At 35.7% G+C, this 134569-nt stretch overlaps 1 protein-coding gene across 1 annotated transcript; it reads left to right on the top strand.

The window, feature by feature from the left end:
• The first annotated feature begins 14520 nt into the window (after positions 1 to 14520).
• On the top strand, positions 14521 to 78012 carry LOC140158212 (melatonin receptor type 1B-A-like). Its single transcript, XM_072181335.1, has 2 exons — positions 14521 to 15449; positions 76914 to 78012. Exons 1-2 carry the CDS (start codon positions 15151 to 15153, stop codon positions 77647 to 77649), a joined length of 1035 nt encoding a protein of 344 aa, XP_072037436.1. The 5' UTR covers positions 14521 to 15150; the 3' UTR covers positions 77650 to 78012.
• The last annotated feature ends 56557 nt before the right edge of the window (positions 78013 to 134569 follow it).

The raw sequence follows: 134569 nt of genomic DNA, 5'->3' as shown, positions 1-134569 counted from the left end.
CACACAATTTTTTCCGGATTTTTTTATTTCACATGATAAGTAGACATATTTTCTTACGTATAAGGTAATAATATATTTTTTCTGGAGGTAAAGCCCTTCAACACTTTGTTTAACCTTAACATCAAGCATGACCAGCAAGATGTGTTCAGTGGCGTGTCTACCGGGCGTGTCTAGGGATTGTGGCGCCCGGTACACATCTCAGCGACCCTGCTGACAGCCGACCGAGATATAGCTAATTAGACACGTGAATCTTTGTTTGATTGCTTCTTTATTTAATTAGTTTTCCTGATAGAAGAATAATGAAAATGCCAGACAAAATAAGACAAAAACAAGAAGAATGTCGAATGTCATGTACCCCTTGAAACCAACATTGGCATCATAACTACACACGCAATAACCTACTAAGGAGTAAAATAACACGCGCAATAAATCATTAATGAGTACTTAGTCAATCGTCATCAATTAACTACAATTTTATGACTCTTACAAAACGTAAGCTTACAATAGATTCATAGTATATACGTGCAATCCGTCAACAAAGAGTACTCGGCAAGCTTCATCAATTATTTCTTAAAAGGTCACGACTTTACGTGATTTTACAACCAAAATTACTTAGGAAATAATGGAGAATTGAGATCTGTAGAAAGACGAAATCTTTTGCATGTCCGAGTTCGGCATGTTTTATATTATGCCGACCGAGCTGTCTTCCTCGTGTTGGTTAATTTGTGTAAACATGTTTATGGCAAAGACAAATTCGTCGATTTTTAAATATAGTCTGCAACGTTATACCCTGGTCTTATTGCATGCATAATTTGTTAAATCAAAGCAAAACAAACAAACAAACAAACATACAAACATAATAAAAAGCAAAAAAAAGAGTGATGTAGTGAATGATAATATACGCTGGATACCACGGTCTGGATATGCCCTTTAACGAATCGTCTGAGATATTATTACGTAAGATCCATAAAAAACAACACTAATCTGAGATGTGTACATTAAAATTATTGTAATTGGTCATCCAGGTCTAGAAAAAAAATGTTCTGCAATGTTACATATTAAAATATTAATTGGTTAACCAGATCTATAAAGGTCTTTATAAGTCTTTCATTTTCAACGCGCCTTTCAGCGGCCCTGTTAACAGCCCTTATTGAAGTCTAGCTAAGACATATTTAAAGTGGGAGGGCCAGCCCCTGCCCCCCCACGAAAAGTGTAGTTGTGCTTAGTACTTAGTGCAAAGTGCATTGCATTGTCGTCATCAGAGTAAGCCATAAACCTACTAATTATACTTAAAGAAGTATAATTATCCTTGATAATATTAATTGTTATTGATTAACCAGCTCTAATAAAAGTAACTGAGCACATTGAAACGTTTAACACAGATGGACTTACCCGAAAACATGGTATCCCACAATACATTGCTCTAATCAAATAATATTTTTATTTCTCGATTTAGAGCTTCAACGAAATATAAATAGAATGGATATAGTCAGCAATAATTTTGGAATACAAATTGAAGCAATATGCGAACTAAAACAAAACTAAAAATTGAACCGTTAAAAATGTACAGGGAAAGAAGAATCACGCATTGCACACTAGCAAAATTAAACATGAAATGGAAACATAATATGGGATAGGCAGATATACCAGAGAAAAACTCTGGACATACCTGCCTATGGAACCCCAGGACCTCTCGCGTACGGGGCGAGCGCTCTAACCACTGAGCTACACATAATGTCCCGGATAAACAGGACTCAAGTCCGGTACTTACGGATATGAGCAGTCAGGGTAACCAGCACAAACAGCACACAACACACCACTGCACCTGATCAATTAATGATGCTTAATACCCGCTAGAAGGGAAGAGCCTTACGCATCATACACTGGGACGTAAAAACATTCAAACGTTACAAACTAGCGCACGAGATTAATGCTTAAACGTTATTCTCCATGTACAGGGGAAAGAAGAATCACGCATCGCACACTAGCCCAATTAACTATGAAATTAAAATGGACACATAACATGAATAGGCAGATAAACCAGAGAAAATTCCAGACATATACCTGCCTGTGCGGGGATTTGAACCCCAGACCTCTCGCTTACGGGGCAAGCGCTCTAACCACTGAGCTACACCGACTGTCTCTGATAAACAGGACTCAAATCCGGTAAGCCTACGTTAAAAATGGTTTTGTTATTTGAAAAAAAAAATTATTCATGTATGTCTATACAAAAGAAAAATACCACCCGATTAGTCATGGAGTCACCATGACCAATTTAGGGTTATAATGCCTAATTTTGTAGAGTTTTAAAGGCAGACGTTGCCTGATCAGGAAACATGTTGCATATTCAGGAAGTGTTGCCTTATGAATGGGCTCGGACTGTTAAGGTTATACGAGGTATTGTTGGTCGAAGCAGCAAAAAAAAAAATCGATTTTCATTATCTGAATCAATATATTATTGAAAAATAATACTTTGGTGTTTTGCAAAAGTACATTCTACAAATCATATACTTGCTTAATTTATTGTTGTTAATGAGTTATGTAGGGCCTACGTTTTACAAAAGTGTTGTTGTTTCAGCCCTCTTTACAACATAACTCAAGAACCACAGGACCTACAAAAGTATATCTGTGATATTTGAATTCTTCTACACGCTCGCTATGAATTGAGCAATGCAATTTTTTTTAAAGCTCACTACCATTCGCAAAATGCTGTGAACTACATTTTTGTTGCTGCTTCGACCAACAATAGTATACATCGTATACCCTTAAAGTGTTATCATTATGGAGGAATAATGTTTTTAAATTTGGAAATCAGCACTAGTTTGCAATGTTACACATTAAAATTTATTTGTATCGGTCACCCAGGTTTAGGAAAAACAACAGTGGTCTGTGATGTAACATATTAAAATTATGTTTATTGGTATAGGCCTATATTGGATTTTTATAGCCTGAGGTGTGATGTTACATTTTAAAATTATTTCTATTGGTCAACCGGTTCTAGGAAAAATAGCGCTAGTCTGCGATGATACATGTTTTAAATCTTTTTTATTGGTCAACCATCTAGGAAAAACAACACTAGTTTGTGGTGTTACATTTTTAAATAAGTTTTTATTGGTCACCCAGGTCTAGGAGAAACAAAACTAGTCTGTAGTGTTACATGTTTCAATTATTTTTATTGGTCAACCAGGATTAGGAAAAACAACACCAGTCTGTTATGTTACACATTAAGATATTTTTATTAGTCACCCAGTTCTAAGAAAAACAACACTAGTCTGCGATGTTACACATTTAAGTATTATTATTTGCCACCCATGTCTAGGTAAAACAACACTAGTCTGTAATGTTACACATTAAAAGTATTATTATTTGTCAACCAGATTTAGGAAAAACATTAACGCTAGTCTGTAATATTACACATTTTAAAAATATTTGTCAACCAGGTCTAGGAAAAACAACACTAGTCTGCATGCGATGTTGCACATTAAAGGCCCATTCAGTGATTTGCTTATCCGGACGATCGTAAAAATCATCAAAATTCAGATTTTGATCCCTTTGCCATTGTTATAAATATGCAAACATAGCCTGCTAGTGGTTTAGCCGAAAGCCGCGTATTTAAGACAAAAATAAGGAATTTACATGAATTTGTAATTTAGATACTGACAGTATCTAAATTAGCCTCATGTATCGAACGGGGCTTCAACTTCGTTATACTGCTGTTTTCTTCGTTTTTTGCCAAATTTTTCATTTCGAAAATACCAAATGACAATTTGAATGACTTATCCTTCACTTTTAAGCAATTTATAAACAATTTTAATTTTTTTACACTTTCGCTGGGATCACTGGGATCAGCACAAAATCGGTTGAAAGATCAATTTAAGACCGATATTTTAATTTAAAATTCAACATCATTATAACCAAACCGTGGACCAAAATGATTGCGTGATTGGCCCTATTTGTGCAATTTTTCGCACGCTACGCGCGCATTTATTTCAAATATTGAAGAGTAATAGAGGGGCGCGATTATGTATATATCCTTCCCGGGATATCCTTAGCCCTGGGCACCACAACCTCAAGCTACGCCACTGCAGTAGGATATCAAAAATGTTTTTTGATGTTATGAAAACGTTTTATGCCCTTTACTTTATATAACTCGACATTTAAACGTTTTCTGACAACCTTTTATAACCTTTTGCGAATGATGTCGAACGTTTTGTGTTTGCTGGTGTGTCTCTGATTGATGCTACATGTTTTATAAGGGTGTCTTGGGCCACAATGTTCAGCGAATTCCTATCAAGTGTGATTAGGTTTATACCTACGCATAGTCATGATATAGTGCAGTATAAATCACTGTGATATTTTGTTTTTGAAAAAAGAGACGTAGAAAGCCGTCAATTTGCATGACTGACTGGACTTCTGGTGTTGTACTACAAATTTAACACTGTTCGTTGCACCCTAATTTGGTGAACATCTTTGAATGGTGTCCAGGAAAAAGAGGAAAAGTAAATAGTAAATACCTCAAGGGAAATTAATTATATAGCAAGTACTGGTTTATTGTCATGTCCTCCAACTCATTTCGTATAATTACCACTTGGCTCATCTGCTTTAATTTGATAGATCCAGTTACGTTTGTTTATTCCAACTTGTTTCACCATGTTGAATAGTATAGAGAGAAAGAAGTATAGGGACTCAGGCTAATGAAAGTTACTGCAAATAGTTATTTCCAGCTACATCGTTTGGAGCCTGAATTTTTTTTATGAGCTCTGGGGAAGTAAAATTGGGGGGGCAGAATTTTGGGCAAGGGAGCAAGTGATTTTTGGCATACATTTACGGGAGACTTTCTATCTTTTAAATACCACGCTCTAAACATGCTAAAAGGGCTTAGGAAAAGGGTGACTAAAGAAGTTTTTGACAGGGCGAGAGGGGGAAAGCAAACAATTTTTGTGATAAAAGTGGTTTTCCAAGTAAAGTGTTTGGATGCGAGCTGTTAGACCAATAGGCCTATAAAATAAACGCCGTGTCAGACAAAAGTCTTTGAACATGGCAAAAGTTCGAAGTCAGCAAAAACATCTAAATCACCTTTTACCCAAATTCACAGGAATGCACAACACAAATACACTGTTTGATTAAGGGATGGGGGTATGAACGTTTGGACAGTATTTATTGTGGGACATTAGAGCACATAAGACATATCGAATTGCATTCTGAATACGAAGAATGTCCTTCTGATATCAAATAATTTTGATTTTGTGAAATTCGCAATGTAATACACATTTTATGGCAAATCATTAAAATTTGATATTTTTGAAATTTAACAGCAATTGACGTAAACTTTGTAAATCAGATGATTCCTACTTAAAGTGTATGTAGGTGGGATTAAAAGCCGACGATCAATTGAAAATTTTGACCTTTCGTATTGAAGATATGGATTTTTTCCTCACACAAAAATGGCGTTGCTTTCTCCAAACACTTATCTCCTTGTGCTGCTTTCTCCAAACGCTTATCCCCTTTCGCTGATTTCTCTAAACACTTATCTCCTTGCGCTGCTTTCTCCAAAATAGACGGGGGAATATACGGTTTGACCCCAAAAAAATTGCAACAAAAGGTTTTTTAACTGATTTTGGTGCTATGGGGCCTCAGGAATAACTCAAAAAAAGGTTATACAAAATCGGGCCACCGGAAAGTGGTTTTCCAAGATGGCGTTCAAAATGGCCGCCAAAAATTCTTAAAATTACTACAATTAATATATTTTTCATCACAGAGTTGCAATAATGGTGTCTAAACCCATGTTTTGGGGTCAAGGATTCTACTATGATCATAAAATATTGTAGAGTGATCAGATAACCTACAAATCCAAGATGGCGTCCAAAATGGCCGCTAAAATCATAAAATTACTATAATTAATTGATTTTTTACCACAGAGTTGCAATTTTGGTGTCTAAACCCATGTTTTGGGGGTCAAGCATTCTACTATGATCAACATAAATATTGCAGAGTGATCAGGTAACCTACGAATCCAAGATGGCATCCAAAATGGCCGCCAAAAACTCTTAATATACCTATAATTTACTTATTGTTCACCCATGAGTTACAATTTTGGTGTCTACACCAATGTGTTTTGGGTCAAGGATTCCACTTTGACTAACAAAAATATTTCAGATTAATCAGATAAGCTCCAAACCAAAAATAGCTGCATAAATCCTAGTATTCATAGTTTTAACTCAATAATGATCTATTGAAGGGTTGACATTTTAGTAGTATTTATGTTTGGGGTCCAAAAATACCCCTCCTTGTATTAGGAGCACTGAGACAAGTCTCGTAGTTAAGCTGAAATAGGTTATATCAGAAAAGTCAATATTGGCAAGACAAAATTGGCAAGACACAACACAGGTCAACTGTTGGCATAAATTGGCTAGTCAAAAAAAGGTAGAGGCGTAGTCCCATTGGCTTGTAAAGCGTCTAATTTGGAAGAGAGTTTATACAATATATGTAGACTCGGACATAATTGGAATAGAGAGTTCATACAACATTATGTAGACTGAGACATAATTGGCATAAAGAGTTCATGCAATATTTTGTAGACTCGGACATAATAGGCATAAAGGCTCAAATTTTGACACGTAACGCTCTCTCGAATTTTTACACGTAACGCGCCCCGTTACGCACCCTCTGCCCACGTTGTTGGTGTGTATTGTCTTTGATGGACGGACCTCCACCATACCCATCAAAGACCACAGTTGCCAATCCAAAATTGCGAACCTGAACTCCTTCTGTTATTAAGTCAAAATGTCTGCACTTTTAATCATCATCAGCCCATTTTTGGGACTTTTTATCCAAATTTACACATTATTGCAGGCGTTTTTTCACAAAGGTATTTTCCACCCAAGCCGGGTAAATGAATTTACAAGAATTAGGCAATAAATGGACAACATTGAATTATATTGGCCTATTTCCCAACTATAATTAAAATATTCATTTTGTCATTTCTTATAATTCTCATAACATAGGCCCCAATGTTGCACAAAATAATAAAGACCGATGTAGAATCACAGTCGAAAGGTGTAAAAAGTAATGATAATGTAAAATAACATGTACTCTTTCAACATTTAAAGTTTATATTGATTGCAGGAAATCATTTTCATAATACTATTACCGATTTGTGCACCATGCTCAAAGACTTGAAATGAGCAATGTATAAGTTTTAAAGATTTAGTTTCAAATAATGTTTCAAGTCTATTAAAAATATGCCTAATTCAAGAATATCTAAATTTATGGTGTCATAAGAATTCTTTCAGATTTTGTTTAGAAATTGCTCAAAATAATATTAATTTTTGGCTTCCTATACCATTTTGTACTGTGTGATAATTATTCCTACTCCGAAGTTAAAGTAAACATTGGCAAATGTTAAGAAAAGATACATCACTTTCATTATTCAACAACACTAGTCTTTCAAAATGCAAGTTGATTTCAAGAGATGTACGTTGTACTACTAGTTTTATGATAATTATGGTGCCCATTTTTTTGTGGGCAAAATAATTTACTGGGTGGGCACTTTTGGGCAATGGGCAAGTTGAATTTACTGGGTGGGCAAAATTGCCCACCCAGTTAACATGTTATTTACCTCCCTGGCGTCCACATGTTAAGCCTCCGGTATTCTTTGGTGATCTCATTAATGTCTGTTCGATTACTAAATCTGAACTGAGCCCTGCCCAACAGATTACTGCGGCGAATAACACGGAAAGCATTAAAGAATTTCTGGAACACGTCTGGCTGTTTGGTCTCAAGCTCACTCATCTCGGGAATGTAGAGATATGCCGATTTCAAGTAGTTGTAATGTCCAGCTGCAGCAAAAATTGGAAGGCAGTCAGCAACAGCCAAGATCCGGTGCGATCTGTCATGATCAGAGATCTGACCACCCTCAACACCTTCTGGTAATTAGGACACAGTTTACTGGTCTTTGACCTAGCTTGTAGTTCAGGCTTTCTTTTTTGTCAAGTTCCAGTTTGATCTAGCTTGTCCAATATGAATATATCAGATGTTTCAATGCTCTCCAATGTTGATTCACCTGCCATCAACGAAAAGTACACATCTTCACTCACTCTCACTCACTCGGTCGACTTCTGTCGGACTCCTACGATGGCTCTCCAGATGTGTCTGTCCTGAATGCAGCTCCGGATTTCGTTTGGTTCTTGTCCAGTGTCCTCAGACAGAAAATCTACATATGTCTTGCTCGGCCGCCCCACACTTCTTTTGCTGTGACTGGATTTCCACAACACTAGGTCTGACACCACCTGCCCTGTACTTCTTAAACAGTGACCAGCAAATTGTAGTCTTCTTTTCCTGATTTTATCAGTTACCTTTGGGAGTTCTTCATACAGTTCTTTGTTTGTGGTATGTGTCCTCCAGCTCACCTGGAAGCAGGATTGCGTAACTTGGTTGTCACTCTCCATGTTTCTGAACCATAGAGCAGGATGCATTCTACTGTTGCTTGGAATAGCTTGACTTTAATCTGCCTTGGAAGATGGGATTTCCAGACGTTAGTGAGCTTATTAAATGCCTTCCATGCCAGTGCTTTCCTTGTTTTGATATTCTGCTCTCTGCTTTTGATCCAAGCTCCAAGATATTAGAAGTCTTTTACAACTTCCAAACTGGTTCCATCTGCAGTTCTTACATCCACGTCAGTCTGTTGATTGAATACCATGCATTTAGTCTTTTTGGTATTCATGTGCAGACCTACCCGTAAAGCAGCTTGCTCTATCCTTTCCAGTAGCTCCTGAGCTTGACTGGCAGTGTCAGATATTAATGCTATATCGTCAGCAAAGTTCAAGTCAGTAACACACAGCGGTCCAACCCTTCTATACTGCGTCTGGGATTTGCTGTAAAGCCTAGATTCTCCTCCCTACCATCTATAGCAGATCCCACTGCTATAGTCTAACACAATTATAAACAGGGAGCAAGAGTGTCCCCTTAAAGAACTCCTGCAAGGATGTTGAATTCCTCTGTTTCTCCATCAGGAGTCATAACCTTTGCTCTTGTGTTCTGGTAGGTGTCTTCTATGGCTTTCACCATTTTCCCTCTATGTATTGTATCGAATGCTTTCTTAAAATCAATAAATGTCATTACGGCAGTGAGCTTTTTGTCCAGAATTCCCTTTATTATTATTCTAAGCGCAAGAATCTGGCATACAGTAGATCTGTTTTCTTTAAATCCGCATTGGTTTGGTCTGAGTTTGCTGTCTATATGTGGTCTTATCATTTCAAGCAGCATGCGACAGTAGGTTTTTTGCTACAATAGAGCTGAAGCTTATACCTCTGTAGTTTGCAGTGTTGCTGAGATCCCCACTTTTTGGTACAGAGATAAGGTTCATTATAGACCACTGATCAGGTTTTTCGTTGCTAACAAATGCTTTGTTGCAGGAGTCAAGGATAATTTCATCCAGGTTACATCTTTTTATGACTTCTGGAGGAATTCCATCTTCACCAAAACCATTCCCTGCCTTCGTGGCCTCATTTGCCTTTTGATATTCTTCTTTGTCAAAAGGATCAGTTCTGATTGATAGTGGGTATATCTTCATCTTCATCAGTCACAACTGGAGGATCTCCAAGAAGTTGCTGAAAGTGATTGAACCAGCTTTGGATCCTGTCTTCTTTAATATCCCCCTTTAACCTTCCATTTCTTGACTTTTCCTACCACTGATCTCATTTACCACACCAAGGTCCCACGCCATCCGGTGCTTATGACTGAGGTTGGCCTTGAGCTTCTTTTCTAGATAATCAGAATTTGCCTTTTGCATCTTCAGATTCATCCATCAATGTCTCAAATTGGGCAGGTTTTGCAATGCTTGGATTACTAGTAGCACCAGGGTCACCACAAGAAATGTTAACTTTAATTAAAAATTATGTCCCAATTGTGTACTACCTATATTCTAATGTTAATTATGAGGCTGAAATATATGTATCATATCAACTTTATGATATTCAAAATGGCTGTCTTAATGGAAATATATTGAATAATACATTTATTAATGAAATGAATGTTTCCATTTCATTTGTTTTGTATTATTTTTAATTGTTTTATAAAACATTAAAAAATAATGTATAGCAAAATATAATGTTAGGCAAAATATTTCAGAAATGGCAGCCATTTTGAAATTCAAGATGGATGCTTTCACTTGGTGAAAGTTTTAAAGATCTCATTGGATTATTTGACCCCACAAACATAGGGATATACACCAAAATTATAGCTCTATGATAAGAAATAAGTGATTTATAGCAATTTTAAGGGTATTAGCGGCCATTTTGGACGCCATCTTGAAAAAAAAAACTTTCCGGGAGCCCGATTTTTATAACTTTTTTCTGTTGTTCTAGAGGTCCAGTAGGACTAAAATCTGTTGGAAAACCTTTTGTTGCAATTTTTTGACGTAACCCCCCTTATTTTCATATATTCCCCCGTCTAAAAATGGTGCTTTTTCACCAATCACTCTTTCTCCAGGAAACAGACTTCCTTTGGCACTGCTCCACTGCATTTGACAGATGTGTTGTTTTATAAACCAGACTCCAGCAAGTCGACAGAAGAAATTTAATCCTTTGATGAGGTGAAGCACATTTGTGTACGCAAAAATCTCCTTCGTTGCTGTATTAAAAGTAGCACATTATTGGCTATGTATAGTTAAAATGTACCTCCTTTTGAAGCACAATGACGACCAACACATACATGCAGAGTTTACAATCTCTCATGTTATTCTGTAAAGTGCAAACTCAAGCTTCCAACTTTTGTACACCAGAAAACCCAAAATCTATTAATATACCATTATATTATATTACAACAATTCCTGTTGGTGATTCCCGAAGATGTCATTTCACAATCTATTATCAGGGTTTTCACTTGATGGTGCAATGCACTGAATATTATTGAGCAATATGGAAATCCCTGATGACATTAATAACTCTGATTGAATTTGTTTACTGTAACCAAGGGGTTTCCCCTAAAACATGTTGTAATACACAAACTCTTGGTTTTCCTCCTTTCTCTTATCTCTCATGAAATACTTTTAGCTTGCAAACAAAGTTGAATTAAATTAAATTACTCAGGGCACATCACAACATGCATTTACGATAATCGAGGACCAGCCTGCAATACACAGCTGCTACACACAATGCTCTAAATAATTATATACTCTAATAAATAACACTCTAAAGTTAATTACAATCCAACAGAAGCAATGAACAACATCATTAATCGGGGAATGGGTGTCCAGGATGATCAAGGCGAACACATGAGCAAGAGGGATAATTGACCGATTTCTTTTTGGGTGGGTGCGGCGTGCCGCACCCACCCTGTATTCTCTGACTATTGACCTACTTTTTCACATGCCGCAGTGTTGAGAAAATATTCGTGCCGTTTATATCCCAAACACCCACAGAGGTGATAGTTTACGGCGAGTTTTGTAATTATTACTTGATTTTGATATGTAAGTAATACGATAAAGTCTTCATAGGCAGTAATGTGTTTGAATTAAAAGAAATAACAAAAATAATTATTTAAGTAATAGAAATACTATTTGGAAATTGCAGCAAGATTTGCAGATGTTTTTATTTGAACAGTACCAGTTCACCAGTTTTGCTAGTTTTTCTAATCTTTGGGCTAAATTAATAGCATCGTGAAGATCATATATATCATTTTATACTGACAGCTTGTATGTGCATTGTGTTCAGTGTGTACATAGGCTATTTACTTTTCAAATCTTGTGACAAATAGTGCTTGGTGATGCTTGTTTAAGGTATTATAGACAAATTATTAGAATGCATGTGCACCAGTAGAAATGGCCCAGGATGAATAAAATAAATAAACATATGAATGAATATTTTATTCCCTGGATTATTTTTGTTGGGACAAAATAATGATATAGTTTGACGCTTTGAAATACAGTTATGTTAATCATAATATAAAAGTTACAAAGTTAAAAAATAATATCGAAATATTGTAAAATCAAACTTTTCCTCTCATAAGTTGTATCAAAACAACATATTGAGGAAATTGATATGACAGATTTTTAAACTTTGATATGGAAAGATACCCCAGCCCTGTTGTCTCACCAGAGAAGATGAGCAGAAGTCTTTCTATCTGATGATTAAAAAAAAATCTAGGTATGATTACGAAAATGTTTTAAATAACTATTATCTACAAAAGTTTTATAACCATGTTTTATATAAAATGTTAACATAAAACGTCTTGTGTTATGATGTGAAGGGTTAATATAAAAACAGGGAAAATCTGTTCCAACTGACCAACAGAGAACAAAGGATAAGCAATAGATCAGATCATGGAAGAAAGAGATGAGAAGGAACCACAACGACTTCGATCGGCCAAGTTTTAATCCGCTTATCTATTGACGCATGAAAAGAAAAGCTATCAATGGTACTTACTTTCATGTATGATCCATTTACCGCGATCGATGCTTGGCGAAATCATTACTGGAAAAAAACTATAACAAACCCATCCAAGAACAAACAAACGCTACCCAGAAGTAAGATTATGGAATTTCACTGATGCTCTGAACATGTATAGTAGCTTTGTTTTGGGATCTACAGTCAAACTGTTTTCTTGATCGTGTTGTGTAGAAAATGTCCTTTAACACATCGAAAAGGTCATCAAAATCGGCCGTTTTTGGCTGAGTTTCATCTTTAGCAAGTAAGGTAAGATTTTGGTGACTTTTTCGATGAAAAATAGATGCAAAATGTTCTTAAATAATGCACAATGTTCCGGTTGAGTCCGGTACATGAAACCTGTTTAATTTAATAGTTTATATGTGTATACTCGTAACTAGCTAACTCGTTTCAGTGCCAAAGACTGCCAACTCTGAGAAAAAAGTCATCAAAGTTCGGGAAAATTGGGCGAAATGGAAGAAAAGATGTAGGCCATCAATGACCGATGATCACGTCACCAGAGAAAATCCTATAGAGTGCTTGCACGGAAGGTCATTAGTTCAAATCATCCTTCAGACACGCTCCAGAAGACATGCAAATACATGGAGTACAATACCAATCACCTATTTAACGCGGGGTATTGATCAAAGTAAATCCTCATGAATAACAATGTCAATTAAATGTCGGTAAAGGAGTGGACAAAGTGAATGCGTTCGTTGTGGTTCCTTCTTATCTCTTTCTTCCATGATCAGATTAAAATCAGGGAAAATATGACACAACCTCCAATGGGGGAATAACAAACGTATAAACGTATAAAGTTAAAAACTCTTTTAACTTTGTTTATACGTTTTGTGTTATTCCCCTATTGGAAATCGATGTTGTGTCATATTTTCCCTGTTTTTAATTGTGAACTTGACTTACTCATTCTTTCATTTCTCTTGACAATTTTTCATTTGCCCACCCTATTCCTTTTAAAGGAATTTTTATTGTAAAACTGAATTATACGGAAGCATTGAAGTTGAAATAAACTGGGTCGGTTCAAGTCTACGATTTTGTTTTCATTTTGTGAGCTGTTTTAAAAATGGAAATCTTTTTGTAAATCCATTCGTTACGTTTTTGATTGCCATAGGGCCTACATACATGTTCCCCCAAAAGTGGGTCCTGGCGAATGTGTTATACCATCAAGATCCAAAGACCCGTTGTTTACATGTGATTACCACAGACCCCATATGATTACCCACGCTCCGCCACTGCAAGATCTCTTCACTTGGTTTGTAAATAACAATTTTATCCGTAATTATATTTGTTCTTAAACATGTTTTTTATCAAGTTATGATACAAAAGTGACATATCATTAATTTGTTTTAATACATTTCTTTCATTGTGTAACAAAAGTTACATCTTAAGATGGCAAACTTATTCAAACTTGGGCACCTTGGGAGAACAATGCTAGTGCATTGAAAGGTCAACCCATCAGGATAAATAAGAATGAAATAAATAAATAAATAAATAAATAAATTCATGTAATTAAAAACTCAAACAGAAGGATATTTTTTGCCAGATGAGCCATATTTTCATTCATAATACGTTTTATCTACAACGCTTTCATTCAACGAATCAATGACAGATGGCAGGTGAGCCATGCATTTTAAACAATTTCTCATACTCAGTTTTCCTTTTTACTTCATCGTTCTCTTCCATTATAAAGTTGAAAAATAGTTGAATTAAACCCATTTATTACTTTATCTGGTTCAATCAATTATTTTATTAAAATACGATTAATTCATAAACTGTAACTTTTGTTATTAGTCGAAGCCTGAAATGTTTCACAATGAAAAAATAGAATAATGTTTTTAAAAATGTTGCAGGTATACTACCTTTAAAAGCCAAAGTTGTTAAATTTCTTTCAGTCTTTCAATCAAAGTAAGGCCTTTGTATGATCAGGGCATGGAAATCACAATTCACAATTTCTTATTTCTCGATCTAGGAGCTAAGAGTATTGTAACTTGATTTATGGTGAGTGGCCTTTCATTTCCTTAGTTTTTTTTTTTTTCTTTCTTTCTTTTCTCCTCATACAGACCAGCATGCTTATGTAAGCTTTTCCGTCTGACTTAAACATTTTGCTTGATTCTGGTCAGATACAGGGTGACTGTGAACATAGAAGTATAACCTACGACACCTTACTCAGTTAAATAGTTGATGTGGTTGAGGAATAAATAATACAAGCTTCTGCATCACCGAATGGCAAATTACTCAATCTTTGTTTTTCATTGTAAAACGGCAAATCAAATTAAAATCCGCTGCTTATACGAGAACGATGACGCGATTTGGACATCGTTGGCGTGGGGAACTGTGGGATAGTTAGTAAATGGTATGAATGCGCGCTGTTTTCAATTATTACTTTACAGCGATACAATGCAATTTTAAGTCACGATCACATTAGTGTCTTCGTGCTTTTCGATCAATTGCTGCTGCTTTAATCTGTAGCTGACTGACTGATTTCATTTCAAATGCTAAGACGTTGGGTAAACACACTTTGGAGACTTGATATCTTTGTGGAATGGACGATTACGTACCCGTACCCAATAATGTTCATGTGTACACTGCTACAGTCGTATCCTTTACGGTACATATTTACACAGATGAGTTATTAACTTCACAGTGTTACTGATATACGTGCTAACGGTGCTACCCGTAAGCCACTTGTATCCACCGATATTACCAAATCATGGATTGGAACACTTCAACAGAAAATGCAGCAGATATAACAGTAGAATTCTCATACACAACTGCTCAATCTACTGATGAATTGCCGCTTACTTTTTATACTACAGAACAAAGTGACAAAAATGTTTCAAGTTTTATGTTAACATCATCTTCAGAGGTACCCATATCATCATCACCAGATGCAGACATCAAGCATGAATGGAGTACCTTAGACGATATTTATTTGGTGCTTACCAGTGCGATTCTTGTTGTTGGCAGTGTTGGTAATTTGATGGTCATTGGAGCTGTATTGTCTCACAAGTAAGTAATGATTATTATTTATTCTAATTGCATGCAAACAATTATCGCAGAATCAAAGTAAATAATGTTAATTGCGAAACAATAATGAGAGTGTTTTACCGGTTCAGAGAAAAATAAATAAATACCGTAACACTTTTGTTGTGTGGTCCTCTGACGATTTGTTTGCACTTAATTCTTCAGATCTCGGTTTGATGAAATGAAATGTGTTAATAATAATTTGGGTTTTTAGTTCCCCTCAATCTTTTTGTCTCATTTTAGTATACCATGCAATTAGTCTAGGAGCAAGGGGTTTGGTCGAGTTCAACACCCATGTCCACCAATGTTTGATACCATGAGGTGTTAGTACTGACTCTCTAGATCACTGCTTGGGGGTACGCTTTTCGCTAGAGGTCACAAAAGGTCACACAGGGGTAAAAAAACTGAAAATGCTTCGATCTTGTTGAAAGATATATCAAATTAAAATAATGTATAGTTTGTGCTATCTACAAACTATCGTTATTGGGTTATCATACAAAAACCTCATTTTTAGGCTAAATGACATGTTTTTGGATGTACATGGATCAAAATTTCAACTTACTCCGACTTTGGCAAAAATGGTAGCAAATCGTTCGTGTAGCTGAATAGAATCAGAAAAAGAACAGTTTTGCCTATCTACTGTGCTCACTTAATGAGGTAGATTGCAAACAAGGTCAAAGGCCATTAGGTGGCAATATGCCACTGTTGATCTCTGACTTCCATTGCACATAACAAATAAAGTAATAAACAGTTAAGGTAAGTTCTATACCGTTTCTTGATTTTTCTTGATGAGCAATTTGCCACCGTTTTTGCCCAAATCGAAGTAAGTTGAAATTTCGACTCCCGTACAACCAAAAACATGTCAGATAACTCAATAACTATAGGTCTTAGATATCACAAACTTACATGTTCTCAATCCTTGTCATCAGATGAGTAATTTGATATATCTTTCAACAAGATTGAAGCGTTTTCAATTTTTTTTACCCCCGTGTGACCTTTCCTGACCTCTAGCGAAAAACGTACCCTACAATTTGAGTCCACTACCCACTAGCAGTTATCTAGAGGGCTATAGCACCTTAGCATTAAACATTGGTAGACATGGGTGTTGAACTCAATTCTTAAGGCTCCTAGACTATACTAAACTAAACACACACACCCACAAAATAACCAGCAGAATTCTACGTACCGGGAAGGGGATAATGTTTGCAGCTTGTTACGGGTCACTATTAAAGGCACATTCAGTGACTTGCTCATCCGGACGATCGTAAAAATAAGGAATTTACATGAATCTGTATTTAGATACTGACAGTATCTAAATTAGCTACATGTATTTGAATGGGGCTTCAACTTCGTTAATACTGCTGTTTTCTTTGTGTTTTGCCAAATTTTTCATATCAAAATACCAAATGACAATTTGAATGACTTATCCTTAACTTTTAAGCAATTTATAAACAATTTTAATTTGTTTACACTTTCGCTGGGATCACTGAATGGGTCTTTAACAAGGGCAACTCTAAACAAGTATAACAATTTCATTAAAAGAATCTATTTGAATTGAATTTGTATGCGAAAGTTTAAGAATGTAAAAAACGTAAATGCCTAACTAATTTTGATTTTAGAATAATCTGAAAGTGAAACAAAAATGCATTTACAACGTGATAACAATACAATGAAGATAAAACTGACATTCCTGATTTGATAAGTTGCTCTCAATGTAAATAATATTCTGCTAGTGCAACATGCATACTGCATAGTAGATTATATGGCCCCGTATATGTGGCCACTCAACCATTGTAGAGTATTATGCTGTATTTTTGGGTTTCATCTTTTGTTTTTTAAAAATACGTTCTGCCATTTTAACCATTTAAAAATTTGTTCAATCAATCATGTGGCATTGCATATTAAATTCTTTACAAAGTTATTTAGTTAAACACAGTATTGAAATACACAAATTTGTTCAATACACTTCAGCCTTGTATTTACTGCATTTCAATCATTCATAATTATTTGTATGACCTACTATACCGCAGCAATTAAGCTAGTTGTTTTGACAAATTGAGTTAACATTGAATGTGTACGGTCTACATAACAATAACACCACAATTGTTGCTATATTTAAAACTCTAAAAACATGTAATGCAATTTACAACCGTGTGACATAATTATGGACAATTCCTGGAAAGAGTTCAAATGCCCTCTCCATACTCCCCTCTACAGTAGTTTACATCAATTCCCCTTGTGTAAACCTTTCTTTCCTTCAATCATCTCACCCGGTCATACATGACCCATCACATCGAAACACGGCAGTTGTCGGAAACCCACATTTAAAGATAATAAAGAAAATGTGCCCCGAAAAATAAAGGGAATAATAAGGAATTTGAATTCTATTTGTTCCATAAAATCACCATTCTACATGCGACATCAATGGATGAGGTGTCATTTTAAAGCTTAAAAGCAGTCCTTTAGTCTGGTAAAGAAACCTGTAAGTTAATTTTTGATGACAACTGCCGTGTTTCGATGTGATGGGTTATTTTCTCTCTACTTTCCTGTCCTTATACCTGGTCTTGCTTTCCAGGTTCCTTTTCACCTTCTTCCATTTTCTCTCATTCTTTCCCCTTTACATTATGAATTGATAATCGAAAAGCTCTACTTATTACATTAACTTATTAGTTCCTCCTATTGTTATATTCACTCGTCTCCAGTTTTTATCTCGAAAAGTATTCCTTTCCTTTTATAGTGGTCTTCCATTGCTTTTTGCTTTTTTCACATTCTCCCATTTCTTTCCTGCATTTATAAGAACAGATGTATTCGCCATGCATAACTCCTGCCCCTTCCATTGCTTTCGCTTGATTTGTGTCCCCATTATAATAAACACACCAAATTGGGTTTTTTTTTTGTTTTACTAAAGTTGTCTTTTCCCCCCATTTTCCCTTTTTCGTCCCACTTCTTCTATCACTCTTGGGCTTCCATTTTTATTCAGTTCTGTCTCCTTGTTTTTTTGGGTTTTTTTTCGTCCTCGTTTCCTTTATCCTCCATTTCCTCCCCTCTTTACACTTCCCCTTTCTCTCATTTCCTTCCCCGTCTTTCTTTCCCCCGTCTGCCATTTGTTCAAAATTAACACGCGAAATATACCCATGGATTGACGATTCTGTATGACACAATGGAAATATCGATTAATTCTGCTGGTGGCATTCGAAATAAAGTACTGAGTTTGACATTTTGGCAGTCGAAAGTAAAAAAAAACCCGGGTGAAATCAAAAACTATGATTATATATGTTTGATAGCATATAAACTATAGTCGTTCTTAAGAAAAGGTGAACAATGATGGCGCTATATCGTAAATCTTATTTGCATCTTTAGAAGGGATAGACACTTGTATAATGCCATTAAAAGATCAACAAAAAAAAGACTATTAAATGGCAAGGAAATTTTCAAAAAGCTATTTATCATTAAATGTAAGGAATAACTCATATCATTTGGCTAATTTAAATTAAAAATACATGTAAATAGCGCCCTCAATTTCCACACAAATTCAGTTAATAGAATAAAATTACCACATCAGAAAAAGATGAATAATTTGATAATTGATATAGAAACGAGAATCTATGTTAAAAATAGCTGTAAAATATATTAGTGGGATAACTGTTGGTATTTTCCAGGTCTAGAATTAAACGTTATATAATTTATTGTTATAAACATTAATAAATGGTCACATCAAACAACCCGTGTGATATGCCATGTTGTTAGTAGAATCATGGAAGCGTTCCAGAGCTATCAGCTACCACTTACCATCATTGATTCAAGAAGGCTTTCGATTCTATCAACAGGAATGTTGAGTTTGCAGCTTCAGCTCTACGTCACTATGGTGTTTCAGCAAGTTTAGTCAATGCTAGAGCTGTATTGTATAACCACTCGAAAAGCGCTGTGATGGTATTTCCTATCAACTGGGGCTTTGCAGGGAGATGGTTTAGCCCCGTTCTTATTCATTGTGTTCATAGACTATCTGATGATGAGTACTACTTCAGGGACTGACTCTGGTGTGGTAACACATCCTCGTAAATCTAAACGCCACCGTGCCGAGACTTTAACGACTTGGACTTCTCAGATCCATCCAGGGCATAGCTTACAAGACAGCTGCAGCTGCAGAAGGTCTACGCCATCAGTGTACATGACTATTTTTGGCAGGTAAAACCCACAGCTACCACTCCAAGCATACGAAGAGCCTATCAATTATGTCTCCAACTTCAAGTGCATAGGATCTATGATGGTATCTGGTAGCAGCGACCATTGCTACCTGACCAAACGAAAGGCACCTGCATGGTCAGCTTTTTTTTTTTTAAATGGAAAGCCTTTGGAAAAGCACATCATTATCCATCGAAACAATGGACTTAACAATTGTGTACGGTCACGACAACTACGATTGCATGAACACATTCTCAGGATGTCAGAGGAAGAACCCTGTAGAAGATACGTCCTGTATACACCACCACATGGGAAGTAGGGAACAGGCGATCAGGTCGACAGCGAACATCATACCTTCTATTCAGAAACTACTGGATGTAGATAACTTGTTTCAACCAGATGTCATATTATTAGCTTCCTTAGCTACAATTGTAGTACAACTACATAGAAAGACTTTGTGATCCCCTGCTCCGCAGCCTAACGATGATGGTGATGATGATGAAAAAAGGTATGCTGGAATTATGGTTTTATTCTGACTTTACTAAAAAATGAAAATTAATGTTTGTAACAGTGTACTTAAATAATTAAACAATTAGACTTCAAAATTCTGCAACGTATTCAAATTAATGTATCGATCGGCTCCACCGTGTACAATAACAATAGAGAGTGGTCAGTATCGTTATGAGAATAGAAACCGACTTCAACCGGACGGAACCACTCGGAACCGGCAGTTGACCGCCGATCGAGTTTTGATTTTATCCCTTAGAGATCGGCCTTACAAGCTATATGGATGGCTATGGGCGAAAGTGTCTCTAGTTTTAACATTTATGTCTCATTTTGCCTTTTCTTTTCCATTTTCCGGGCCATTTTCCTTATCTTATGTGATTTTCATCAAAATATCAAGTCACTTTACATAATAAAGTAAAATCAAATTAAAATAGTAACTTATTCAATTATACAATAAGCACTTTGTCAGTCAGTGGTTCAAGGTCAGCTGAGAAGAATGACAACAAATGTCCATTAAATAAATTTCACGCCTATGACACTATCAAATTATATTATATTTGTATTAAAAATCAAGTTTTTTTCTATAAATATTTCACTTAAGACCATCTCACTTATTTATAGTGGCAATTTCTATTTATTACATCATCAAATATCAAATCAACCGTTAGAAGCGGTTTTTTAAAAGTCAAGACCCGCTCCGGCCAGTCCCGTGGGAAAATAGCAAAGGATGGCATTTTCAAATCTTTACCCAGAAAACACAAAACGTTTTCGATATCATTCGCAAAAGGTTAGAACGTGTTATCAGAAAACATTTAAATGTCGGGTTATATAAAGGGTATAGGGTATAAAACGTGTTTATAACATTCAAAAACATTTGTTGAACCTACTGCAAATATTCTAACATAATGTTATTTAAGTGTTGTCAAAACATTTGGCAAAAAATGTTTGCAAAACATATTTTACAATAACATTTTGAAAACATTAAAAAAAATATTGTTTTAGTGCGTTTTTATACAAAACTTTGTTAATGTTGTCATCAACCTACAGAGTGTCCTAGAATGATTTATACCGAGAAAGATGGAATTATTTAGGTAGTAAGTAAGAAGTAAGTGCTGAACCTGCAAAAACAACAAGGATCAAACTGCACTAGAACAAGTGATAAAAATCACTGTGCATATAAACAGACACGCTAAACCAAACATCCAGAGTAGGCACAAAACAGGCAAAGTTCGATGGCCAAAAATGGCCAATTCCAGAGCCCACAAAAGTGTCAGGAAAACAGTACACTGGAAGTGATGAAAATCACTGTGTACATAGCATTCAAACACTAAACAGACAAAAAGGTTGTATTTCATCACTTGTTCTAGTGCAGTTTTGTATTACCATTGATTCTTGTTGTTTTTGCAGGTTCAGCACTTACTTCTGTGGGCCTTGGAACTGGTAATTTTTGGCTATCGAACTTTGCCTACTTCTTCTGCCTACATTTGTTGTTTTTGTCCCCCTGCATACTGTCTAGTCTGCATTTTACTTGTTTCCCCACATCAAGTTGGTGTACCTTGCTTTTTGTCTTTCCTGTTGTTCTTATTCAAGGTATCCTCTTGTATCATTTATTGATCCTTGATGTGTTTTGTGTCCTCGTCCGTTGGATTCACCATTACCCACTTCTTTTAATGTTATGCAGTATATTGTTGTGTCCTGTTTTTACTTCTACTAAATAGTCGATATCTATCGTTTATTTATGTTTGCAAAACATATTTTACAATAACATTTTGAAAACATTAAAAAAAATATTGTTTTAGTGCGTTTTTATACAAAACTTTGTTAATGTTGTCATCAACCTACAGAGTGTCCTAGAATGATTTATACCGAGAAAGATGGAATTATTTAGGTAGTAAGTAAGAGGTAAGTGCTGAACCTGCAAAAACAACAAGGATCAAACTGCACTAGAACAAGTGATAAAAATCACTGTGCATATAAACAGACACGCTAAACCAAACATCCAGAGTAGGCACAAAACAGGCAAAGTTCGATGGCCAAAAATGGCCAATTCCAGAGCCCACAAAAGTGTCAGGAAAACAGTACACTGGAAGTGATAAAAATCACTGTGTACATAGCATTCAAACACTAAACAGACAAAAAGGTTGTATTTCATCACTTGTTCTAGTGCAGTTTTGTATTACCATTGATTCTTGTTGTTTTTGCAGGTTCAGCACTTACTTCTGTGGGCCTTGGAACTGGTAATTTTTGGCTATCGAACTTTGCCTACTTCTTCTGCCTACATTTGTTGTTTTTGTCCCCCTGCATACTGTCTAGTCTGCATTTTACTTGTTTCCCCACATCAAGTTGGTGTACCTTGCTTTTTGTCTTTCCTGTTGTTCTTATTCAAGGTATCCTCTTGTATCATTTATTGATCCTTGATGTGTTTTGTGTCCTCGTCCGTTGGATTCACCATTACCCACTTCTTTTAATGTTATGCAGTATATTGTTGTGTCCTGTTTTTACTTCTACTAAATAGTCGATATCTATCGTTTATTTATGATGTTACGAAGCAATCATTGTATGAAATAAAGGATTTACTACGCTTGAGTGACCTTAAACTATTCTTTCTTTGGCGGCAGTTTTGAAGACAATTATTGAGGTGTGTGAGTTTCATCATTTGAAATGCCGACAGAGATGGATTTTTCATAAAAGTATAGAGAAGGTTCGTCCTTAGTGTCACCATGGTCACAGCATGCATTTATGTCCACAGTATATGGGCAAACCCACAGCTACGTAACGAAGAAAATTAAAATATACTGCGGCGGATCCTTCAATAATGACATTTTTGGGTTAAAAATTTGGTAAAAATCACATAAAAAGTATGTTTTTCAACCTAAATATCTGATGTCATATTGAAATGTTTCACTTAATCCCATATCAAGAATTATTTAGCATTGTAAGCTCTACATCTGTGCCAAATTTGATGCATTTCCTATCAAAGAATGTAGGATTTCTCCAATATATTGCACAGTGCGGCTGGCGATGGTGATAAAGGATCCATGTGTTATGATGCCTTTGCACTGATTACACACATGTAGTTTTCGTCCATTTTCAGTAATAGCAATGTCACGCCAAAACGAATCAAGCTATTTCCATGAAAGTCACAGAATAAGTAGGAGACAAATACATATAAATGCAAATGAGCAACGAAAAGAAAGGATACTCCCAATAAATTAAGTTAGTGTACAATTTTACTGTAGCCAATTCGTATTGATTACACCACAATAAACCAATTAAATTATACTGTAAATGAAATGCCCCTCACTTTACAGTAACCAAATAACCGTTGGTTTCTCAGTACAAAAGTATCTTTTTATAAATACCTTTATTTAAATAAGAGAGTTGACAATAATCTAGGGAATTTTATAGATTAGGTCGTTCCAGTAAAGTTAGCCTCATTGAATATGTCGTCTTGTTGGAACTCAAATCTACTCCACATTATTAATGTTAGTAATTATTATTATTAATAGTATTGTTATTATAAGTAGTAGTATTAATAGTAATAAGATTAAAATTTGTTCAGTAGTATTAGTTATCACCTTTTTTGTATTAATGGCGTAAGAATCCTTGACTGATACACGTAAGCAAAAAACATTTTGAAAAGAGAACCGCAGCTTTTTCAATAAAGAATATGTGGAAAACGGGTGTTTGTGGTAGAATTTATTAATACTTTATACGTTGACAGTTCTACATCTTGATAACCTTTCAAATTGGGTCATGATAAATCCCACTGTGCTCTATTCCACATATTCCACCAATATTTCATTAGATAACAGATTATTCAAGGTACGGTGTACGTTTTGTGATAGTCAGCCTCGGCCCTTGGTGAGTCTATTATTCTGCTTGACTCTCACTGAAGTTTGTATTGATTTTTGTGTCTGTATTTAGTTGCATCCCTAGCTCCGACCTATTTTCATCTGATAGAAAAAAGGAATAACCATGTCATATCCTCTACTTGGTGGGCGGGTTGGTGGGATTGGTGGTTTTTGTTCAACAAGCGAAGGCTCGCGGTACTTGCACTCCGCGAACCGTTCTTGGTGGCTGTTGGTGATTTTACCTCGTTTGTTTGTTTGACCAATCGGTCCAGGCGGAAACACGATATGGGTCCTGATGGGACCAGGCTGAAGCAAAACCAAACCAGCCTGAAATAAGCATGCATGCTTGCATGTAATAAATGTAAATGGGCAATGAAAAGAAAGGACACTCCCAATAAATCAAGTTAGTGTACAATTTTATTGTTAGCCCTTGGGCCGATTGTAAATGTAATTCGTATTGATTGTACCACAATAAACCAATTAAATTATACTGTAAATGAAATGCCCCTCACTTTACAGTAACCAAATAACCGTTGGTTTCTCAGTACAAACGTATCTTTGTATAAATACTTTTATTTACATAAGAGAGTTGACAATAATCTAGGGAATTTGATAGATAAGGTCGTTCCAGTAAAGTCAACCTCATGAAATATGTCATCTTGTTTGAACATCTCAAATCTACTCCATATTATTATTGTTATTATTAATAGTATTATTATTAGCAGTAGTATTAGTAGTAGTAAGATTAAAATTTGTTCAGTAGTAATAATTTGGAATTTTCATAACAAAACAATTTGTGACACTGACCTGGCAGTTTCGTATGTCTTGGGCGACATACTTCTTCAGAGTGATTGGTATCCCATCATCCTCAGTGCTGGTGGTAACACAGCTCCATCCCTTGGGGCGTGGTCTTGAGGGGAGGGTCATACATGTGACTTAAATGGTAGCCCCTCGTCTCTGTTCATGACGGCAGGACATCTCAATACGTATCCAGATGGATCCAATTGCAGAACAAAGTAAGTCAATTGCCATTCAACAGAACCATATTATCAACTGGGACAATACCAAAGTATTACAGAAGGAGCATGATGCGAGTACTCGCTTCATCAGAGAATGGACGTTGATGGGATAACAATCACTCTGAAGAAGTATGTCGCCCAAGACATACGAAACTGTCGAATCCAACGAGCCAAGTCCTTGTCAGGATTTGGTCGGCCATTATTGGGTCCCCGCAGCACGTAACTGGTGTTGTGACTGGCCAATTGAGTGCATTAAAGCCGCTTAAAAGTCGATATTAGATTCTTTTTAGTTGTAAACTGTCATCTTTCTAGCTCTTTCTTTTGTCTGACGTGTTACACAGGTGACATAATGCAGTTTAAAATACCCTCCATCATTTCACATTTTAGGTGAAATGGAGCCGGCGGGGACCCAGCTAATCATCTGGCATTGAGGTGTAGGAATGCGTGAAATTGGATTCGTCTATAGTGATAACATAATACATTTTACGTAAGAATCTTTGTTATAGGCTGTGTGTCCTGAACTCGCCATCCTTAGCGGGTTTCTAATTAGATTATCTCGACAATCATCAACCCTAAACTAGCAAAAGTATACATTTTTGGAAAGCTGAAGGCATAAGCAATTCAAATATATACATTTGAACTCATTATACAGGGTGACCTGCAAGTTATACAGGGTGAAATAAAAAAGATTTTGATAAAAAATGGATCACTCAATGCATTGCTTATTACCAACTTACAGTAATAAACTGGAAGTAAACAACATTCATTTGGTTAGAGGATATGGAGAGCCAACTGACTTTGGAAGAAACCAAATTCACAGCTGCTTGGTAATGTCCCAAAGTATGTTAGATTTTTTTACAATTCAACATATTTTGAACCTAAACATTTTCCCCTAACCCATACAGAAAAAATATGTCCATATTTAGATTCCCCGTCAAATTTCCCTTCAGAAAATCTATACTTTGACTATGATAGGATAAGTAATTAAAATTTTACAGTATCTTTTAGAATTTGAAGACATCAAGATGCCTCTATTCACAGGTTTTTAAATTTTTTAAATCAACCAAATGGATGTCAAGATATGCAAAGAAATGTTTTGTAACTCCTAAATTGATTTTACCATTTTTAAAACACCGGCTCAATAAAAGCTTCTAGAAAAACCCCGTACATGTCAATGAATCATTGTTTTAAACTGCAAGATGATTGTATGGGTAACTGGGTAATCGTATACATAAAAATTAAAGAAAAACAAAAGCACCATTAAATCAATCAAAACATTGATATCGAGAATGTCTTTGTACGTTAAATGTATAGGATGTGGAAAAGTACAACTTTTTCTGAAAGCATCATTTTTGGAAAATGTTATTATTTTTGGCCAAAACAAAATGATTTTTTAAATAACGAACTTTCGGAGGGTGGGAAAATGATTCCTTTATTCACATGTGTTTGAATTTTTCAAATCAACGAAATGTATGTCAAGTTATGCAAAGTCATGTTTTGTAATTTTAGGGAGGAGTTATTTTTTGTGAACCCTTTATATAACAGTCTTGCCTCTGCATCAATCATAACTGTAGATTTAATTGTTCGTATTTTTATGATCTTTATAATTATGTCCCCATGTTCCCCAAATTCTTATGATATGGTTGATTCCTGGCGTCATTATTTCGTCGAATAATTATAGTCATTCCTTTGAAGTTTTTTAATTTGTTCAATCAATGTATGTTATATTTAGAAGCAGTAGCTAGCACAATAAACATGTGTGAATTACAAAACTGGAAATTGATGGTAAAATATGGGTCAAAGTAACGTGTTACATTATTGTTGTATATATTGTATATTTATTAAAAATCACATAGCAGCCAACGGCTGAATTGCATGACATTTACATTAAAAATTGCAATACATATTAAGAAAATGAAAAAAATGTGAACACAATGAAGAATTGCACTTGACTGGAAACAATATGAATAATTAAAGTAGTTGGGCATTGATATTTGCACAGATTGCTGCAGACATTTATTGAATTACATGTACCTGATGAATAATAGAAAACTATATTGCTTTCCAAGTAAGTAATGGGTTTTGATGGATTGATTTTGTTCCACTGGATAACATGCACTTGACCTATATAAGGCATGTGTAAGAGTACACAGTCTCGTGTCTAAGCTTTGTAATCCTGTAATAGCCAAAAAGTTGGGTTTCATTGATAAATATTTTGCCAGGCCCAATGGTTATTTTGGATGGCCAAAAATGTACACATGATATAGTGTAATTTTGAAGTTTGGAATTAAATCAAAATACTGGACTTACTATTTTTAGCAAAGCTACGTTGCGTGTGATACCATCACACTTCATCAGGCAACTGACCCGCTGGACTGACAGACGGCTAGGGATCGGCTTGATGGCTCTGTCCCATGCGTGAGATAGGTTGTATCGTGGGCCTCCCCTTTTATTGAGTGATGGTGATTCTACTCTTTCCCAAATAGCCTCTTTGATGCCTCGGCGGTGCCACTGTTCCTCCCTGTCTAAAATGGTTGCATCCTCAATGTTTATGGAATGACCACTTTCTTAGACAGCGGAGTTTTGGGCTTCGTTGGTGCTCGGCCGCCTATGTTGGTTTACTCTGGATTTTAGGGCTTGTTTGGTTTCACCCACATAGGATTCAGTGCAGTCTTTACCAGCACACACAAGTCCATACACAAGATTAGAAGATTTCTCTTTGGGTTGTTTGTCCTTGACATAAACAAGTTTCCCACGGAGGGTATTTCCAGGTTTAAACGAGGCTGCAATCCCGTACGCTTTCAGGTGCTTCTTGACGCGTTCCGAGGTTCCCGAGATGAACGGTAGCGTAGCCCGCGCTTGAGTAGGTCTACCACCCCCGTTGGTTTGTTGGTTATTCTGGCTTTTCTTCTTGTTGGCTTTCAAGAATGCCCAGTTCGGGTAGCCACAATTTTTAAGTGACTTTTCAATGTGGTCTTTCTCCTCCGGGACTTGTTCAGTTTCACTTATGATAGTGTCCGCTCTATACTGGAGAGTTCGTATGACTCCTAGCTTGTGTACGAGAGGATGGTGAGACCCAAATTGTAGATAATGGTCTGTGTGTGTGGGTTTCCTATATACTTTGGATGATAGGGAGCCGTCACCTTTCACGGTGATTAAACAGTCAAGAAATGCAAGGGAGCTGTCTTTGCAAAGTTCTTGGGTGAACTTGATGTTCTCATCTATATCATTGATGTGTTGAAAGAAGTTTTCCAATTCACTACGCTCTATAACAACGAAGGTGTCGTCGACAAAACGAAGCCAGAGGCGTGGGGGTGTACCCGCGTACAAACGTAATGCATCTTGTTCGAAACTTTCCATGCACCAATTAACAACTATAGGTGAAACTGGCGAGCCTATAGCACACCCATGTTGTTGCTTGTAATATTTGCCTTGGTATGAAAAGTTCATTGTTTTCAAACAAATGTCTACAAGTTCCACAATTTGATCTACGCTAAGATCAGTACGTTCATGTAAAGTGGCATCATTTTTGAGGCACTCTTTCATTACTTTGATAGCAAAGTCTGGTGGGATACAGGTGAAGAGAGCACTTACATCATAAGAAGTTATGGTCTCACTTTCACGAAGCTTAATGTCTTTGATTTGATTGACAAAATCCTGCGTATTTTTTAACGTGGTGCGGTGACTTTCCGACTAAGGGACCGAGTATTTCCGCCGCGTACTTGGCAAGATTGTATTTTATGGACCCAATACTACTCTCGATTGGCCTGACAGGTATTGGTTCGGCTTTGTGAATCTTTGGGAGCCCATAAAAGGCAGGCACACTTGGCTCCGAGGGGGGATCTAGTTTCCTCTTTTGGATAACGTTCAAAGTACCCTCAGTGGTTAACTTAGTTGTAAAATCAGTCACTTTCTTTCTGTAGCCACTAGTGGGATTGTAGCCTACAGGTTTGTACGTTTCCTCGTCTTTGAGTAGGTCTTTACATTTGCTATCGTAATCAGGTTTGTTCAATACAACTACACATTTACCTTTTGTCAGCGGGAACCACTACAATATTATTATCCTTGGCTAACTCCGCTAAAGCTATCTCCGCTAGAGCCATCAAGCCGATCCCTAGCCGTCTGTCACAAGACCAGTCCAGCGTGTCAGTTGCCTGATGAAGTGTGATGGTATCACACGCAACGTAGCTTTGCTAAAAATAGTAAGTCCAGTATTTTGATTTAATTCCAAACTTCATATACTACAACTGGATGACTGAAAACATTCATCAAATAGTGTAATTTTGTTTTGATATCATGCCCTATCAGGACACGTAGTTTCAACCCATGGATGTGCCTGCAGAGTTTTAAACATGCAAAATTTTTAAGAATGCCATCGATATAACACACAGAATGATACAACATTTCATTTGCAGAAACTAATATTGCACTTTTAAAAATAATACATAATATAAAAAGGCAATATCAAAACGCAGACACTGTGAAAGAAACTAAATCAGGCAAATCAAATAATATGTACAAGGTAAAGCTTAAGCAATATCATTTAAAAATACAACAAAATTAAATTAAAGAAGCAATATCAAAACGCAGGGAGTCAAACTGCAGAAGCAAAGATAATTGATATTCGAAAAGCAACGCCAGTTCATAGAGTTAAGGGCTGGGGTATGAACGTTTGGACAGTATTTATTGTGGGACATTAGAGCACATCAGACATATCGAATTGCATCCTGAATACGAAGAATGGCCTTCTTATATCAAATAATTTTAATTTTTTGAAATTCGCAATTTAATACACATTTATGGCAAATCATTAAAAATTGATATTTTTGATATTTAACAGTACTTGAAGTAAACTTTATAAATCTGATGATTTATACTTAAAGTGTATGTTGGTGGGATGAAAAGCCGACGATCAATTGAAAATTTTGACCTTTCGTATTGAAGATATGGATTTTTTTCCCAAAACACAAAAAAAAAAAATTAGGTCTTTTGGGAAAAAAATCCATATCTTCAATATGAAAGGTCAAAATTTTCAATTGACCGTCGGCTTTTCCTCCTGCTACATACACTTTAAGAATATGTCATTAGATTTATATAATTTACTTCGAGGACTGTTATATATCAAAAATTTGAAAAATATCAAATTTTTATAATTTGTCATAAATTTTGTATTATATTGTGATTTTCAAAAAATGAAAATTATTTGATATCAGAAAGACATGCTTCGTATTCAGAATGCAATTCGATAGGTCTGAGGTGCTCTCATGTCTCACAAAAAATACTGTCGAAACGCAATAAAAGCTCATTTTAGATCCCTTAAATAAAGACTTCAAGGACCCTATGAATCAGTAAAAGCAATTTTGAACAAATGTGTTTTGAGCTGACTTTTGAAGTGTACAAGTGAGGTAAGGGGTGCAACATTACAGAAAGCCCGCTCGCCATAAAATTTAGTTGCTGGTTTTGACCTCCTCCAAAAGTTGCTAGTTGTTGGTTTTGTGACGCATAGCGGCCAGGATTGAATGTGATTAAAAGATCAGCAATATATACGACATGGAGCAAGACCATTAAAGGGTTTAAAAGTGATTAGCAATATCTTGAACTCAATACGGTACACAACTGCAGGTAGCCAGTGAAGATCGAGAAGGACTGGTCCTTTACGCCAATCTAGCCGCACAATTTTGTATATACGATTCAGCTGAGGAAGGCCAAATACACAGGCTATTACAGCAATCCAATTGCGACGACACAAAAGAATAAGCTAACCACTTTGTTGCGTTTTGGTCAAGATATTTGGGAATCATGCCAATTATAATAATGACATAGGAGGCAGCCTTAGTAACCTTTTTAAGGTGATCTTTCATATCAATGCCCCCATCAATGACTACACCAAGATCACCCGCTTCTTTTGATGTACTAATGGCCGATTCTCTAATGGCAAGAGGTGGCAAAGAAGATGCATTTCTAAAACGAGAACAAAAATGAATAACTTCCATCGTTTTAGATTCATTTAGCATTAATTTAACGCGTGCTTCAGTTTAAAAATCTCAGAAACTCAACCCTCTACCCGCCAACTCCGATGCCCACGGACTGCGACAAAAGTAACCATTATACACTTGCCAAATGTGCAGTGACTTTTTCTGTCTAAAATAGCCCCTGATTATTCCAGCTGGTAATATGCCAAATGTGGGATATACATTCGAAGCAGAATTTATTTTTGGGCATTATGACACCTCATTTCTTGCAATGGATCGAACTAATATTGATGTCTCAACGTTCATTTAAATGAAAGTGACCCAAGATTTAAAAGTTGCAGCAAAATCCTATTGCCTTGTATTCACAGTGTCCATGGAAGGAAATGTTTTCAGCTCTCATTGGATTAGTCTTCTTGTTTCGTGAATTTGGAGGAGGTCAAAACATGTGATAATCAATAAAAAAAATTCATTATTCACACCAGTGGTCATTGTATACTTAATTTCCATATTAATCTTTTGGTAACACCTCAGGAAACTTTGAATCTAACTTTACCACTGAAAAGGACAACTTGCAATTGCAGGTCATTTAGGACCTTATTCGTCAGAAAAATATTGAAATCTTCATGTTACAATTCAAAATTACGTGAATAATGATCACTGATGTGAATAATGACAATTGTTATTGATTACCGTATACGTTTTGATCCCCTCCAAAACATGCATGAAACAAAAAAGAATAATGCAATGAGAGCTGATAAGATTTCCTTCAATATATACTGAGTGCAAGGCAATAGGATTTTGCTGAAACTTTCAAATCTTGGGTTACGTTCATTAAAATGAATGTTGCGACATCAAATATATTGGTACCATATCAACAAATGAGGTCACAAAGGTGTCAGAATAGTAATAAAACAGCAATGCGCTTCAAATGCATATCCCAAATTTGGCATATGATTAACCGTTTTGGAATAATGTTCATTCACCAAGGGGGGAGGTAATTACTTTTTGGTAGATGTTTACTTCGGTACCTGTATTCAAGATCATTCCCTCAGATTGAATTAGACTTCTTTCAGCACCACAGTGTTTCACGCAAGGGATTAATAAACAAACAGCTGTATGTTTCTACTTGCACTGATAGTATTATCGAGTAACTGGAAAATAGATCTGTGGATATACTGATCATGTAATAAACGGTAAATACACCTGCACACCTATAAACACAAATAAAAGCCAGAATCCACACAAATTTGAATGGATTGAACGACCATTTAATACAAGAATGTTGCACGACCTTTTAATATAAACAAATAACAAGAATGGTGTCAGAATGCATCATTGTAGGGATAAAATCTTTTAAACGTACCTTTAAACAATAAAAGACACCTTGGTGAACCCAACATTACAAAATACACTCCTACAGCTTTTATTGTATGTATACGCGAATAACGTGGGAGAAAATTGGTAAAATGTATAAGATAATGCATGCTCTTATTTGTTATGTGGCTGAAAACGATCAATAACTACACTACACCAGGCACAAAAAGAAACTCGTCAGTTATATTCATCCTTGCTGTTCAATAACTTGATAATTTTGGATTATTCTGCAATATACAATTTGTTAATTGGACTTTGCTTTCTCATTTGACACCCAATTTGTGAAAAAAAGAACAAGAATTTACCAAGATATTCGCCTTCAAAGCCTCAAAGCCTCAAACTCCAAAATCAAAAGTTACATTTTCAACGATTTTCAATGGGAACGCATTGTTGTATTAATTGCACACAAGCACCTCTGGCCAATCAATAAAGCACACAGCTCAGGCACAATTGAATCGTTAAAATGGCAACTTTTCATTTTGGGGTTTGAGAGTTTGGAGGCGCATATCTTGGTCAATTCTTGCTCAATGTTCACGAACAGGGTGTCAAATGAGAACGAAAAGTCCAGTTAACAAAATTTATATTTCAGAATAATAAAAAATTATCAAGTTATTGAACAGCAAGGATGAATATAACTGACGAGTTTCTTTTTGTGCCTGGTGTAGATAGGAACGAGCGATTAAGATTTGCCCAATGACCTTGGGTGTGGGCCACTGTAAAAGCTTATCAAGTAGCAACTAAAGGGAAAGAATGTTTGTTTTAACTAGTCTGAAAAAAAGTGCTGTTCGTGCGGCGGGTCCCGAAGTACTTTAGGGATGAATCAATTTATATTAACACAAAAAAAACGTAGGCTGTCCGCCCTGAAACTGTTCCTCAACCAGACATATGAGGATTAACTTTGACTAAGATATTTAAGATGCATATAAAACTGCTGACATAGCGCATTCACATGTTGGTTTTTCCACAACCGGGGTTTTCTTGCGTGAGAATTGAGTGTATGTTATATTGTACTTTCATGTTCAATATGTCACATTTTGCCTTCATTCAATTGTTATCATGTTTTATATTTGCACGGTTGAAAAAGCACGTGCATTCATGCTTGTTGAATAAATGCTAAAATCTGGATTTTAAAGAATGCCAAAATCTGAATCTTAATAAATTTTATAAAATACATGCCTAAATCGTGTTTTAATGAATTTTATTTAATAAATGCCAAAATCTAGATTTCAATGAATTTGGGAAGCAAACTACTGATTAAAGGAGGATTTCGTGATCCTAGCATCCTCCTTTTATGAAATTTTTCAGTAGATATCCACGAAAATAGCTTATTCCCAAAATTTAAGTTGATTCCGATTCTCCGTATATGGGCACGATCAGAAAATAACACGTATTTCGCTGTTTTATGAATGCTTTGTAAGATTGTCAAGTTCATGAGCATGAGTAAGTTCGCATACTAAGAATGTATTTATTAATTCTATAACCAAGATATAATCCATTAAGGATACGATACATGATTTACCGACAAGTGACAATTGTCGTATCTACTTAGGATTTCTAAGTACCATTTCTATTCACTTCATTATCAAATATCAAATCAAACGTTAGAAGCGTTTTCAAGACCCGCTCTGGTCATCCCGTGGGAAAATAGCAAAGGATGACATTTTCAAAGTTTAATCGGATAAACAGGTGAATTGAAATAGCTTTTCAATTATCGATTCATTAGTGCAATCTCACATCTATTCAGTGGAAAAAACTACGTCCCAAAATGCCCAACGGTCATCACCTTTTTGATAGTCCTGACGTAACAATTCCTGGCTGATAAACGTAAGCAGAAAAGAGTTTTTCAATAAAAAATACGTGCTTTAAAAAATTTAAGGGCTGTTCACGGTAGAATCTATTAATCTTAAATATGACATGTCTACATATTGAGTCTACGTCTTGATAACATTTCCAATTTGTTCATAATAAATTCCATTGTGTTCCATTTCACTAATACTTTATACATTAGATAATGTATTATTCCATGTGTGTTTGTGACGTCGAAATTATTGTCATGCTTGACTCTTACTGCAGTTTGGTTTGATTATGTGCCTGAATTCAGTTGCTTCATAAGTCTTGAACTAATCGTGAATATGGAGGAGGTCAAAACATGTGATTATCAATAAAAGAAAATGTCATTATTCACACCAGTGATCATTGTTTACTTATATGACATATTCAATGTTTGTGGGGACCAAGAAGGTCACAAGAAGTGGACGACCAAAGGGTACATCTTTTGGTAACATCTCCCAATCAGGAAATTTTGAATCTAACTTTACCACTGAAAAGGACATTTAGGACCTTATTGGTCAGAAAAATTATTGAAATCTTCATGTTACAATTCGAAATTACGTAAAATAATGATCAATGATGTGAATAATGACAATTATTACTGATCATCTCATGTTTTGATCCCTTCCAAATGCACGAAACAAAAACGATTATCAATTGGGAGCTGAGCAGATTTTCTTCAATGGATACTGAATACAAGGCAATAGGATTTTACTGCAACGTTCAAATCATGAAATGAATGTTGCGACATCAATATTGGGACCATTGCAACAAATCTGTCACCAAGGTGTCATAATAAAACAGCTATGCGCTTCAAATGCATATCCATTTGGCATATCATGCCCGCATGTGATTCACCGTTTTGGAATCATTCATCAAGGGGGGGGGTAATTACTTTTTGGTAGATGTTTACTTGGGTACGTGTATTCAAGATAATTCCCTTAGATTAAATTAGACTAGATTCAGCTCCACAGTGTTTCTCGCAAGGGATGAATAAACAAACAGTTTTATGTTTCTCCTTGCGCTGAAAGTATTATCGAGTTACGGGAAAATAAATTTAGATCTGGGGATACTCATCATGTAATAAACGAAAATACACCTGCACACCTATATTAAAACACAAATATAAGCAAGAATCCATACATATTTTAATAGATTGAACGACCTTTTAATAACAAGAATTGTGTCCTACAGTTGTATGCATTTTAACAGAATGCATCACTGTAAGAATAAATTCTTTTAAACGTACCCTTAAACAATAAGACACATGTGAACCAAACATTACAAAATACATTTCTACAGCTTTTATCATAGTGACATCGTATGTATACGCGAATAACGTGGGGTTAAAATTGGTCAAATGTGCAATAGGATGCATGCTCGTATTTGTTATATATGTGGCTGAAACGATCAATACTACACCAGATAGAAACGAGAGATTAAGATTTGCCCAATGACCTTGGGTATTGGGTCACTGAAAAAGCTTATCAAGTAGCAACTAAAGTGAAAAAATGTTTGTTTTAACTAGTCTGAAAAAAAGTGCTGTTCGTGCGGCGGGTCCCGAAGTACTTTAGGGATGAATCAATTTATATTAACATGGCGTAGGCTATCCGCCCTGAAATTGTTCCCCAACCAGACAATGCATATGAGGATTAACTTTGACTAAGATATGTAAGATGCATATATAAAGCAGCTGACATAATAAATGCCATAGCGCATTCACATGTTGGTTTTCCACAACGGGATTTCCTTGCGTGAGTATATGTTGTACTTTCATGTTAAATGTCACATTTTTGTCTTCATTCAATTGTTATCATGTTTTATATTTGCACGGTTGAAAAAGCACGTGCATTCATGCTTGTTAAATAAATGCTAAAATCTGGATATTAAAGAATTTTGTCAAACAAATGCCAAAATCTGGATCTTAATGAATTTTATCAAATAAATGCCTAAATCGTGATTTAATGAATTTTGTTTAACAAATGCCAAAATCTAGATTTGAATTAATTTTGTGGTGTTCTGGGAAGCACATCACTGATTGAGCATTAAACAACAAATATAATTACAACTCCTTATATGGGCACGATCAGAAAATAACACGTATTTCGCTGTTTTATGAATGCTTTGTAAGATTGTCAAGTTCATGAGCATGAGTAAGTTCGCATACTAAGAATGTATTTATTAATTCTATAACCAAGATATAATCCATTAAGGATACGATACATGATTTACCGACAAGTGACAATTGTCGTGTCTACTTAGGATTTCTAAGTACCATTTCTATTCACTTCATTATCAAATATCATATCAAACGTTAGAAGCGTTTTCAAGACCCGCTCTGGTCATCCCGTGGGAAAATAGCAAAGGATGACATTTTCAAAGTTTAAATCCGCAATCGGATAAACAGGTGAATTGAAATAGCTTTTCAATTATCGATTCATTAGTGCAATCTCACATCTATTCAGTGGAAAAACTACGTCCCACAATGCCCAACGGTCATCACCTTTTTGATAGTCCTGACGTAACAATTCCTGGCTGATAAACGTAAGCAGAAAACAGTTTTTCAATAAAAATACGTGCTTTAAAAATTAAAGGGCTGTTCACGGTAGAATCTATTAATCTTAAATATGACATGTCTACATATTGAGTCTATGTCTTGATAACATTTCCAATTTGTTCATAATAAATTCCATGTTTTGATCCCTTCCAAATGCATGAAATAAAACGATTATCAATTGGGAGCTGAGCAGATTTTCTTCAATGGATACTGAATACAAGGCAATAGGATTTTACTGCAATGTTCAAATCTTGAAATGAATGTTGCGACATCAATATTGGGACCATTGCAACAAATCTAGGTCACCAAGGTGTCATAATAAAACAGCTATTTGACATATCATGCCCGCATGTGATTCACCGTTTTGGAATCATTCCTCAAGGTGGGGGGAGGTGGGGTAGATGTATACTTGGGTACGTGTATTCAACATGGACAAGACCGAGTTCATTGTATTTGGCTCACCACACAATATCAATCTCGTCTCCTCTTCACTTCATCTTATGGTTGGCGATACTGTTATTAAACCTGCCACTTCAGTTCGTAACCTTGGCGTTAAACTTGACTCACCTCTATCCATGTATCTGGACTCTGCCAAACTCTTAACTTCCAACTTCGCAATATTGCTCGAGTCAGGCGCTTCCTAGATACTGAGTCATGCCATCACATCATCCGTGCACTCATATTATCTCGCCTCCACTATGGCAATTCTCTTCTTGCTGGCACCACCAACATCAATTTATCCAAACTGCAGCGTATTCAAAATAGGGCGGTGCGTCTCATCTACGGCCTCAAACGTCGTGACCACATAAAAAAAACCCCATACATCAAGGACTTACATTGGTTGCCCATCAGGGAGCGTGTCAACTTCAAGATCCTCACCATCATATATCAATGTGTCAATGACATAGCTCCACTCTACCTTCAATCTGGAATTCATTCTTACACCACATCTCGTCATTTACGCTCTTCCATGGATACTACACGGCTCTCCATTCCTCCAACAATCATTAGCTGGTGATAACGCCTTCACTTCCTTTGGTCCTCGAATTTGGAACAACCTCCCATGCAACATCAGGGAGGTCCAAACACTGGCCAGCTTCAAAAAGCTTTTAAAAACCCATCTTTTTCCAATTTGATCCATATCTTGTCATTGCTATTTCTTTCTTTGTTTTCTCTTATTGTAATGCGCCTAGAGCTAAAATTGTATAGGCGCAATATAAATCGATGTATGTATGTATGTATGTATGTATTCAAGATAATTCCCTCAGATTAAATTACACTAGGTTCAACACCATAGTGTTTCACGCAAGGGATTAATAAACAAACAGCTGTATGTTTCTACTTGCACTGATAGTATCATCGAGTAACCGGAAAATAGATATGTGGATATATGGTCGAATCCAACCAAAAGTGTCCACGGGCCAAAAATAAAAGTCCGAAATAAAAATGTCTCCACAATTTTTTTCCTTTTGCCCATTGATTGATGACATATTGGCCTTATAGGAACCAAAAGTGCCATTACTAATCTTGAAAAATAAATCCAGGACGTGTGATAGTAAATGTGACATCAAAACCCAATGTTACCTACGAATACCACTAGGATGCTTTCACTATCGCAATACTAATCAACCTAAAACAAATGGAATATTCCCATTAACGCTTTTTTCGTGTAATGTAGACCACAGGGTGTTAGGAAAATGCTAGCTCAACCAGAAAATATTTGGTTTTATTTTTATAACGCGATCAATATGATCTTAGTCAATTTATGCTAGTTTATTTTTGAAAATGAAGTTTAGGTCAGTTTCTGTATTTTATTTATCAAATGAGTATGAATCAATTTACACATTGTATAAGAACGAGTAGGATATATGTTTTCAAGAATATTAGGAATTATACGCATACACCCAACGCTTTATACAATGAAAAGGTGAAGAAACCCGGGTATTCGTAGGTAACATGAGCGATTTAACAATATCTATATTGAGTTTAGAGGTTTAAATGTTGCTATTATGGTAATGAATTAATAAATCTCTTTCAGATGGTACGTCCAAATGAATAAATGCTATTACCTTAGATCAAAAATTTTTGATGCTTTTAGCAAGATTTTGACCACTTCATTTTGATATACAAGTAGTTAATCAGCAATTTTACATAATAAATAATTGTTGAATGAATCCGTATATGGGTAATAATAGTGTCCTGGGGTACCGCTTAAAGTTTTTGACAATTAATTTCCATTGGTAAGGACACTTCATTACAAATGTCATGTATTATGCTGTATTCGTAAGTAACATTTCAGTATTTGTAGGTAAGAATTAGACTTTTGGTGGATATCGCAATCAAAACTTCATTTTATAAAGCACTTTGAATGTATTATTTTCTTTATGTGCGTTTATTGATACTTTAGACCCTATCACGTATTAATAATGTCGGTTCACAGCGGTTGAAAGAGGATTGAAGTAAGAAACAAAGGCACTAAAGTGACTTTAATTTGCTTAATTGCACACAAATCGCTTAAAACCGTTATTGCAGACTTGTGAAGTTAATCTTGGAGTCAGTTACGTCTTGTGGCCTTTCGTTTGAGGGCAACTACAATTAGCTTTATACCAGGGTCCATCACTGTGTTGTCTAGATCATGAGACAATGAGAACAGTCGTTTTTTCCATGGTATTCGTAGGTAACCTTAGCGAAAACGTCAAAATTTACCTTCGAATAAATCAATTTGGACACAAATTACTCAGAAACCAGAAGGTCGGTAAACATTTAAAATGAAGCACACATGACAGTTGACAAATCCAAGTATTTATCCCCTTCTAATCTTCTTTGAATCTGATTTTTCTTTTAAATGAGCAGACCGTCGTCTATTTCAGTACATATTTTTCAACAATTAAGCCGTATTCACTTTTGCATGGTGGGCATGTATGTGAATTCGCAACTTTCATTGACATATGATTTGATAGCAAACATACAGGCCTTCGTTATGTACCAATATGGGCATTGGCATGAATGGCGGTGTTTCACAATACTGTCATGATGTCAAATTGTATTCGTAGGTAACATTCGGTTACCGAAATGTACCTACGAATACTTGCTTTTATTGTTGACATCTCAGAAATATTTAAACGCAGGCTATTGAAACTTGGTAGAAATAAAGAGTGTATTACCCTGCACCTATTGCTTAACTATTGTTTATTATATACCTCATATATAGATTCCTCTCATCTGATTGGTTAAAAGTGGAGTCATTAAAATAGCTGTGCCCCCTTTTTCTATCAAGATGACGTCATACAACAACTGTGCCCCGGGCACAGTTGATTCTATGCCCGGAAAATAATTGGATATTCGCAACCCCGAATACACAGATCGCTCGTATACATTGCGCACCCACTATACGGCCGGCGTTGATTACGAGTGTTGAGACTATCGCGGTCACAGTTCGCAATGAATTTGACCTCTACTCTTGCAGACGACGTTTTATCGCGTAGGGCAGTGATTTGTTTTGATTTTGATTTTGATTTTGTTTACATTCTGTTACATGTCACGTCAAACTTGTGATAATGGCTGAAAATTCAAGATTTCATATCGTTGATGATGAAGAACTGAAGGCGATCATGGAAGCCGCTGATAGTAAAAGCACTAAAAACCAAGTGAAATACGCGGTGAAAGTGTTCAGTGACTATCTTAAGCTTATCAACATGGATATGGCAATGGTGGCCGCCTTGCCAAATTCCGAGTTGGATGACATCATCGGCAAGTTTTATTGTGGCGCACGTAAACAGGATGGTGAATTGTACTGCAAGAAAACCATGCAGGCAATTCGTTTCGGCCTTCAACGCCATTTCATCAATGAAGGTAAATGTGACATCGTCATGAACGAGGATTTTGCTAGTTCATCAAGAGTCTTCAAAAGCTACTCAGCGACATTGAATCAGAAGGGAAAGGGGTTTGCAAAACACAAGATGGCAATTAGAGAGGAAGATATGAGTATCATTCAAGATTCTTTGGATGTAACTGATCCATTAGGCCTTCAGAACAAAGTATTCTTGGATTTCATGCTATACTTTTGTAACAGAGGACGGGAGAATCTTCGAGAAATGACGCGCGATAGTTTTGAGATGAAAGTTGAGTCAGGTACTGGAAAGCGATGCATAACTTTGAAAGATACACTCACAAAAAACAACCGTGAAGATGATCTTGAAAAGAGCCAAGGTGGTGTGATGATCGAAACAAATAATGCACGGTGTCCAGTGGCTTCTTTCTTGTCATATGTGGAAAAGCTAAACCCAGAGTGTGAATCATTCTGGCAGAAACCAAAGTCAAAAGTGCCAACGTCAGGTCCATGGTACTGCAACTCTCCACTCGGGAAAAATAAGGTGGGTGATAAGATGAAGGAGATTGCCCTGAAAGCTGGAACCCGCGTGTATACAAATCACTGTCTGCGTGCAACAAGCATCACATTCCTGAGAGATGCTGGTTTTAAAGACAGGGACATAATGTCAGTGTCTGGTCATCATTCAGAATCCAGTTTGAAGCACTACGCAAGAACCACTGATAAGAAAAAGGAAGAAATGGCCCAAGCCATAAGTTCAACAATCAACCCAAACCAACAAATCCAAATCGCGGGACCTCGCGCTGGACCGTCTGCTTCAGTTAGGCCAAACCAGCAAATCCAAATCGCACCTGGATCTGCTGGACCATCTGCTATAGTTGACCCAAACCAACAAATCCAAATCGCATCATCTGCCGGACCGTCAGCTGTAGACATCCCTTCAACTTCCTCGGTTGGTCAGGATCTTGATCTGGAGGCAATTTTGCGTGACATAGCTAATTCACCACGGGGCACAATGAACATCCCTGTCAATATTACCAACACCAGTAGCCAGGAGAATAAACCCACCAGTTTCAATTTTCACAACTGTGTGGTGCATTTTCATCAACAGTAATTTCAAAATATGAAATCAACCACCTGTAAATATGTTTAACTGTTTTTGACTGTTTTTAACTCTGATGGATTTCAACTGATTATCCGTGTTGGATTGATGAATTTTAACTGTTATCCGTGTTGAATTGATGGAACATAACTTTTATCCGTGTTGGATTGATGGACCATAACTTTTATCCATGTTGGAGTTTGGATTTTAAATGTTATCCGTGTTGCCTGTTGGATTTTAACTTTAAATGACTTTTTTGTGGTGAATCGACACTGAAGAACTACACAAATGTAGAAGAGGACATAATGTTGGTAAGTAAATACTTTGTTACAGTTCGAAATCAAGGCCTATTATATGTATGCAGTTAAAAGTTTGTAGGCCTTGTCAGTTCAGGAAATCTTTTAACCAATCAAATGAGAAGAATCTATATATTCGGTATATAAAACAAATATTGACTGCTTAATTCAGGGCACAGTTTAAAATTATAGGCCCTCGGTGATGTCAAAACCATGACTATGCCCTCAGCTTCGCTTCGGGCATAGTCATGGTTTTGACATCACCGAGGGCCTATAATTTTAACTGTGCCCCTCATAAGCAGTCAATATTTGTATACTATTCTCTCACTTTGTGGAAATGACACAGCTTTTAACATGTATTCGGAGGTAATGCATATTTTTTACCAAACCTACCTTTGTGCCATTTAGAATTTCTGGCAGCTAAACACAATAATAAAGATTTCCGAATGCAATGCATTTCAGTATTGGACATATCAATTTTTGTATCAATTGCGCATTTATTAGTGATTTCCATTTTTAAAGATATATCTAGTGCTATGAAAAATTGTATTCGTAGGTAATGTAAAAAATACCACTCAAAAATTATCACAAAAATTCATAATTATGCACAAATATGTGAAAAATTGAACAGGCAATCTTTGAATACACACCTTTCAGGAAATCAATTTAGATTCAATGCAATGACTGCTTTTCATAACTGATTTAGATGTTTTTAAAAATACTTTAAGAAATATTTCGAAAAATGGGTAAAAATAGCATGTTTTGGGGTCTCTGTGTCTAAGTTTTTCACAGAAGGGGTCTTATTATATATGGCGCGAAGCGTATGATCAAGGCGAATAAACACAATACAAAAACGAATGCCAATTGATTAATACTTTTAAGTTATGGCCCTGAACATGCCGTGTACACTTTTGGTTGGATTCGACCATATACTCATCATGTAATAAACGGTAAATACACCTGCACACCTATAAACACAAATATAAGCAAGAATCCACACATATTTGAATAGATTGAACGACCTTTTAATAACAAGAATTGTGTCCTACAGTTGTATGCATTTTAACAGAATGCAACACTGTACGAATGAAATCTTTTAACGCACCTTTAATAAGACACCTGTGAACCAAACATTACAAAATACATTCCTACAGCTTTTATCACAGTGACATCGTATGTATACGCGAATAACGTGGGGGGAATTGGTAAAATGGGCGATAGGATGCATTATTTGTGGCTGAAAACGATCAATAACTACACTAGATAGGAACGAGCAATTAAGATTTGCCCAATGGCCTTGGGTGACTTAAAAGTCACTGAAATAGCTTATCAAGTAGCAACTATTAAAGTGAAAGAATGTTTTAGCTAGTCTGAAAAAAAATGTGCTGTTCGTGCGACTGGTCCCAAAGTACTTTAGGGATGAATCAATGTATATAAACATACAAAAAAACGTAGGGATGAATCAATGTATATAAACATACAAAAAAAACGTAGGCTGTCTGCCCTGAAACTGTTCCTCAACCAGACATTCGGAGGATTAACTTTGACTATTATGTAAGATGCATATAAAACTGCTGACATAATAACTGCCATAGCGCATCCACAACCGGGATTTCCTTGCGTGAGAATTGAGTGTATGTTATATTGTACTTTCATGTTCAATATGTCACATTTTGCCTTCATTCAATTGTTATCATGTTTGCGACGGTTGAAAAAGCACGTGCATTCATGCTTGTTGAATAAATGCTCAAATCTGTATTTTAAAGAATGCCAAAATCTGAATCTTAATCAATTTTATTAAAAAATATGCCAAAATCGTGATTTAATGAATTTTGTTAAATACATGCCAATATCTAGATTTCAATGAATTTTGTGGTATTCTGGGAAGCAAACCACTGATTAAAGGAGGATATCGTGATCCTAGCATCCTCTTTTTAAGAAATTATTTCAGTAGATGTCCACGAAAAAAGCTTATGAGGCAATCCATGTCAACTCCAGGGATGTGCACCGCAGCAACTCTTCAGTTTTTTTCTTTTTCTGTGTGGTGCTATTATTGGTGAGAAAGTAAAATTTGAGCTTCATATTCCATTTCGTTTTCCCGTGGTAGCAAGTTGAAATTTAGGGGGGTCAGCGTAAAAAACGTGTCGCTGCGCGAAAGACGATGTTTGAGGGCCATAAATGTATAAAGGAAGCCATACAACTTTTAAAAATATGTATCCTGGGGTACTTCTTTGTGTAGAATTCAGAATTCCCATCAGAACTCCAAAAGTAAAAATAATTCTGCCGTCCATTTTTTGGTCAGTCAAAGCCCTTATCCCATATTGAGCCTATTAGAATACTATTAGCTGAGATATTACCCATGCAAAACCCCATTTGTACATTTTGACCCCCCTGAAAACCAATGTCAGACATTATTATTATTTTTTTACTTTTGGAGTTCTGACCCCCGAAGTTGGTCCTGTATAGATGAAGTTGCATTAATCGCTCTGTCCTATCTACTAGTGTAGTTATTGATCGTTTTCAGCCACATATCAAATAAGAGCATGCATCCTATTGCACATTTGACCAATTTTCCCCCACGTTATTCGCGTGTGCATACGATGTCACTATGATAAAAGCTGTAGGAATCTATTTTGTAATGTTTGGTTCACCAAGGTGTCTTATTGTTTAAAGGTAGGTTTTTTCCACTGAATAGATGTGAGATTGCACAAATCGATAATTGAAATGATTATTATTTTATTTACTTAAAAAGATATAGGGCCCTCAAAATGTATAATCCATATTTCGCTGTTTTATGAATGATTTGAAGATTATTAAGTTCATGAGCATGAATAAGTTCGTATCAGTCAATCAATCAATCAATCAGTCTTTATTTCATTCAAAATACAACAATACAATAACAGCAAAACAACACATTTGAATGAGGAGATGAACCAAGATCGAATCCATTAATCTTGCAATTGTGGTATCCACTTAGGATTTCTAAGTGCCATTTCTATTCACTTCATTATCAAATATCAAGTCAACCATTAGAAGCGTTTTTCTTTAACACTGTTTAAAGTCAAGAACCGCTCCGGCCATCCCGTGGGAAAATAGCAAAGGATGGCATTTTCAAAGTTTTTAATCTGCAATCGGATAAACAGGTGCATTGACTGAGCTTTTCAGTCATCACCTTTTTAATAGTCCTGACGTAACAATCCTTGGCTGATAAACGTAAGCAGAAAACAAGTTTTCAATAAAAAATACCGTACATGTTTTATAAAATGAAAGGGGTGTTCAGTGTTCACGGTAGAATCTATTAATCTTAAGGGTAGACTAGGTATTGTTGGTCGAAGCAGCCATCAAAATTGATTTTCATTATATAAATCAATATATTATTGAAAAATAACACTTTGGTGTTTTGTAAAAGTTCGTTCTAGAAATCATATACTTTGAAAACTGGCTTGATTTATTGTTGTTAATGAGTTATGTACGTTTTACAAAAGTGTTGTTGTTTCAGCCCTCTTTACAACATAACTCAAGAACCACAGGACTGACAAAAGTATATCTGTGATATTTGAATTCTTCTACACGGTTGCTATGAAATGACCTATGTAATTTTTGCCAAAGCTCACTACCATTTGCAAGATGCTGTGAACTACCAAATCGCAACAGTTTAAAATAGTTCCTAACCTTAAATAAGTCTTGTCTACATCTTGAGTCTACGTCTTAATAGCATTTCTATTTTGTTCATAATAAATCCCATTGTGCTCTATTTCACTAATACCTGATGATAATGGATTATTCAATGTGTGTTTGTGACGTTGAGACCGGGCGCTGAGATTATTATCATGTTTGGCTCTTACTGCAATTTGCATTGATTTATGTGTCTGTATTAAGTTGCTTCGTAAGTATTGAACTATACAGTCAGCTACCTGCACAACCGATTCTTTTGTTCTGCAAGGCTCACTCAGTCATTTAATGAGGCAATACAAACGATCGAAATTGGTGTTGAAATGAGCAACATATTGAGTTACACCTTTTCAGTGTAAAATTTTTTTCTCAGCCAAATGAAAAGCAATAATTTTAATTTTTTCAGTAAATGGCTGGAAAAACTATAATGCTTGATACTGATTTTTTTTTTAATCCTGGTGTTAAACTTCAGTCATTTAGTGTAAGATATTCGATAGGCTTCAGCTCGGCCCGCGAGCTTTTTCTTGGATCAACCTTTTAGCTTTTCAAAGTAATATAGTTCGCTAATGAAGGATTTTCCCAACTTTCTAAAGCACATCACCGTGAGCTATATATCATAGTTTTGTCAGAATTTCCGTTTTGATTTCACCATCTTTCACTGTCGGCTGAAAAATTTCTAAATCAACACGTGAAATCTAAAGGCTAGTACTAGCATTGTGGATCGATATCCCTGGGTTTAATAGGAATACCGGCATGGCTATAGTGTTGCCAGAACTTCAATATAGCAAAGAAATTCCCAGACCTATAGCGCTCCTACTGATCATGTTTAACCAGAACACCCAATTGGGGATTTAATCGCTGGTCGGGCAATTTGCTTTCAATGAAAAATTGACCTGGATAACAACAAAGGAAATATCGACTATTTCTGCTGGTTGCTCTCGAGATAAAAGTACTCACCATTGCCTACTTTTACTTAGTTTGACATTTTCGGATCATGAATGGAAAAAGGGTAAAACAAAAACGGAAATTCTGACAAAACTATAACATATAGACCCACACGATGTGCTTTACAGAGGTGGGAAATATCTTTCTTTAGCAAACTATGTTAGTTTGAGACGCTAAAACATGAATTCCGTAAAAAGCTCGCAGGCGAATTCAAGGCCTATAAAAATAAAAAATATCACACTAAAAGACACAATTTGATGCTTAATTTTAACACCAGGATTTTAAAAAAATGTATATCCAAGCACCAAGTTTTTAACTGACATTACTGAAGAAAAAAAAAAATATTGCTTTATATTTGACCGAGAAAATTAATTTCATAGCAAAAATGTGTATCTCTGAATTGTGCTGATTTTTACATGTATCGATCGACTAAGCATTTCTAAAGAATTGGTTGTCCAGGCGGCAGACTGTATATCAATCAAATGAATGAATCTGTGTTCCACTTACGAATACAGAAAGGTCTTTTTATCAACCTCATTGAAACGATTTCTCTTATCACTTGTCCTGCTCATCCGTGTGTCCTACTTGACTCCCATTGCACTCTGCGTTAACTCATGTTTATGTTTCGGTTGTGGGAGGTTAATGCTATCTTTGCGCCAACCTGTGAGCTTTACCTAAATATATGAGTGCTGTTGTATATACCATCATTAGCCTTGGCATAAAAACCGATTCAGTAAATAAAAGAATATAATTTTACCAACACTTTAACTATTATCAATTATTTATTTATTTGACTCTAATTTAACCTGGGGTATCTAATCAGTGCACTGGTATTGTCTCTCTCTTGGTTCCCAGGTTATCATTAATTAAAGCTTCAAACTTGTTAAACGTTCGTTCGTTCTGTTTCATTTAGCAATTGAAGAATCGAGTGTATATACTTGGGTACATGAATGACAGATAATTCCCTCAAATTAACCAGTAATTTCAACACCACATTGTTTGACGCAAGAGATCAATAAACAAGCAGTTTTATACATCTAGTAATGGACAAATAGCCATATGTATTCCACAAGTTAAGGCTACATGCTCTTTTTGGTTGAAATTTTTGGCGGGAAATAATCCCGCACAAATATTAAAGTTTCTTTTCCCACAACTAAATATCATAGTCAGGAAATTAATGATGCATCTGGTAGCTTAGATCATAATTTTCATATAATTTAGTTGCAATTATCCCAGAAAATTCTTGATTTGTTTTTACAGAGTCTTGAATTGACGAGGTTTATAATCAAAAACCGTCACTCGGTGTATTTTGACATTCGAGGCCGTAACTCTTCTCAAATTAGCCCCAAATCATAATTTATTATATACACGTGTAGCAAACACCAATGGGAATAATTGGACGTTGTTTGCGGAGCCTAAATTTTATTTTATTTTATTTCACAATATTTCTAGTGTGAGAATTTTGACCTGTCAATCCCTTTTCGGATTTCGCATCCGAATTCATTAAAATCCAATATTTTGGCTGAAAACAGCTCCTTCCTATCATTTTTGAACAAAATATGCCTCGAAATTACGTCCAAGACACGTATATCTTGGCACAGCGAGGATATGAAGAAAGCTATTTACGGTGGGGTAGGCTATTGGAAGCTATGGTACCAGGCATGTCAAGCAGATGCATACATAAGCGCGGTATATTCAAATGCTATTGTCTGGATCATTGAGTATCGATCGCGCAAGTAGGCTTATACACGTAGGGGTGTGTTGTCGCTCCCCTGGTTTTGACATAAATTACAAGGACGTCTTGCATGACCCAGCGTTTTTATTATATTTATTAGAAAATTAATCGTCGTTTATTACGAGTCCTAAGAGTCATACCAGTTCAATTCATTAAAATTAATTTGTATTAAATGAAAAACAAACAGACAAGTAGAGTCCAATGTCTTACTATGACTGTATTCCTACCAAATTCTGCTTTTCAATACACTAGAAACGTGTTGATATGTATATCTTTGAAAATCGTCAGACATTAACCACAGGTACCGCCGTGGCACAGTGGCATCGTTCACTGTTCAGCATCCATAATGTATCGGCAGTGGTTCGAACCCTGGTGTAAATTTTAGTATTTTTTATTCTTTTTACGAATACGCTGTGCCGTTTCTCAAACACGCCCCTGAATGAAATTCATGGGCAAGTACCCTTAATAAAGAATGCGGCTGGAAATTTGATGAATTATGGGTTTATTACTCAAAATCAAAATTGGAAATGAGAAACATGTAAAAATGACTTAGGCATTTAGCGTATATGTAAAAAGTAGTAAATACTCGTAAAGATGCACACCTAAACGCCAATCCAAGCAAGATTCCATACAATGTTAACTTTTAAATTGCATGTTTTTTAACAGGGTGCATCACCATGCGGATGGAATCTCTAGAGTACTAGCTTTTAACGTAACCCTTAAACAAAAAATGGCTTTGGTGAAAGGATTGTTAAGGAGAACGAAATACCAATCACTCACCACCATTTAAGTATATGATTTAGTGTGTCTATTGTCATTGTAAATTCGTATTGTGGTTTCTTAGTGGATTGCACAACATCCCAACAATCAAATTAACGAAATTTCCCCCACTTACAGAACAACAAGTCGCTCCAACAAAGAGCTTACCAACGACTGGCTGTGCAAGACAAACAACAGATTACTAAATTTAGTATTGCATGGAAGAAATGGTGTCAACCGGCCTACTAATCAGCAACATATCTGCATGATATCGAAACCATCAACTTGAAGACAACCGGGATGAATTTTTCCAATAATCAGCACAGGAAAATCCTTCGGCAGATACAGAATCTTCCTGATCGTACACCAAATAAAGTTGTCTACGACCTGCTTGGTCAAATCCCACTTGAGGCAATTCAGGACCAGCGCAGACTCTGCCTATTTGGCCCAATATGTAAAGGAGATGGAATTGGAAGAGAAATATTGTTGCAAATAAGGATATCAAATCACACAGCTGCTTCGCCAAGACCTCAAATAACATTTCTATCAAAATACAATCTTCCAGATGCTCACTTGGAGCAATACTGTCAGAGAAGCAATGAGAACTACTGGGGTACAAAACAATGTTACCTTATTTAGAAGCGATAGCTAGCACAATAAACACGTATGAGTTACTATACAAAACTTTAAATTGATGGTAAAATATGGGTCAAGTTAGCGTTTTATATATAAAGGGTTTGGCATTGACATTTGTGCAGATGTCGGATATTTATTCAATTACCAGGTTAATATTAGGACAAATTGAATTCTTTCCACAGAAAGAAAATAATGCTTAATGATAAATTGATTTTGTTCCGTGCACTGGATAACAAGTACGTGTCCTTTATAAAAGGACATATGAATATTCTGCACTTTAAAAGTACATAGTCTCGTGTTTTACGTTTAAATCCAGTTATAGCGAAAAGGTTTGGATACAACCAGGTATCATTGATGTATAGTTCTTTGCCAGGCCCAATGGTCATTTTTGGATTGCCAAGAATGTACGCATACTATAGTGTAATTTTGTTCTGATAACATGCCCAATCGGGACATGTAGTTTCAAACCATGGCTGTACCTGCCAGTGCAGAGCTTCAAGCGGGAGGTTAATGCTATCTTTGCGCCAAGCTATCAGCTTTACCTAAATAGATATTTGTTGTTGATACCAACATTAGCCTTGACATAAAAACCGATTTAGTCAATAACAGAAAATAATTTTACCGATCCTTAAAACCATTATCAATTATTTATTTATTATGTTCTTATCAAACCTGGGGTAACCAATCAATGCACTGGTACTGTTCTCCCTTGGTTCTCAGGTAAATTCAAGTTTGAAACTTGGGTTTCGTTTCATTTAGCAATTGAAGAATCGAGTGTATATACTTAGGTACATGTATGACAGATAATTCCCTCAAATTATCCAGTAGTTTAGACACCACAGACGTTTCTCGCAAGAGATCAAGAAACAAACAGTTTTATTCTTCTTCTTACGTTGACAGTACTATCCAGTAACGGGAAACAGCTCTGGGGAATGTAATATGTGGCAAGTACTCATAAAGATGCACACCTAAACACCAATCTAATTTGAATAGAACGAAGGATACTTTAATAACAAGAATGTTGACGTTTGAATCGCATGCATTTTAACAAGGTTCAATGCCGTATGGATGGAATCTCTAGAGTACTTGCGTTTAACGTAACCCTTAAACAATAAGACACTTTGGTGGAAGGATTTTTAAAATACAGCACTTATTACGGAGAAACATGGCGGCACTAATTCAGCGTGTCTGTAGTGGGAGCAAATGCACAGTAAATTGGCGTATAAATTCTATCCGGTCAGAAATTGTCCGAAAATGGCTCACTATAAACACCCAATAAAGGGTAGCCTATGTACCGTATATCAATATCCTTCTCAACCGAAGGATACTAGCGCGAGATACATGCACTAAACACAATTGTGTGCTGTAGCAGTGAGTCTTCATTGGATGCGCACAGGACATTCCGAACTCTTCTCAGCCCAAAGAGTTATCAAAACAGAAGCTTCATGTTCGCCGCTATGATCACACTATGGGCTGTTTATTATAGCTTTCACCACAATATTTACACGTAGTTTGCAATTGTAGGGGGTCATTGCAGTTGGTATTATGTGTGCGGTATAAACACATGATGCCTCAACTAGCCCTGTGCCTCAATTTAGCAAGAGTCTCTGTATACGTACAAGGACTATCAGCTACTATCGTAGACGATGTATCACCATTATGTCGATTATACAACAACAATAAATTGGTCACTTTACAAGTGGTCATCGCTAGTGATTTGATTATGACGGATTACAGTAAACCCTCTCCGAGATGGTGGAATCGGCGAATGACGTCATTGAACGTTTTGATCTTGTGCGAATACCGAATAACAAAGGATGGCATTTTGAAAGTTTTAAACCCGTAATAGGATAAACAGGTGAATTGAAATAGCTTTTCAATTATCGATTCATAAGTGCAATCTGGCATCAATCCAGTGAAAAAACTACGTCCCAACGGTTGTCACCTTTTTGATAGTCCTGATGGCTTATAAACGTGTAAGCAGAAAACAATTTGAAAAGAGAAGGGAAAGAGAATAACAGATTTTTCAATAAAAAGTACGTGCTTTATATAATAAAATGAGTGCTCACGGTATAATTTATTAATCCTTCTATGACATGTCTACATCTTGATACCATTTGTTCATAATAAATCACACTGTGCTCCATTCCACCAATACTCCATTAGATAATGGATTATATACTTTCATTCATTCATTCATTCATTCATTCATTCATTGTTTATTAAAGAGGAAGCCCCGCCAGAGCAGTTTTTCTGGGGTGAACCAAAACTGCCTGGTTATTAAATTAATCAGTGACAAGGTTATCTCTGAACTTGACACGTGGCAATTGATGTTTTAATATTATTGCATCAATTAGCAAATTCAGAAATAACCTTGTCACTGATTAATGTGATAATTTGATAACCAGGCAGTTTTGTTTCACCCCAGAAGAACTGCTCTGGCCGGGCTTCCTCTTTAAAAACACAGTCGCAACTACAAGATTGAAATTTACAATCAATAACACACAACAAAAATGTATGACATATAAAATATCAACAACAACAAAATACATAAAGCACACATATTCAACCCAAGGGCGAGACTCCTTCCTGCAACCACACCCAAGGTAAGAAAAGTGCTGAAAGTGCGGAAATCATGACCTGGGGAAAGTAGGTGGACAGGAGGTAGTCTCACCCCCAGGACAAAGTCATTCAAATAACCAATAACTATGATAAATAAATGAACAAAACAATCTGAAACATACAATCCGAAACATTCAATGTGTATTTTGTGGTAGTCAGCCTCGTTGAGAGTATTTTCATTACACGTTACTGTATTTGCATTGATTTATGTGTCTGTATTCAGTTGCTTCGAAAGTATTGAACTATTCAATCAAATGAACATGATGAATGAATTTGTGTTTCACTGACGAAAATGGAAAGGGTTTTTTAGTCAATCCCATTGAAACTATTTATTTCATTGCAGTCTGCATTCATTTCTGTATCTGTTTCGGTTGCATCACAAATTCACAACTAGCCAATCAAACCACAGAATATCTCTCCAAAATAGAACTTGCCGCTTGTTCACATCCGACGTGATCGGTTTTTGGTTTCCAGTTTTATTAAATCTATTGTCATTCGGTCGTTTTAAGTTGTGAGTTTCAGGATTAGTTTTGGTCACGTGGTTTCCTATTACCTTGCCTAAGCTCTTGACTCAGCTCTGCTCTTGACTGACGTCATTATCGATACCTTTATCTGTACCCTTTGTACTTAAAACTTGTAGAAAAGCAGTTTCGGTTTTCATTTCAGTTTGTTACATAATCGTGTGACCGAAAAATATCTTAGGTTGAATTTACCTTGATCAAAGTATACAAAAGAAGTTTGAAATTTCGCAGTTCAATATTCACGAGCATAGCAGAGAAGTCGAACAATTCAATGTACATTTAAAAGCAGGGTTTAGATGGCCAAATAATCTTAGGGTTATTTCCCTGTGAAAGAAATATAGACCATCGAAATATTTCCACAGATATTACAAAAGAATAGATACTCGAGTGATGAATACACATCTATTCATATGCATATCACATACAGTAGGATTGATTGAAGCTATATGACTTCCAATATAGGCTAGTTAACTTTTGTTAAAGTCATTTATTGCTCGAAAGAGAGGAGTGGGATAGAGAGAGTGTGTGTGGATGGTGGTGGGGGTTAGAGGGAGAGAGAAAGATAAAGAGAGGGGAGAGATTATTGGAAGAGGGAAGGGACGGAAGGGGGAAGGAGAGCTCGAGAGTGGAGTGGAATAGTGTATAGGGAAGAGGAGATATCGAGTGTAGGGAGACAGGCGAGGGGAGAGAATTAGGAGACAATGGGGGAGAAGAGGAGAGGGAATAGGGGGAGGAGGTAATATAGCTGAGGGGAGAGTGGAGCTCAGGTAAGATGTATGAGTTGTGCTTTCCGGGGACAATAAGCTATTAAATTCATAATCAAATCATCTTCATCGTCATGCATCGCTGATGTCTCATACAAACAAACTTGCGTCATCACTTCGCCAAATATAATCAGTTTTTCTTTTAAATCAGTGTTATATTTAGAACCCATAGCTAGCACCATAAACATGTATGAATTGCTATAAGAAACTTTACATTGGTGTTAAAATATGGGTCAAGTTACTGTTGTATACACGTAGTTCGACATTTATGCGGGTGTCAGGAATTTATTCAATTATCAGAGCAATAACAGAAAAATTGAATACTTACCCCAGAAAGTAAGTAATGCTCTTTGATGGATTTATTTTGATGGATTCCATTAGATAACGTGTCCTATATTGGGCATACGAATAATATGTACAATAAAAGTACATCGTCTCGCGTGTTACCTTTATAGTCTGTTATAGCAAAAACGTTCGGATTGCATGTATATATTTTAACAGTATGCATCAGAGTGAGTGAGGATGAAATCGTAAGAGGTCTAGCTTTTAACGTACCCCTTAAGCATAAGACACTTTGGTGAAAGGATTTAATGCAGTACTGTTAAAGGACAAGAAATTATCAATCACGCCCAACCATGTAAGTGTAAAATTTAGTGTCTTGGCGATAGAATAATCCTACATAACAGCTTTTATCACCTATGACGCGAATAGCGTGGGGTTAAAGTTGGTTAAATGTGTAGGAGGGTGCCTGGTCTTATTTGTTAGATGTGGCTGAAAATGATCGATATATTTACACCATAGAGATTTTTTTGTCTTGCCTGAAAAAAATGTACGTGCGACGGGTCCCGAAGTGCTTTTTTAATCAACATACAAACGAATGTTTAGTCACCCTAAAACAATTTATACTGTAAACATACAAACTAACGTTTAGCCACCCTAAAACTACCGTATTCCCCAACCGGACATCAGGGGATTGGCTTTGACTATAGTTTTCGGCAAGGTTCTTCGGCGGTCTGCCGATTTTGCGCTGTTTATAGCGTAAACACGGAAGTGGGGTTCTGATTGGCTAACGGGATCACGTCATCATCACATATCGGCACCTCATTCGCCGATCAATTTGCATAGATGACCTAGTTCTTTTTCAACGCGATAATCAGGAAGAGCAGTTGGACACCGCTGAAGGACTTTCCCGAATACTACAAGAAATGTAAGATGTAGGCCAACTGTTGCCTTTCCACAACCGGGGTTTCCTTGCGTGAGAATTGAGTGTATGTTAGTAACAATGTAAATTTACTTTGATGTTAAGTGTCACCTTTTACCTTCATTTAATTGCTGACACGTTTTCCATTTACACGGTTGATAAGCACATTCATGCTTGTTAAATCAATGTTAAAATCTGGATTTTAATGAATGTTTTGAAATAAATGCCAAAACTGGATTTTATTGACTTTAGTGGTGTTCTGCGAAGCAAATCACTGATGAACTCCCTGGTTACATTCATAAACGAACCAATAGTACGTTAATTTATTTTTTATTAGTTTCAGTAGCATGAATAGCCTAAGTTCGTTTACCGTTAAGAATTTAATATTATTAGTTCTATTATCAAGATCGAATCCATTGATAGTGTGCAATTATGGTACACTATTCAATATGAGTTATCATACGGATCTTGTGTGGCTCAAGTTAATAAGGGGGTTGAAAAGTGTTACGTTATCTCTTTTTTTTGAATGATGTTTTGTGCAACAGCGCAAACCAATGCAACAACATCTCCAATATTCCAAACGTTTTGAGCGTTGCAAAGGTCATTGCGTCACATACATGTACAATGAAATTTAAATAGTCTTCGAAACGTCATTGGTTTCTATCAACTAGTTTGAAGAGAATTTTTAATGCTAGAGTGAACAATATCCCATGAGGAGTGACACAAGTCAAGAACTTATATAGGCACCTAGGCCCTATAAAAAACAACCACATGGGCCAATCAGTGGTTCATAGCAGCTTAGGAATTACAAGAGTGAAGGGGTACTGTAACTTAAGCATCAGACGCCTGTAATTAGATGCTTATGCACTCTGTTCTTGAAGGATGGTGCGCCGTTGTCAGTTACGTCTCCGACTACTCCATCTGGTAGGCTATTCCAAACGTGAACTGCAGTGTGAATGAAGGGCCTGTCAGTAGATATGGTTCTAGAAACTGGTGCTCTGAGAGCATGGCAAGGCATGGACAAGCCGGAGCGGGTAGCTCTTCTGACTACAAATGGCGTTGGTAGCAGTACCTTCAGATCTGGTGGGCACAAGCTGGTGTGCATTTTGTAGAGGACTATTGCTGCAGCGACTTGACGTCTTTGATGGAGAGATGTGATGTTCAACTCTGTAATCACTTTCTCTTTGCTCACACCTATGATTCTGGATAGAGTCTAATAATCCTAGAGTGGTGATGCTGGCACTCATCCAAGACAGTGAGGCGTATTCCATCACACTGCGAACTTGGGCCTTGTAAACGGTTGATCTGCCTCCTCACATCAAAGCGCCCATCTTCTGTCCTGCTCTGGATGAGACATTGGAGATGTGTCAGATCAGCTTGCTGTCAACTGTGACTCCCAGGATCTCCAGCTCCAGAGCTAGCTTGGTTTAGTTCCTCTCTTGATGACTCGAAGGTCACATTCCATTTGTCTGCCCAGATCCTCATTTTCTCTAGGTCTCTGTTTAGGCCAGCAGTAACAGCTTCAGGGTTGTCTCTAGATGTAATCTCACAAAACAAGATGGAATCATCTGCGTAGAGGTAAAGCTAGTTTTCACACTCATCACCCAGGCCATAAATGAAGACAGAGAATAAAACTGGGCCCAATATTGACCCCTGGTGAACTGAGGCATTGATGGAGGAAGTACTTGATGACTGTCCAGATAGGACAACTCTGTCAGGTAGCTCCTAATCCAGGTGAGCAGCTTGCCGAGTACTCCTTTTGCCATGAGTTTCAAGCAAAGGTCATTATGCCAGAAGTTGTTAAATGCTCCTTTGATGTCCAGGGCAATCAGGCGCACTTCGTTGCCTCTGTATAAATGTATAGTATACAATGCATTTCACTTCAGTATGTAAGCAGATGTTTTATTTTTACAGTATAAGCACGACATACATTATACATTCTATAACAAGTACTCCATCTGCTCTTTAATGTTTACATAACAACGACTCGATCTTTACTAGATTATTTACATTCAGAAATTGAACTGAGGAGAATGTTAACTTCTGGGAGTACGTTCCGAGCATATCTTAGCTATCTAATTCGGACCTGCTGAATATAACAAAGGTGGATACCAAGCTTTATTGTAAGTCTATGACCTCCAAATCTCCCCTATAAATGACCCCCATATGGTTATACAGGGATTAAAAAAAACGTATCCTCCTGATCGTAAGAATCACAAAAATATGAACATTGTGCATGTACAACCTGTGGTTGCAGAGTTATGTGCCAAAACTTCGAATGTTGAAAGTCGAATGTCAATAATGCAAGTTGTACAGGGGTCCAAATTGCTATGATTTTCGTAAAACTTTGAATGAACCAAATTGTTTGTATAGCGTCAGAGAGTGCAAAAAAGAAAAGTTTTCCTATCCTGTGATGTATATTTACTAAAGTAAAACGGATAAATCGAGTTAACAGGACAGTTGCTATTACAGACTTGACATGAAGTATGGAATATTTCTTCATGAAGTGCCAAGACTAATCTGAAAGGAGTCTGCATAAACCGCACGGGCTAAATATTACTTGGGGTGTGTCAGGAGATGGTGTAAAATAATTACTTGATAGAAACTGTGCTTACCATGAGTTTTCATTATGGTGCTCAGAATGTAACGGATTAGCCTAACATGGCGGATTCAAGTAGACTGAATTTGAGTTTTGTGGGGGTAAAATGTTTGAATTTGACAACATTATTCTGATATTATCAAATGTAGTGAGTATACTAGGTTTGAGGTGATATTTACTGAGATTAAATACCAATTGGTGCTCGTCATGGAAATGCCTTTGTAAGTTTATATCATTTGACACCAGGGGGCTATATCAATTTGCAAGCACTCTTTGGCAAAGTCAAAATTCATTAATTTTACAACCGTATGACAAACAGGGAAAACCGTAACTTTTGCACAAGATTTGCAATTTAAAGAGAATTGGCCATTGCTCATTGAAATGAAGCTAGTATAAGTTTCATAGGTGTACTCTGTCATTTAATGACATAAAATTGGAAAAATATTGCAAGGAACACTTGAGGTTTTGACTTTTAAAACCTACACTTTGGTCAAAAAATTTGCTTGGATAGGTAGTTTTCAACAGATTTACCAAATTCGCCTTGCCATAACATTGAATTGCGTTATCTGTTGACCTAATGGGGAAACAAAGTTTTTAGGGGGAAGCGTCAGCTGTCGTTCGATATAAAAAAATTCTGATTGGATGAAGGGAACACTTGAGGTTTTGAGAAAAACCAATCACAGATGCCTATTTTCCACTAGATCTCACACAGCTCTTATGATGCTATGCACTCAACCGTGTAGTATAACACAGACTGCGTACTAGGCTAGACTCGCTGTGTTGGAAATATCTGTGTGCTCAGGTGTATTGAGGTGGAAACTGTGCGTAGATGCATTTATAAGAGAATCGTTTTTGTAGTCAAACCTTTTCATATCCATTCAAACTTCTTAAGTACGTACCACTTTTAAGAGCAATATTTATAAGCTTCTCCCATTATCAAAAAATTGGTACATTGCAAGTGCATTTCAGCTCTGACAAATGCCAATTGCTGACGAAGTTAAGGAAATATATAAATTTGATAATTTCAGAACAATCTTAAATAAAATTGCGCCCCCAGCTCAAATTCAACATCACTAAATCCTCCGTTTAGGGCAAATTCCCTACATTATGTGCACCATAATGTAAACTCATGGAAAGTACATTTTCTATTAAATGATTATTGTACACAATCTCCCGACACACATAAAATATTTAGCCAGTGTAGTTTATGCAGACCCCTTCAAGACTAGTCGAATTTTGCGAAAACATATTCCATACTAAATGTCATGTCTGTATCTAGATCCTACTCACCTTTGACCTCTTTGCCACGTACAATACAGACATTACAGGTAATGCATGTAATACTTTTTCTGGCTGCCTGAAGCTAGAATATATAATTTTTCCAAGAAAGCTTTCGAGCAAATTTGAATTTCGATCTATAATAATTGAGGTATGGTGAATGCGTTATACGAATCAGCAAATGACCTATTATTCATGACCTGACAATCTTCCACATACATAATAGTATGATCTCAAATTACCTTTTAGATATTCACTGATTCTAGTCACTTCTACTGGGATACATCATTCTATAAGGAAAAAGAATCAAAAAAGCTTTACTATTTTCTCTTAAACATGTAAAAATAAGTAACCGATAATGATGTCATTTGCTTGATTAAACCAGTTCCCCAACCATGCTAACTAATTTCTATTGCTCTTTTCTGTGTGCTATTTTGAGGAGCTAACTCAATTAAAAGGGCATATGCTCTAATACTAGTAATTGTTTAAGTATACTAGTAAAATATACCCTTACAGTCAAAACGCAGTACCTATTTCATTAATACTATCGGATATTTCGTATTATTTTAGGAGCAGTAAAATGTAAGAAGGCTGTACGTGCGACTGGTCCCGAAGTGTTATAAAGACACAAACGAACGTAAGTCATGTAAGTGATTCAACCTGAAACTATTCCTCAACCAGACACCAGAGGATTGACTTTGACTAAGACATAATTTAGACGCAATACTGGTGACACAATTACTGATTTGGGTTTCATTGCGTGAGAATTGAGTTTATGTTATTAAATGTCACATTTTACCTTCATGTAATTGCTGGCACGTTTGCCATTTGCATGGTTGATAAGCACATTCATGGTTGTTATATAAATACTAAAATCTAGATTTTAATGAATTTTGTTGGTGTTCGGGTGGAAGCTCTATAGTCCGACGGTTCTTTATTCCGACGGTTCTTTAGTCCGAAGGTTCTTTAATCCGACGGTTCTTTATTACGAAGGTTCTTTATTCCGATGGTTCTTTATTTCGAAGGTTCTATAGTCCGAATTTTGAAAACGGTTCTTTAGTCCGAATATGAAAATAGACTCTATAGTCCGAATTTAAAAAAGGGCTCTATAGTCCGAAATTGCAAAAGGGTTCTATAGTCCGAAACGGATACCGTGTTCTTTAGTCCGAATTGATAAACAGGTTCTATAGTCCGAATTTTATTTTCATCATTTGTTTCAGTGTCAAATCATCATTCATTTATTTATTCTTGAATTCGTTCGAGATTTTTTCATTAGCTCTTTCTTAAAATTCCTTTCTCATTTTTGTTTGTTCTATATTCAAATTTCTTTCGTTCTATCTTTATTATATTCTTTCTTTCTTCTCCTTGTTCTTTCTTAATGTTCATTATTTTGTTCATTATTTTTGTATTCATTGTTCTTCTTTTGGACTTCCTTTTAGTCTTTATTCAGTTGTTTCATTTGTTCTTTCATTTATTTTCTTTCACTTGTTCTTTCATTTATTTTCTTTCATTGTGTCTTTCCTTCTTTTGTTCTTTTTTTGTGTGTGTGTGTTTGTACTTCTTCAGGTTTAACACGGAAAAAGAGTGGCATGATCGACGGGAATTATATAAATAAACATTAATTTTCACCAGGTTCGCCGTCGCAAATAATAAAGGAGACAAGGAGAAAAAGTGATCCCGCCTGGGAATCGAACCCAGGACCTCAGGTTTACGAGACCTATGCCTTAGCCACGGGAGCTTCATGATTAGGCTGGTTGAAATTCGAACCCATAAGCGGTCACTTAAACTTATCTCCTCCCCGCAAATAGCCCATAGTATAGAGCCGTAAATGCGAGAAATAAATTGCCATCCTCCCTGTGAGGAAATATAACACGGAAAAACAGTGGCATGAACTTCAGGTTTCTTTATATTTTCGTTCCATTCATTATTTTTCTTTTCGTTTCTGATGGTGTAAAAATATGTCAACATTTTTGGAGCAAATATCGTATTTTTAGGATCTTTGTTTAAGTAAGTTGGGGATATCAGGCGCGAACGCAGGATTTGTTTTTGATGACGGGGGGGCAAAAGTAGCGTCATCCGTTTACCATAAACTCTGCTATTCTAGCTAGAGGGCGCAGTAAATATTAAAGTTATAAAACAATTCTCCGTTTCGGACTATAGAACCCTTTGCAATTTCGGATTATAGAACCCTTTTTTTAAATTCGGACTATAGAGCCTATTTTCATATTCGGACTAGAGAAGCGTTTTTAAAATACGGATGAAAGAACCTCTTTTAATATTCGGATTAGGGAACCTTTTTTAAAATTCGGACTATAGAACCTTGGAAATAAAAAACCGTCGGAATAAAGAACCTCTTTTAATTTTTTTTTCGTTCTAGAGAACCTCTTTTAAAATTCGGACTAGCGAATGCTATGAACACATGTTCGGACTAGCGAACCTTCGGACTAAAGAACCTTCGGATTATAGAAGCGTCGGATTATAGAGCAGTCCCCGTTCTGGGAACCAAATCACTGATTGAGGCTTAAGGTTACGGAGGGTGAAAATTCCACTCAACTTGTCTTTTGTTTTTTAATTTTTATTTATGAAGTATATGTATATATTAAACATCTCAGAGATGTAGATTGAAAAATTGTATCAACAAAGTATTTTTTAAATTATTTTTGTGTATCAATATTTGCTCTAGATATCCCACAGCACTAATTCTTTTTTAAAGACAGTTCTTGTTTTAAGGGGACACTACACTAAATCCTTCCGCATTTGGTGTAACTCATGGAAGAAAGAGAAGGTGTGAGGGCTATCATTTTCTTTGGAAGGGGAATCCCAAATATACATGGGGGGCCCGTGGGTTACATTTTAAAAGGTATGCCAACATTTCCTGTCATCCTCCCCTGGCCCTGCTCTCGGCCAGCCTAACTTTGCCAATGTGGAAACTTTAAATGGCCTAGATATTGTGATGCAGATTTGAATGTTTCTGTAGTGTTTCCTAAGCCTTATAAAGATGCACTGTAAATGTTTGCCAAAAACTGCTCCCCCCTCCCCCATTCTACCCTCCCCAGGACTCATAATTATTATGCACCTAGTTACTTTATTGTATTTTCACATGTATTTCAATGGGACATTTATTTAGTGATGTGCCCCTTATAGTGATTATTATTCCAGTGCATGAACTGGCAACCCTATCATTTTCATTTGATTGCTAAAATCACTGAAGCATATGCACAGTGGAGCATGAGTATTCAACCAGCACTATACTAGACAAAATCAATAAAATAAGTACTATCACCTTGGCCCTGGCAACACTAACTAGCATTGTAAACAAGTTAGCACATGGTTTGAACATGATAATAGATAGTGTGGAAGTTTTGGCAGAAATTTGTCAATTTCTGCAAGTTTTGTGAAAATCAATTGATACTTCCCATGCAGTAAGGATTATCAGTAGTAATACAGGAGCACTGCACCTGGAATATTATGGGATTGTGAATTGATACTGTGAAATAGCAGAAAATGTGAGTACTTGAAACTAAATGTGTGGATATCTCAGAACTCCATTTTGGACCATTTGGCCTGATATGCTGAGATGAAATAAATTATTTTTAATGTTTCCGTAGCTGATTCATAAAATTTTGATATGCATGTGTTAGCTGATACTTCAAAGAAATAATGTAGGGAATAATTGTGTCAATATATTGGCACACTAAATTAATATTGTTGTTGCAAAAACGACGACATTTACCCCATCATTTTCTTTGACATTCTGTGAACATGTAAGCTTACTGTTTTAAATCAGGAGGACCTATCGAAAGAATAAATAGGTACATTATTTCATTGGTTCGTTTGTAAAACATATGCGAAATCGCAATGAAATCGGACCCTCTCCCCATATTTTCCTGGCCTCTTTCCCAAAAAACCTCATGCTCATGAAATTGAACACAAATTGAAACACTTACAAAGTACATTTGTGTATGAGCTATGACGTTAAAAAGTATTACAATAATAATCATTAGAGTATCAACTTTAAGATGAAGTATGATTTTTAGGCCTGCCATGTTTATTTTTTGAAAAGCAAAATATTTTAGGTGGCTACGTGCAGCCAATTTGCCTACACAAGAGTTCAAAATCCTGTATAACCTTAAGCTAGCAATTACGAAGTATAATTACAACTTCTTATATGGGGACGTTTTTATACGGATATAAATTGCTGTGGCCCATGATTATTTTTGTACTTTTTTGGTAGATGATTTGTGCAACAATGCAAAACAGTGCAACAAAGTCACGAATGATGTTCCATAAAAATAAATAGTCTTTGAAACGTCATTGGTTTGTATCAAATAGTTTGAAGAGGATCGTATACACAATTTTTTACACATGAATTTTCCTTTGGTATGTAAGCAGAAGATTTATTTTTACAGTATAAGCAGGACATACATTATACATTCTATAACAAGTACTCCATCTGCTCTTTAATTTTTACCTAACAACGCCAGGATATTGTATTATTTACATTCAGAAATTGATTTTAGAAGAAAATTAACTTCTGTAAGTACGTTGTCGTCTATTCGTCTAAAGCAAGAAATTGTCGGTATAAAATGGTAGCCAAACAAGCTGTGTGATATTATGCACTCAAAGCGTAACATGGGGAGCGGAACATTTATATAGATATAGATGGGTTTTATATTTTCAGTATTAAAGCACATATCCTGATTAAAGTTAACCTCATTGAAGCTGTTGTCCTGTTTTACATCTCGATTGTACTACGTATTAATTTCCGGTTCTATATTCGGTTGCATCTATCTAAACAATCAACAACAAAAAATGCCTCCAACAAACGGATACGAATCAGACTATAATTGATGTGTTTCTCACCTCAACAAAACAGGGTTTTACATTTTGTATGAGAACTTTTACTTATAAGGGTTTTATACTTTCTGGGGCTGATCAAATGGGACTTGCAAACCAAAATTGGATACAATAAGAAATCAGACAATAGAAACTGAAAGTAGTGTGAAACTGTGTCTCTACCGTTGGAAATTCTTGTTTTGTTTAATTTGCAACAGTACGATTCTTTCAAAGATATCCTATACGAATAACTTGATTGAAGAGACAATCGAAGGTTGGAACAGAGAAAAAAAGTGAAATCATAAAAAAAATATTGGTTACAATATACAGGGTGTCTTTGAAACAACTTTACCGCTGGAAATTCTCGTTTTGTTTAATTTCCGACTGTATAATACAGTCAAAAACACCCTATACGAACAACTTGATTTAAGAGACTATTGATAAAGGTGATGCCACAAAGATCAGAGAAAATAACAGTGAAATCAATGTTAACTGCGTGATGCGTAACAATGGAAGGATTTGCCATGAGCTGGTATAAATACATAAATGAAAGATACAATTCAAACTCTCCTAATAAAGTAAATATTATATTAAATTTGACAGATTCAACAAATCAATTAATTTACCATCTTTATCCTTTTCTCGTTTAAATAAAAATGACAGCCTTGATTATATGTAATGTAATGTAAACCCACGTTTATTATACCCACGTCTATCTATGTCGAACTTCGCTATGTCAAAATAAGGTTCGCTATTATATCGAATATGCGATAAGGTTCGCTATGTCAAATATGAAATACGGTTAGCTAGGGTTATAGGGCTAGGTTTAATATTAGGGTTAGTACTGGGGTTACGGTAAAGGTTAAGACTAGGGTTAATATTAGGGTTAGGTTAGATTAAACATAACGAACCTTTTTTCATATGCGAACTTTATTTTTGACATAGCGAGCCTTCGACAAACATGACAAAGTGGCCTGTAATTAAACCCCTTTTCGCGGAAATCATTGAGCCCTGCTGATTATGCATCCTTTGTATATGTTGTATAATCTTTGTGTCAAACTTTGTTAATGCGTTTTCTTTGTTTTAATAGCAACTGTATCTTTATTTGTTTCTTAAAGGGAGATATATTACGAGGTTCCTCATTTGAATCACTTCACCTTCTCCACCAATACACTGTAGACATGATAGACAGTAAAATCTCAATTTTGTTTTGCATAATATGGTTGGGGTATACTTGAGTACAAGTTGTTATCTTAGCTATTTAACTTGGACCTGCTCATTGAATCCAACAATGGTGGATTCCAAGCTTTATTTTGAGTCTATGACCCCAAATTGGCCTAAAAATGACCCCCTATGGTTACACAGGGGTAAAAAATATCCACCTGGTTGTTAAAATCACAACAATATGAAGATTGTGCGTGTACAACATGTGGTTTCAGAGTCATGTGCCAAAATGTCGAAGGTTGAAAGTCGAAGGTCAATTTGTGTCAAGTTGTGGGGTCCAAATTGCTATGAATTTCCTAAAACTTGGACAGACCAAATTGTTTGTATAGCGTCAGAGAGTGCAAAAAAAACACAGTTTCTCATTTCAGTGATGTAGAACTGATAAATCTAGTTAACAGGACAAATATTATTACAGACGTGACATCAAGTATGGAATATTTGTTCACGAAATGCCAAGGAGTCTGAAAAAACCTCACGGACTAAATATTAATTGGAGCTTTTAATTGGGGTGTATTGGGAGAAACTGCTTTCCATGAGATTTCATTATGGTGCTCATAATGAAGTGAATTAGCCTAAAATGGCGGATTTAAGTAGACTAAATTTGAGTTTTGTGGGGGTGAAAGTTTTGAATTTGGCATCATTATTCTGATAATTCTGATATTATCAAATTTATTGAGGTTTGAGGTGATATTTACTGAGACTAAATACCATCAATAAGTGTTCGTCAGAATTGAAATTCCTTTGTTATATACCAGTTTTGAAAGTGGTAGAAGCTTTAAAAATATGGCTCTTAAAGGTGGTACGTACTCAAAAAAGTTTGAATGGCCTTCTAGTGCCAAATGTTATAAACTTACTGTACACAAAGAAGCACCCGGGAATCCGCGCAGTTGCTTTTGTCCCGTAAGTTTATAACATTTGACCCCAAATGGGCCATTCAAACTTTATGAGTACGTACCACTTTTAAGAGCCATATTTTTAAGCTTCTCCCATTATCAAAACAATTGGTACATTGCAAGTGCATTGCAAATCTGACAAATGACAATTGATGACGAAGTTAAGGAACTATATAAATTTGATAATAACAGAACAATGTTGCATAAAGTCCGAGATTGTGTCACCCCCAGCTCAAAATCAACCTCCCTAAATCCGTCATTTTTGGCAAATTCCCTAGTCCCTATATTATGAGCACCATAACAAACATTACACCATCTCCTAACACACCCAAATTAATATTTAGCCCGTGCGGTTTATGCAGACCAGTTTTTGAATTTTGTGAAAACATATTCCATACTTCATGTCAAGTGTGTATCTAGATCCTCTTGACCAATAACTTCTTTGTCACGTAAAATATAAACAAGACATTACAGGTAAATGCACGTGATACGTTTTCTGGTTGCCTGAAGCTAGAATATATATTTTTTCCAAGAAGGCTTTCGAGCAAATTTGAACTTCGATCTATAATAATTGAGGTATGGTGAATGCGTTATACGAATCAGCAGAATGACCTATTATTTATCGACTTGACAATCTTCCACACACATAATAGTATGATATCAAATTACTTTTTAAATATTCACTGATTCTAGTCACTTCTACTGAGATACATTTATATGGGAACAAAATCAAACAAGCTTTACCGTTTTCTCTTTAACATGTAAAAATAAGCAACCGATATGATGCAATTTGCTTGATTAAAACAGTTCCCCAACACTGCTAACTAATTTATATTGCTCCTTTCTGTGAGCTATTTTGTGAAGCTGTGCTGAGATAAGGAAGTAATTCAATTAAAAGGGAGGGTGTATGCTCTAATAGATGTTTAAGTATACCAGTAAATATACAGTTACAGGTAGAAATGAAGTGTCTGCTTCTTTGAATATTATCGGATATTTCGTTTTACTTCAGGAGCAGTAAAATGTAAGAAAGCCTTACATGTGACGGGTCCCGAAGTGCTTTAAACATATAAACGAATGTAATTGATTCACCCTGAAACTATTTCCCAACCAGAAATCAAAGGATTGACTTTGACTATTAAAGACATTTAACACTTAATACTGGTGACACAACAACTGACATTCAAGTGTTGCCTTTCCACAGCCGGGGTTTCAATGCATGAGAATTGAGTGTATGTTATAATGTACTTTCATGTTAAATGTCACATTTACCTTCATTTAATAGCCGGCACGTTTGCCATTTGCACGGTTGATAAGCACATTCACGGCGGTTATATAAATGCTAAAATCGGACTTGGGAAGCAAATCACTGATTGAGTAAGCTAGAAATTACGAAGTATATTACAACTCCTAGAAGATAAAAACAACCCCACCTTACGTTGTTTAAGTAATGCTTTTATACGGATATAAATTTGTGTACATTGTACCCCGTGGTTATTTTTTATATTTTTTAGGCAGATGATTTGTGCAACAATGCAAAATAGTGCAACAAAGTCACGGATGATATTCCACATGTTCCAACATTTATACAAACGTCATTGCGTCACATACAATAGAAACAAGACTATGTATTTTATAGGCTACAAACTTGAAAATTAAAAATAAATATTCTTCAATTTCTATCAAATAGTTTGAAGATATATACATGCATTTCACTTTAGTATGTAAGCAAAAAAAGTACTCAGTCTGCTCTTTAATTTTTACCTAATAACGCCAGGATATTGTATACATTCAGAAATTGAACCAAAACGAATTTTAACTTCTGGAAGTATGTTATAGTCTATTCGTATAAAGCAAAGAAAGCGTAACATGAGGAGTGGAACCTATAGATATAGATGGGTTTTATGTTTTCAGTATTAAAGCACAGATCCTGATTAAAGTCAACCTCATTTCAGCTGCTGTCCTGTTTTACATCTCCATTGTACTACGTATTAATTCCCGATTCTATATTCGGATGCATATATCTTAATAATAAACAACAAAAATTGCCTCCAACAAACGGATACGAATCAGACCATAATTGATGTGTTTCTCACCTCAACAAAACAGGGTTTTACATTTTGTATGAGAACTTTTACTAATAAGTGTTTTATACTTTCTGGAGCTAATCAAATGGGACTTGCAAACCAATATTGGTTACAATAAGAAATCAGATAATAGAAACTGAAAGAGTGTCTTTGAAACAACTCTACCGTTGGATATTCTCGTTTTGTTTAATTTCCGACGGTATAATTCATTCAAAGACACCATATACGAACGACTTGATTTAAGAGACTATGATAAAGGTGATGCCACAAAGATCAGAGAAAATATCAGTGAAATCAATGTTAACTGTGCGATGCGTAACAATGGGCTGGTATACAAAAAATATTGTAAGATATACAAACTCTCCTAATAAAATAAATATTATGTTAAATTGGAAATATTCAACAAATCAATGAATTTACCCTCATTTTCTCGTTTGGATAAAAATGACAGCCTTGATTATATGTAATGTAATGTAAACCCACTTCTATTATTGCTCTTAGCAATATATAATATACATTATATTCGCGCTTTAGTTGGTATATTTTTTTTCAGTATCCATCCGCTATGTCAAACTTCGCTATGTCAAAATAAGGGTTCGCTTTATGTCGAATATGCAATAAGATTCGCTATATCGAATATGAAACACGGTTAGCTAGGGTTATAGGGCTAGGTTTAATGTTAGGGTTAGTACTGGGGTTAAAGTAACGGTTTATGCTAGGGTTAATATTAGAGTTAGGTTGGATTAGACAAAACGAACCTTTTTTTCACATGCGAACTTTATTTTTGATATAGCGAACTTTCGACAAAGTGGCCTGTAACTGTAACCTTTTTTGCGGAAATTATGGGCCCCTGTTGATTATGCAAATCCTTTGTGTATGTTGTATAATATTTGTGTCAAACTTTGTATGTGCTTATTCTTTATTTTAATATTAATTGTATCTTTATTTGTCTTAAAGGGAGCTATATTACGAGACTCTTCATTTTAATCATTTCACTTTCTCAAATATGTTCTTGCATAATATAGTTGAGGCATTCTTGATTAAAAGTTGGTATCTTAGCTATTTAACTTGGACCTGCTGAATCCAACAATGGTGGATTCCAAGCTATATTTTGAGTCTATGACCCCAAATTGGCCTAAAAATGACCCCCTATGATTATACAGGGGTAAAAAAACTATCCACTTGGTCGTTAGAATCATAAAAATATGAAGATTGTGCGTGTACAACATGTGGTTGCAGATATGTGTGCCAAGACTTCGAATGTTGAAAGTCAATAATGCAAGTTGTACAGGGGTCCAATTTGCTATGATTTTCGTAAAACTGGGATGGGGTGGACCAAATTGTTTGTATAACGTCAGGGAGTGCAAACAAGGACAGTTTCTTCTACCTCTAATGTATAAGTAGAACTGATTAATTGATTTAACAGGACAATTACTGATTACTATTATCTAGATCGTACTGGCTTATACCTTCTCTCCACGTAAAATATAACTAGACATTAAGGGGTTACTACACCCATTGATTTTTTTTTTTTTTTGTGAAGAAATTACAAAAAAAAATTTGACATAGTGGGGTGCTAAATGAAGGGCAAATCTTCTCGTTTTATTGGTGGCATCGGTATCAATGTAGCTTACATGCTTTTGAAGATAGAAGCCAAAAGGAGGTACATCACTGATGATTTAAATTCACTTCATTTTGGAAAGCTTACTATCAACGGATTTCGTAAAAATTTTGGATATGTGTTGCTAACACATTAGGGAAATAATGTTGATATGTAAAATGTGAATAAGTGGTCCCTGATTTCTTTTATGACTTCATGAACTTGGTGCTCCACAACTATCAAAAAACGAACCGGTTAAAATGCTTCTATTTTCAATGCCGAGCTATATTTTGTATTTTGAACTTGCAACACTATGTCACTGAAACTTAATTAAGCCATAGGTAACAGGTTACCATAACCACACTACAGCAATGTTGAAAAAGATTGTATTTTTGTCACCTATACCACCATATTAGGTAGTTTTCCGTAAGCTTCATTTTTGTGATTTTGGTAACTATTTTATATTTATTTGCCCAATCCAACTCAACTAGGCAATCTTAATTGTACTCACCATTTACATCCCAAGGTATTTTAGTATATCCACCTCACACATTTCCATTATAAATCCAGTAACAGACAAAATATCAAAATTGATGCCTCATTATGACATGTATGATATCACAGACTATCACATGTATTCAGAATTGATGCCTGAATTTGACCTGAACCAATTGACCTATAACCTGACCTTTGATGACCTTATAGCCTTTTTTAATCTCTTTTCCTAACAACATATTATAAAAGATACATACATGGTGTAGTATTGAATTGTCTATGTGGAAGAGATTATTTATGCCTATTTAATTTATTCAGTGTTATAATCAGTGAGTATATTTCTATAGATAGTATAACAAAGGATTTAATGTATTCTAATCATGGATTCTACTTGGACATGTTCAATAGATTAAATTATGGTTGTTATGAAACACACATCTCAGTTACCAGGATACAGTAAACAAAAAAATATATAGGGCTAAAATGATTTTCTAAAATGGTTTAAAACTACTTTGTATGTAGAGATATTTTATAAGTTCAGGACATGAGATGATGAACATATTTATATACTTTATAAATTTGCAAAAAAAAAGAAGATGGGTCCTGATGAAAATAAGGGTATTAAATCGCCTTAAGTAATGCACATAATACTTTTCTGGCTACCTGAAGCTATAATATATTTATTCTTTTCAAGAAAGCTTTCAAGCAAATTTGAACTTCGATCTATAATAATTGAGGTATGGTGAATGCGTTATATCTCCAATTTTCCACACACATAGTATGATCTAAAATTACTTTTCAAATATTGACTGAATCTATCACTTCTACTGAGATACATCTAATCTAAGAAGCTTTAATGTTTTCTCTTAAACAAGTAAGAATAAGCAACCAATATGATGCAATTTGCTTGATTAAATCAGTTCCCCAACCACGCTAACTACTAAGTAATTTGTATTGCTCTTTTCTGTGAACTATTTTGAGTATATCACAACTCCGTATATGGCACGTTAACAACACTGTCTTATAAATGCTTTTACATGTATACGGATGTAAATCGGTGTACATTAATTGTACATCATGGTTATTTTGATATTTTTAGGCAGATGATTTGTGCAACAATGCAAAATAGTACAATAAAGTCACGGATGATATTCCACACGTTTTGAACATTTATATAAACGTCATTGCGTCACATTCAATAGAAACATGAATATGGATTTCATATATAGGCTACATGATACAAACTTGAATTAAAAAAATAAATAGTCTTCAAAACGTCATTGGTTTCTATCAAATAGTTTGAAGAGGATCGTATAATATACATGTATTTCACTTTGGTATGTAAGCAGAAGATTTATTTTTACAGTATAAGCAGGACATACATTATACATTCTATTACACAAGTACCCCATCTGTTCTCTAATTTTTACCTAACAACGCTAGGATATTGTATTATTTACATGCAGAAATTGATTTTAGAAGAATTTTAACTTCTGTAAGTACGTTATCGTCTATTCGTCTAAAGCAAAGAAATTGTCGGTAAATGCTAGCCAAACAAACTGTGTCATAATATGCACTCAAAGTGTAACACGAGGGGCGGAACCTATATATAGATATAGATGGGTTTTATGTTTTCAGTATTAAAGCACAGATCCTGATTAAAGTTAACCTCATTTCACCTGTTGTCCTGTTTTACATCTCCATTGTACTACGTATTAATTTCCGGTTCTATATTCGGTTACATATATCTAAAGCAATCAACAACAAAAATTGCCTCCAACAAACGGATACGAATCAGACTATAATTGATGTGTTTCTCACCTCCACAAAACATGGTTTTACATTTTGTATGAGATTTACTTTAACAAACCAATATTGGTTACAATAAGAAATCAGCAAATAGAAACTGAAAGTAGGCTACACATGGTGTCTTTAAAACAACTCTACCGTTGGAAATTCTTGTTTTGTTTAATTTCCAACAGTACGATTCTTTCAAAGACATCCTTTACGAATATCTTGATTAAAAGACAACCAAAGATTGGATCAGAGAAAAAAAGTGAAATCAATGTTAAATGCGTAATATTTCACAAAAATAACTCCCCCTAAAATTACAAATCATTTCTTTTGCATAACTTAACATACATTTCACTGATTTGAAAAATTTAAAAACCTGTGAATAAAGGAATTGTTTGTATATCCCCATTTTTTCCTTTAAAATTCTTTTTGTTTTGACCAAAAATAATAACATTTTCCAAAAATGATGCTGTCAGAAAAAGTTGCAATTTTCAACATCCTCATTTATGTCAAAGTGAGCTTCAACGAATCATTATTTTGCACCACATGATGGTTGCATGGGTGACTAAGAGATCAGAGACAAAAAGGTGAAGGAAAACAAAACAGTTAAATCAATCGTAACATTGATATCGCGAAAGTTTTTTACATTACATGTATGTGATGTTGAAAAGTGCAACATTATTTTAAAGCATCATTTTTCACAAATGTGATTATTTTTGACCAACACAACATGATTTTGAGAAGGGATAACTTTAGTAGGGTAGCAAAAAGATCCCTCTAATCACATGTTTTTAAATATTTCAAATCAACAAATTGAATGTCAACTCATGCAAAGAAATGTTTTGTAATTCCTAAATTGATTTTACCATTTTAGTAACACCGGCTCAATAAAACCTTCTAGAAATACCCCGTACATGTCAATTAATCATTGTTTTATACTGCAAGATGATTGCATGGGTGACTGGGTAATCGTAAACATAAAAATTAAAGAAACCAAAAACAGCATTCAATCAATTAAAACATTCATATTGTTTTCGTACATTAAATGTATTGGATGTGGAAAAGTGCAACTTTTTCTGAAAGCATCATTTTTGGAACATGTGATTATTTTTGGCCAAAACAAAAAGATTTTTTGAAGAAAGAACTTTGGGAGGGTCGGAAAATGATTCCTTTATTCACAGGTTTTTAAATTTTTCAAATCAACAAAATGTATGTGATGTTATGAAAAAGAAATGTTTTGTAATTTTAGGGGGGGGGGGCTATTTGTTGTGAACCCTTTATTTGCCATGAGCTGGTATAAATACATAAAAAATTGAAAGATACAATTCAATCTCTCCTAATAAAGTAAACATAATAAATTTGACAGATTCAACAAATCAATGGTTTTACCATCGTTATCAATTTCCATTCAAATAAAAATGACAGTCTAAACACATGTCTATAATTTGCTCTTAGTTTTAATGTAAACATTACAGTACAAGCTTACAGATCTCTTTTCGGGACGTTATCAAAAAGCTGCGCGATATATACATTTTAATTATCCCTGCTTAAGGGCTCTGGTATGAACGTTTCGACAGTATTTTTGTGAGACTTGAGAGCACATCAGACATATCGAATTGAATTCTGAATACGAGGAATCAAATAATTTTGATTTTTTGAATAATATAATACAAATTTATGACAAATAATAAAAAAATTTAATTTGTGATATTTAACAGTCCTCGAGGTAATAACTTTCTAAATATAGTGTTATGTACATATCCATAATCTTCATAATTATACGAAAGGTCGAAATTTTCAATTGATCGTCTGCTTTTCAACCCAGCTACCTTTTCATTCTGATTGGCATTTTGTCACATTAATGTGAACCAATTTGACAACATCAAAGACGAGAGGGCGCTAGACCACTAAAAACACCGGTGTTCCATAATCTTGTCTTATCCAGCATTTATATGACACAGGCATCCACCTCTATTGGAATAAGCTGATTGGTACTTCAAACGTTATAATGAGTTACAGATCAACTCACTTAATTCCTTACGTTTTCTTTTCTGAACAATAGACTTACGAAAACTGAAAAGATAAAAAGACCTAAAGTATGCAACCTTGTCAAATTGTTAAAATTGCTACAAATTGTGTGATTTAGATATCATAATGCTAAAAAAAACCATATAACCGCGCAAATCATTTGTCCCTGCATATGTCCTATTGCACAATTTTGTACTTTATAAGAAATACTATGGTTTAATGGGAGGCAGAAAATGGTAGGGCTATATTGCTATGTGAACTATGATAGTGCGAGGAAAACAAGCATTTGATTAATTTTTCCCAATTTTAAGCAATTAACTATGTGAAATGACAATGGTAAGTGCTCCTGAACTGTAGGCTTAAATGATATAATGTGGTTGTAGAATAAGTTCAATGACTTCAAGGCTATTTATGTTACCACACCAACTTTTTTCAGTCTCTCAGTAGCGTATAAGGTCGGGAGGTAAATGCAGTGGGAGAAGGGGAGGGAGCAGAGTTCCTTTCTTACCAGGTGTGTAAGATAGTTCTATCAAAATTGTCCGAATTCTTTTGAGCCGTTTAGCAACAAAATACACGTTGTGGGACAAAATTGCGTAAAGTGACCAATTAATGTGCGTGCTTCATATTATCACAATAAAATTCTTTCTGAAGAAGGCCAGCAAAAAGACAATTAGGCCCCGTATCCATAGGCTGTTCCCTTGTGTCGTGTGCCCTTGTTCCGTGTTCACTTGTTCCCATGTGACATGCCACAGAGACAACGAACCTTTGTTTTGCTACGACCACTAAGCAAAACAAAGGTTCGTTGTCTGTGTGGCATGTCACATGGGAACAAGTGAACACGGAACAAGGGCACACGCCACAAGGGGAACAGCCTATGGATATGGGGCCTTGGGCCTCGTATCCATAGGCTGTTCCCTATTGGTTCGTTTTTCTATTGGTTCGTTTACTGTCTGTACAAAACTAATTATTTACCTGGTGTGGACGCTGTAACTTCTTTCTCTCTCCTTCTCCTCACCCTCCTTCTCCCCTCTCGCCTCCCGTCTTTCCCTTCTCTCTCTTCTCACTCCCCTTTTCTGTTTCCATATCCTGTTTCTCCAAAGTGTTTCTTTGCCTTGATCTCACCTTCCTAGTCTCTAATCCTTGCTCTCATTAACTTTTTTTCTCGTCATTGTGTAAACAAGAATAAAGTGATTTTGTCGCTCCCTCTCTTCTTGCTTTAATCGACCTAGAAGGACAAAAGTAATAAAATCAAATTGATTAGCTCAAGCATGCCAATTCCATTACTACTGTGTGTAATATAAACACCATGTATTCATGAAGATGAAATTCTGCATTTATTGTTGCTGAAAAAGAAATCCATTTTCATCAATTTGATTCAACTACGCAAATAAGAGCATTTTTGTTAATATGAATAAGTAAAGTTGTACAAGCTGTATCAAAATGATTGGTACCCGTCAGTTTTCATTGATAATGGATGCGTCTGGCGCATCAAAATTCAACAACAGATCCAAATAATGTGTAGATTATTGTATAACAAGTCATAAACTATACATTCTCGACATATCAAGAGGATCCACTGTTGCATTTGGAAGAGGCAGGCCCCGGGGCAGGCTTTCAGTAAACATCAAAATTGTATGGGGTACCAATCATTTTGATACCTAGATATATGTACATGAGTTGAATGTTTGGTGCATTCCACGTGTTTTCTACAAACGAGTTACTAAATCCATATCTATTATATCAAAATCTAATATAAATGAGGTGGCTCATTGAGCAAACTCTTCAATAACATAATTATTTGAATGTCAATATCTTTGAATAATAACATGAAAATTAAATCGCATTTTCAATCAATCACATTTTCAATAAGGTTCTTCATTCATTCCGTAGAAATTGTGAAATATTTATTATAGTTGCACAGGAAACGTGTATGCTTAATTGCAGGCAATATGCATCTAATAATCGCTTTAAATATGTAAGTTGGACACTAAGCAAGAATTTGATTAAAACAAGTCTGTACATTTTCTTCCTAATAAAGACGGAAACTTATCTTTTTCAACAACTCAACAACACTAGCAGGTCTCAAATTAAATGAAGACACTGAAACGATGATGAAATATTATTGCTTAAGTCAGTAAATATCTGCATCGCAATGTTCTGTTTTGGTTTTCGGAATTTGAACTTAAAATTTATGAATTCGTGATTATCATACAAAACAAAAAATTATATTTCAACAATTATGGTTTCATTCTTTCTCTGGAGTTTTCTGTATGCCAGATGTATTTATGGCAAATAGTAAAACCAGCATTGGCTTTTAAAAGTGTGAGAGGTGCCATATTTACTGATTCAGGCGAAATTGATTTTTTCATTGTTTGTTTTTTGATCGATCACCAAAATTAATTTTTGTTATTGATTGAAATTGTGTCTGTCAATCATTACACTACAATTTTTACTCCGAGGACTCTTTGATTTCTTTAAATACTTATATAATAATAGAGTGAATACCCAGACCCTTTATAATTACATAGATATGATCCCGACACTTGTTTTGCATCAAATTTCCGCAAATGCTTTCTGAACGTTTTATACCCTTTATTTAGCCCAATGATTTGAACGTTACTGTCAAACGTTTTGTGCTTATTGGTCATGTATAGAATTTTCTCAAGCTCAAGAATATCATTGCGTATTCTCTACTGAATAATAAAGATGTTTTATATGGATGTTGTACTCTAGACGACAGAATAACCAGCATCTCATCTTCATTACCGTATATACGATACTTAGTATCGGGTAGCGTCCACGGTTGTTTCATTCATATAGAAATAATTATAGAGTCATTATTAACTAAATGTGAACAACGGTGGCGCTATATTTACAAGGGGTAGACACTTAGTACACATCGGAAAACGATTTACAGCAACTAGGAAATTGCCTGAAAACATGTTATTTTACAATGGAAGAAATAACTAAATCAACTTTCACACATATCTACAGTTAATAGAATAGAAAAGGAAACAATAGCTATAAAAGTATCTGTGTGTGTTAGTGTGAAAGCTGTTGGTACTGTTAAGGTCTAGAAATGAAAATTATATGATGCTTTGTTAGGATAAATGATATTTATTGAGAATCATATTTAACAATGTCCAATATCTATATCCATATGTCACTATTTTTAATATGCGACTTGTCATGCTTGTTGTGAAGTTGAGACTGACATGTCCCTTTTTTTACTATTTTACAGGAGACTTCGAGTGCTGGGCAATATCTTCATTGTAAACCTAGCCATTGCCGATTTTTGCGTCTCATCTTTCATCAACGCATTCACTATCGTTGCGCTCGTGACTAAAGGAAACTATTTCATCACCAGACTTGGTTTGTGTGAATTCATCGCTATCATTTGCGTAACAACGTGCGTTTGTTCCGTTTGGAGTATCGCCAGTATTAGTGTCAACCGCTATATTAAAATATGCCATCACTCTATATATCCATACGTTTACAATAAACGTACCGTCGGCTTTATCGTCGGAGGAGTGTGGTTTTGTTCTTTTCTGGTTGATCTCCCTAACATCATTGGTGGATGGGGATACCATGGATACGACGATAAGCTTATGATGTGTACCTACGACCATCGCCAAGCCGATTATGGTTCCACCATATTCTTCGTTGCCGTCGGTTACGGTATTCCGTGGGTGGCAACAGTTTACGCATACTTGCGAATATTTATTTTTGTGCGTCAAAAACGTAAAGCGTTAAATAAATCGCAACAATTGGTCACATTTGGAAAGAAAGAATCCAGTAATAGGCATAAACTTGGAATAAGCAATACGGACATAAGCTTATTGAGATCTACCTTCACCATTTTTGTCTTGTTTTTCGTCATGTGGTCGCCGTATACTCTAATCGTCTTGTGTGACCCGCCTCATGTGTGGCCAAGTGAAGTTTATGTCATTGCGGGCTTTTTTTGCCCATACGAATAGCTCTATAAACAGCATATTGTATGCGGTGACAAATAAAAACTTTCGCGAAGGTTACATGAGAATTTTAAAGTGCAATAGAAACAGCCAAATATTGCCAGAAACTTCTTTTTCGGCAAACCATCCTGGTGGAGGTGGACAAAAGGAAAACGAAGTCTCAAAAGCAAATTAAACGCACAATTAACTTTTTGTAGTAGTTTTTTTCATTATTTTGTTCTTGACCTGTTCTTATAACTTAAAAATTGCGCGCTATATATGGATTTTACAACAATAACGCATAGTTTTGTTAAGCTGTGTTTGGAAATCATTCAAGATAACATGTCTCAACAACGACATACGTAGTTGAGACTTACGGATGCACGCAGGATCGCTATTGGTGGGAAATATTTAGCTTTATTTTCACCATTTCTATATAGTTAAGTTACAAAGACAGATATAAAGCACGTTTTTATGAAAAGGTAATAATGCAAGAAATTCTATTGCAATAATAGAATTTTGGGAAAATAACACATATTTGAGAAAATCACAACAACGACACCCTGAAGTACCGTAACAAGCTAAGCTTACCTGAAACTGAATGCTCACCATGATTTTCACTACCTTGAAGAAACTGGTGGTACCACGCTTAGCTCAAGCCATGCGGTGGCTTATTTGAGAGTTTGAGTGCACCGGGCAACCAATTATCAGGCATACAGGTTTGTATGCCTCCTGGCATAGAATGCTTAGTAAGATGAGGGTTAAAAGTCTTGATAATTGACAAATAGAGATACAAGGACTCATACCATCGTCACAAGTTGACGATGTTGCACAAGAATATAACCATGATAACAGAGTCTATGAAATACTGTGATATGAAGTCATGATGATGCACATATGTTTCGTTATTATGTAGTTAGGATTTTTTTATCAAGATAACACTCACGGCACCTATATGGTTATAATCATACATATTCATTATGGATGCTGTGCAAATTTGGTAAAAATAGAAACGTCCATTTTAGATAAATTGGCCTTTTAACGACCAAACATGGGTGTTATAGCGCCCTCAATGGTCACACTCTTCATAAAACTACATGTTCCATAGAATAAGTTTCAGAAAACGGTCCTTAAAACCCGCACGTTTCTCTTTTGTCAAAATTGTACATAATAGTGTAAATTAAAAATGTGGAATGTATCGTCTGTGTTCTTCGAATATCATTTTTAAAATGTCCACAAGGCTAAGATGAGGCTCCCTGATTCATGAGGTATAATGTGTCAAAATTGAAGCTGATGTTTATTGTCCGAGTTGGGATGTTCCAGCAGTAATTGGTGGTATCTACGGAACTCAAGTCCATTCCCATGAAAAGTTTCACAAAAACAAATTGTTTTAAGTACTGTTTTACGATCTAAGTAATGTTACGAAGGGCCAAACACACCTTTTTCTCCACTCCAAACACACTATTAACATACTGTTATATAATTCAAAAAATAACTTCAAACTTTGTAGTTTTACACACAGCATTATTCTTGCATACAAATACCGCGGTAATCACTGCACTGTCAAAGTTATTCAAATGAGGAGCTTATAACAACAAGGTATGCTAATCTACTATAGTCTGTATGCTTTCCTCGAGTCAGTAATTTAAATATTGTTTTTATTGTATCTCTAAATGTTATGATGATAAACATAAAAGTATACATTTTCAGAATGCAAATGACACACGGAATCTAACTAGTATATTCCTGAGCAGTTTTTGAGAAAATCATAAAATTTGATTTTACTTTACTGCATCGAGGAAGGACTTTTTATAGCAGTCTTCTTGTATTCACATTTGCTCATTAAGTTCCAGAAGACTCTCTCAAGTAATGTGCCGTTGTAAATGTATGTCCACTGTAGACTAGCGGCAACGGGGACCAACCATTCAAAATGCAGTCACTTTTTCAAGAAACAGAACCTTAATTCAATCTGCTCAAATCAAATTTTGACAGAACTGTAGAACTATTTATTAATCATACTTCAGATGTCGAAGAAGACAAGGGTAAATGTGCTATGTTGACGTAATCCACGATCGACAGAACTGTAGAACTGTTTATTAATCAGACTTCAGATGTCGAAGAAGACATGGGTAAATGTGCTATTTTGACGTAATCCACGATAGACATAACTGTAGAACTGTTTATTAATCAGACTTCAGATGTCGAAGAAGACATGGGTAAATGTGCTATTTTGACGTAATCCACGATCGACAGACTGTAGAACTGTTTATTAATCAGACTTCAGATGTCGAAGACAAGGGTAAATGTGCTATTTTGACGTTATCCACGATCGACAGAACTGTAGAACTGTTTATTAATCAGACTTCAGATGTCGAAGAAGACAAGGGTAAATGTGCTATTTTGACGTAATCCACGATCGACAGAACTGTTTATTAATCAGACATCAGATGTCGAAGAAGACATGGGTAAATGTGCTATTTTGACGTAATCCACGATCGACAGAACTGTAGAACTGTTTATTAATCAGACTTCAGATGTCGAAGAAGACAAGGGTATATGTGCTATTTTGACGTAATCCACGATCTCCTTCGTCCGAATTAGTAGTATCTTCGCTATACGCTCCACAATCTGGTTTTCCAAATGCTCTTCTTTGAGAGCATTTTGCTATATAGCAGTTACCCAGCAAACACGAAAGCTTTTGTACAAAAGGTTAGAGAAGGTTGCCAGAAAATATTTTTATGTCGGGTTATATAAAGGGTATATAGAGGGTAAATGTTTTCATAACATTCAAAAACATTTATATATAGAGGGTAAACGTTTTCATAACATTCAAAAACATTTTTGAAAACTTACTGCAAATTATTCTTTTTTAATGTTGATGTTGAGAATGTAGAAATAACATAATGTTATTTAACATGTTTAAGTGTTGACAAAATATTTGTAAAAAATGTTTGCAAAAATATTTTAAAATTACTGACAACATTTTAAAAATGTGGTTATAGTGTGTTTTCATACAAAACATTTTACAAACGTGTTCAAGACCTTTATATAACCCGACATTTATTGTTATCAAAAGGTTTTTTACCAAAACCGAAACCCAAAATGTAACCCGTTTAAAACATTTTAAAATCGTTTTGTGTTTGCTGGGTATGCTGATGTCAGACGATTATACTTTCAGAGCCAACTTGAGCTTTTAACCCACTGAGAGTTAATGTGATTAATGACAGCGCCTTGCAAAAGCTCAAGTTGGAAGTAAAATGGTGCGTGTGACTGGTATTATTTCTTCGACTTTTATTCCCATCTGGGAATCCAAAAGTTGTGCCAGAAGAGAGCACTGTCCTATTCTGAGCCAAAAGTTGTTTGACTTTTCTATTAACTGCCCAATCAGATACCAGAATACCACAGCCTGTGAGGAAATATGGAATGTTGGCAGGGACTGCATGGAATTGCAAATTTCTGTTATTTGTAAACTGGTCTTCAACTAACATAAACACTTTTTATCACAGGCATAATGCTCCAAAATGATGAAAATAACTTCAGATTTTATAGATTTTTATAGGGAAGAGGAGATAATATGGAGTGGATATAAAGTAGCATAAAGACAAAGGGGTATTTTAGGTCTAGAGAGACCAAATTAATACTCAATATTACATTTCTCAACACACTCACACAGATGATGAAATGGAATTATACCCCATGATTTTCTAAAACAATTACATTTGTGTTTTCAATATAACATGTAATATGAGTAGTTTAATCTTGGAATTTAATAATTTCCCAATTTGTTTGCAATTTTGAAAAGAGAAAAGGAAAGAGTGTCCCTTAACAGAATCACACAGTCAAGTATGTCAACTATAGGTCAAAAGAGTTGTGCATAAAAGTTGTGTGTGTGTGACTTGAAAAGCTTCAGTTTATTCAAGTTCATCTGATTTCTGTCAAAATGAAAGTCAAATGCAAAGTCGAATGGTGTGACAACAGCGTCTGAGACGTACAACAAAACACATTTACTTAATTCAAAAAAATTAGTGCTGTATTTTTCTGGAATAGGGAGTAATTCAGTAACACCTGGGGATTTGCGTGGGTTCTTCCATTATGTAGTACATTGATTAATCTTGGGATTCCCCAGAGTGTTCCCCCAGAATGATGCCAAATCTCATAAAGAAATTTTCATGATTACATGAATTTTAATGAAAGAGAATCTCCCTACTTAAATGACAAATTTTCAATGCCAAATGTGTATATCAAATTAGTTTACTCAGGTGCACATTCTCCTACTGCAATTTTGTCATAACTTTTTCTTTATTTGGGCAATTCTGCAACGCGAAGTTTGCATATGCAAATTAGGGTCATTTGGAAAAGTTTTTCCGCGCCTTAATCTTTCACTTACCCAAAAGAGTTTCCATTATACTATTCACCTACCTAATTGGCTGATGCATTAAAAAGAATTCATGTGCAAACTTCGCGATGCGGAATGATGTTGATTGGAATTGCTCATTTACAAAACTAGTTTATAATTTTGTCAGTGTGTTCTTACTTCCATTCTACAATGCAAAAAGACATTAGCTATATTTTGAGTCTATGACCCCAAATTGGCCTAAAAATGACCCCCTATGATTATACAGGGGTAAAAAAACTATCCACTTGGTCGTTAAAATCATAAAAATATGAAGATTGTGCGTGTACAACCTGTGGTTATGTGCCAAGACTTCGAATGTTGAAAGTCGAAGGTCAATAATGCAAGTTGTACAGGGGTCCAATTTGCTATGATTTTCGTAAAACAGGGATGGGGTGGACCAAATTGTTTGTATAACGTCAGGGAGTGCAAACAAGGACAGTTTCTTCTACCTCTGATGTATAAGTAGAACTGATTAATTGATTTAACAGGACAATTACTGATTACTATTATCTAGATCGTACTGGCTTATACCTTCTCTCCACGTAAACTATAACTAGACATTAAGTAATGCACATAATACTTTTCTGGCTACCTGAAGCTATAATATATTTATTCTTTTCAAGAAAGCTTTCAAGCAAATTTGAACTTCGATCTATAATAATTGAGGTATGGTGAATGCGTTATATCTCCAATCTTCCACACACATAATATGATCTAAAATTACTTTTCAAATATTGACTGAATCTATCACTTCTACTGAGATACATCTAATCTAACAAGCGTTACAGTTTTCTCTTAAACAAGTAAAAATAAGCAACCAATATGATGCAATTTGCTTGATTAAATCAGTTCCCCAACCACGCTATCCTAATTTGTATTACTCTTTTCTGTGAGCTATTTTGAGTATATTACAATTCCTTATATGGGACGTTAAAAACAAACCCATACAACACTGTCTTATAAATGCTTTATACGGATATAAATCGGTGTACATTAATTGTACCTTATGGTTATTTTGGCAGATGATTTGTATAATAATACATAATAGTGCAACAAAGTCACGGATGATATAATTTCCACACGTTTTGAACATTTATACAAATGTCATTGCGTCACATTCAATAGAAACATGAATATGGATTTCATATAGGCTATATGATACAAACTTGAAATATTACAAATAAATAGTCTTCAAAACGTCATTGGTTTCTATCAAATAGTTCAAAGAGGATCGTATAATATACATGTATTTCACTTTGGTATGTAAGCAGAAGATTTATTTTTACAGTATAAGCAGGACATACATTATACATTCTATTATACAAGTACCCCATCTGTTCTTTAATTTTTACCTAACAACGCCAGGATATTGTATTATTTACATGCAGAAATTGATTTTAGAAGAATTTTAACTTCTGTAAGTACGTTATCGTCTATTCGTCTAAAGCAAAGAAATTGTCGGTAAATGCTAGCCAAACAAACTGTGTCATATTATGCACTCAAAGTGTAACACGAGGGGCGGAACCTATATGGTCGAATCCAACCAAAAGTGTCCACGGGCCAAAAATAAAAGTCCGAAATAAAAATGTCTCCACAATTTTTTCCTTTTGCCCATTGATTGATGACATATTGGCCTTATAGGAACCAAAAGTGCCATTACTAATCTTGAAAAATAAATCCAGGACGTGTGATAGTAAATGTGATATCAAAACCCAATGTTACCTATGTTTTTATTTTTATAACGCGATCAATATGATCTTAGTCAATTTATGCTAGTTAATTTTTGAAAATGAAGTTCAGGTCAGTTTCTGTATTTTATTTATCAAATGAGTATGAATCAATTTACACATTGTATAAGAACGAGTAGAATATATGTTTTCAAGAATATTAGGAATTATACGCATACACCTAACGCTTTATACAATGAAAAGGTGAAGAAACCCGGGTATTCGTAGGTAACATGAGCGATTTAACAATATCTATATTGAGTTTAGAGGTTTAAATTTTGCTATTATGGTAATGAATTAATAAAATGGTAGTTTTAGATCTCTTTCAGATGGTACGTCCAAATGAATAAATGCTATTACCTTAGATCCAAAAATTTTTATGCTTTTAGCAAGATTTTGACCACTTCATTTTGATATACAAGTAGTTAATCAGCAATTTTACATAATAAATAATTGTTGAATGAATCCGTATATGGGTAATAATAGTGTCCTGGGGTACCGCTTAAAGTTTTTGACAATTAATTTCCATTGGTAGAGACACTTCCTTACACATGTCATGTATTATGCTGTATTCGTAAGTTACATTTCAGTATTTGTAGGTAAGCATTAGACTTTTGGTGGATATCGCAATCAAAACTTCATTTTATAAAGCACTTTGAATGTATTTTTTTATGTGCGTTTATTGATACTTTAGACCCTATCATGTATTAATAATGTCGGTTCACAGCGGTTGAAAGAGGATTGAAGTAAGAAACAAAGGCACTAAAGTGACTTTAATTTGCTTAATTGCACACAAATCGCTTAAAACCGTTATTGCAGACTTGTGAAGTCCATCTTGGAGTCAGTTACGTCTTGTGGCCTTTCGTTTGAGGGCAACTACAATTAGCTTTATACCAGGGTCCATCAATGTGTTGTCTAGATCATGAGACAATGAGAACAGTCGTTTTTTCCATGGTATTCGTAGGTAACCTTAGCGAAAACGTCAAAAGTTACCTTCGAATAAATCAATTTGGACACAAATTACTCAGAAACCAGAAGGTCGGTAAACATTTAAAATGAAGCACACATGACAGTTGACAAATCCAAGTATTTATCCCCTTCTAATCTTCTTTGAATCTGATTTTTCTTTCAAATGAGCAGACCGTCGTCTATTTCAGTACATATTTTTCCCCGGGTATTTTTCACCAATTAAGCCGTATTCAGTTTTGCATGGTGGGCATGTATGTGAATTCGCAACTTTCATTGACATATGATTTGATAGCAAACATACAGGCCTTTGTTATGTACCAATATGGGCATTGGCATGAATGGCGGTGTTTCACAATACTGTCATGATGTCAAATTGTATTCGTAGGTAACATTCGGTTACCGAAATTTACCTACGAATACTTGCTTTTATTGTTGACATCTCAGAAATATTTAAACGCAGGCTATTGAAACTTGGTAGAAATAAAGAGTGTATTACCCTGCACCTATTGCTTAACTATTGTTTACTATTCTCTCACTTTGTGGAAATGGCACAGCTTTTAACACGTATTCGGAGGTAATGCATATTTTTTACCAAACCTACCTTTGTGCCATTTAGAATTTCTGGCAGCTAAACACAATAATAAAGATGTCCGAATGCAATACATTTCAGTATTGGACATATCAAAGCTTGTATCAATTGCGCATTTATTAGTGATTTCCATTTTTAAAGATATATCTAGTGCTATGAAAAATTGTATTCGTAGGTAATGTAAAAAATACCACTCAAAAAAATATCACATAAAATTCATAATTATGTACAAATATGTGAAAAATTTAACAGGCAATCTTTGAATACACACCTTTCAGGAAATCAATTTAGATTCAATCCAATGACTTTTTTTCATAACTGATTTATATGTTTTAAAAATACTGTAAGAAATATTTTGAAAAATGGGTAAAAAATAGCATGTTTTGGGGTCTCTGTGTCTAAGTTTTTCACAGAAGGGGGTCTTATTATATATGACGCGAAGCGTATGATCAAGGCGAATAAACACAATACAAAAACGAACGCAAATTGATTAATACTTTTAAGTTATGGCCCTGAACATGCCGTGTACACTTTTCGTTGGATTCGACCATATATAGATATAGATGGGTTTTATGTTTTCAGTATTAAAGCACAGATCCTGATTAAAGTTAACCTCATTGAAGCTGTTGTCCTGTTTTACATCTCCATTGTACTACGTATTAATTTCCGGTTCTATATTCGGTTGCACATATCTAAAGCAATCAACAACAAAAATTGCCTCCAACAAACGGATACGAATCAGACTATAATTGATGTGTTTCTCACCTCCACAAAACATGGTTTTACATTTTGTATGAGATTTACTTTAACAAACCAATATTGGTTACAATAAGAAATCAGCAAATAGAAACTGAAAGTAGGCTACACATGGTGTCTTTAAAACAACTCTACCGTTGGAAATTCTTGTTTTGTTTAATTTCCAACAGTACGATTCTTTCAAAGACATCCTTTACGAATATCTTGATTGAGAGACAACCAAAGATTGGATCAGAGAAAAAAAGTGAAATCAATGTTAAATGCGTAATATTTCACAAAAATTAACTCCCCCCTAAAATTACAAATCATTTCTTTTGCATAACTTAACATACATTTCACTGATTTGAAAAATTTAAAAACCTGTGAATAAAGGAATTGTTTGTATATCCCCCATTTTTTTTCCTTTAAAATTCTTTTTGTTTTGACCAAAAATAATAACATTTTCCAAAAATGATGCTGTCAGAAAAAGTTGCAATTTTCAACATCCTCATTTATGTCAAAGTGAACTTCAACGAATCATTATTTTGCACCACATGATGGTTGCATGGGTGACTAAGAGATCAGAGACAAAAAGGTGAAGGAAAACAAAACAGTTAAATCAATCGTAACATTGATATCGCGAAAGTTTTTTACATTACATGTATGGGATGTTGAAAAGTGCAACATTATTTTAAAGCATCATTTTTCACAAATGTGATTATTTTTGACCAACACAACATGATTTTGAGAAGGGATAACTTTAGTAGGGTAGCAAAGAGATCCCTCTAATCACATGTTTTTAAATATTTCAAATCAACAAATTGAATGTCAACTCATGCAAAGAAATGTTTTGTAATTCCTAAATTGATTTTACCATTTTAGAAACACCGGCTCAATAAAACCTTCTAGAAATACCCCGTACATGTCAATTAATCATTGTTTTATACTGCAAGATGATTGCATGGGTGACTGGGTAATCGTAAACATAAAAATTAAAGAAACCAAAAACAGCATTAAATCAATTAAAACATTCATATTGTTTTCGTACATTAAATGTATTGGATGTGGAAAAGTGCAACTTTTTCTGAAAGCATCATTTTTGGAACATGTGATTATTTTTGGCCAAAACAAAAAGATTTTTTGAAGAAAGAACTTTGGGAGGGTCGGAAAATTATTCCTTTATTCACAGGTTTTAAATTTTTCAAATCAACAAAATGTATGTGACGTTATGAAAAAGAAATGTTTTGTAATTTTAGGGGGGGGGGCTATTTGTTGTGAACCCTTTATTTGCCATAAGCTGGTATAAATACATAAAAAATTGAAAGATACAATTCAATCTCTCCTAATAAAGTAAACATAATAAATTTGACAGATTCAACAAATCAATGGTTTTACCATCGTTATCAATTTCCATTCAAATAAAAATGACAGTCTAAACACATGTCTATAATTTGCTCTTAGTTTTAATGTAAACATTACAGTACAAGCTTACAGATCTCTTTTTGGGGCGTTATTAAAAAGCTGCGCGATATATACATTTTAATTATCCCTGCTTAAGGGCTCTGGTATGAACGTTTCGACAGTATTTTTGTGAGACTTGAGAGCACATCAGACATATCGAATTGAATTCTGAATACGAAGAATGTCATTCTGATATCAAATAATTTTGATTTTTTTTGAATAATATAATACAAATTTATGACAAATAATAAAAAAATTTAATTTGTGATATTTAACAGTCCTCGAGGTAATAACTTTCTAAATATAGTGTTATGTACTCAAAGTGTATGTATATAGTTGGGATGAAAAGCCGACGATCATTTGACCTTTCCCCAAACACCAAAAAAAGGTCTTTTTGAGAAAAAAAAAATCCATAATCTTCATAATTATACGAAAGGTCGAAATTGTCAATTGATCGTCGGCTTTTCAACCCAGCTACCTTTTCATTCGGATTGGCATTTTGTCACATTAATGTGAACCAATTTGACAACATCAAAGACGAGAGGGCGCTAGACCACTAAAAACACCGGTGTTCCATAATCTTGTCTTATCCAGATATGACACAGGCATCCACCACTATTGGAATAAGCTGATTGATACTTCAAACTTTCCAATAAGTTACAGATCAACTCACTTAATTCCTTGCGTTTTCTTTTCTGAACAATAGACTTACGAAAACTGACAAGATAAAAAAGACCCAAAGTATGCAACCTTGTCAAATTGTTAAAAATTGCTACAAATTGTGTGATTTAGATATCATAATGCTAAAAAAATCCCATGCAACCGCGCAAATCATTTGTCCCTGCAGATGTCTTACTGCACAATTTTGTACTTTCCCAGCAAACACAAAAACGTTTTAAAAACGTTTTAAATAAGTTATATTTTGGCTTTTGGTTTAGGTAAAACGTTTTAATAACATTAAAATGTCGGGTTATATAAAGGTCATGATAACGTTTTAAAACGTTTTGTATAAAACACACTACAACAATATTTTTAAATGTTTTCAAAAATGTTATTGTAAACTATTTTTGCAAACATTTTGCCAAATATTGTGTCAATACTTAAATAACATTATGTTAAAATATTTGAACCCAGCAAACACAGAAATGTTTTTAAAATGTTTTTTTCAAAACCTTTTAATAACATTTAAATGTCGGGTTATATAAAGGTCATGAAAACGTTTTTAAAACGTTATTGAAAATATTTTGGGCAAACAAATATTTTTTCAACCCCAAAATAACATTCTGTTTAGAATGTTTTGTGTCAAGTTTTCAATAATGTTTTTGGAATGTTATTAAAACGTTTTATACCCTTTATATAACCCGACATTTAAAGGTTTTCCGTAAAACATTTTTGTTTGCTGAGCAGTAGATTATCAAAAAATGTTTTTTTTTTTATAAGGTTGTCAGAAAACGTTTTATACTCTTAATATACCCCTTATATAACCCGACATTTAAACGTTTTCTGACAACCTTTTATAACCTTTTGCGAATGATGTCGAAAACGTTTTGTGTTTGCTGGGTTATAAGAAGATCTGCTTTGTTATAAATTTAAGAATATTATGATATAATGAGAGGCAGAAGACAAAAATGGTAGGGCTATATTGTTTTGTGAACTATGATAGTGCGAGGAAGACAAGCATTTGATTAATTTTCCCCAATTTTAAGCAATTAATGACAATGGTGAAATGACAATGGTGAGTGCTTCTGAACTGTAGGCTTAAATGATATAATGTGGTTGTAGAATAAGTTCAATGACTTCAAGGCTATTTATGTTACCACACCAACTTTTTTCAGTCTCTCAGTAGCGTATAAGGTCGGGAGGTAAATGCAGTGGGAGAAGGCAGTGTGGAGCAGAGTCCCGTTCTTACCAGGTTTGTAAGAGAGTTCTATTAAGATTGCCCAAATTCTTTTGAACCGTTTAGCAACAAAATTCACGTTGTGGGGCAAAATTGCGTAAAGTGACCAAAATTTGCGTGCTTCAAATTATCACGATAAAATTCTTTATGAAGTAGGCCAGCAAGAAGACAACACTCCACACATATATTTTACCATCATGCATCCCAGGTCAAAAGGATGCACTCTGGGATTTTGTATCTTTGTCCCGGCCCCATCTCGACAAGCGACCCCTTACACAGCGTCATCATCCCGACATGATAGTAGGTCCACTAGCTCTTCAACAGCTACATTATAGCTAGGAATAAATACCAGAAATGATCTCAAGTGGCAGTCACTCAAATCATCTCCATGCAACTGGGGTTTTGGAATGTGCGTTGTCAGTGTCACTGAGTTTTCAATTCTATACAGACAGTGAGACACTACATACAAGCTTATTGTCCGACGTGTAATAATACTAGGATAAAGACAACTCATAGCTGAATTTATACTACATCGCTGAGCGATAGCGATTGGATTTTAGCCAATGAGATAGAACTCCGTGAAAATTGAGCTACCTTATTGGTCAAATACCAATCGCTTAGAGACGGATTATAAATTCACCTTATTTTGTAACTCAGCAGTCTGTACAAAACTAATTATTTACCTGGTGTGGACGCTGTGCCTTATACGCAACTTCTTTCTCTCTCTCCTTCTCCTCACCCTCCTTCTCCCCTCTCCATTATGTCTTTCCCTTCTCTCTCTTCTCACAACCCTTTTCTGTTTCCATATCCTGTCTCTCCAATGTGTTTCTTTGCCTTGATCTCACCTTCCTAGTCTCACTATGCTCTCATTTTCTCGCCATTGTGTAAACAAGAATAATATTGCTACCTCTCTTCTTGCTTTAATCGACCTAGAAGGACAAAAGTAATAAAATTGATGAGCTCAAGCATGCCAATTCCATTACTATTTTGTGTAATATAAATACAATGCATCTATGAAGATGAAAATCTCTGCATTTATTGTTGCTGAAAAAGAAATCCATTTTCATCAATTTGCTTCAACTACGCAAATAAGATCATGTTGTACAAGCTGTATCAAAATGATTGGTACCCATCAGTTTTCATTGATAATGGATGAGTCTGGCACATCAAAATTCAACAACAGATCCAAATAATGTGTAGATTAATTGTATAACAAGTCATAAACTATACATTCTGGACATTTCAAGACGATCCACTGTTGCATTTGGAAGAGGCAGGCTCCGCACAGTGACATCGCCCCGATATCTTCATAGTAGAAATCGCCATGGTAGGTTGAATCCACAGCCACCTATGACCATTTTATTCGGACCTTATGAGATGCATATTATTAGCGAAGTGACTTGACTAAGGCTACTGTATAGACGAGGTAATTGATTTCTCGCTCTGTGAGCAAGCTTGTATACGACATTGCGGTCAATGGTTATACTCTCTCCACTTGAGTGAGTGCCGCTATAGCCTGTAGCGCGCTGTAGTCCATATAGGACCAACGCAATATAAAATTGAGAGTTTTGGTCAAATTTTGACTTCAAAGCGCACGGCCAATTTTCAAAGCGCACGCTAACGACTATAATATCTGTTCAACACGTATTTTCAAGTGTATGAGACCACATCTGGTTTCTTGAGAAAAATTCATTTACGGGAGATATTCATCTTTTTGTAACCCAGTATCCGAAGATTTTCGTCTGATATCAAAATCGTGCATAGCAATTCACGTGTATGGATCCCGTGTATTCATTTTAATGTCTCTGCAGCACCAAATAATTATTAGCCAGGCGATGTCGGTGTGCTCCGGGTCAGGCTTTTCAGTGAACATCAAAATCGATGGGGTATATCATTTTGATACAGCATGTATGTACATTAGTTGAATGTTTGGTGCATTTCATGTGTTTTCTACAAACGAGTTACTAAATCTATATCTATTATATCAAAAAAAAAGTAATATAAATGAGATGGCTCGTATTTTCAATAAATCACATTTTCAATAAGGTTCTTCATTCATTCCGTATATTTATTTATTATAGTTGCATAGGAAATGTTTATGCTTAATGGCAATATGCATCTAATAATCGCTTTAAATAATGTAAGTTGGACACTAAGCAAGAATTTGATTAAAACAAGTCTGTACATTTTCTTCATAATAAAGACAGAAAACTTATCTTTTCAACAACTCAAAAACACTAGCAGGTCCCAAACAAATTAAATGAAGACACTGAAATAATGATGAACATGATGAAGGGCAGTAAATATCAGTAAGTAAGAGTCAGTAAATATCTGCGTCGCAATGTTTGGTTTTGGTTTTTGGAATTTACGACTTCGTGACATTATCATACGAAACAAAAAATGATATTTCAACATTATGGCTTCATTCTTTCTCTGAAGTGTTTTGAACATGTATGTGAGATGTATTTATGGTAAATAGTAAAACCAGCATTGTTTTTTAAAAGTGTGAGAGGTGCCATATTTACTGATTCAGGCGAAATTGATTTTTTTATCGTTTGTTTGTTGATCGATTACCAAAATTAATTTTTGTTATTGATTGAAATTGTGTCTGTCAATCATTACACTACAATATTTGCTCCAAGGACTCTTTGATTTCTTCACATACTTATATAATAATAGAGTGAATACCCAGACCCTTTATAATTACATAGATATGATCCCGACACTTGTTTTGCATCAAATTTCCGCAAATGCATTCTGAATGTTATTAAAACGTTTTATACCCTTTATGTAGCCCAATGATTTGAGCGTTACTGTCAAACGTTGTGCTTGTTGGTCATGCATAGGATTTTCTCAAGAATATCATTCTATAGTATTCTCTACTGAATTAAAAAGATTTTGTATATGGATGTTGTACTCTAGATGACAGAATAACCAGCATCTCATCTTTATTACCGTATACGATACTTAGTATCGGGTAGCGTCCACGGTTGTTTCATTCATATAGAAATATAGAGTCATTATTAACTAAATGTGAACACTGGTGGCGCTATATTTACAAGAGATAGACACGTGTACACATCGGAAAACGATTAAGGCCTTAATGTATGACTTCCTTCACATTTTAAATGTGTTCTTCTACACTTAAAATGTGAATTAATACTAGTAATAATTGTCGTGAAGGGTTTCTGTCCAGCTGAAACAACAAGGTAAAGTGAACGAAACTCTAATGCTTATTTTGGCCGTTTAACATGCAGTTCTATAGGAGGACATGAAGTCATAAGAATAACTAAATAAAATTTCAATAACATATAAATAGTGCCCCCAACTTTCACACATATTTACAGTCAATAGAATAGAAAAGGAAAATCATTTTTTAAATAGCTATAAAAGTATCTGTGTGTGTTAGTGCGAAAGCTGTTGATACTGTTCAGGTCTAGAAATGAAAATTATATTATGTTTTGGAAAAATAATTGAGAATCATATTTAACAAATTTCTATATCCATATGTGTGAACTGTCATGCTTGTTGTGAATTTGACACATTCTTTTTATTTTTTTTTACTGTTTTACAGGAGACTTCGAGTGCTGGGCAATATCTTCATTGTAAACCTAGCCATTGCCGATTTTTGTGTCTCATCTTTCATCAATGCATTCACTATCGTTGCGCTCGTGACTAAAGGAAACTATTTCATCACCAGACTTGGTTTGTGTGAATTCATCGCTATAATTTGCGTAACAACGTGCGTTTGTTCCGTTTGGAGTATCGCCAGTATTAGTGTCAACCGCTATATTAAAATATGCCATCACTCTATATATCCATACGTTTACAATAAACGTACCGTCGGCTTTATCGTCGGAGGAGTGTGGCTTTGTTCTTTTCTGGTTGATCTCCCTAACATCATCGGTGGATGGGGATACCACGGATACGACGATAAACTTATGATGTGTACCTACGACCATCGCCAAGCCGATTATGGTTCCACCATATTCTTCGTTGCCGTCGGTTACGGTATTCCGTGGGTGGCAACAGTTTACGCATACTTGCGAATATTTATTTTGTGCGTCAAAACGTAAAGCGTTAAATAAATCGCAACAATTGGTCACATTTGGAAAGAAAGAATCCAGTAATAGGCATAAACTTGGAATAAGCAATACGGACATAAGCTTATTGAGATCTACCTTCACCATTTTTGTCTTGTTTTTCGTCATGTGGTCGCCGTATACTCTAATCGTCTTGTGTGACCCGCCTCATGTGTGGCCAAGTGAAGTTTATGTCATTGCGGGCTTTTTTGCCCATACGAATAGCTCTATAAACAGCATATTGTATGCGGTGACAAATAAAAACTTTCGTGAAGGTTACATGAGAATTTTAAAATGCAATAGAAACAGCCAAATATTACCAGAAACTTCTTTTTCGGCAAACCATCCTGGTGGAGGTGGACAAAAGGAAAACGAAGTCTCAAAAGCAAATTAAACGCACAATTAACTTTTTGTAGTAATTTTTTTTCATTATTTTGTTCTTGACCTGTTCTTATAACTTAATAATTCATGAATTGCGCGCTATATATGGATATTACAACAATAACGCATAGTTTTGTTAAGCTGTGTTTGTAAATCATTCAAGATAACATGTCTCAACAACGACAAACGTAGTTCAGACTTTTAAGTCCTTAAAAGGATGCATGCAGGATCGCTATTGGTGGGAAATATTTGGCTTTACTTTCACCATTTCTATATACCGTAAAACCTCGTCTACAAGCATATGGAGTGATTTTGATGAAGGTTATATTAAAACGAACCAACAATAAATATACCAATGCAATATATTGGTCTTACAATAGTACTTGTTTGTATATGCTTATATAGGTACTTTGTTTGCTAAAATCCAATAATGTTCTAATTTTGTGGTTGAATGGCGCCTGGATTAATTTAGCTTTCATCTAAAGCACTCTATATGCTTGTAGACGAGGTTTTACGGTAGTTAAGTTACAAAGACAGATATAAAGCACGTTTTTATGAAAAGGTAATAATGCAAGAAATTCTACTGCAATAATAGAATTTTGGAAAAATAACACATATTTGAGAAAATCACAAAAATGACATCCTGAAGTACCGTAACAAGCTAAGCTTACCTGAAACTGAATGCTCACCATGATTTTCACTACCTTGAAGAAACTGGTACCACGCTTAGCTCAAGCCATGCGGTGGCTTATTTGAGAGTTTTAGTGCACCGGGCAACCAATTATCCGGCATACAGGCTTGTATGCCTCCTGGCATAGAATGCTTAGTAAGATGAGGATTAAAAGTGTTGATAATTGACAAATAGAGACGATGTTGCACAAGAATATAACCATGATAACAGAGTCTATGAAATACTGTGATATGAAGTCATGATGATGCACATATGTTTCGTTATTATGTAGTTAGGATTTTTTTATCAAGATAACACTCACGGCACCTATATGGTTATAATCGTACATATTCATTATGGATGCTGTGCAAATTTGGTAAAAATAGAAACGTCAATTTTTGACCTTTTAACGACCAAACATGGGTGTTATAGCGCCCTCAATGGTCACACTCTTCATAAAACTGCATGTTCCATATAATAAGTTTCAGAAAACGGTCCTTAAAAAACCGCACGTTTCTCTTTTTGTCAAAATTGTACATAATAGTGTAAATTAAAAATGTGGAATGTATCGTCTGTGTTCTTCGAATATCATTTTTAAAATGTCCACAAGGCTAAGAGGAGGCTCCCTGATTCAAATTTGAAGCTGATGTTTATTGTCCGAGTTGGGATGTTCCAGCAGTAATTCTCAAGTCCATTCCCATGAAAAGTTTCACAAAAACAAATTGTCTTAAGTACTGTTTTACGATCTAAGTAATGTTACGAAGGGCCAAACACACCTTTCCCCCACTCCAAACACACTATTAACATACTGTTATATAATTTAAAAAATAACTTGAAATTTTGTAGTTTTACACACAGCATTATTCTTGCATACACATACCGCGGTAATCACTGGCACTGTCAAAGTTATTCAAATGAGGAGCTTATAACAACAGGTGATGCTAATCTACTATAGTCTGTATGCTTTCCTCGAGTCAGTAATTTAAATATTGTTTTTATTGTATCTCTAAATGTTATACATTTTCAGAATGGAAATGACACACGGAATCTAACTAGTATATTCCTGAGCATTTTTTGAGAAAATCATAAAATTTAATTTTACTTTACTGCATCGAGGAAGGCATGTGGACTGTTTGAGGTTATTAATTATTTTAAACTGTTGTGATGTTGTACTTCACAGCATCTTACGAATGGTAGTGAGCTTTGGCAAAAACTGCATTGCTCAATTCATAGCGAGCGTGTAGAAGAATTAAAATATCACAGATATACTTTTATAGATGCTGCGGTTCTTGAGTTACGTTGTAAAGAGGACTGAAACAACAACACTTTTGTAAAACGTACATAACTAATTAACAACAATAAATTAAGCAAGTTTGCAAAGGATACGATTTGTAGAATGAACTTTTGCAAAACATCAAGGTGTTAATTTTCAATAATATATTGATCTAGATAATGAAAATCGATTTTTAGGTTGCTTCGACCAACAATACCTCGTCTACCCTTAAAGCAGTCTTCTTGTTACTCCCATTTGCTCATTAAGTTCCAGACGACTCTCTCAAGTAATGTGCCGTTGTAAATGTTATGTCCACTGTAGACTAACGGCAACGGGGACTGAATACGCCAAAATATTTTAAAATTACTGACAACATTTTAAAAATGTGGATATAGTGTGTTTTCATACAAAACATTTTAAAAACGTATTCATGACCTTTATATAACCCGAAATTTAATGTTATCAAAGGTTTTTACCAAAACCGAAACCCAAAATGTAACCCGTTTAAAACGTTTTAAAATCGTTTTGTGTTTGCTGGGTATTTCACTGAGACGGACAACAAAACATTTGCTATAAGACTAATCCAGAGTTCCTCTTTGTCTCTAGCACTCACAATGGAATTCAACATCTTTATGATTATCATGCTCTATTGCCAATTCTAGACAAATACAACACTTTAATTTTTTGGGATTAAAAATAATATCATGTTTTGCCAAATGAAACATAGCTGAATCTTAATCACTTAGTTAGTTCTAACTGGCAATAAGAGTCAAATTTATATACCGTAAAGGTTTGCCTTATGGCGCACATGGGCTCCTTTGCCTTAGAGTAAATTGAATGTACAAATAGAGAGCTCCTCCTCTGAAATTCCCAACAAGATTTACGGGTCCTTGCCCTTATTTGCTGATGAAATTTTACGGGGCGGGGGGGGGGGTGCCTAAAATTACAATTATGTCAAGGGAGCCCATAGCTCCATTAGACGAATCGTTACGGTAGTTTGCAATATGAGGGGAAATGGGCCAACAACGTGCAATTTTGCACGATTTCTTATTCAGTTAGTAAATTCGAAGACTTAGCACAAGTATTAGCATTAAAAATGTGTAGTATATGATATAATTTTGCTTATAATATTGTGGTTATAAAAGATAATAAAAGATGTGTTTTCCATAAATTAGAACGCAGAACTTGAAATCAATTTTTGTCTTTGTAGAAGTTTTTGAGTTTGGTTGTCACGGCATACGTAAAACGCCCTAAAAACGCACGTTTTGTCCGTTATTTCCACAAATTGACCAGATATTAAAATTGGACTTTTATTACCAGTTACAACTAACTAAAGGATCATGACAATGCTATGTTTCATTTGGGAAAAATGGATAATATTTTTTAAATTAAAAATTAGTGCTGTATTTTTCTGGAATAGGGAGTAATTCAGTGACACCTGGGGATTTGCGTGGGTTCTTCCATTATGCAGTACATTGAATATTCTGGGGATTCCCCCAGAGTGTTCCCCCAGAATGATGCCATAGTAAACAGGAGACTCCTAGAAATCTCATAAAGAATTTTTCTTGATTACATGAATTTCAATGAATGAGAATCTCCCTACTCACCCGAAATAGTTTTCAATGCCAAAATGTATATATCAAATTAGATTACTCAGGTGCACATTATCCTACTGGAATTTTGCCATATTTTTTGTCTTTAATTTACAGAACTAGTTATTAATTTTGTCAGTGTGTGCTTACTTCAATTCTTCAATGCAAAAATACATTAGCTAATGATACCCGAGTGTAAGTGAGTAAAGTGACCCACTTCTTTTCAAACATATTTGCATCCGTCATGTGGTCCACATTGTGTTCAAGAAACACAATTCAACACTAATTAGTATAATATAAATAACAACAATTATCGCTTATGACCTTGACCTTGGCATTTTCATCAATTGCAGACAAGGTAATGAATGCTGAAATTAACCAACAACAATTGCCAAAATATGAAAGCAATAATAAAAATAGCAGACAATGGACCTTGTTTTCCAATACCCCATCATTATACTCTTATACTTGATCGCTTTTCAGCAAAACCATTCGAACGCAAACTCAGTGTGCCAAAACAGGTTTGGTTTTGTAAACTATTATTGAAGACTGAATTAAAAAGACTAGTTTGCGTCTGACGTCCTGTCAACCAGACCAAAAATGCCGTACTGCGCAGATCAGCAACCAATCACACCGAGCCGTTGCCCTGACGTCAGACGCAAACTAGTATTTTTAATTCGGTCTTCAATAATAACACTGAGCAGGAGCAAAAGCGACCGATTTGAACATTTATCTTTAGAACACTACACTATTTTTCGTTCACCTGGAACGTTTTCACTAGCTCGACTAGCGTCTTCTGCAGATGGTAATGCTGTGATGATTTCTTGTCGACAAGATATCATCACAGTATCACCATCATTGCAAAATGTTTTGATTTTGTCGTTACTCATTGCATTTGTGTAATCTGGACCGATTATACTATATATTATTAACAGATCTATTTAGAATATTTAAAAGTGGTTTAAAATGTTTTGTGACTTTGTAAATGTAACGTTCCTGTTTCTAATGGACTTTTTCATTAAAATTTGCATAAACGTAATGTGATGAATACGCCCGTTTATTTAGGATACGTCCGGTGATTAGTTGTTTGGTTATCAAAAACTTCCTTCACCCAATGGAATTTGGGAAGCTGCACAGATAATTGGTGGATGTTACAATCTAAGTGCGGTAGCAACTTAGTAGATGCGATCTGATTGTGATGATTCACCATGGCAGCGAATTTAGAGCGCTTTGAATCCTCCAAGATCTGGAAAAAGGCGCTATATGAATCCGAAATTTATTTATTATTTATTTATTTATATGTTGAGTTTTTCTGGAATCATAATTTAACCCCTAGTATTTTGTTGAAAAATTCTATTCGCTTTCTCTTAGAAATGGCTTTTTGAGGTTCTTTAGAAAGATCACGTTTTATCATTTTAAATATATTAGGACCCGTTCAATATTTACGCCAAGGGAAGTGGGAGTTTTGACAAAAACATCTACTTAATAATTTAATTCCCCTGGTGTATGCTCAAACTTTCCGGACCCCAATTCTTTGCCCCTTTTTCTCTATTTGCAACTTGATATCCCCATGCTTCAAGTAAAAAATCAAGATTCCCCTCAAGACCCCCTGAATGCACGTACTCATCAAGGACATATTAACTGATGACAATTCGTGTGTCCCCGCGTGTGTCTAACTTTACTCACTTACACTACATGTGTGTTTAAAAACACACATAATGTAGTGTAAGTGAGTAAAGTGACCCAAATCTTTTCAAAAATATTTGCATACATCATGTGGCCCACATTGTGTTCAAGAATCAGAATTCATCACTAATTGGTACATATAAATAACAATAATTGAATATATGAATACAAAAGCCACCTAAGTCCATACTTTGGCCAAATTGAGTTAAGCATGGGAAATTGTTGCTATACATAGGCCTGTCATATGCATGAAAGAACAACTCAAATTCATTCTCTGTGTCTATTGGGCATGTGAAAAATAGCATGTATGAAAGAATCACCCAATTCCATGATTTGAGTCTTGTAACACATTGATTGAAATCCAGTATGTATAAAAGTCCACTTGTAACACATTCATTGCTAGAGAATGACTTTTGAACAAAAATGGGTTTAATAAAGGAAAGTGTGTGGTTTATATTACATGGCAGAATGCTTATCAACATTATACATACCTGTGTGCTTTATTTTGTATTATCTTACTAGTGGTAATCTCATTCTAACATTGTTGTCTTTGTATATGATTCAAAAAACCACCTAAGTCCAAAATTTAAAATGAACCCCACGAAGTCCCTGAAATGCTAATCGTCATACCTAATACAGGTTAATCCACTCATTTGCACGTAAAACTTACCATATTGACCAGGTAAATCTAACTGAAGGAATTAAAATGATACACGGGTTTTTCTCTCAAAATAACTTCGCATGGACTAAGGTGGCTTTTGTATTCATGTATTCAATTACTAGTATCGCTTATGACCTTGACATTTTCATCAATTAGTTGTTGTTATTTATATGTACCAATTAGGTACAAGGAAATGACAAAATATGAATGCAATAATTATAATATAAGATAATGGAACTTGTTCTCTTCAATATCCCATCATACACTTGAATTTATATTTGATTGTTTTGTCAGAAGAACGAATTAAACGCAATATCAATGTGCAGAAACGGTTTTGTTTTTGTGCTGCGCAGGCGCGCGATTGGCTTTCTGCAAAAGCGACCGATTTTAAATTTGACCTCGGATGACCTTTACAGTTTCATGCTCCCGAAGTGTCAGGGATCATTGTCCGCTAATTACTGCCTGGTGGGAGCAATCTTAGCAATTACGGACGCAGTAAATGAAAACAAATTTACTGCTGGTATCTTCCTGGATTTATCGAAAGCGTTCGATACAATTGATCACTCAATATTTCTTAGTAAACTATACCATTATGGCTTTAGAGGTGTATGTTATGACTGGTTCAAAGACTATCTGTGTAACAGAAAACAGTTTGTAACTTACAATGGTGTTTCATCTGAGAGCAAAAATATCACTTGTGGCGTGCTTCAGGGGTCAATATTGGGGCCACTGCTCTTTATTCTGTATGTTAATGATATCCATCTCCTTACAAATTCTCTCGATGTTATATCCTTTGCAGATGATACTAACTTGTTTTTCTCACACAGCCAACTTGAGGAGGTAGAAACAGTAATGAATAAAGAGCTTACTCATATAGACAGATGGTTTAAAGTAAACAAACTATCTGTAAACGCCAAAAAAAAAAAACTACATGTTACTTGGCAGTGGTAAAAATACATGCTCTGACTATACTCTACATCTTTGTCTTGATTCAAATGAAAGTGAAGTCACTCCTCTTGAAAGAGTCACCAGCACAAAGTTTCTAGGCCTTCAAATTGATCAAAATCTTACTTGGAAGGAGCATATTGTAAATGTCATTAAAACTTGTTCTCGAAATGTCGGCGTTATTAACAGAGTTAAACATTTTCTACCCAGTGAAGCTTTGTATACATTATATTGTTCGTTAGTCTTGCCGTACATGAATTATAGTATTTTAGCATGGGGATGTGCCTGCTCTTCATATATTCATAATCTGTTTAAAATTCCAAAAAGAGCATTGCGTATTATTAGTAACAGTAATTACAGATCTAGAACTAATCCTCTGTTACTTAAATATAATACTTTAAGCATCAAAGATATGTACGCTCTAGAGCTTGGGACATTCATGTATAAACATACAAATTGCTTATTACCCAATGTTTTTGACGACCTTTTTACAAAGCACTCTGAAATTCACGCTATAAACACTAGATATACATGTAGAAACAATCTCATCTCAAGAAAGTCTTTTGTGAGAAATCTATTAAATATGCAGGTATAAAGCTTTGGAATGCTATTGATTCTGATATCAAGTGCTCGTCATCAGTGAAGCAATTCCGGAAAAAGTACAAACAATATCTTATGCAAAGCTATTCTTAGTCTTTCAATCATGTGTACCTCACCAATATTTTGTTCACTAATTTCATTAATTTACTTTCAATAATTAGTTTTTGATATGTGCATTTTGTTTTCTTTGTTTTTCCTTAAATGTTAACATAGGATATGTCATTGATGGACATGACAGCTGGTTGGTTGGACTCGGCATTTTTTGTTGTCAAGGGGTTACAGAGCTACAGGCCTTTGGGCCTTTAATGTAATTCCTTCACTCATCGTTGTATTATGCATTTCCATAGTTTATTATATATGTACAGGGTGTAACAATCACTATCATCATTTCTTTAGCCACCAGATAAGCTTTGTTCCAATAAAATCGATGGTATACAAGGGAAGATATGGCCAATTATGTCACCTAGTCTTAAAACCGCTTGGGCCACTTTTGTCTAAGAATGACAAGTGACTGAATAGAGTTGAACCATGGACCAAATGGTCGGTGCTCTTCTAGGGTCTGTATTTAAACAATGGGGTATTCGAAATGGTAGAAATTACTACATAATAGATATCTCCTTGAGTTTTTAAAAGTCACAAGTAAGCACTAACATAACAACCTCATTTATTAGGAATCGTGGCTGCAGCTCAACAACTTCAACCCCAATTCACATTGGAAGAGCGCATTTTATGGTTGTGACATTCGGTAGCACATGGAGTCAAGCAGAAAGTCAAGAAGATTGCATAGCTCATTTTCTAAACTCACGTCTTCCATCAAGGCATGCAATTATGTATGAGAAGTAGGTAGAATTTATTAAGAATATAACAGAAATGCTGGCAATAGTGGTCGCCCCAGAATAGCTAGAATCCCAGCTGAACTTAATTTCAAAATTTATTGTTTTGTACTTGGATGTATTTGGATGCAAAAACTGTTCTCAGTATAGGAGAAATTACTTTATTTATAAGATAATTTGAAAGAAATGTCATGACTTCATTTATAGATTTTAAAGAAATATCATATTATTGATTTTCTGGGCAAAAATTATTTTGTAACGTCAAATTAATGTCAGATTCGGATTTCTTGGGGTCGACTTACCGGAAAAAGTGTCTTTGTACACGATTTTAGGTAATCTGGTTCAAAACCTATTTTTTTCAAGATGGCGCCGGCGGCCACCATCTTGGATTTCTGGGTAAATATGAGTTCGTAATGTCAAAGTAATGTCAAATTTGAAATCCTTGTGGTCGACTTATCCAAAAAAGTGTCTTTGTACACGATTTAAGGTCCTCTTGTTCAAAACTAAATTTTTTCAAGATGGTGCCGGCCACCATCTTGGATTTCTGGGTGAAAATGATGCCGTAATGTCAAACTTATGTCAAAATCGGAATCATTGTACTCGACATATCCGAAAAAGTGTCTTTGTGCATGCTTATAGGTGCTCTGGTTCAAAATTTTCAAAATGGTGGTGGCGGCCATTTTGGATTTTGGCCTCTAGCGAAAAATGCCGATTTTCGCGAGGGACATGGTGGCTATTTTTTTTCTAAATGGTCCATAGAAGTCGAATCAATCGTCAAACCTTACTAGCCAGAGAGTGGTCACCAAAGTGAACTTTTTCGCCTAACTATTAGTGCTGTATTTTTCTGGAATAGGGAGTAATTCAGTAACACCTGGGGATTTGCGTGTGTTCTTCCATTATGTAGTACATTGATTAATCTGGGGATTTCCCCCAGAGTGTTCCCCCAGAATGATGCCATAGTAAACAGGAGACTCCTAGAAATCTCATAAAGAAATTTTTTCTTGATTACATGAATTTCAATGAAAGAGAATCTCCCTACTCACACGAAATAATTTTCAATGCCAAAATGTGTATATCAAATTAGATTACTCAGGTGCACATTATCCTACTGGAATTTTGTCATAACTTTTTCTTTAATTTACAGAGCTAGTTTTTCATTTTGTCAGTGTGTGCTTACTTCCATTCTACAATGCAAAAAGACATTAGCGAATGATACCAATGTGTCTAATTTAAACACACATATGTAGTGTAAGTGAGTAAAGTGACCCACTTCTTTTCAAACATATTTGCATCCATCATGTGGACCACATTGTGTTCAAGAAACACAATTCATCACTAATTGGTACAATATAAATAACAACAATTATCGCTTATGACCTTGACCTTGGCATTTTCATCAATTGCAGACAAGGTAATGAATGCTGAAATTAACCAACAACAATTGCCAAAATATGAAAGCAATAATAAAAATAGCAGACAATGGACCTTGTTTTCCAATACCCCATCATTATACTCTTATACTTGATCGCTTTTCAGAAAAACGAATCGAACGCAAACTCAGTGTGCCAAAACAGGTTTGGTTTTGTAAACTATTATTGAAGACTGAATTAATAAAAATCCCTTTAAAAGGGAATACCCAGGCCGTACGGAGGTCACATGACTGCACAACACCCCCCCCCCCCGGACTGCCCCACCTTGGCTCCACATAGCTGCAAAGAGGTAGGCAGTGTATGCAGTAAGCCTATATAAAACAGGTCTTCTGATCAGTCAAGAAGGTGGTGATTCAACCAAAGAACCAGTACTTCACAACTGAGCTATGATTTAGAGAATAAACGATAGAATTTTTATTTTGCCTATCCTCTACCGTGTGATAGACGACAGGCAGGTCCAATATTTTGAGTAGTGGATGCCGGCGCAGCCGGTATCCACTACGATAAAAATATTGGACCTGCCTGTCGTCTATCATAGGTAGAGGATAGGCAAAATAAACATTCCTATCGTTTATTCTCATTCTTAGTCAGTTAAATATTATTTTAATAACTGTAAACATTTTTTTTAAAGCAAAAACTAAGTTACCGTCATAAAAACTCCCCTCATTATAAAATGAACGAAACGTGTTTACAACTTCACGTATTCTGTTGCGCGTACTGCTAGCGCGTCGCGTATTCCGCACTAGTCTACGCATTACAGCGCAATACATACGCGCACCTCTACAAGCGTGTAAGGCATTATCAAGACGCATAATCACGTGGGGTCGTCTACGGCCTGATAAACGGCACCCGAAATCTTGCGATTGTCCAATCAAAAATGTGTCTACGAACTAGACCACTCCCACTGACTAAGAATGCTGAATAAGTATATGAACTACCCAGTCTGCCGCCTGGACAACCAATTCTTTAGAAATGCTTAGTCGCGCTAAAAGTCGATCGATACATGTAAAAATCAGCACAATTCAGAGATACACCTTTTTGCTATGAAATTAATTTTCTCGGTCAAATATAAAGCAATATTTTTTTTTTCTTCAGTAATGTCAGTTAAAAACTTGGTGCTTGGATATACATTTTTTTTAAATCCTGGTGTTAAAATTAAGCATCAAATTGTGTCTTTTAGTGTGTTATTTTTGATTTTTATAGGCCTTGAATTCGCCTGCGAGCTTTTTACGGAATTCATGTTTTAGCGTCTCAAACTAACATAGTTTGCTAAAGAAAGATATTTCCCACCTCTGTAAAGCACATCGTGTGGGTCTATATGTTATAGTTTTGTCAGAATTTCCGTTTTTGTTTTACCCTTTTTCCATTCATGATCCGAAAATGTCAAACTAAGTAAAAGTAGGCAATGGTGAGTACTTTTATCTCGAGAGCAACCAGCATAAATAGTCGATATTTCCTTTGTTGTTATCCAGGTCAATTTTTCATTGAAAGCAAATTGCCCGACCAGCGATTAAATCCCCAATTGGGTGTTCTGGTTAAACATGATCAGTAGGAGCGCTATAGGTCTGGGAATTTCTTTGCTATATTGAAGTTCTGGCAACACTATAGCCATGCCGGTATTCCTATTAAACCCAGGGATATCGATCCACAATGCTAGTACTAGCCTTTAGATTTCACGTGTTGATTAAGAATTTTTTTCAGCCGACAGTGAAAGATGGTGAAATCAAAACGGAAATTCTGACAAAACTATGATATATAGCTCACGGTGATGTGCTTTAGAAAGTTGGGGAAAATCCTTCATTAGCGAACTATATTACTTTGAAAAGCTAAAAGGTTGATCCAAGAAAAAGCTCGCGGCCCGAGCTGAAGCCTATAAAAATCGAATATCTTACACTAAATGACTGAATTTCAGGCCTAAGTTTAACACCAGGAAAAAAAAAAAAAATCAGTATCAAGCATTATAGTTTTTCCAGCCATTTACTGAAAAAATGAAAATTATTGCTTTTCATTTGGCTGAGAAAAAATTTTTACACTGAAAAGGTGTAACTCAAAATTTTGCTCATTTCAACACCAATTTCGATCGTTTCGTCGGACGCATCACATACTGGTCTATCTCGAAAAACACGCATTTCGAGAAAATCGGAATTGAAAATCTTCGTATTAAGTTAACCTTTCTATAATTTAATTATACTATGGATTTTAATGAAAGTGGTTTTAAATTAAAGCATATACTTAACAAATGTATTTAAGTGGAATTTTGAATTATATTTATGTATGCAGTATTGCTTAAAACTACACTAAAGTTGTAGTTCTGTATGTGAAATAGTTAATTTCCCGATATCGTATTTAAAATTCGTTTCATACTGGTCTATCTTGGGGGCTATCTCGATTTCGCGAACAAAGATGTGACTTTAGACGCATCACATACTGGTCTATCTCGAGATAGACCAGTATGTAATGCACTTTCAATACGATATCGGGAAATTAACGATTTCACATACAGAACTACAACTTAAGTGTAGTTTTAAGCAATATTACATACGTAAATATAATTAAAGATTCCACTTAAATAAATCTGCTAAGTGTATGCTTTAATTTAAAACCACTTTCATGAAAATCCGTAGTCTAATTAAATAATAGAAAGGTAAACTTAATACGAAGATTTTCAATTGCGATTTTCTAGAAATGCGTGTTTTTTCGAGATAGATCAGTATGTGAAAATACGTATTTTGAAAAAATCATAGATAGTTTAAATTAAACATTTTATAACTAATTATCTAGGAAAAATTGAGGTCTGTAATTTGTTGTATTTGAAGAGCTCCGTAAAAAAGAACTATATACCAATTTTCTCAAAAAAGTCAAAAATTCAAGATAGACCAGTATGTGATGCACCCGACGGTTTGTATTGCCTCATTAAATGACTGAGTGAGCCTTGCAGAACAAAAGAATCTGTTGTGCAGGTAGCTGACTGTACCTGTATGCTACTACTAGCCATACTGGTAGTACATGTAGCCCTCTGACTGCAGTCAGAGAACATCAATCCCCATTATGCCAATATGTTTATATATAATAATTATAAATGTATATGAATGCATGTGGTGTTACTATGCTATAGAACATTTGGCTCAGAGGTCACAGCTAGGATATCAATTTAAAGTAAATGATTTGGTACATGAAGATCAATCAAAACTAATTATGAACTTGAGACGGCCAGATTTAGTGACCTTCTCTGTCAAACATTGCACAGATTCTCATGTTGAGTATCTGTGATTTTTGTGAGTGAGAATGTTTCACTGGCAAATGCTTAATCAATGCTTAATTATTTTGATAAAAGTAGGCCTATATCAAACAGTCTAAGTGGAATAACTTGCATGATGGGAGCAGGAGGATTTTTTACAATTAATTTAGTGTCCGATTATAATAGCAGACTTTAATAGTAGTAGTTTAGGGACCGTTCATTATTTATAGGGGAGGGGGGGTCGGGGGATTTCAAAATTGAGTTCATAAAGTTACACAACCCCCTATTAGCAGCATCTAAAATTACATAACCCCTATTGCTGCCAAAAAAAATACGTAACCCCCCTCACATCGAGAAATACATTTTGCTGGTATACCATGGCCGGATTCACCTTTTGATGGCCCCTGGGCATGGCAACATGATTGCCACCTCTGGCCCTTCGTATAGAAGACACCCCTCTCCCCACAATTGTAATCCAAGTTTTTTTTCCAAGCTGTCCCCAGAAAATATGCTATTTCAATGCTAAAATTCAAAGAGAGATGTATTGGAGTCACTGAGCCAGGGGGCAAAATATCAAAATCGTCCCACTGATCTGCTACTAAAAGAACATTCCCTGGACAAATGCGCTCGAAGCGCACAGAAAAAAAAAAGCTAAAATTAACAAAATTGAGGACAATATGTGGCCTAAAATCATTCCAAAGGATGATGCATATGGCTTTCACAACTTTTGGTTAATTTAGTCCCAGTATTTTGATCCAGTATACAAGTTTTATGCTTTTTCCAAGCATCAGAGGCCCATCAGAGGAGCTGCCCTAGCACTCATATTTATGATTTACATTATAGAATGGGTGGAATTATAACTCTACGCAAATCTACTCACAGAATGGTTTTTCTGAGATAAATGCGCGCCTTTCAATTTGGCATTTTATACAAAAAAATGGGGTTAATTTAGGGTCTAAAATAGACCAAAAGGAAGATGCAAATCATAAGTTTTGTAACAATTGATCTGTCTACTGAGCAGGGAGGGACTCATTTGCCACCCTGCCATATGGCTAATGTGCTGATGAACAGTGGCGTAGATTTCTTTTTGACATGAGGTTGTTGGAAAAATTTCTTGAAGTATTATGTGAATCCAGCCCCTTTTGGTGAGAGAATAAGTTTATGACACAAATGCATGCGAAGCGCACAAAACTGTTGCCATATTGAAGCTAAACTCCAAATATGCTGTAGAAACAAATTTGCGCGAAGCGCGCAAAATTGATATTTTTGTGGCTAAAATGGCCAAATATGAGGTAAATATTGTAGTGAATCATAATCATAGTTAATAATTTAATATTAAATTTCACCTGACCCCCCCCTATCAGGAAAAACAAAATCACATAACCCCCCTGTTTGTTAAAGTGAAAATCACATTGCCCCCCCCTACATTTTCCCCGGCCCCCCCCCTCCCCTGTAAATAATGAGCGGTCCCTTAATGGTTCCTTCTAATTCAGTTTGTGATGAGAACAACAATGCAATTTAAATCATAGATGTTTAAGAAGTGTGACCTCAGACCAGCCAGCCAGCTAGCCAAGTTCATGAATTAGTGGCCATGGCCATTCACCAGTCAACTTTCATATTGCAACATCATCCCTATATGTCAAAAAATAACTTCATAGGCTACAGAACAGCTGTACGAATAATTGTCATGGGGACTTGAATGAGGTTAATATTCCATCCATTCCCTGGGTAAAGTCAAGCACTACTGAATATAGTTTTATGAATTTTGTCATGGGGAGTGAGGTTAGTTTTTTAGTAGCCTGCAGATCCATTAGATACTCTGCATTATCCTGTAAAATAATTTTAATGAGGACGAAGCAAATGCATTTGGCTACTTCGTTTCAAAGTAGCCAATTTGGGTTCAAAGGACAAGATCTAAACTGAATGTAATATCACCAGGCTGAAGCCTGGGTGAAAAAAGACTAGTTTGCGTCTGACGTCCTGTCAACCAGACCAAAAATGCCGTACTGCGCAGATCAGCAACCAATCACACCGAGCCGTTGCCCTGACGTCAGACGCAAACTAGTCTTTTTAATTCGGTCTTCAATAATAACACTGAGCAGGAGCAAAAGCGACCGATTTTAACATTTATCTTTAGAACACTACACTATTTTTCGTTCACTTGGAACGTTTTCACTAGCTCGACTAGCGTCTTCTGCAGATGGTAATGCTGTGATGATTTCTTGTCGACAAGATATCATCACAGTATCACCATCATTGCAAAATGTTTTGATTTTGTCGTTACTCATTGCATTTGTGTAATCTGGACCGATTATACTATATACGGTATTATTAACAGATCTATTTAGAATATTTAAAAGTGGTTTAAAATGTTTTGTGACTTTGTAAATGTAACGTTCCTGTTTCTAATGGACTTTTTCATTAAAATTTGCATAAACGTAATGTGATGAATACGCCCGTTTATTTAGGATACGTCCGGTGATTAGTTGTTTGGTTATCAAAAACTTCCTTCACCCAATGGAATTTGGGAAGCTGCACAGATAATTGGTGGATGTTACAATCTAAGTGCGGTAGCAACCTAGTACTACTAGGTAGTAGATGCGATCTGATTGTGATGATTCACCATGGCAGCGAATTTAGAGCGCTTTGAATCCTCCAAGATCTGGAAAAAGGCGCTATATGAATCCGAAATTTATTTATTATTTATTTATTTATATGTTGAGTTTTTCTGGAATCATAATTTAACCCCTAGTATTTTGTTGAAAAATTCTATTCGCTTTCTCTTAGAAATGGCTTTTTTGAGGGTTCTTTAGAAAGATCACGTTTTTATCATTTTAAATATATTAGGACCCGTTCAATATTTACGCCAAGGGAAGTGGGAGTTTTGACAAAAGAATCTACTTAATAATTTAATTCCCCTGGTGTACGCTCAAACTTTCCGGACCCCCATTCTTTTCCCCTTTTCTCTATTTGCAACTTGATATCCCCATGCTTCAAGTAAAAAATCAAGATTCCCCTCAAGACCCCCGAATGCACGTACTCATCAAGGACATATTAACTGATGACACTTCGTGTGTCCCCGCGTGTGTCTAACTTTACTCACTTGTGTGTGTTTAAAAACACACATAATGTAGTGTAAGTGAGTAAAGTGACCCAAATCTTTTCAAAAATATTTGCATACATCATGTGGCCCACATTGTGTTCAAGAATCAGAATTCATCACTAATTGGTACATATAAATAACAATAATTACTAGTATCGCTTATGACCTTGACATTTTCATCAATTAGTTGTTGTTATTTATATGTACCAATTAGGTACAAGGAAATGACAAAATATGAATGCAATAATTATAATATAAGATAATGGAACTTGTTCTCTTCAATATCCCATCATACACTTGAATTTATATTTGATTGTTTTGTCAGAAAAACGAATTAAACGCAATATCAATGTGCAGAAACGGTTTTGTTTTTGTGCTGCGCAGGCGCGAGATTGGCTTTCTGCAAAAGCGACCGATTTTAAATTTGACCTCGGATGACCTTTACAGTTTCATGCTCCCGAAGTGCCAGGGATCATTGTCCGCTAATTACTGCCTGGTGGGAGCAATCTTAGCAATTACGGACGCAGTAAATGAAAACAAATTTACTGCTGGTATCTTCCTGGATTTATCGAAAGCGTTCGATACAATTATTGATCACTCAATACTTCTTAGTAAACTATACCATTATGGCTTTAGAGGTGTATGTTATGACTGGTTCAAAGACTATCTGTGTAACAGAAAACAGTTTGTAACTTACAATGGTGTTTCATCAGAGAGCAAAAATATCACTTGTGGCGTGCCTCAGGGGTCAATATTGGGGCCACTGCTCTTTATTCTGTATGTTAATGATATCCATCTCGTTACAAATTCTCTCGATGTTATATCCTTTGCAGATGATACTAACTTGTTTTTTTTCACACAGCAACTTGAGGAGGTAGAAACAGTAATGCATAAAGAGCTTACTCATATAGACAGATGGTTTAAAGTAAACAAACTATCTGTAAACGCCACAAAAAACAACTACATGTTACTTGGCAGTGGTAAAAATACATGCTCTGACTATACTCTACATCTTTGTCTTGATTCAAATGAAAGTGAAGTCACTCCTCTTGAAAGAGTCACCAGCACAAAGTTTCTAGGCCTTCAAATTGATCAAAATCTTACTGGGAAGGAGCATATTGTAAATGTCATTAAAACTTGTTCTCGAAATGTCGGCGTTATTAACAGAGTTAAACATTTTCTACCCAGTGAAGCTTTGTATACATTATATTGTTCGTTAGTCTTGCCGTACATGAATTATAGTATTTTAGCATGGGGATGTGCCTGCTCTTCATATATTCATAATCTGTTTAAAATTCAAAAAAGAGCATTGCGTATTATTAGTAACAGTAATTACAGATCTAGAACTAATCCTCTGTTACTTAAATATAATACTTTAAGCATCGAAGATATGTACGCTCTAGAGCTTGGGACATTCATGTATAAACATACAAATTGCTTATTACCCAATGTTTTTGACGACCTTTTTACAAAGCACTCTGAAATTCACGCTATAAACACTAGATATAGAAACAATCTCATCTTACCTCGAGTCAAGAAAGTCTTTTGTGAGAAATCTATTAAATATGCAGGTATAAAGCTTTGGAATGCTATTGATTCTGATATCAAGTGCTCGTCATCAGTGAAGCAATTCCGGCAAAAGTATAAACAACATCTTGCAAAGCTATTCTTAGTCTTTCAATCATGTGTACCTCACCAATATTTTGTTCACTAATTTCATTAATTTACTTTCAATAATTAGTTTTTGATATGTGCATTTTGTTTTTCTTTGTTTTTCCTTAAATGTTAACATAGGATATGTCATTGATGGACATGACAGCTGGTTGGTTGGACTCGGCATTTTTGTTGTCTACCAACCTGCTGCCATGTCAAATAAATGCCATATACCTGTATCAAGGGGTTAAAGAGCTACAGGCCTTTGGGCCTTTACTGTAATTCCTTCACTCATCGTTGTATTATGCATTTCCATAGTTTATTATATATGTATTATTCCTGATATCTTTTATAATGTATTATTCTTATGTATTATTCTTGTATCATGTAATGAGTGAAAAGATAATAATAAATCTATCTATCTATCTATCTATCTTAAATTTGCCCTGACCTAAGTTGGCCTCGGGTGCCCTTTATGATTTTATACTCAGGGATCATTCTCTGCAAGTTACAGCCGGATCAGAGCAACTTTAATTTGATCTGATCTTTGACATCGGATGACGGTAGTTTGCAATATGAGGGGAAATGGGCCAACAACATACAATTTTGCATGATTTCTTACAATTTCAGTTACAAAACTCGAAGACTTGGAACAAGTTTAAGCATTAAAAATGTGTAGTATAGGATATGATTTGCTTTTAATATTTTTTTGTTATAAAAGATATTAGAAAATGTGTTTTCCAAAAATAAGAACGCATAACTTGAAATTAGTTTTTGACTTTGTAGAGCTTGGTTGTCAGAGCAACGAAAAACGTCCTTAAAACGCACGTTTTTGCCCCTTATTTCCACAAATTGACCAGATATTATTATTTGACGTTTTTGCCAATTAGAACTAATAGGATAAGGATTTAGTTATGTTTCATTTTTTAAAGGAGTATTTCGTGATCCTAGCATCCTCTTTTTACGACATTTTCCAGCAGATATCCATGAAAAAAGCTTATTCCCAAGATTTCATTTGAATCCGATTTTGCGTTTGCGAGTTATGTATGATTATGTGTATTATACTGACCCATAGACAATGTGTTGTAATTTCGTTCTGGTATACCAGAATCAAATTCAAATTTCAAGATATCTTTGCTAAACGAATTAATCTGCAAGAAATATTTTGTACATAAACATTATGTAACCAGAGGTTTCCAGTGAAATAAAAATCTCAACTTTTTTGAGAAAAGTGGGGGGATGATGCTGTGGATCACGAAATGCCCTTTTGATAAAAAAAAAATTATAGTTAGGTGAAAAAGTTCACTTTGGTGACCACTCTCTGGCTAGTAAGGTTTGACGATTGATTCGACTTCTATGGACCACTTAGAAAAAAAATCGACACCATGTCCCTCGCGAAAATCCCGGCATTTTTCGCTACAGGCCAAAATCCAAAATGGTCGCCACCACCATTTTGAAAATTTAAGTTTTGAACCAGAGCACCTATAATCATGCACAAGACACTTTTTCGGATATGTCGAGTACAAGGATTCCGATTCTGACATTAGTTTGACATTACGGCATCATTTTCACCCAGAAATCCAAGATGGTGGGCGGCACCATCTTGAAAAATTTAGTTTTGAACAAGAGGACCTTAAATCGTGTACAAAGACACTTTTTGGATAAGTCGACCACAAGGATTTCAAATTTGACATTACTTTGACATTACGAACTCATATTTACCCAGAAATCCAAGATGGTGGCCGCCGGCGCCATATCTTGAAAAAAAATAAGTTTTGAACCAGATTACCTAAAATCGTGTACAAAGACACTTTTTCCGGTAAGTCGACCCCAAGAAATCCGAATCTGACATTAATTTGACGTTACAAAATAATTTTTGCCCAGAAATGTCAGAATCGGAATCATTGTACTCGACATATCCGAAAAAGTGTCTTTGTGCATGATTATAGGTGCTCTGGTTCAAAACTTAAATTTTCAAAATGGTGGTGGCGGCCATTTTGGATTTTGGCCTCTAGCGAAAAATGCCGATTTTCGCGAGGGACATGGTGGCTATTTTTTTTCTAAATGGTCCATAGAAGTCGAATCAATAGTCAAACCTTACTAGCCAGAGAGTGGTCACCAAAGTGAACTTTTTCACCTAACTATTAGTGCTGTATTTTTCTGGAATAGGGAGTAATTCAGTAACACCTGGGGATTTGCGTGTGTTCTTCCATTATGTAGTACATTGATTAATCTGGGGATTTCCCCCAGAGTGTTCCCCCAGAATGATGCCATAGTAAACAGGAGACTCCCAGAAATCTCAGAAGGAATTTTTCTTGATTTAATACATGAATTTCAATGAAAGAGAATCTCCCTACTCACACGAAATGATTTTCAATGCCAAAATGTATATATCAAATTAGATTACTCAGGTGCACATTCTCCTACTGGAATTTTGCCATAACTTGTTTCTTCAATTTACAGAACTAGTTTTTCATTTTGTCAGTGTGTGCTTACTTCAATTCTGCAATGCAAAAAGACATTAGCTAATGATACCCGAGTGTAAGTGAGTAAAGTGACCCACTTCTTTTCAAAAATATTTGCATCCGTCATGTGGACCACATTGTGTTCAAGAAACACAATTCATCACAATTGGTACATATAAATAACAACAATTATCGCTTATGACCTTGACCTTGGCATTTTTATCTATTGCAGACAAGGTAATGAATGCTGAAATTAACCAACAACAATTGCCAAAATATGAAAGCAATAATAAAAATAGCAGACAATGGACTTTGTTTTCCAATACCCCATCATTATACTCTTATACTTGATCGCTTTTCAGAAAAACGAATCGAACGCAAACTCAGTGTGCCAAAACAGGTTTGGTTTTGTAAACTATTATTGAAGACTGAATTAAAAAGACTAGTTTGCGTCTGACGTCCTGTCAACCAGACCGTACTGCGCAGATCAGCAACCAATCACACCGAGCCGTTGCCCTGACGTCAGACGCAAACTAGTATTTTTAATTCGGTCTTCAATAATAACACTGAGCAGGAGCAAAAGCGACCGATTTTAACATTTATCTTTAGAACACTACACTATTTTTCGTTCACCTGGAACGTTTTCACTAGCTCGACTGGCGTCTGTCTTCTGCAGATGGTAATGCTGTGATGATTTCTTGTCGACAAGATATCATCACAGTATCACCATCATTGCAAAATGTTTTGATTTTGTCGTTACTCATTGCATTTGTGTAATCTGGACCGATTATACTATATATTATTAACAGATCTATTTAGAAGTGGTTTAAAATGTTTTGTGACTTTGTAAATGTAACGTTCCTGTTTCTAATGGACTTTTTCATTAAAATTTGCATAAACGTAATGTGATGAATACGCCCGTTTATTTAGGATACGTCCGGTGATTAGTTGTTTGGTTATCAAAAACTTCCTTCACCCAATGGAATTTGGGAAGCTGCACAGATAATTGGTGGATGTTACAATCTAAGTGCGGTAGCAACCTAGTAGATGCGATCTGATTGTGATGATTCACCATGGCAGCGAATTTAGAGCGCTTTGAATCCTCCAAGATCTGGAAAAAGGCGCTATATGAATCCGAAATTTATTTATTATTTATTTATTTATATGTTGAGTTTTTCTGGAATCATAATTTAACCCCTAGTATTTTGTTGAAAAATTCTATTCGCTTTCTCTTAGAAATGGCTTTTTGAGGGTTCTTTAGAAAGATCACGTTTTTATCATTTTAAATATATTAGGACCCGTTCAATATTTACGCCAAGGGAAGTGGGAGTTTTGACAAAAACATCTACTTAATAATTTAATTCCCCTGGTGTACGCTCAAACTTTCCGGACCCCCATTCTTTTCCCCTTTTTCTCTATTTGCAACTTGATATCCCCCATGCTTCAAGTAAAAAAATCAAGATTCCCCCTCAAGACCCCCGAATGCACGTACTCATCAAGGACATATTAACTGATGACACTTCGTGTGTCCCCGCGTGTGTCTAACTTTACTCACTTACACTACATGTGTGTTTAAAAACACACATAATGTAGTGTAAGTGAGTAAAGTGACCCAAATCTTTTCAAAAATATTTGCATACATCATGTGGCCCACATTGTGTTCAAGAATCAGAATTCATCACTAATTGGTACATATAAATAACAATAATTACTAGTATCGCTTATGACCTTGACATTTTCATCAATTAGTTGTTGTTATTTATATGTACCAATTAGGTACAAGGAAATGACAAAATATGAATGCAATAATTATAATATAAGATAATGGAACTTGTTCTCTTCAATATCCCATCATACACTTGAATTTATATTTGATTGTTTTGTCAGAAGAACGAATTAAACGCAATATCAATGTGCAGAAACGGTTTTGTTTTTTTGCTGCGCAGGCGCGCGATTGGCTTTCTGCAAAAGCGACCGATTTTAAATTTGACCTCGGATGACCTTTACAGTTTCATGCTCCCGAAGTGTCAGGGATCATTGTCCTCTAATTACTGCCTGGTGTGAGCAATCTTAGCAATTACGGACGCAGTAAATGAAAACAAATTTACTGCTGGTATCTTCCTGGATTTATCGAAAGCGTTCGATACAATTGATCACTCAATATTTCTTAGTAAACTATACCATTATGGCTTTAGAGGTGTATGTTATGACTGGTTCAAAGACTATCTGTGTAACAGAAAACAGTTTGTAACTTACAATGGTGTTTCATCAGAGAGCAAAAATATCACTGGTGGCGTGCCTCAGGGGTCAATATTGGGGCCACTGCTCTTTATTCTGTATGTTAATGATATCCATCTCCTTACAAATTCTCTCGATGTTATATCCTTTGCAGATGATACTAACTTGTTTTTCTCACACAGCCAACTTGAGGAGGTAGAAACAGTAATGAATAAAGAGCTTACTCATATAGACAGATGGTTTAAAGTAAACAAACTATATTCTGTAAACGCCAAAAAAACCAACTACATGTTACTTGGCAGTGGTAAAAATACATGCTCTGACTATACTCTACATCTTTGTCTTGATTCAAATGAAAGTGAAGTCACTCCTCTTGAAAGAGTCACCAGCACAAAGTTTCTAGGCCTTCAAATTGATCAAAATCTTACTTGGAAGGAGCATATTGTAAATGTCATTATCGTAGGGAGGCTATCCTCCTACGATACTTGAATTTGTACGTGGCCACGAGCTTACTTCATTTTCAGTGAAATAGTGTGAGTGCTTGGGTACATGGTATTAGGTTTCGATAAATTGTGGTGTAGTAATTAATGGATATTGAATTGTTTTTTCAATTGCGATTTGTGTAGTGGAGCGTGACAGGGTAGAAAAATGTGTTTTGGGAGGAGTTGATGATTTAATGAATGTGGTGTTAATGAATGTTTGGACTGGTTTTTGTGGAGTTTCAAGGGTTAATATTAATTGGAATTTGCAGTGGGAATTGGTAAGTTTGTTTAGTTGAACTTGGCCAAATTGTTTGTTTTCAGTTGATGGAGATTTAATGGAGAGAGTATTAACATATGGATTGATAAGGTTGTGAATGCACAATGATCCCTAGGGAGTAGTGAAAGGTGTTTACTAGAAGTGAAATACCAGTAGGGATTTTAGGAGTTGTAAGTGCAGTAAGTAATGTGATATTGATTGAATGGACTTGAACCAAGTTCAAGGTTGTAGGAAGTTGTAACCAAATAATTTAGTTACTTTGAACTCAGAAAGTTTTGTAGATGACTTGTGTGATAGCTGCTGTAAGGTGAGTGGGTGCTGTTTGTGTTATTCTTAAAGTCATATTGTACGATCTTTTTCAGAATTTATCTTTATTTTCTTCAAAACCGATTTTTTGGCATATTTGTAATACTTACACATGTTCTAACTTAAATCTATGAGCAAACTGTCAAATTCGTCCTATATGTAGTAAAACGGGACGATTTTCTGTTGGTCCGACATAAAGTCATAATTTTTTAGATTATGACTTTATGTCGGCCACGATCGCAAACCGTAGTCTCGTACAAAACTAGCTTGGTTACGCTCCCTCCACATGTAGGGAGCGTAACCAAACTGGCCATGTAGGAGACTAACTCTGAGGCCGCACTCGCTGTCCTAATCCAAATAGTGCGAGATGTTTCGAGTGATAGAGGTGCAGTTTATGATGTTGTTTCTTTGCAAATTCCCAACTGTTTTTCGCGTCCAAATGTATTGGGAACTTTCATAATGATCGCATATTATCATTTTAGAAGAAAAAAAGAAAAATCTAAAAATTTAAAAAGATCGTACATTAAGGCTTTAATTGTGCGTAATATGGGACGTTTGTTTTAAAGGAGCTGTTATATTAGTGGCAGGATTGGTGTGGCTGTTTTGTAATGAAGGGAGTGGTGTTCACACTAGCTAAGGGGTGTTCAGTTGTAAGTATGCGAAGGTACTTTCACACTAGCTGTATTGCGAGAGGGGGTATTTAACTCGAGTAAACTGGGTATTTATACCTCGAGTAAAGTGCCCAGTTGTTGTAAGCGTGTGGTACTGTAGGCTTACCCCATTGACTCATTACAAAACGTTTGTTTAAGAGCTTTAAAGACAGATATTACTAGTACTTGAGGAATATGTCACTAACCATTTGCTTGCCTCATCAGGGCATACTGCAGTTACTGTCCGTTTTCCTATACACAATACACAGTGCTCTTTCTCATTGACGCGTGACCTTTACAAATAGCCCTACGTTAACAGTATGGGGATATGACTAGTTAACGTCGCTGTGTGAAAAATAACCGGCCAATATTAAAAGTACTCTTCTAAAGTTCTAGAAAATATAGTTTTTAACATGTCCTAAATTTTTAGCTAATTTAGATGTTTGGAAATATTCGTACTTTGGTGTTTTAGTTAATGTTATAGGTAATAGTACATTGCCTAGTTAACGTCGCTGTGTGAAAAATAACCGGCCAATATTAAAAGTACTCTTCTAAAATTCTAGACAATATAGTTTTGTAACATGTCCTAAATTTTAGCAAATTTAGATGTTTGGAAATACTCGTACTTTGGTGTTTTAGGAAGGATATGTAAACGACAGATAACACCAAAAATATGAAGAAATTATTTCTAAACCGTGTTAAGTCAAAAATCATTATGTTGCTCATTTTCAAGAATGCTGGTTTACAAAAAGCACGACATTGTCTGATTTCGTGAACAAAGCCACACATAACATTGTTTCCTTTCGTTTCCTTTATAATCGGTTACCCAACTGAAGCTATGAATACCAGCTTTATGCGATATCGCACATGAAAACAGTCACTTGTGCACAACCAGAGAAGATCCGATTTAATCAGTTGAGCTGTTTCAATGAGTGTTATCTTGGTTTAATAGCTTTTAATGGGGTTAAGTCCTGCAAAGGTCGAGATGAATTCTACTGTAGACATGACTGCATCATGGTATAGATAGTACCCGGGAGATAGTAAACCTTAGAGGAGAAGGCCCTGTAAGAATGGGTGACCATTGGGAGAGTCTGTTTAATATTCAGTAGTAACACTAACATCAATCCCCATCGCACCAGTTCTTTTGCCCAATATTTCTGTACAATAATTGAATGACCTTTGAATGTGCTAGGTACAAAAACTCATATTCCAAAAGATGAGGTCAAATTTGAGCAATGATTGGTATTATGCTGGTGAACGATAACCTTTACGGAGATGGTGTCACTGTACATACCCACAGATTATAGGGACTGTGGTATTTATGAATATGAACTTGACCAGGTCAGTGACTTTCTCTGTCAAAACATATCATGGTATTGTTTCAGTGCGAAAGGGAGATATCTGAACAAAATGATCATAGTGCAATTATCTTGATTGTATCAAACAGTCAAAAGTCTTTTTGAAACCAGTTTTATGATGTAAGTTGATGTAACAACTTAACCTTTGTTTGAGATAAAGAGGTATTGCAACAATGTTAATATGTCTTCACATCCGAACTGGATAATATTTTGATGGATTTGGACAGATTTGTTGGGTGATTTGTGTTTGTAATTTTTGCTATTCGTGATGTGTATTTTGAGTTGTGTTGGTGGAAAAGGTAAGCTTCTGAACCAAGTTTGAACTGATGAATCCCAATGGAACATGTAGTATGAATTGAGGGAATCATTCTAAAAATTGTCAATTGATCAGAATTTTCAGCAGTAGGCCTATTGATCAGAATGAAATGGGGGAAATGATAAGTACAATCAAGATCGCTAGTTCTTATTGACAGAACGAACTCATAAGAGTCATAAGTTCTGAATATTGGGGAAAATATCTCAGGTTTGGGCATATAGCCACAAAAAAAATGGTATTTATAAACAAGCAACAAGGTAATAATAGGTCATCACTGGAGTGATTGGTTTCTGGCCCCCAAGTAAACCATATAATAACAAAGCTATTGTGGCACTCGACTGCCCATCTATATGCTTGTTCAGACGATCGCTTGTAAAGTCGCTTGTAACTACATTCAAATGTAAACTTGCATGTATAGTGCCCGTCTAAGGGTGGTGCAATAATTATGTGTACCCGGGGGGTGAATTCTCAAAATGGTCTGCCAAAATCGCTTTCCCCCTTTGGCCGTGCCAAAAATCCTTTTCCCCCCCCCTTCCGACGTGCCAAAAAACCTTTGCCCCCCCTTTTGACGTGCCAAAAAATCTTTGCCCCCCCCTTACACATGCAAGATTTTTGGGAACCTGAATTTGAAACCTTAAATTGTCTTAACATGTAATGCGAGCGCAGCGAGCAGGAAATTTTGCATATTTGAACGTGTTCGTAACGTTTTCCTACGCATTTTTAGGGCTTAATATAGAAACGGTGCCCAAAATATCTGTGCCAAAAATTACTTGCCCCCCCCTTTCGACCTGCCAAAAATCGCTTGACCCCCCCTTTCGACCTGCCAAAAAAATGCTTGCCCCCCCCCCCCCCCCCTATAATTCACCCCCCGGGGTACACATAATTATTGCACCACCCCTAAACGCACTCGCATGTAGCTACATGCAAGTTACAAGTGACGATTTTACATGTAAGATATCTTACATGTAGCGAGCCTGGGGGCACTCCCACTTTGGAGGTCACGCGTATGTAGGGCTGTTAAGACCCCCTTTTTCAGCGTCGCTCTACCCAAAAACCCCATATTTTTTACGAACACATGTTCTGTCACTGATTTTGTTACCTATTATTTGACAAAACAAAGAAATTTGATTTTTGAGGTTTTTTTGACACTGTTTCGGCTCTCACCCAAAGGTTCCAAAAGTCATGTTCTCACCCAATGACCCCACATTGTTTACATTTTGCTCTCACCGAATGGCCCTTACTGCGAAAGTGCCAGCCCTACACCTATATCCATTTCATATTGAAGTGCCCCCCCCGGGGTAGCGAAGTACATTCGAATGTAAGGCCAGTGTGAACAAGACTTGCTTGTAAACTCGCATGTAAGCATGGCCTTGATGACCCAATTCTATTCTGATTGTGCATAATCATGGCATAATTTACCAGTGAAGGTCACTCTTACTTTTGAGTTGGCTCATAGACCATGTTGGCTTACAAGTAAGTCCCGTGTGGACACACACTCCCTTGCAGCCTAGTCTCACTTCCATGGCATAATTTAATTGCCGGCTTGCTTGTAAGTGGGCTACCGTCTAAACACACCTAATTTGCAGTTGGTGGTGCAATAGGAAAGGTTTTGGGAAGGATATCAGCCTTTGGTAGGGCATTAGGCACAACTAACCACCAACATCCTAACAACCAAGCCCCAACCCCACCTCATCCCGCCCCCATCCAGAGTTACAACAGCCATCACAGAAAAAACCTACGATATATGTGGCTCGAGAGCCACAGCGGCTCTAGTTAAAACTTGTTCTCGAAATGTCGGCGTTATTAACAGAGTTAAACATTTTCTACCCAGTGAAGCTTTGTATACATTATATTGTTCGTTAGTCTTGCCGTACATGAATTATAGTATTTTGGCATGGGGATGTGCCTGCTCTTCATATATTCATAATCTGTTTAAAATTCAAAAAAGAGCATTGCGTATTATTAGTAACAGTAATTACAGATCTAGAACTAATCCTCTGTTACTTAAATATAATACTTTAAGCATCAAAGATATGTACGCTCTAGAGCTTGGGACATTCATGTATAAACATACAAATTGCTTATTACCCAATGTTTTTGACGACCTTTTTACAAAGCACTCTGAAATTCACGCTATAAACACTAGATATAGAAACAACCTCATCTCAAGAAAGTCTTTTGTGAGAAATCTATTAAATATGCAGGTATAAAGCTTTGGAATGCTATTGATTCTGATATCAAGTGCTCGTCATCAGTGAAGCAATTCCGGAAAAAGTATAAACAATATCTTATGCAAAGCTATTCTTAGTCTTTCAATCATGTGTACCTCACCAATATTTTGTTCACTAATTTCATTAATTTACTTTCAATAATTAGTTTTTGATATGTGCATTTTGTTTTCTTTGTTTTTTCCTTAAATGTTAACATAGGATATGTCATTGATGGACATGACAGCTGGTTGGTTGGACTCGGCATTTTTTGTTGTCTACCAACCTGCTGCCATGTCAAATAAATGCCATATACCTGTATCAAGGGGTTACAGAGGTACAGGCCTTTGGGCCTTTAATGTAATTCCTTCACTCATCGTTGTATTATGCATTTCCATAGTTTTTTATATATGTATTATTCCTGATATCTTTTATAATGTATTATTCTTATGTATTATTCTTGTATCATAAATTAAAACAAACGAAGACGGGAAACAGTTGTACAGCAAATTTTCGGTACTGGGCGTACCTTCTTCAGGCTTTATTACATATGAAATGACACAAGAAAACAATCTAAAAACAAGCAAGAAAATTAATGCGTAACGCGTAAAAAAACAAGCATGAAAAGATCGCGACTTAAAAAAACGCAGTGTGAAGGCGCATCTATAAAACGCGCGCGTGAAAAAGAGGGGGGACCTATTCAATAAGATTAAGGCCTTCGGGTTGAAGGGAATGAAGTTTGTTGATCCAGAATTTCTCGCGCTGCTGACGTCTAAATTTGGATTGGCGACCAAGTGATTCAATGACCGTGACTTTGACATCATCGATGCTATGATCTGGAAGGGAAAAGTGCACGGCAACTGGCTTGTCTACGTGTTTGGCGTGGTGCTTGATGGTACATCTGTGGTTACGCATTCTTTCTCTTATATTATTACCAGTTTCACCCACATACTGAATGTTGCATTTGGCGCATTCAATGAGATAAACAACATTATTGGTACTGCAAGTGACTTCTTGTCTTACGGTGTAGCATTTGCTCCGATTTTTGTTACTGAAAGTGCTGGTGACTTGCATAAAGGCGCAGTTTTTGCATCGTGGTTTCTGACAAGGTTTGCAGCCATTATCAGTCTTGGGATCTATATTGAATTTTTGTGAACTTTGGCCTTAACAAGATGTTTTCTCAGGTTGGGTGGTCTCTTGTATGAAATGAGGGGAACTTCGGGAAGGGCTTTGTGTAAGCGAGGGTTAGTCTCGATCATGTGCCAGTGTTTCCTGATGATCTCTGATAAATGTGGGAGTCTGGGGTGATATGTAACCACGAGGGGGACACGTTTGGATTTTGATTTGATTTTGTATTTAAGGGAATTCTCGCGCGTGGTTGAAGCAGCTTTTGTGATTTGATTAGAAATGTTGTCTTCCTGGTAACCACGATTTATAAGCTGTTGTTTAAGGGTTTCAGCTTGGTGCTGGAAAGCACTTTCATCAGAGCAAATGCGACGTAGCCGTAGAGCGAGACTGTAAGGGATATTACGAGTGCAATGCCTTGGGTGACAGCTTGTGGGTAGCAGATAGGTATGCTTGTCTGTGGGTTTGCTGTATAAATCAGTGTGGATCTGTCCCTCTGATAATTTAACAGCAACATCCAGGAAGTTAACTTGAGAAGGTGAATAATCACTGGTGAACTTGATTGATGGGTGGATTTGGTTGGCATGATTAATAAATTGTTCAAGTTCGTCTTTGGAATGAGTCCATATCATGAAAATGTCATCGATGTAGCGATACCAAACAAGTGGTTTAAGCGCAGACGTGTTGAGAAGTGTTCCTTCATGCCATCCCATGAAAATGTTGGCATAAGAAGGAGAGAACTTGGCCCCCATAGCTGTGCCAGAAGTCTGTAGATAATGTTCGTCGTTGAATACAAAGTTGTTCGATTTTAGAGTAAGTTCAAGTAGGTTTATAAGATCATCTGTGGACGGTGTCTTGTTGGTACGGTTATCTAGAGCTTCTTTACATGCCGTAATGCCGTCGTCATGAGGGATGTTAGTGTATAGGCCTTTAACATCAAGTGAAACCAAAATACTATCATTAGGAATGTCCTTCAAGCTGTCAAGTTTATTGAGGAAGTCGGTGGTGTCCTTGACATAAGAAGGTGATCCTTGGGCAAGAGGTTGTAAGTGAAAATCTAAAAATTCAGAGCACTTTTCAGTAGGATGGTTGTTGGTGGAAACCACTGGTCTTACAGGATTACCCGGCTTATGGATTTTAGGAAGGGTATAAAATCTACCAGCAGTCGGGTGCTCAGGAATTAAGTATTCATAGGTGTCGTCATCAATACAACCATTTTCCGAGAGACTATGAATGGTGTCGGTTACCTTTTCAGTAATTTCTGATGTAGGGTCATGATCAAGTTTGTTGTAGAAATTGGTATCAGAGAGATGTTCCATGGCTTTATCAATGTAGTCTGATTTGTTCATGACTACCACTGCCGAACCCTTGTCAGCTTCTTTGATGATAATGTCTTCCCTTTTCTGCAATGATTCGAGTGCTAAGCGTTCATGTTTGGAAAGATTGTCACGAACGTCGTGAGTTTCTTTGAATGTTTCAATTTCATTGTCAATAGCCTTGATGAAACATTCTAAAGTGGGATCACGAGACTTAGGCTGCCAAGAAGATTTCTTCTTGAATTTGTGAGAAGGAAGAGGGTCTGACTCATTGTCAGAGGTATCACTAGCATTCGAATCATCGAAGAAATGATTGCGTAGTCTTAAGCGCCTATAGAAAGAATCCATGTCTTCAAGAAGCTGCATTTTATCAAGATTTTGAGGTTTGGGACAAAAGCCTAGACCTTTCGATAGAAGTTTGGTTTCACTTTCTGTTAATGTATTATCAGATAAGTTAACAACAGTTTGTGCGTGATTTGGAGATTTGTCACGGCGTACAAATCTACGGTTTCTAGGCTTACGATTACTTGAACTAGTCGATGGTGAATTATAATGATTGGGCCTACTGTTCTTCTGTGTTGGAGTCCGATTAGATAATTGTTCAATATCAAAAGGTTCAGAAGTGGGTATAACATTATCAAGTTCATTGGTAGCCGATATCGGGATGCACACTGACTCACCAGTAATAACAGAAACTGTCTTGTCGTTTGGAGAAGATCTAGTTGATGACTCATTGGCGTTGGTAATTCTCATCTCTAGGGCATGCGTGGTTAAATTATTATCCCCTCGTTCATGTAAAGGAGTAGACGGTAGAATAATATCCTTCTTCAGATTGGGTACACTATCTTGAGTTCGCTGTGCGTAGGTGGATGTAGGCCTACTTGGTGACTTGCCTCTTTGTAGGGGTTCCTTGGTGTCGTTGATCATTCCTTCTTCATCTGGATGTTGTAGATGTGAAGGTTGCAGGTTGGAATCACTGTAGCCAGATAGTTTCTTTTGACGACGATAGGCCAGCTCTTTCCGTAATCTCAATGCAGAGAACTCGGATATGTACAGGAATTCTTCAAAATCATCGTTGTCAGTTATACTCCATAGTTCATTTTCTGTATCTTCGATATTCTTAGCATTGTTATGAATAACCTCAGACACATGTTCATGTAAGAGCGCCAAGAGTTCGTTTTCCGTTTTCTTAAGAATAAGATTCCATTGTTCTTCAAGTAGTGGAGAAGGTTGCGTAACACAAGGATTCACTTTTATTTGTAGTCCTTTAGGAGTGGTGTTATTTTGCAGATGGCATTGAAGCGTAATAAGGTGATGGTTGGCTTTTTCATCTATGGTACGGAGGTGTCGGAGATGGCTGAAGACTTGCTTTGTTTGAAGATTGCTTCTTTGCGATAGTTCCATAATAAGATGCTTAGTAGAAAGTATGTCTGGATCAATAATGATGCACATCAAACGAAGAATTATAACAATTTGTAGACAGAAAGTTGACGAAACACACATACTTTAACTGGATCTCTAAAGATGCACTCCCGTGAAATACATAACATAAATTAAAACAAACGAAGACGGGAAACAGTTGTACAGCAAATTTTCGGTACTGGGCGTACCTTCTTCAGGCTTTATTACATATGAAATGACACAAGAAAATAATCTAAAAACAAGCAAGAAAATTAATGCGTAACGCGTAAAAAAACAAGCATGAAAAGATCGCGACTTAAAAAAACGCAGTGTGAAGGCGCATCTATAAAACGCGCGCGTGAAAAAGAGGGGGGACCTATTCAATAAGATTAAGGCCTTCGGGTTGAAGGGAATGAAGTTTGTTGATCCAGAATTTCTCGCGCTGCTGACGTCTAAATTTGGATTGGCGACCAAGTGATTCAATGACCGTGACTTTGACATCATCGATGGTATGATCTGGAAGGGAAAAGTGCACGGCAACTGGCTTGTCTACGTGTTTGGCGTGGTGCTTGATGGTACATCTGTGGTTACGCATTCTTTCTCTTATATTATTACCAGTTTCACCCACATACTGAATGTTGCATTTGGCGCATTCAATGAGATAAACAACATTATTGGTACTGCAAGTGACTTCTTGTCTTACGGTGTAGCATTTGCTCCGATTTTTGTTACTGAAAGTGCTGGTGACTTGCATAAAGGCGCAGTTTTTGCATCGTGGTTTCTGACAAGGTTTGCAGCCATTATCAGTCTTGGGATCTATATTGGAATTTTTGTGAACTTTGGCCTTAACAAGATGTTTTCTCAGGTTGGGTGGTCTCTTGTATGAAATGAGGGGAACTTCGGGAAGGGCTTTGTGTAAGCGAGGGTTAGTCTCGATCATGTGCCAGTGTTTCCTGATGATCTCTGATAAATGTGGGAGTCTGGGGTGATATGTAACCACGAGGGGGACACGTTTGGATTTTGATTTGATTTTGTATTTCAGGGAATTCTCGCGCGTGGTTGAAGCAGCTTTTGTGATTTGATTAGAAATGTTGTCTTCCTGGTAACCACGATTTATAAGCTGTTGTTTAAGGGTTTCAGCTTGGTGCTGGAAAGCACTTTCATCAGAGCAAATGCGACGTAGCCGTAGAGCGAGACTGTAAGGGATATTACGAGTGCAATGCCTTGGGTGACAGCTTGTGGGTAGCAGATAGGTATGCTTGTCTGTGGGTTTGCTGTATAAATCAGTGTGGATCTGTCCCTCTGATAATTTAACAACAACATCCAGGAAGTTAACTTGAGAAGGTGAATAATCACTGGTGAACTTGATTGATGGGTGGATTTGGTTGGCATGATTAATAAATTGTTCAAGTTCGTCTTTGGAATGAGTCCATATCATGAAAATGTCATCGATGTAGCGATACCAAACAAGTGGTTTAAGCGCAGACGTGTTGAGAAGTGTTCCTTCATGCCATCCCATGAAAATGTTGGCATAAGAAGGAGAGAAATTCTGGATCAACAAACTTCATTCCCTTCAACCCGAAGGCCTTAATCTTATTGAATAGGTCCCCCCTCTTTTTCACGCGCGCGTTTTATAGATGCGCCTTCACACTGCGTTTTTTAAGTCGCGATCTTTTCATGCTTGTTTTTTTACGCGTTACGCATTAATTTTCTTGCTTGTTTTTAGATTGTTTTCTTGTGTCATTTCATATGTAATAAAGCCTGAAGAAGGTACGCCCAGTACCGAAAATTTGCTGTACAACTGTTTCCCGTCTTCGTTTGTTTTAATTTATGTTATGTATTTCACGGGAGTGCATCTTTAGAGATCCAGTTAAAGTATGTGTGTTTCGTCAACTTTCTGTCTACAAATTCTTGTATCATGTAATGAGTGAAAAGATAATAATAAATCTATCTATCTGTCTATCTTAAATTTGCCCTGACCTAAGTTGGCCTCGGGTGCCCTTTATGATTTTATACTCAGGGATCATTCTCTGCAAGTTACAGCCTGATCAGAGCAACTTTAATTTGATCTGACCTTTGACATCGGATGACGGTAGTTTGCAATATGAGGGGAAATGGGCCAACAACATACAATTTTGCATGATTTCTTACAATTTCAGTTACAAAACTCGAAGACTTGGAACAAGTTTAAGCATTAAAAATGTGTAGTATAGGATATGATTTGCTTTTAATATTTTTTTGTTGTAAAAGATATTAGAAAATGTGTTTTCCAAAAATAAGAACGCATAACTTGAAATTAGTTTTTGACTTTGTAGAGCTTGGTTGTCAGAGCAACGAAAAACGTCCTTAAAACGCACGTTTTTGCCCCTTATTTCCACAAATTGACCAGATATTATTATTTGACGTTTTTGCCAATTAGAACTAATAGGATAAGGATTTAGTTATGTTTCATTTTTTAAAGGAGTATTTCGTGATCCTAGCATCCTCTTTTTACGACATTTTCCAGCAGATATCCATGAAAAAAGCTTATTCCCAAGATTTCATTTGAATCCGATTTTGCGTTTGCGAGTTATGTATGATTATGTGTATTATACTGACCCATAGACAATGTGTTGTAATTTCGTTCTGGTATACCAGAATCAAATTCAAATTTCAAGATATCTTTGCTAAACGAATTAATCTGCAAGAAATATTTTGTACATAAACATTATGTAACCAGAGGTTTCCAGTGAAATAAAAATCTCAACTTTTTTTTGAAAAAAGTGGGGGGATGATGCTGTGGATCACGAAATGCCCTTTTGATAAAAAAAAAAATAAGATAAGGCGCCTTATCCTAGATAAGGGATGTTAACCCAAGATAAGGCAGTTTAAACCCCCTATAAGGGACATGAACCCCAGATAAGGCGGAAATGACACATTTATGCTTCTGCTTTCATTCAAAAATCACATTTACGCTCTACCAAATGGGGCCATCTTGGATTTCTGGGCAAAAATTATTTTGTAACGTCAAATTAATGTCAGATTCGGATTTCTTGGGATCGACTTACCGGAAAAAGTGTCTTTGTACACGATTTTTGGTAATCTGGTTCAAAACCTATTTTTTTCAAGATGGCGCCGGCGGCCACCATCTTGGATTTCTGGGTAAATATGAGTTCGTAATGCAAAGTAATGTCAAATTTGAAATCCTTGTGGTCGACTTATCCAAAAAAGTGTCTTTGTACACGATTTAAGGTCCTCTTGTTCAAAACTAAATTTTTCAAGATGGTGCCGGCCACCATCTTGGATTTCTGGGTGAAAATGATGCCGTAATGTCAAACTTATGTCAGAATCAGAATCATTGTACTCGACATATCCGAAAAAGTGTCTTTGTGCATGATTATAGGTGCTCTGGTTCAAAACTTAAATTTTCAAAATGGTGGTGGCGGCCATTTTGGATTTTGGCCTCTAGCGAAAAATGCCGATTTTCGCGAGGGACATGGTGGCTATTTTTTTTTTTTTTTTTTCCATAGAAGTCGAATCAATCGTCAAACCTTACTAGCCAGAGAGTGGTCACCAAAGTGAACTTTTTCACCTAACTATTAGTGCTGTATTTTTCTGGAATAGGGGGTAATTCAGTAACACCTGGGGATTTGCGTGTGTTCTTCCCTTATGTAGTACATTGATTAATCTGGGATTCCCCACAGTGTTCCCCAGAATGATGCCATAGTAAACAGGAGACTCCTAGAAATCTCATAAAGAAATTTTTTCTTGATTACATGAATTTCAATGAAAGAGAATCTCCCTACTCACACGAAATAATTTTCAATGCCAAAATGTGTATATCAAATTAGATTACTCAGGTGCACATTATCCTACTGGAATTTTGTCATAACTTTTTCTTTAATTTACAGAGCTAGTTTTTAATTTTGTCAGTGTGTGCTTACTTCCATTCTACAATGCAAAAAGACATTAGCGAATGATACCAGTGTGTCTAATTTAAACACACATAATTATGTAGTGTAAGTGAGTAAAGTGACCCACTTCTTTTCAAAAATATTTGCATCCATCATGTGGACCACATTGTGTTCAAGAAACACAATTCATCACTAATTGGTACATATAAATAACAACAATTCGCTTATGACCTTGGAATTTTCATCTATTGCAGACAAGGTAAGGTATACTGAAATTAACAAACAATAATGGCCAACATGCACAAAATATGAATGTAATAATTATAATAGCAGACAATGGACATTGTTTTTCTATATCCCATCATTATACTCTTGAATTTATACTACTTCCCTTTTTCAGAAAAACGAATCGCACATAATTATATCATAAAATTAGCCATCATTTATATTGTAGAATTTGTTAATAAATCATAATCATGTTTTGGTCAAACATTTTTTATCACCTAGATGTTGGGTTCTAAAAAAAAAAAAAATAATACAAAATGAAAAATTGTGTCAAAATATTATAGAAACATTGGAAACCTTTACCAAGGGGTGACACTAAATTCACGGTTGTTCTATTAGCAACGCAAAATCTATGAAAATTCAGCTGGTTTACTAGCTAGAAAGTGAGGCCAGTTATCGATCTGTTATAGCTCGTTATGAATAATTCATGTTCGACCCCTTGGATCATGTTAATTCAGATAACAACGTTGTTAGTGTTGCGAACTTTGCCTGTTCAATGAGAGTATAGCGCGCCCCCAATACATCTGGGCACAAACCAGGCGAAAACGATCCAGTTTAATGAAATGGCGGACGGGTATTCCCATCAGGCACCAGTGATATGTTTTTTCAAAGAAAGTCTACTAATTTGATATGAAATGACATTTTGCAATAGCAAAGTCAAAATTAGGACTTGCTGTCAATAATATGAAGGAAATATGTGACAGAGGCAAGGTGGGAAATACAAGTAGTATTTAAGTTATAATAACCTTTGATACCCGACCTGACCTTCCATCATGGCGCCATGAATCGTCTTATGTATTTCTATTATGCTCTCAAGTAAAATAAAATACCAATCTGCACTGAGCAGACAATGTTACTTGGCTCCCAGCATGAATTATTGATTTTATACGGAGGTAAAGAAATGCACAGTGTATGTGCATGATGTGCAAGCATACTCCCAATATTTACGGTAAATCTGAATAGTGGTCACATGTACTATATGTTGACATATCATGTGTTCAGGAAATCACGTGGCAACATTTTAAGATTTCAGGCTTGTTTACTAGTTAATTGCCATTTGTACTCTTTATTATTTATCTTTGTTAATTAACATATATTTTAAATGCTGATAAATCGTGGTTGGCTGCCCATGATATCTGTTAAATTCAATGTTTTATGAATATAATTCTACCACGCAGAGGGGTCACGCAGCAGAATTTCACATCACCTGACATAGCTAGATTTCGAAGCTCTGCTCTTCAAATTCATGTAACTTTCAAAGTTTATACATTTAATATATTTAATATGATACTAATGTTTTGTTATAACCAACGGGTACACGAAATATACTAGCTTATTACCTATACAGAAAGGTGATTATCAGCCTTCACTCAGCAAATTGACATGCCCGGCATATGCAGCCATTCTCCGTCTGGATTACATGACTGTCGCCCTCAATACGTCTGGGCACAAATTTAAATAACAATACGCTATTTACATATCAATGCGGCCTCATGCTAATTAAAGCTGCCCCATCCAGGAGTTCATCTATGCCTTTACCGTTTTATACTCCCCAAGCGTCAGGGATCATTGTCCGCAAATTACAGCCCGGTGGGAGCAATTTTAAATTTGTCCTGAACTTTGACCTCGGATGACCTTTATGATTTTATACTCCACAAATCAGGGATCATTCTCCGCAAGTTACTGCAGGATCAGAACTTTAAATTTGATCTGACCTTTGACCTCGGATGACCTTTACAGTTTCATACCTCTCAAGTGTCAGGGATCATTTTCCGCAAGTTACAGCCCAATCAGAGCAACTTCAAATTTTTACCTGACCTTTGACCTCGGATGACTTTTGCGGTATCATAATTGCCCATGTTTCCTCCCCGAGTTACAGCCCGATCGAATCAACTTCGAATTTGACCTGACCTTTGCCCATGGATATTGTTTTCCCGAGTTGCAGCCCGATCGGAGCTACTTTAAGTTTAACCCGACCTTATTTATTTATTTATTTATTTATTTATTTATTTATTTATTTATTTATTTATTTATTTATTTATTTATTTATTTATTTATTTATTTATTTATTTATTTATTTATTTATTTATTTATTATTATTATTTTTTTTTTTTTTAATTTATTACACTTAATCACTGGCATAGAAATACAAAAATGTAATATTGCACATCAGTTACATCAAAAATTACACAATACAATACACCTCTAAGATCGCCCCACCAAAATAAAAAAAAGTAGGGAAGGGGGAACTAAATTAGAAGGGGAAAATGCAGGTTGAGTTACCTGCAATTTGGATAATTACAAAAAGAGGTCCAAGTGCAAACACAAGTTGTATCAAAGGTGCGAGCAAATTTGGACTGGTAAAACTCCAAAAAGCAACATAATTTGTGGAGCTGATATAATCCTAGGAAGCTGGTTCCAAATGGGCACCATACGCTCAAAAAAGCTCATCTTGTGACACTCAGTTTTAGAAAGTTGATTTACTATCAACAAAGGATCAGAAGAAAATCTGGTTGGGATGGTATTTGTTAGCACCATTAAAGACTTCATAATCATCTTGGTAAAATGATCTAACTTGAAATTTGGACATTTTGAGATAAATCCATATCTTGGGTAATGTGAATTTCAATTAATTTCATGCTATGTAGATGTTATGATCCTTTACCTGCTGAAACGTGTAGTTCTTTCAACGAATTTGTCGTTCAAAGAAAAAAATCTCTAAAAGACCCATTTTCAGCAATCTCCACGACCACGGCAAGCGCTGTGAAAAGAAAATCGAGGTCAATCTGTGAGCTTCTGTCATTCTGTGACCGGATGACTGACTGTCAGTACGCCTCCACGCAGTTTCTTTCCTTTTTTTTTGAGATGCCTGACTTCTGCGTTAATCGACGCTGGGGTCGAAGAGTCATGACTAAACATTGTTTATACCCTGGGGCCGCAAGTGGCCCCTCGGGCATAAATAACCATTTAGTTATGAAAACAAATGAATGAATCCCTAACTCATTTATACGTGATTTCCGTGATCGCGTGGTAAGGAAAAAAAAGAAAAAGCACGTTTTTAATGGGGTCCTCTCGCTATTCCGAAGGTCCGCCATTCCGAAGGTTCGCTATTTCGAAGGTTTGCTTTTCCGAACGTGTAATTTTAGCATTCGCTATTCCGAATGTAATTAAAGGGTCGCTATTCCGAAAAAACGGTTCTCTATTCCGAAGGTTTTCTAAAATTCCCAAAACACAAACAGGTTCTCTATTCCGAAAACAGAAAGGTTCTCTAATCCGAATATGGAAAAAGGTTCTCTATTCCGAATATTCAAATATGGGTTCTCTATTCAGAACTCGAATAAAGGTTCTTTATTCCGAAACAAGTCACCGTGTTCTCTACTCCGTATATGAAAAAAGGTTCTTTATTCCGAATATGTTATATGCAGTGGAATTCGTAACATAATGGCTAACCGAAGAACTTTACTTGGTTTCTTTTAGGGCCTGTTCCTCCGTCATCAAACACATCATTCTGTCAAGGCTAGCGGTAAAACTACAAAGGCCCAAGGGCCCATATGTGGTACACTAATGGGCCCTACCCCGTAGATTTATCCTTTGCCCATCTTAGCCCCAGAGGTCAAAGGTCACGGGCCCCAGATTTCGGAATGGAGAACCCTTTTTCATATTCGGAATAGAGAACCTTTTTCATTTTCGGAGTAGAGAACACGGTGGCTTATATCGGAATATAGAACCTTCTTTCGTTTTCGGAATAGAGAACCCATTTTTTCATATTCGGAATAGAAGACCTTTTTTTATATTCGGAATAGAGAACCTTTTCTGTTTTCGGAATAGAGAACCTTCGTAATACAGAACCTTTTTAATTTTCGGAATAGTGAACCTTCGAAATAGCGAACCTTCGGAATAGCGAAGTTCGCCCTTTTTAATAGTGTTACTTGTAATTTTGTGTTTTCTGTTCCACACTTGTGCCGAAAGATTCTACCAATCAAACAAATTTTTGAAATAATTGCGTCCCGACATCGGCAGTCCGTATACAAAAACATATTTTCATTAGATTTATTAAATTCTTATATTAATTTTATTATTAAATTTTCACTGGTCATATGTGTAAAAATATTTTTTATTATCTCTTGTGCATTCGAATGCCGTTAATACAATCATAAAATTGATTGAATTTGTAAATTGTGTGAAACGCAGTACATTGGCAGTAAGTTACATTAGATCGTCATTGTTTTCATAGATTGGTGTTCAATCAATGACACATTTCACAGTGTGTGTATTTTGTTTTTACATCATATCTGTGCTTTTCAATTACCTTTCAATTACAAGTTTTGTTTTCGAAGTTTAATCACTGTCCATCAATTTCGAGCCCTGATTTGATTAAAAAACAAATGGTAGGGTTTAATTGTTTTAACCATTCTGACCTATCCCTAGAACCAATTGATTTGTCACCCAGATTAAATAAGAATGAAATAAATAAATATAAGAGAAATAAGGGCGAGAACAAGCGAGAAGAGATAAAGAGAGAGCGAGGGAGAGTCGTGTGTATGGCAGGTTTATTTTCGCCGAAAAACATGGTTTTCAAGCGAAAAACCATCGAAAAACTAGGTTTATCAAATTCAATAAGCTAGGTGATTTAAAAACCTGTTTTCTGATTGAAAATCTGAGCGAAAATCTATGTTTATCAAATTCGATAAGCTAGGATTTTTACAA

Source organism: Amphiura filiformis, chromosome 8 (genome assembly GCF_039555335.1).
Source record: "Amphiura filiformis chromosome 8, Afil_fr2py, whole genome shotgun sequence".
Taxonomy (NCBI): domain Eukaryota; kingdom Metazoa; phylum Echinodermata; class Ophiuroidea; order Amphilepidida; family Amphiuridae; genus Amphiura; species Amphiura filiformis.
This window is presented reverse-complemented; position numbering and strand designations above follow the sequence as displayed.

What these genes read in the sequence shown, in the direction of transcription:
- LOC140158212 (XM_072181335.1), top strand. Translation starts at nt 15,151, where the DNA reads ATGGATTGGAACACTTCAACAGAAAATGCAGCAGATATAACAGTAGAA. An exon ending in GGAGCTGTATTGTCTCACAA is followed by an intron (nt 15,450 to 76,913) that starts GTAAGTAATGAT and finishes ACTATTTTACAG; the next exon opens with GAGACTTCGAGTGCTGGGCA.